Source organism: Salminus brasiliensis, chromosome 1 (genome assembly GCF_030463535.1).
Source record: "Salminus brasiliensis chromosome 1, fSalBra1.hap2, whole genome shotgun sequence".
Taxonomy (NCBI): Eukaryota; Metazoa; Chordata; class Actinopteri; order Characiformes; family Bryconidae; genus Salminus; species Salminus brasiliensis.
Genome location: NC_132878.1, coordinates 46771975 through 46916153, shown reverse-complemented (window position 1 = coordinate 46916153; position 144179 = coordinate 46771975). Strand labels below are relative to the sequence as shown.

General features: G+C 39.4%; 6 protein-coding genes, 1 long non-coding RNA gene and 1 other non-coding gene across 18 annotated transcripts; 5 read left to right on the top strand and 3 right to left on the bottom strand.

Annotated features, from left to right (window-relative positions):
• Window positions 1-5618: 5618 nt before the first annotated feature.
• thbd (thrombomodulin) lies at window positions 5619-7103 on the bottom strand. The gene is made up of 2 exons (XM_072695955.1): window positions 5862-7103; window positions 5619-5739 (listed from the first exon to the last, which is right to left on the bottom strand). The coding sequence occupies exons 1-2, from the start codon at window positions 6868-6870 to the stop codon at window positions 5714-5716; spliced, it is 1035 nt and encodes a 344-aa protein (XP_072552056.1). The 5' UTR covers window positions 6871-7103; the 3' UTR covers window positions 5619-5713.
• Window positions 7104-13842: 6739 nt separating this feature from the next.
• On the top strand, window positions 13843-15955 carry LOC140575715 (alpha-1,6-mannosyl-glycoprotein 2-beta-N-acetylglucosaminyltransferase). Its single transcript, XM_072695954.1, has 2 exons — window positions 13843-13883; window positions 14008-15955. Exon 2 carries the CDS (start codon window positions 14256-14258, stop codon window positions 15498-15500), a length of 1245 nt encoding a protein of 414 aa, XP_072552055.1. The 5' UTR covers window positions 13843-13883; window positions 14008-14255; the 3' UTR covers window positions 15501-15955.
• A 33932-nt stretch (window positions 15956-49887) lies between these two features.
• On the top strand, window positions 49888-52886 carry LOC140556346 (uncharacterized). Its single transcript, XR_011979724.1, has 2 exons — window positions 49888-50639; window positions 52325-52886. It is a non-coding gene; the product is annotated as an uncharacterized lncRNA (long non-coding RNA).
• A 3064-nt stretch (window positions 52887-55950) lies between these two features.
• Window positions 55951-91890, bottom strand: ift172 (intraflagellar transport 172). 3 transcript variants are annotated; one of them, XM_072680118.1, is made up of 48 exons: window positions 91707-91890; window positions 91037-91180; window positions 89076-89188; window positions 88908-88947; window positions 88741-88806; window positions 88580-88659; window positions 88372-88459; window positions 88048-88262; window positions 87279-87402; window positions 87055-87150; window positions 86518-86679; window positions 85653-85706; window positions 83750-83853; window positions 82949-83034; window positions 81041-81153; window positions 80712-80879; window positions 80434-80570; window positions 78125-78232; window positions 77543-77627; window positions 77274-77366; window positions 77095-77172; window positions 76682-76930; window positions 76179-76257; window positions 75765-75885; window positions 75194-75338; window positions 74985-75074; window positions 74008-74105; window positions 73152-73287; window positions 72886-73002; window positions 71283-71425; window positions 69939-70032; window positions 69647-69711; window positions 67941-68121; window positions 66947-67056; window positions 66336-66465; window positions 65921-66019; window positions 65497-65606; window positions 64632-64695; window positions 63446-63532; window positions 61904-62020; window positions 61450-61551; window positions 61256-61375; window positions 60865-60960; window positions 59787-59846; window positions 59564-59662; window positions 57950-58103; window positions 56995-57086; window positions 55951-56782 (listed from the first exon to the last, which is right to left on the bottom strand). In XM_072680118.1, the coding sequence occupies exons 1-48, from the start codon at window positions 91743-91745 to the stop codon at window positions 56693-56695; spliced, it is 5241 nt and encodes a 1746-aa protein (XP_072536219.1). In that variant the 5' UTR covers window positions 91746-91890; the 3' UTR covers window positions 55951-56692. The 3 variants fall into 3 exon arrangements, 2 of the variants coding, with proteins under 2 accessions (XP_072536219.1, XP_072536228.1); XM_072680127.1 differs by lacking the exon at window positions 85653-85706; XR_011979723.1 differs by lacking the exons at window positions 55951-56782; window positions 56995-57086; window positions 57950-58103 and having other exon boundaries at window positions 59634-59662; window positions 60843-60960.
• Window positions 91891-92092: 202 nt separating this feature from the next.
• On the bottom strand, window positions 92093-92164 carry trnaa-ugc (transfer RNA alanine (anticodon UGC)). Its single transcript has one exon. It is a non-coding gene; the product is annotated as a tRNA-Ala (tRNA).
• Window positions 92165-92309: 145 nt separating this feature from the next.
• Window positions 92310-98211, top strand: LOC140556322 (epidermal retinol dehydrogenase 2). 2 transcript variants are annotated; one of them, XM_072680094.1, is made up of 6 exons: window positions 92310-92789; window positions 93482-93616; window positions 94225-94324; window positions 94437-94581; window positions 95288-95413; window positions 96139-98211. In XM_072680094.1, the coding sequence occupies exons 1-6, from the start codon at window positions 92424-92426 to the stop codon at window positions 96302-96304; spliced, it is 1038 nt and encodes a 345-aa protein (XP_072536195.1). In that variant the 5' UTR covers window positions 92310-92423; the 3' UTR covers window positions 96305-98211. The 2 variants fall into 2 exon arrangements, with proteins under 2 accessions (XP_072536195.1, XP_072536205.1); XM_072680104.1 differs by lacking the exon at window positions 96139-98211 and having other exon boundaries at window positions 95288-95899.
• A 79-nt stretch (window positions 98212-98290) lies between these two features.
• cad (carbamoyl-phosphate synthetase 2, aspartate transcarbamylase, and dihydroorotase) lies at window positions 98291-125532 on the top strand. Of its 5 annotated transcripts, XM_072680043.1 has the most exons (46): window positions 98291-98713; window positions 99454-99593; window positions 99686-99815; window positions 100424-100566; window positions 100671-100812; window positions 101048-101219; window positions 101807-101992; window positions 102599-102708; window positions 102862-103004; window positions 103223-103354; window positions 103713-103946; window positions 104139-104360; window positions 104466-104654; window positions 104805-104929; window positions 105430-105563; window positions 105923-106035; window positions 106533-106783; window positions 106897-107143; window positions 107606-107704; window positions 107796-108020; window positions 108171-108353; window positions 108690-108908; window positions 109006-109173; window positions 109535-109717; window positions 109844-109948; window positions 110261-110503; window positions 110973-111054; window positions 111172-111338; window positions 111444-111608; window positions 111930-112061; window positions 112184-112385; window positions 112510-112598; window positions 112683-112700; window positions 113321-113461; window positions 113858-113944; window positions 114633-114771; window positions 115421-115459; window positions 116440-116478; window positions 116929-117095; window positions 121799-121873; window positions 122390-122602; window positions 122947-123072; window positions 123234-123389; window positions 123474-123575; window positions 123693-123787; window positions 124868-125532. In XM_072680043.1, exons 1-46 carry the CDS (start codon window positions 98620-98622, stop codon window positions 124965-124967), a joined length of 6666 nt encoding a protein of 2221 aa, XP_072536144.1. In that variant the 5' UTR covers window positions 98291-98619; the 3' UTR covers window positions 124968-125532. The 5 variants fall into 5 exon arrangements, with proteins under 5 accessions (XP_072536144.1, XP_072536109.1, XP_072536119.1 ...); XM_072680008.1 differs by having other exon boundaries at window positions 112510-112700; XM_072680018.1 differs by lacking the exon at window positions 115421-115459 and having other exon boundaries at window positions 112510-112700.
• Window positions 125533-126549: 1017 nt separating this feature from the next.
• dnajc5ga (DnaJ (Hsp40) homolog, subfamily C, member 5 gamma a) lies at window positions 126550-139415 on the top strand. 4 transcript variants are annotated; one of them, XM_072680074.1, is made up of 7 exons: window positions 126550-126633; window positions 130650-130783; window positions 131043-131256; window positions 132286-132445; window positions 133556-133638; window positions 135351-135390; window positions 136247-139415. In XM_072680074.1, the coding sequence occupies exons 2-5, from the start codon at window positions 130659-130661 to the stop codon at window positions 133633-133635; spliced, it is 579 nt and encodes a 192-aa protein (XP_072536175.1). In that variant the 5' UTR covers window positions 126550-126633; window positions 130650-130658; the 3' UTR covers window positions 133636-133638; window positions 135351-135390; window positions 136247-139415. The 4 variants fall into 4 exon arrangements, with proteins under 4 accessions (XP_072536175.1, XP_072536167.1, XP_072536157.1 ...); XM_072680066.1 differs by having other exon boundaries at window positions 126559-126716; window positions 130653-130783; XM_072680056.1 differs by having other exon boundaries at window positions 126559-126716.
• Window positions 139416-144179: the final 4764 nt, after the last annotated feature.

The following is a 144179-nucleotide window of genomic DNA, read 5'->3' as shown; positions in this document are numbered from 1 at the left end:
CAGTGAAATAAAAGCCTTTAACATTAAATTCGAGCTGTGAGTAGTAAATTAGGTCACAAGAAGCTCATTTTAATTTAGGCACAGCATGACTGGGTCCTAAATATCTCCAAGGTTGGCATTCCTCCCTTAACTTTGGACACACAATCCAGTCTGTCATGGCAGACTTGGGGTAATTAGATGCTACTACAGAGGTTTGTGCAGAGATCTGTCCCATAGCTGGATCTCAAACATGAAGCAAAACTATTAAGCACTAAACTATGCAGCTCGAGTTGACAGCATGAGCATTGGAGCTGGCGGAGGCATTTGTGGCAGCAAGGCAGCCCGAAAGCAGGTACCAGTTTGTTTAAAGCATAGCTCCAACCATCTATGTTATGTACTCTGTCTGAAAACAGTTTTTTAATAATAAAGAAAGTTAATCTAAAGGGTAGACACACCTAAAGAGATTTTATCAAGCTCCATATAACTCCATATAACCCCCAGACTGATGGTAGATCATTTCCTTAAGACGCTGTGCATTCATACCACAAGCAATAAAATCCACTCTGTGCCCCCCATGCAGCAGGCCATGGGTCGCTTTTGGGTGTTTACCAGCATGCAGGCAGGCAGCAAGTTGGACTGGACATTATCATATCATTTGTGTAATTCAAGGAAGTGTATTTTATACATTTATCATTGTACTGATTAAAATATAGTTTGCAATTGGATTGTTATAAATATGCCTTAAATTTCAACGTACATAAAAAAAAGGTGTTCAAAATTTGGATGGACATTTTGTTCCTTTCAAATACATAAGCTGGCCCCTTCCACTATCCTGAATAAAATAAATCAGACATACACAGATAAAGGCGGCACAAACATACATTGCAGAACAACGGGAACAGCAGCAAATGTTAATTATGTTAGGGGATAGTGACAAATATACAGGTGTTGGTCATCAAATTAGAATATTTTGAAAAGGTTGATTTATTTCAGTAATTCCATTCAAAAAGTGAAACTTATATATTATATTCATTCATTACACACAGACTGATATGTTTTAAGTATTTATTTCTTTTAATTTTGATGGTTATAACTGACAACTAATGAAAACCTCAAATTCAGTATCTCAGAAAATTTTAATATTGTGAAAAGGTTCAATATTGAAGACACCTGGTGCCAACTCAAAACACTTGAAAAGGCCTTTACATGGTCTCTCAGTCTAGTTCTGTTGTTTACACAATTGTGGGGAAAACTGCTGACTTGACAGTTGTCCAAAAGACAACCATTGACACCTTGCACAAGGAGGGCAAGACACAAAAGGTCATTGCTAAATAGGCTGGCTGTTCACAGAGCTCTGTGTCCAAGCACATTAATAGAGAGGTGAAGGGAAGGAAAAGATGTGGTAGAAAAGACTGTACAAGCCATAGGGATAACCGCACCCTGGAGAGGATTGTGAAACAAAACCCATTCAAAAATGTGGGGGAGATTCACAAAGAGTGGACTGCAGCTGGAGTCAGTGCTTCAAGAACCACCACGCACAGACGTATGCAAGACATGGGTTTCAGCTGTCTCATTCCTTGTGTCAAGCCACTCTTGAACAAGAGACAGCGTCAGAAGCGCCTCGCCTAGGCTAAAGACAAAAAGGACTGGACTGCTGCTGAGTGGTCCAAAGTTATGTTCTCTGAGGAAGATGCGATACGCCAGACCCCACAATGCAGAAGAGCTGAGGGCCACTATCAACTATCGACTCCATGCCACGCCGCATTGCTGCAGTAATCCAGGCTAAGGAGCCCCAACTAAGTATTAAGTGCTGTACATGATCATACTTTTCATGTTCATACTTTTCATTTGGCCAACATTTCTAAAAATCTTGTATTGGTCTTAAGTAATATTCAATTTTTTCTGAGATACTGAATTTGGGGTTTCATTAGTTGTCAGTTATAACCATCAAAATTATCAAAAAAATACATAAACACTTGAAATATATCAGTCTGTGTGTAATGAATGAATATAATATACAAGTTTCTCTTTTTGAATGGAATTACTGAAATAAATAAACTTTTTCATGATATTCTAATTTTATGACCAGGACCTGTATATCTATGTTCTTTATATAATAAAATGCAATGAAACCACATGTTTATCCTTAATTTAAAAAAGTACAAATCCAGGCACAGCAATGGTGAGTCTCTCCTCCATTTTGCTTTTAGCAGAATCATCTTTAGTCACTACAATCTTTTAATGGCTGTGTTTGCAGTGAAGAGACGGCTGGTCAGATTGAGCAGTGGCCCACATAATAGGGTCTGGAATCTCTGTGCAATCCGATGACGTACACCACACATCTGGGTGAGGAAAGTGCAGAGCCATTTTTCAGACAAGCGTTTGATCTGGAATTTCAGATTAAAATAAGCAAACTTTGAAAACACTGTGTCATGATCCAAACATCTGTAGGGCCAGTCGTTTCTCTAATCACCTTTCTCTAGTCACATTACTCTTTTAGAATTTTGGCTTTAATGCTATTTTAAATTGAAATTTGAAACCTTGTCCTTGGATCTTTTTTTAGCAATATTTTAGTGAGTTTTTTTTTTATTTGGGGCTTTTTTTCCATTCCAGTTGTCTATGTGTATTTTTAAGTTTGTGTCCAGCACAGGGTCAGAAAGTCTGTATGTGTACAGGAAGGTGCTACAGTCATCCAGTGGCTTCTCACTATTCCAGCTGCAGTACAGAAGGACAATAATACAAGAATTATCAGGTAGTGACGGTCACTGTGATCCTTCAGGTTTCTCCAAAATAGATCTCAAAAAGTGAGTGCTGATTGCTGATTGCAAGATTAAGTAGAGGGATTTTTCATGCTCTCTCTGATTGGCTGATCTAATGGACTTTATTTGAAATATAGTAGTGCATAATGTCATGGTTTGCTATTAAACTTGGTTAAGTGTGTGCAGATTTTTAAAAAATAAAGCACCTTTTACGCTCAATCAATTCAAAATGTATTTATTTAGCACTTTTCACATCAAATGCTCCCACAAAGTAGCTTTATAGAGATTCGGTTCCAGGCCTTTTTTGAGTAAGCCAAAGATGCCTGTGGCAGAAGAGGAAGGAACCTTGGCATATACCAAGACTCAAAATGGGAATCCATCCCTATGTCATTAGGCTATTTCAGTCACAATTTAACTGTTTAGCCAGACAAACAGTTTAATAAAACCACACAGCCTTAAAAAGCACCAACTGGTTATACATTACTGTTATACAAACACTAGAATTCAGATTAAATTCATAATTGCATATGCTCTGAGACAAGTTTATAATAACATTCACATTCTAATGGCAAACATTCTTATTACATGTTACATTACATTGCATTTATTTTTTGCGTTTATTTTATTTGTTGCAGTATGGCATATAAAACAATGTAATTTTCAATCAATTGTTCTTCAAAAGAATAATCCCCCTCATGCTATACGGTCTCACCATACACCAAACAACTTTGATGCTTTTTTCTGTACTCAGTGAGAGAACCCAATGGATGTTCAGAAAAATGATGACGAGGCAGATACAGATTAGGTTGCAATTTCGATCAACTTTTATTTTAACTCAGGGTGGTCCTCATTTACAATGTAACCAAGCATATACAGAAAGCAGGGAAAACAGAAATAAGAAGCATGGTTCTTGTATGACTCCAAATAATTGGTGTCAAAACCACAAAAACTGTGTCACTGTCAAATACTTACAGAATATGTATATAGAATACACACAATATATTAGCTGAAACACTACATCTTAAGAGATGTAAGGGCATACTTCAACTTACCTTCTACAATGAGTCAGCTTTAATCATATTTATGGAGCATTGCATGTGATGGGGGGGGGGGGGGGTATGTATAGGTTGGGTAACTGGTGATCCAAATTGGGGAGAAAATGGATGTAGATCCTGCTAATTGTTGTAAAGCTCAAAAGCTGTTGAAGTAAATGATCCATCTGAGATGTCTATTTTTAAAGTTTGTATTACCAAAACCAGTAAAAATCACAAGAACAAATGTGTCACTTCCCAAATACTTAAAAAAATATCTATATAGACAAAATATGATTTAGCAGAGTTAGAATAGAAATACTACATCATACAGTGTTCTGGCACACTTAGATGTAAGGCCATACTTTAGCTCACCTTCTACAATAAGTCAACTAAAATAATATTTATTTATTTATGTGCCAAAACGGTTAAGACACTAGCATCATACACCGTAAAGGTAATTAGAGTTTAGTAGTTCTCTTTCTTTCTTTCTTTCTTTCTTGAAAATGATAGAAAAGCCTACATAACAATATCTAAGACCATGGTGCACATTAAAAACAAATTTGGCTTTCTTATAAAAAGCTATATTTGAAACCTTAACTTTGTTTTCTTCCATTGGACTATAAAGTGTCCCTAGACTCATTTGAAATAATAATATTGCACAGCTACAATTCACAGTTGAGAAAATATATTTTGAATAAATCAATTAAAATGAAGTACAATATTTCACCAACAGTCTAAATACATATTCATCATTATTTTAGCCAGTTTCTTTGGCCATTTATAAACATATACGAACATGTAGTGTATATGTATTGCTTCTAAATGTAGTCTGTGTCTTTGTGTGGATGGCTGTAACAAACAAAGTATTGCATTGTGGATTTTGTTAATTAATTTGACCTGAGCAACATTAGCTCCTTTAAGTAAGCCCAGGAGCTGCCATGTTGTAGTTTTAAAATAATTGTGCCTTGTAAATCACAAAAGAGCACTACTGATATTTATCAAATGATGCCTCCACATCTCTAGGGGTCCCCCCTGAGTGGTCCAGCGGATTAAGGCGCTGTCAATATGACCAGAGGATCGCTGGTTTGGTTTGGATCCCATTCATGCTGCTAGCAATCGGTAGCCAGAGCCCCAAGAGAGCATTATAGACCTTAAGAGGAGTAGATCACTCCAGTCAAATGGTGGCTGGCACTGGCGTCTGCTGGCCAATGCATCCTCTGAGCATGTTGGTTGGCCGGTGACACTGCATCAGCAGCAGTTTGGAAGAAAAGGCGTACATGTCAGAGCAGGTGTGTGTCGGTCTTCACTGTCCCAGTGTCAGGGGCATTGCATGTGATGTGGGGAGAACATGTATGGGTTGGGTAACTGGTGATCCAAATTGCAGAGAAAATGGGTGTAAATCAGAAATAAAACTTATTAAAAAAAATATCTTAGTTGCCTTGATTATTGTGTTGTAAAAGGATATTTCTGTTAGATAGTTTCTTGGTGTACTTTCCTGTGGTCACTACCTGCAAGTTATGCATGTCTTCATTTTGGCCTTTGTCTAAAATTAAGCTGTCCATTTTTCTGCAACGTTTTATCAGGTAATAGACAAGACACACCATTAGCAGAAATACTGCACCAGTACATACAGTAGTTCCTATGAGACCTCCAACTGAGATGGATGAAGGTGTCTCAGTTGGGCTCCTGCTTATTGGTGTAAGCATGTCAAATGCTGTTGGGGTAACTGATCCATCTGAAATGTCTGTTTTTAAACATTTAGTGTTAGCAAAAACAGTAAACCCTTCATCACAAGAACAGATGTAACCTCCAATAATATTTTCGCAATGTTGGTCACAATACATCATTTCACATTCATCAATGTCAGTGCAAAAAAGACCTGCGGTTCTCTCTTCGAGAATGAACCCACGTGGGCAGTCGCACTGAAAAGGGTTGTTAGGGTCACAGTACACAGCTGGGCACTCCCACTGCGAACAGTAAAGGACACATTTATGTCTGTCCTCTGATGACACTTTATATCCCTCCCAACATTCACAATGATAACTTCCTATGGTGTTATTGCAAGAGTGGTCACATGGTCCAGACTCACATTCATCATCGTCAATACAGATGTCCTTTTCCTTCTTAAAGCCATTCATACAGCGACAATCAAAGCCACCAACTGTGTTGACACAGTGGAAATATTTTCCTGGACACAGTCGATCATCATCACACTCATTAATGTCTTTGCAGGTCTTTCCATCCACATCAAGGGCAAATCCATCGCCACACAGACATGTATAGCTGTTTCCCTTAGATAAGCAGCTATGTGAACAACCTGCCTTCTGACATGGATCATCTTGTGCCTTTACACAACTGACTGCATTACTTTCAAGTAAATAACCAGGTGGGCAGGTGCAAATGTATGAGTAATTCTTCTTGTCGCAGTTATGTTCACAGCCACCTTTATAAACTTCACAGTTCCATGGTGCCTTGAGCCACTCACCCTCTAAACAGATGTATTTCGTCCCCAGGTCCAGGCGAGTTGCATTGCTGCTATGGGGCACTTCACTTAAGTCCTGCCTCGAAAAACCGAAGGGAGTTTCATAGAGAACTGGTGAGTCAGATGTAAGCCGTGTGCATTTGTTAACGTTTTGGTACTCACACAAATACCCCTCGATATCCTTTGCATCATTACAATGTCTTTCCGTCCATTTTGGATCATCTTTGGATAGTGACACGCAACGCTGAGAACAGACGCTGTCCTTGTTTTTCCAGTTTTTGAAAAGAGTTATACTAGGCTCGTCGCCTGTTATCCACGTGTATCCTTTGAGATCAAGGGACGAATCTGAGCAGCTGTCACCCCAGTGTATTAAACCAATCCAAAAGTGTCCAGAAAATCCAGTCAACAGGTCAGAGATGACATTGTTTGCCTCCGTCGTTCGTACGGTCATTAAAGAGCCCCGTTTGCTCTCACAGGACCTCTGCGCTGAAGTAAAATCCACTCTGCCTACATGCACGGTAAAGCAGTTGTTTTGAACGCAGTAACCGTTATTTGACTTTTTACCCTCCACTCTCAGAAGTACGAGCGCGATGACCACTCCTATAAAATTCTTCATCTCTGTGTGAAGACAATGCCGTAGGCTACGCTACTGAACGATGTCGCTATACGTTGATTAAATAACAGCGATCACTTTTTCACAGCTCTAGCTTTGTAAGCTTAAGCTATACTCTCGGCCCCTGCTTTTCTACAACTGCATTTATAGAGCCTGCCATATTTGAGAAACTGAGAGGAAGTTCGTTTCAGCTGGCGCAGCTCCCGTAACATTCTCCATGTCCTGGCAGCGCATAGGGTACATATCCCAGTGTCCCCTGTCTTCAGAATTAGAGAGGTTTAGAAAACACAAAAGAGGAAGAAACCCCACAAAATTAAAAGGCAATGAAAACTCTGCCTGGAGGTCAGACGACATACAGATTCCTGGCATAGACATAACCAGACCAGAGTTCACGTGTCAGACCATCTGTAGATCTAACTTATTCCAGAAATAGACAAGGAACATAAACATCAAACTGATCTTGTAATAGGACTTATGTCATCCCCAGAACTTGTATACTCGTCTAAAATGCAGATGTTTGTAAATTCTGTGCTTAATCCAAGACAGTTTAACTGTTTATTTTTGGAGAGATTATTTTTTTTTTTATTACATAAAGAAAACATTGTAAGAAGAACATTGTACTGTGGGTGGCATGCTAAATCAGACTTTCTGTGGTTATATTTCTGTGTCCTGTATTAAGAAAAAAATCTAAACAAAATTCTCTATATATAATTTACTAAACACAACTAATAGAACAAGTGCTTTCTTGTCATTCGCTAAATGACACTATTAATTTTAACTGCATTTTTAGATTTATTCAACCCTTCATAATAAGCACCTTTACTACATAGTAGAGCACCCTTTACTGTTATGACCTGCTGCAAACATGATGCATAGCCAGACACCACCCGAAGTCTAATCACCACATCTACCAGCAATACAACCACATTTGGGTAGTGGATTTTTATCCCTCCGTTATATAACTTTCAACTTGTTCATCCTAAGACGACAGATGTCTACATACAGCTATGTCTTGCTAAAACTATATTTTGCTAAAATACTATTTTACTATGTAAAAGTACATTTGTTTACAAACACAAAATGACACAGAAAGGTAGTGAAATATTACAGGATTTTACACACGCAAGTTAACACATGCATGAACATTAAGGAAAACCTCCATGACCTTCCATGATTACATGTAAAACATCACATTTTATTACACTGTAGTTATTTGTTGTGTAAAAATCTATAGTTTTAAAATTTATGACTCAAAATAGGCCAAAGTAAACATTATACACCCCTTCTAATGAATTCATTCAGCTACTTTAAGTTGCACCCACTGCTCACACAGATGTGCAAATAGACACACAGCTTGTCTAGTCCCTGTGGAGAAGTATTGTCAATAGAATAGGAGGAGGGCTGGTGATACTGACTGTGGTTTGATTGGATTTGTTATTAAATATTTGGTATGATGTGTTAGCTTGACTCATGACTGTGTTCACTCTAACTGTGACATTGGTTTGTGCTGAAATGTGCTCTGATATGTGTGCATTACTGGACTTGTGCATGTGTGGAGACATTCTCTGTCTTTAGGTGTGTGCATTCCTGCTTTTGTGTGTGTGTGTGTGTGTGTGTGTGTGTGTATTGGGTTTTCCTCTACAGGGGACTTGGCTGCAGAAATGTTGGGGGAGGGGTTCTGCAGCTGACTATGCTGGACAGTTAGCAACACGCATATTCACTGTATCTCACTGCAACTGTGAGATTGTGTGCACATATTTGCGCAATAGATGTACTGCCACATGTAAGTATGTTGAAATGGTTAAAGTACTTAAATATGAAAATATGGAAAAATAATTTCAACATTTGTATTTATTTCTATACTCAAATGTAATTTTAAGGCCAGTTTGGGATGATCAAATGTAAATTGTAGGACTAGTTTGAAATTGCAATGGTAAAAATTAATAAATGACCTGCAGTGTTGTCAGGCTCACAATATTGCATTGCTGATGCCAACTGCAAATTGATCACCTGAAGGATTTTAGACATTTACTCATTTTAGTGTTTTAAAATGTAAGCAGCGCACCCTAGTGGCCGATACCTGTCCTACGTGAAACGTATCAAGTTTTGTGGTGTTTAGACAAAGGGTGACAAGTACCTGCTGAAATTTGATTGGCCGATGGCAGGCCATATTTTTTTAAATTGACGTCAGAGTCCTAGATACTGATCAAGGACATTGTATGTAATGAAATGTAAATCTTTGGTTGTTTTTACCTACTGATGCAGTTTCAACAAACATTGACAATTGGCTACAACCCCTCTAGGGTACAGGCCTGTGAATCGGTCAAATATTTCTGAGTTCTATATGCATTATTTTTGCATGGGGCCTGGAAGCTACATAGTGTTGATATTTTAACATTTGTTGTATAATAATTACATTTTAGGTTCTTAGTGTCTGAAATGAAACCACATTTGTGTATATGGGGTGAACATTCATTAACTGACTAGTTTGGACTCAATATTATCCAGATTATCTCAAACTCTGAGTGGAAAAGAATAGAAGATGATGGATGCAATTTAGTCAGAGTTTACTAAAAGGCTTTCATAATTGTCATAATTGTTGAGCAGTGCTCATTACACACATCTGTGATTAATTTAATTTGCACTGATCCATTGAAGTTGGTTGAACAGGCTAAATAAAATGTTTGAATTTCAAAGTAACCCTATGATGAACATGGTCCAATACACCAATCATCAGCCTCTATAGAATTCAACAACTGAGCGAGTTTTGCTTATATTAACTAGCTGCAAGTAAGTAAGTAAGTTGTGCACTTTAGAGCTTCCCAAATGCTGATCTGGCTCAAGAATTGGCAGTCAGCACCATTTAATTACATGTATTAGTTAGTGTTGATATGACCTAAGTTTCCTGACTTCTGTTTATTCTGGTTTGAAAATGCAAGGCAAAAACAACAACAACAACAAAAAAAAAACAGCACAGGCCAGCAAGTTGCTGGTGCCTAGTGTTTGTTGGGGTGTTAGCTTACTAGTTCCCAGAATTCAGATGTCTTCTGCAAGGGAAGAGCCTATTATTAACCCACATAACACCAGCCTCCCACCCACCAGACTGACCACTGGGCTCTCCTGCTACCCGCATCTGACCAACTGCCAACCCTCCTGCAACTGCTACCTGCCTACTACATGCTGGCTAAGTTAAAGTTTACAAGAACTCTAAATATTTGCTACTATTATTTTTACTATAACCACCATTAACCATATCATTAATTTCATTATTATACTTTCTCTTTTATGGTTATATTAATTAAAAATATTAATGCTTATAGCAGCACTCGTGAGCAGGAGGCTTCACCCTCTTGAATATTGCTTCCTCCCAAGGTTTCTTCCTCCAGCGCTGAGGGAGTTTTCCTTGCCACTGTTGCCTTTGGCTTGCTCACCGGGGGTTTTTATGTTTTATGATCTCTTGTTCCATTACTTTATTCCTGTTATATCTGCTTTGCGACAACGGAACTTGTTAAAAGCAGTATACAAATAAATTTCCATTTGAATTTGAAAAATCTACATTGGAATTTGGTCCTTTTCCCCTTCTAATTTAACTAATTAACAGCTGTCACTAAATGTTTGAAGTCTGTTTATAATATATTTACATAGATATTCAATGTAAGTGATCTTAAAGAGAAACCACTCAACTTACCTGGACTCAGCACTAACTAAGTATAGTATTTTGTAACATTATTATTTATCAAATTGTACATTGCCTTAATATAAACAAACAATATTAATAAGGTCTGTTTAATTGTACTTTTTGGTCAAAGTTTTCAAAATGAAATGGGTACATTTACCCAGAAATGTATATTTTGTTTAGTCTTCCTCACCGCCCAAGGGGCATGCTACAGATGTTCTGCCACAGATTTCATACTTTATAGCCTTGTTGCCTCACTTTCTGACAGCACCCAAATGACAAAGAAAACATTTAAATCAATCTTTGTTTAATCCAGACAAATAAAGACTTGCACCTGGATTTAATCAACCAAACAAGCCTGTTTTAAATTTATCTGTGTGATTGATCTTCAAGTCAGTGCAGAGTAATCTGTGGATGTTTAGGATACACTGTGTGGATGTTTATGTGCACCTGCAGACAGGACTAACATGGGTTATCTATTGCTAAGTGCTGGTGAGGTACTGTGTTTCAATAAATAAACTTAAACTAAGAAAAATAGATAGAAAACAAATAATGTCACTCCCAAAAACTACAAAGATTAAGGATAACACTGGTGCTTGTTACTTAGTGCATATGTGTGCAGTATAGCATTGTTTACACACATACCGCTGTGCACTACTTCTAAACAGAAACAACAATAGAGAAATGGGCTAAAATTGCCCATGTACGCTGCCAGAACCTGGCATCTGGCTTATGCTTCATGTCATGACAGCAAAAGTACTAAAGTACTACTAAGTACTAAAGACACTTGTCACTCGTCATTAAAAGTGCCATTGTGTGTTGAATGTGGAGAAAGCAGTTATTTTAATTGTTCTTGTTTGATTGCTTTATTGCAAACAGTTGGAAGTTTGTACATTTTCAATAATTCAGATTACAACACTTCAGCTATTTATTAAATGATCAAGTGTAATAATTTTATTCATGACTAACAGCAAGTGATTTACCTTAGTCATATTTGAGCCTTGCTCGTGCATGCAACCATGATAGGAACATCCTTAATTCCCATTGTACTGTAGTGGGCAGTCTTCTGTATGGTTACACAAACCTTTACCAGCTGCATATGTACACATGTGCTGGGTAAAATGTGTGCTGTTTCAGTAACCAGAGAGCTCTGTAGTGGTGCAAAGCTAGAAGTGTAATGGTTTTAGGATAATTATATACTACCCATAGCCCACTGCCTTGACACTGTATTTTTCTGCAAACCCTGGCACAGATTATAAATCTCATTTTATCTCTTTGAAAATATTAAAGCAAGTTAAATACTTAACTGGTAAATTATACTTCCCTAAGCACACAAACATATTCTACATGTATACATAACCATGAATAATTAGGAGATAAAAATCTTTGTCCATTAAATGTAATTATGCATTATTATAGTAGCTAAATGCTGTAGATCATTAGGTTATATATAGCTACATTAATCAAATGTTATGTTTGCACATATCTTGTCAAGTTAATGTCTAACATCATAGAAGTGCAACCATTTACTTTTACAATTATAAAAAAAATAAATTCTTTTATTGATTTGTTTGTTTGGGCATCAACAACTTCTCAGCAGTTGCAATGCCATCATCCTTCCTAAAGCATGGACGTTCAGCCAAAGAGGATTAATAATAAAACACTACCACTATGTGGCTTCCACTAGCGCTAGTCTAACCTGACAAATGCTCAACTTCTGTGAAACATTTTTCTCTTTTTTTAAAACAACTAATAAATAATAGACCCAGTTGTGTGTCTGTCATTCTTGCTCTATGTTTCAATCTGAGGTAGGTTTTGTGCACCTTCTTCAAAATATCCTTCACACCCAATCACCTGCAAATGTGTGGGATAAGAGATAAGTACACTCACTTTTTGTCCTGCTCCCTTCAGGCTGCGGAGCATTAAGTGTAAAACAAACAGACTGAGAAACAGCTTCATTCCAGAAGCTGTAAGACTCTACTTAGCCAAACACACTGCAGTGACACTTTTGAGGACACTGAGAATTATTATTATTATTCATTTATTTATTCATAATTGCTCTTTGGGTGTAACTGGGACCTTGAAATGTTCCACATGCAATTTGAATGACAATAAAGTCTGTTTGAATCCTTGAATTCTTAAAAGAATGAGAAAGCTGGGGTAGAGAATTAGCTGTTAGAAAGAAAAATATAAAAACTAAAAACTCTTGTGTACAGCAGCTATGGCCGACAAAATACACAACCGGTGCCTCTTTTTCAGTCTTTGAGGCATAATGTTAAAATTTTTCAGAAAGACTAAATTGTCTTAAGTTATTAGGACTAAATGCTAAATTTTCAGTGACTGTTTTTCCTCTAATAAATCTCTGTTTTTGACTGACCAACCAGGTTTAGCCCAAAAAACAATGTATGCTATCTGGTGCTTGGTGGGACATGCTTGTCTTTGCTGGTGATTCTAATGACTAGCACATGCTTGTCAACCAGCTTCACGACCAAGGTTTTGTGCCTGACCGTTCTCGTGGACCAGCTAAATCAGCAACATCATGCTGGTCAACCAACTTGACCATGTTGGTTGTTTTTAAGCTGATTTACAATTATGTGTCTAAAATTCATTTGCACTATTTTTCATTTACTTTGTTTATAATGCAATGTTGTAGTTTTACAACTAGCTACATCCGACATTGCTGATCTCACATCACATCAAATTAGCCCCTTTGTGCTTTTGCACATTGATTTCTTTCCTTAAAAGTCTTCCTTTTTTTCAAAAACAAACATTGGATCAACTTTTGGGTCAATACTTTCTAATTCAATAGTTTAAATAGTCTTATTCCTTTATTTACAGCATTTCACTTCCAGAGCTGTCAAATAATTGTTTTAAATACAACATCTTTTTTCTAGAGTAATTATATTTAATTTACATACAGAATGTTCAAATATGTGGAATAATATTTTGTGCAATATTATTGTGTCTGTATCAACCAGATCTATCACTCCATTGGTTCATTCACAGTAACAAGCCTTTCTGTACAGTATGATAATTCTGTAGAGCATGATTGTGTTATAAAGCGTCAACCCGCTGCATATCCACACAATTACGTTCCATGACGTCCTCTCACGTCCACCAGTTTCACAACCATATCAGAAATAGCAAAATCTGGACCTATGTTCTGAAATTGCAACAGGTACAAGCAGAAACTGATTCGTTGCAATGTGAGCGCCGTTTGTCTCTGTTCGTTGAGAAGTACACGTCAGCAGCCAAGTTACACGTAAGGACAACCTACTTGATATACTATCGTTTTCCTCTTCCTGGTTTTACGCTTGTTGGACTTGACTCTTTCGTAGTGGTAAGTAGTTTTTTTTTTTTTTTGGAAATACAGAAATTCTAGTTAACGTATGCGTATTGGCCCAACTACAATGCTTATTACTATTGGTCTTCTTATTTATTTTTTTTTGTTTTCTCACTCTCAGGTGTCAGTCCGCACGTGTAAACTGAAAAGCAAGCTGCCTTGACAGATTTGCGTGTCAGCAAAACATTTGTCGATCGCCTTGCCTTGAATACAGGAAAAAAAACCATTAAGACGGTGTTAAATCCGAAATTTAATATGAGTCCAGTCTACAGTTCCACACATTCTGCTGTTATTTTATAAACTTTTTTTTATAAAATTTTATAAACGTTAACACCTACTGTAGCGTAGTGTGTTTCTCACCCTGGCAAAATGAGACTGCGACTTCTGAGGAAAAATGCCACTGTTCTTCTAGTAATCTCAGTTGTTCTGTTTATATTGTTTTATTCCAAACTTGTGGTTACAAATGTAAATCCTGTTGGAGATATTTTACCGCATGGAGGAACACAAGCCGTTGTCATAAATACGTTTCAGTACGGGACTGTCTTAAATATGAGGAAGTCGGTGTACGACAGCAACTATAGGCAGTTCATTCAGAATGCAGATACCTTTCCAGACGAGCCGGGAGTTGTGATTGTTGTACAGGTTCATAACAGACCTGCTTACCTAAAAATGCTAATACAGTCCCTGGAAAAAGCAGTTGATATACACAAATTCTTTGTGATTTTTAGTCATGATTATTTCTCAGAGGATATTGATAAACTGGTCAAGGGGATAACATTTTGCAAAGTACTTCAGATACATTTCCCATACAGCAAGCAACTCTATCCCAATGAATTTCCAGGGCATGATCCGCAAGACTGTCCTAGGGATATATCAAAAGAGAATGCCAGAAAGACAGGATGCATCAATGCTGACCATCCTGACACATATGGTCATTATAGGGAGGCCTCCATCACCCAAACCAAGCACCACTGGTGGTGGAAGCTTCATTTTGTTTTTGAGCGGGTGAATGTGCTTCAGGGATTCAAAGACTTTGCAATATTCATTGAGGAAGACAACTACATACTCCCTGATTTTTATCAGTTCTACAAATCTATGACCAGGCTTAGGAATACTCACTGTGCAGACTGTGATGTCCTCACTCTAGGAAATCATGATGCCATCTCTCGTTTTGTAGAACTATCTTCCAGAACTAAAACTTCAAGTTGGCTCTCCTCCAAGCACAACATTGGCTTGGGTATTTCCAGGGAACTTTATTACAAGTTAATGGGCTGTAATAATGAGTTCTGCACCTATGATGATTATAACTGGGACTGGACCCTACAAAACCTTTCTGGTACTTGTATACAAAAACCTCTGAAAGTTCTTGTAGCCTGTGGTACCCGTGTTCTCCACACAGGCAACTGTGGTCTACATCAAAAGGAGGCTTGCCACCCAGAGGTGGCCCAGAAAAAAATAGAAACAGATCTTAGGGAAGTCACACCTGCGCTCTTCCCAAAGACTCTAACCCTGACTGACCATGAACCAGTGGAGCATAAGCCCCATATAAAAAATGGAGGGTGGGGAGATCTACGTGACCACTCCCTATGCATTAACTATGCTGCACGACTCTAAAACAAGTGTTTTACTTTGTGTGTAGATGGAATGTGAAAAGTTTAAATATCAGGGTAACTATGTAAATCATCTGCATGTATGATATCAAAGCACTGTCATTTCTAATGGTAATTACAGTTGTTACAGTACCCTGGATAGTCATTTTTTGCAATAATGTCAAGTAATCCAATCCATCCTTGTTTAAAAAAAAAACCAAACAGTTCTTTTACTGAAGAATTTTTCAACTATACGTCTTGCCTTAGACATAAGTGTGTTTCATTATATGTTGTTTAGGTATAAACAGGTATACACAGTTATTTACACTGGAAGTAATCTACATCATAACATTTGCATTTGTGCTGGTGTGTTTGTTTTGTTTTTGTTTTACTGTTCAAAGTGCATTGCCCAGCCTTTTTTTATGAGTGCCATGGTTCTGTTCATTTGCTTTTAAAAGAAAAAAAAACATTTTACACTAAGGTCTGTGCCATTATTGTTTTCATGTTTTTATCTGAGACTATTTCTCTAAGACAGATGTAGCATTCCAAAACATACTTTTGTTGAAGACACAAGTGACCATACACTGTCCTACTGTAGTTTTTAATAGGTTGATTGTTTTATTTTAGTGTTGTGTTAAAGTAATTTAATGTATGGAAATATCATTTTTCTACTTAACATTCTAATCAATATTGATATTCTAGATACTAAATATTTTGTCCTACTGTGCTCAGGCAGTCAGGTATGTTGTTGGAGTATACTGTATCAATCAGTACATCTGCTCTGGTGAGAAATCTAGCTATTGTTGATTACGCAGATTTATTTTTCTTTATTTTTTTATAATTGTGAAACCACTAAAATTAGTTGTGTGATCATTAGTTTATTTTCCTTTAATGTTGTAATATTACATACATTACAAATGTGTACATTACACTGAATGTATTACAGTGTTGCACAAAATAAGAAAAAAGTTTTCTTTACAGGACTCATGCATGCATAATTATGTGATGTACTGTGAATGTAAACTCATCAGGGCAACCTGCCAGTCAGATTTTCTATTGATTTTCTATTGATTGGTAAGTGTTATCTTTACAAAACTAGACCTTTTAGATTTTTCATAGTTTTTGCTTGACAGGAAAAGTACATGTTCTCTTAAATCCTGTTTCCATTCAACTTTTGTTAAAGAACTGTAATGTTCAAAGTAACTGTCCGGTATATGATATTTGGTTTTATGTATGTTCTGATTTAGGTGATTGTCTTTGTTATTGAAAATACTGATTACATCATTAAAAGCCATTTTCAAGAGATTGATTACAGTTTTCCTTAAATATTTATATTGTAGTGACCTATAAACAATGCTAAGTTTTTTTTGTCTTTTTGAGGCACTAAAACATTTGCTGGATAAGTTAAATAAATAATTTTCTCTCATAGTTAAAGTCTGTGCAATAATTTTTAATAGATTTTCTTTCTTCATACTTTTATTAGTTGTTAATTTAGTGATTTAATTGTTTCTAAAAGTACATCCTGAAATATCTATTTTAACTTATTAGTTTCTCTTAACTACTGGTTTTAGTCTATTACAGGTTTTGTATGCTTTTCAGGATTTGTTTACTTTGTATGTACTTACTGGATACTTTCATCAAACTAAAACTGGAAGTTAGGCGGTACTGTATATGATTTTTCATTTCCCTCAGTTTCAAAATGGATTGCTTTTCACCTCTGTGGCATTCTTCTTGGTTTATTCATAAACCAGTTATTTACATAAAACAATTACATAACCAGTCTTTACAGACTACAAGTAGACATTCTGAGCTATTATTTATTTAAATCAGTTAGGGTACTTCTGGGTAACAAGAAACACCCATTCATCACATGCTCCAACATTTTGCTTGCTCGCATTTTTACTTGGGTGGGTTCAAACAAGATCAAGAAAAAAATTGAATTTATTGTCTCATATCTGTGAATTGAGTTCAAATCCAACTATGTACAGCAAACAAATTTCCAGCCAACATGCTCATGTGGGGGCACATGGGTGGAATGGTGTGGGATTGGTGGGTTCCATATGGTCATGGACTCTAAATACATATGTTTTAGGCTTTGTCTTCCAGAAATAAGGGGCAGTATAATTTCAGCAGATGTCAAAATGGCATTGCCAAAATTCTACTTCCCCCACAAAATCACTCTGTAGAAGCTACAGTGACACTAATCTGAAGGTAATATCTACACATCAAGACATGTGACAAACTGTCACTAACAAACATTTATTCCCCTTTTTCGTTCATTTGCTTTCTGCTGGTCAGGTTTTGCCATAATAAAATATGTGCACACTGGACTTATAATTCAGTTCTTGTTTACAGTTGAATTATTTCTCTTCAAAAGACGTAAAAAATGTCATAATGCAAACTGTAGGGTAACTGCAGTGTCATTTAAGGTATGCTGGAAAAGTCTAATAATAAGCTGGCGAAAACAGAGCCAACTTCAGCCTCTTAAAAAGAGAAACAGGGTAACACCTAACTGGCGCTCTCGGTTAAAATCAATGGCCGATTCTCAATTTGGGTTCTTGTCTGTACTTGTGTGCCTGTGGACTTGTAAAACACCATTATTTACAGCCCATGTACTGTTCTATTAAAAAGTTCACATCTAGCCAAATACTGCTTTACAATGTCATTATCAGCCCTACATCCCTCAGTCTGTCTCAAAATGCATGTAAAAATCACGCAAATCACGACTGCATTTTCACTTCCAAGGTTCCAGCTCAGTCAAACAGGTTTCACAGCTGTACAGCTCAGCCAGCCAATCAGGTTCCACAACCTTCCACCTCAGTCAGTCAATCAGGTTTTACAGCCTTCACAGAATTCTTGGTCTTATAAACTGCTGACACGAGCGCTGTTATTGCCACACTGGGAGCCGTGGCAGCACAGCTCTCTGTGCCTCGACCTGAGGGAGAAAAACTATCCAAACTTAAATTGTGTGGGCTCAAACGTTAGGTGTATTCTTGTCTGTACTTGTGTTCCTGTGGACATGTGAAACATCATCACTTGTACTGTTTCATTTTAAAGTTCACATCTAGCCAAGTACAGTCTGAATGCCTGGCTGTGTTCTTGTTTTGAGAAATTTCAGAATATATTATCAATTAATTTCTAACTCTAATCTACAAACAAGCATGATATTTGAACCAGGTCGGTAGGGTCTAAAGTTTTGATTATGCAGCACTGTTCATTATGAATGAATGCATTTTTATTTGGGTTTGAACTAAAGTAAAATTGGACAAAAATGTTCTAATTAATTTAAATCTAGACTAGTTATGTTTATTAATTGCAAACCAACGTAATGCACACTGTAATAATTATTTTACACACACACACACACACACACACACACACACACACACACACTAAGCTAGACATGGACGGGTGAACACTCGCAGGGACGGTGCGATGCATGATAACGTTTTATTAAAATTAACAAGGGGAAAACACAAGAGTGCAGCAATAACAGAGAGGGATAAACAAGACAAACGTGACAAACTAATGCGGGCAAAACCTGAAGGCCACCTGAGGCTGGTAGGCAGCCAGGGAGCAAAGCGAGGCTGAACCACCCTAACGGAGGGGGGAAGCCAGATACAGGAACCCAAACCGCGCTCGTCAGGCGCTGATAAACTTACGTGACTAGAGTGCAAAGGAACCGGACGCCGAATCTCACTGGCGACCAACCAGTGAACCAGACAGCGAACTCCTTCTGAACGTGAAACAGCTCCGATAGAGCATACACTACCGAAACCCGTAGACTCTCCTAGAAGTCTCATGAACGTGAGGCCAACATAACGCTCGGCGTCGCAAGAGTAATTCTCAGACCTAGGCGTTTGCTCCCCTTTTGTACCCCAGCTCTCAGGTGACCCAAATCAGAACAAACATGGCGCAGTCTGTAAGCGGGTGTCAACATAAAAGTCCTTGAACATGAAGCCTGTGGTCCGCGGCTCGGGACCGCCCTCGGGGTGGGCGCGGCGACGCGGACCTGACATATATATATATATATATATATATATATATATAATTACACATATACCTCTGTATATGACTTGAAACATCATTATAATACAGTACCACCTAATGTCAAGTTTAACTCTTTTCTGTAGTGTTCACTTTGGTAGAAAAATACCAGTACAGCATTTTTGGTGATTTTGCACCTTACATTTCTCAATTTATACTTTAATTATGCCATTTTACATACCTCACTGTGAGTTGAAAAATGAGAGTTGGGCGGTGAGGGCTCAGATGGCGATGCCAAATCTGATCTCCTTAATATGGACAAAATAGAGGAGGACAAGAAAGATGACCCCACCTTCCCTGCCCAACAGCCCAGACCCCCCAGCTCTCAGGCTGACAGCTACCTTTTATGAGGTGTGTATATGGGCTATCACCAAACTGCCCATACCATGGCCTGCTGCACTGAACGAAGGAGGGGTCAGAGAGGGACCTTTATGATGAAAGGCTTCCCCCAGCTCAAACCCCCACAAGACAGTTTCTACCTGCAGTCCCAGGCTGCATGAAGCAGAGGTCGCTACTGGTCTAGCCCCTTTAAGAGCAAGTTTCCCACCAAGTGCTGTTCTAATTTGGAAATTGATGGGATGATGGAGCTGGGGCTGACCGGACCCCCAGCAATTGAGTCTTCAGTGGCCTACAACCTCTACCCAAACGCTGCGCCATATCTGCCTCCTCAAACCTTTCCCTACACGGTAAATTGAATCACCTAACAGCGTCAATTTATCAGCGCATGTACAAGTATGCTGCTCAGTCAGTGTGCTCTCTGAATACTGTCACTTTCCTGTCAGAATATCAGACAGACATCCTGGAGGAAATAGGGAAGTATTCAGGGACACCGAACCCTGCTCTCTGGGATGAAATATGTGTGGTGAAACCTACTTCTTCATTCATCCCCAGGCTGGGACAGGGCTGTACACGTCATGGGCCTAGTTGTGTCAGGTGAGCGAGCCCTCTGGCTAAACCTGTCAGGCCCCACTAAGGGCAGAACCCAAAAGCCGGCTGCAGGGGCGAGCGAAACCACGGACCGCGGAGGAAACACAGAAAATTGAGGTCAGTGCGCTCCCTACACTGCAAAATAAAATCAAACCAGGATTTACCCTGTCTGTGGCCCCTATAGGATGCTCACACTTCCTCTTTGAGTCAAGATCGCTGTCCCTATGCAGAAACAACCTGCGACACCGGTATAGAAGGCCCCACACACAGAACATTTCTCAGAGTGGCATTCAAGGGCAAAGCCTATGAATACAAATCCCTTTCGGGTTATCTTTGGCACCACGATTATTCAACAAGTGTGTGGATGCAACGCTTGCCCCGCTAAGGAACAATGGGATCCGAATATTTTCTTACTTGGACGACTAGCTAATTTGCTCCCGCACAAGGGAACAGACTGTCAGAGATTCCAATATAGTGTTAAGTTACCTAAGGAATCTAGGGTTCAAAATAAATTTGTCACCCTCACAGTACACAGATTACTTGGGTCTCACTCTTAAACGCTCTCTCCTTTTGGGTCCGGCTGTTGGAGAGCAGAGTAACTTCATTTGTACAGTGTCTAGCCCACTTTCAACTGGGAAAAGTGGCTTTGTTCATACATAATGGGGCTCATGGCTTCAGCTATTTCAGTGGTGTAATGGGGTCTTCTCATGATGAGAGATTTTCAACGTCACTGCGCCTGTGCAACCAAAGTGACAGCAGCTTGTATGATTGCACTCTGTCATTGGAGAACCCCTTGACAACAGGGGTTCCTGAACAGTTTACTGAACAGTATGGCGGATCTTCTATCAAAGGGAACCCCTCTGTATGGAGACTGGAGACTTCACCCGCAGGTGGTGACTCGATTGTGGCAGAGATTTGGACAGGCTGCCGTAGATCTTTTCGCCTCGTGGGAATACAATGTCCTTTGTATTTTTCCCTGCTGGATGAAAATGCACTTGGGTGTGGATGCTCTAGCCTACTCATGGCCAAACGTCCTTCTCTATGCATTTCCACCCATAAGCCTGATCTCTCCCACACTGACGAGTGAGGGAGTGGTGTTTCTCTCTAATTCTAATAGCCCCAACCAGAAATGATCTCTAGGCCTGGCCCATGATAGGTGGAACCTGAACACGGCAGGCCTGCCACCTGCTGTCAGTGATATGATACAAAGCACCAAAGGCCATCTCTACTCTCACATTATATGGGTATAAATGGCAAGTTTTTTAGAACTGGTGCACTCTCCGAAGTATCACTTCTTTTCAGTGCTTGTCTCAAAGCAACTTGGCTTGTCATGTGGGTTTTGGGGATAAGCCTGCAGGGCAACATGCCTTAGTCTGTGTTTTCATGAGATGGGCAGGTCATAACCGGCCTGTCTCCAGGCCTTTGGTACCATTGTGGGACCTGTCCTTGTGGGACCTGTCTTGTGCTTGAGGCTCTTTGTGGTCACCCCTTTGCACGGTCCTACAGGCTGAATGTTTCAGAATGTTTCATCCTTTGCACATGCGGTGCTGGAGGCTGGTGTGTCTGACTCATTCTGAGGGGACACTAACCTAGATCCTTTTACATTGTCTAGTAGTATTATTATATTATAGTAGCCTAGTATAGGTCTATATCTCCAATAGTGAAACACAGAAGAAGTTAGACAGCCCACCCTCTTACGATACAGCAGAATAGCGTTATAAAATCTGGTAGAAAATATAAAAAATGGGCACAATAGGAATTGGACATCGGAAATGGACAGACAGTTTAAAGGAGAAAAAATAGATGAAAAATGGACTGTTTTGTCATTGAAAAACATAAGAATGGGAAGAGCTACGTATTATACTGCAACCAACCAGTAGAGGCGCTAGACCTGTAACTGCTTGACCTTTTTTTAATTTAGAGACAATACGCTGTCCATGTTTTACAGTTATTGGTTCAAATAAAATTTAGTCGAGGAGTTAACTCCTTCACTTCCATCGACAAGAGTCGGGAACTGGAGCCGATACTACTTGTGAAAGCTGTTATAGAACACTGATGTAATTTTCGGCGTGACCACAAGAGGTCACAAAGAATTTACCATTTGAATGTAACAGTGAGTCGTTTTGCCAGTCGACTTTAGTTGGTCGTTCTTCTCTAGAGACCAGTCAGTCATTTTAGTTTTGAAAAGAATGAGTTCTTCTTCTACACTGACAAACTGCTGAAAGAGTGCTGTGATATAAAGCAATGAGAGAAAATCACACCTTTCTGACCAGATAAGGGTGAGATGATGCAGACACAAAAGAGTCAAGAGATCACAAGAGATCTGTATGTGTGACAATAATTTAATCAAAATCAGAAAATTTTAGAATTATTAATCAAAAGCCATATTTCACAATCAAAAGACAATGGCCTCTTACTCTTGTTTCAAACTAAATTTAACTAATGTCTAAGAGAGGTGTGGTTTTAAGAGAAGAGCTCATTGCTTTACCTAAGCAACAGACAACAGAGAAGTAATATATAAAACACCACCACTTTGCAATACTTATTCCAAATCAGTTGGAGAGTGAACCTAAAAACAACGTAACAACATACGGATGTAATACATGTAAAGTCATGTAAAAATACATGTAAAGTGTATTTATTAAATATATTTCATTTTTTCTTTATGTTCTTTTTTGTGTGTAGAATACATTTTGGAATTATAAAATATATGATTTTGATGCCAATTTATTTTTTTATTTTTAATTACAATCCCCTTTAGAAATGGTTTGCATGGACGTCTGGTTGGCAGAGGACTTAGTGACAAAGATTCAAGGGTAGTTAGCGTTACTCCTAGTTGAACTACAGCTGAACTTAAAACTAGAGTAGGCCGAACTGAGCAGTAAACTGGTTAATTCAAAATATGACACAGAAGACTGCACACCAGGGGCGGATCTAGAAAAATATTTATGGGGAGGCGAGAGGGAGGCATTAATTTTTGATGAATGATGAATTTAATCACAGTTTGAGACTATAAAAGGACACAGGATGGCATATATAAACTCAAATGTAATCTCATGCAATCAATGTGTTGCATTTCAGGTTTCATATGAAACAGTTCATATTAGGAATAACCATGCAATGTGATCCTACCTAATAGTAGATAGAAGTATGGTAACACTACTGTTGGTGGGCATTATCAAGGGAAAGGCTTTAAGGTAAGTCAGTGGCAGATATGTGAGAGGGAAAGCGGACAGTTTTTGACCATCAGAGTGGCAGAGCACTCAGACAAGGTACCGGACATTGCTTTTATTATTTACTCAGAACACACATTCTCCCCATTTGTCCCTCAGTAGCCTAAACTGATTTATACTGTATATACAAAAGAAGAGGCATTAAAAACCACAACAATAACAACCATAACTTTGTCCCTCTCTTCTTTCTCTCCTTCCACCAGGGGGCGGTGTGCGGGCGCAGCACTCAGCGCTTACCTCCGCTCTCTATAGTGCAGACATACTCAGAGGGTCACAAGAGAACGCGTAGTACGGCTGCTAATATCAGCGATTTTGTCAGCAAACAATGCTTTACAGACCAAAGGAGCACCGCTTCTCTCCCTCATTCCACACGTCATTTCCAGTTCTCCTGCAGTGTGAGCGTTAAAGGAATAGGCACCAAATAATCTTATATCTGAGCCTTTTCTACCAAGAGCATAATTTGTAAATTTTGTCAGTAATCTCAAGACTCACCATGATGACTGATCACCTGTGGTGTGCCTAGACAGCACATACCCGGTCCTCAACCGAGACGAGCTGACATACCTCCTTTTTGTTTTCTTACAGTTCTTGTAGCTGTAATCTTCTTTTAAAAGACCTCTAGGAATTTATCTTCTAAGCACAGGCTGTTTAAGGTTTTAAACAAACTATGATGTTTCGGTCAGGGCACTGTTAGGCCCAAAGCTTCAGTTTCTGCTATATTTGAGATTGTTATCCTGTTAAAGAAACCATCCTCTTTTAGCTTCAGCCTTTTGCATTAAGGATTTGCTGGTATTTTGTGAAATCCATTCTTCCCTCAAGTCATGCAATACTGTCAATACCACTGGTGGCAACACAACCTAAACATGAAAGACCACACCTATGCCTCACAGTTGGCAAGGTGTTCTTTTCATGAAATGCTGTCCACAACACTTGTTTTCAAACCTCATTTGGCTTGTCTAGATGTTTTTTAGCTTACATTAAACATTATGTTTTGTCACGGTTTTCTTTCTAACACTTTACATGAAGATTATATTATATTATATTATATTATGAAGATTATAAGAAGCAGTGCACATTATAACAGTGTACCACCCTTTCATGCAGGTTCTTGGCTTATAGCACTGCCCTGCCTTGTGGGCATTGGTGACATTCATTTTCCGATTGTGGGTCTAATAGGAGCCCCATTGACTAAAAAAAATTGTATAAATACGTATATTTTGAAGTAAATACTTACATAATAATAACTACATAAAAGTATGCACACTTTCACATTTAGCAGTTCAGTGTAGCACACGTCTGTGAAAAACACATTTGCAAGTAAACAATTTATACAGACAAATGTAAGAAAAAACAGAGGAGGGTCTGAAATAATCTGAAATCAAGTTGGGCCAGAGCAGTTGAACTATGTTTAACAGAAAAGGAATAATTAATATGGTTCTGCACACAATTATCCTAATTATAGCATACAAGTAACTCTTGTAAGCTCTTTTGGTTCAAACAACATAAACATTAGATTATATTTTTATGCTTATTTTCACAGATTTTACATTTCTGCTATTACGCATCCTTCATTCTATTACATTTAACAGTAAAATGTACAGGGGGAAAAATGTAGGCACTTCAGACAACATTTGTATTTGTAGCGTGTATGTGTGGGTTGATTTTGTAAAAATATTATTCTTGCTCAAATTTTAATCCTGTGCATATTCAGTCTGCACATCTTACTCCACCTGTACATGAAAAACATGTAGCCTTACTGTAAGTGCTAAAACTAGATAAAGATATTGCTGGTTTTGTATGTACCCATGGTTATGTGAATAGTGGATGGCCCCAAGGCCAATGCTAACAGTGGATGTATCTCTGCCAAGCCACAGCAAACAGAGAGTACATGCCAGCAAAGTCAGTCACATGACACAGCTGAAGATAAAAGATAAAGCTTTTTGGTAAAGTACATCATTGTACATCATTTACAGAAAAGAAATGAGGCATTTAAGACAAAAAACACTGTCCCTACCATGCAACATTGTGATGGTTCAAAAATGTTTTGGGTTGTTTTGATGCTTCTGGCACTGGATACCTAGACTGTGTGCATGGCATTATGAAATCTGAAAACTATGAAATTTTTGAGCCCAATGTAGGGCCAAGAAAAGCCAATGATGTGAGCATGATGTGTGAAAGCCAATAACAGAGCCCACTGTATGATGATCATACAGCATAGCCAGTTAGTGGTCCTCAACAGTGTGCATAAACAGCCAGACAACGGTGAGTTAGTGCACAGAGCACCAGGGCATGAGTGCTGAATATGGTGCCCATAACGATCACTAACACCACACATCACCGCAAAGTTTTATTATCTGGAAGACTGCCATGGAAATTAATTTTGTATATACTTTTTTTTGTCCTAACGCCACAAAAGTAATATATGACATTAAACCAGAATAGGAATTGTCAGTTAATTTAACTGCATCATTCTTTACAAATGGAAGATCTGTGTTAATGCTAGCATCCTCCTCTGCATCTCTCTCTCTCTGCAAGCACTAGCCTGAGTGCATAGCTTATTCATGCATGAATGCAGCCTTAAATAACTTCTACTGGTGCAGTGCCAATTCCATCCTACGCTCACACACACACACGCACACACTTTGGGCAGCTGGCTAAGCTGGCTTAGGCAGATAGGATTGAAGTGGAGTGTTCTGACACCTTGTGCTTCGTCATACTCTACCCATCAGCACACTGCTAACCGGCTCTCCAGCATGAAGGCGCAGACTGAGTGGAAAACAGGGCCGTCACCAAGGAGACATATACTACGGGGATAAAGAGAGGAGGCATGGCTGAGAGAGCTACAAAGCTGCAGAAGATGGTCATTCTCTTATTGACTTGATGGTCATTTTCTTATCAAATGCTACACGTTTTGTGTAATACAGGGCCCCCGGTTCCTTCCAGTGAGACCAAAATGTCACAAATCGTAAGAATTTGTATGATAAATTATTGAAATTGAATAAAAACATTTTCAACCAAATCTTTACAGCTTTAAATAATACAACACACTACATTCTAAATTATTGTCCCATTACATATGCCCCATACTGCATATTTGTGTTTTTCTGCTCCAACACTTACACATCACATCAGAAGGGCTTGCAGGACCAACCAGTGGCCAACCAGACTGGCAACCAGTGGCTTAGGGCCACACTGTACTGCATACTGTGTTTACATAGTGGCTACACTGATCATATACTAATCTGTGTACCTTTTGTCTTTTGTGTGACTCATGTCATGTTCATTTCTAAGGACATGCACAGTCAATGCCAAACACAGCACTTCTACTTTCAACCGTGCTGCTCTTATGGCAACCCAGATGTAGTAATCAAGGAAGGTAACCTGTTGTTTTAGTTCTGACCTGCCCCTAATTTTTTATTTTACGTAGATTAATACAAGAACATGTGAACTAGGTTGCATCCTGTTGCTGGCTTAACCTACTGACTCTACCTATGTAGCCGGCCACTTCCAGGTTACGTGACATATGTAGCGCTCATTCTACTTGCACCTTTTCTTAAAAAACACTCATTTCTCCTTGAGGGGAGGTTATGGAGGCCTACTGTACAGACTCTTTTCAAACTCTGATGGAATGAAGAGGAAATAGCAAAAAAAAAAGAGGTAAAATCACATCCAGTTAGCCGGTTAGATGTTTTAAAACATGGCAGTAAGGCGCTTCTTTATTGTCTTAATGGCCCTCCTCAATATCTCAAGCAATGATTTTTCAACACAGTCGGCTGTTGACATGCTATTGCTAGTTAAAGCTGCCTAAACAAAACAGCAGGATATTCTGATAGCCTACGACACAATGTAAGAAAATGCTCCCAGCAGAAGAATAGGCAGGATATTTGGATAGCAGAGCAACTTACAAAAGTGCTTTGGTATTTACTCAAGAATAACTTCAGCTAGTTTGAATAGGTTTAAAATTCAAAGATACCTCTAAGTTTAGACACTACTAAACACAAGTCAATAAGGTGACCACTCTGCTATTTGCCCAGGTATTCTCGGAGGAGGTGGGTCTTTAGTCTGCGTTTGAAGACAGCGAGCGACTCTGCCATTCGGACACCCAGGGGAAGTTCGTTCCACCACTTTGGTACAGAGGAGCTGGTCCGTTGTTAGCTTTGTCGGCCAGCGTCAAGGTTTTGAATCTGATGTGGGCAGCTACAGGAAGCCAGTGAAGCCAGTGAGTTGCAGTAGTCAAGTCTTGAAGTGACGAGAGACTGAACAAGCACCTGGATGGCCTCTCTAGAGAGGAAGGGTCGAATTCTCCGGATGTTGGTACAGGAGAAATCTGCATGACCGAGTTACGTTTGCAACATGGCTTGAGAACGATAACTTCAAGCTTCTGTAGATGGAGTGACCAGTGAGTTCTCAAAGGAGATGGCAAGATCATTATGAAGTCCAGCAGTTCCCGGGATGCACAGCAGCTCTGTCTTGCTGGGGTTGAGTTTGATGTGGTGAGCCACCATCCAAGAAGAGACGTCAGCGAGACATACTGAGATGCGGGCAGAAGACGGTGGGAAAGAAAGGATGAATTGAGTGTCATCGGCATAACTGTGGTAAGAGAATCCATGAGAGGATATTACTTTACCAAGAGATCTAGTATAGAGTGAGAAAAGAAGAGGACCAAGAACCGAGCCTTGTGGAACGCCAGTGTAGAGACTACAAGGAGCGGACGTGTCCCCCTGCCGTGTTACCTGGTATGAGCGTCCCTGCAGGTACAATGCAAACCATCGCCATGTAGAGCCGATAATTCCAAGGCTGGCAAGGATAGACAGGAGGATCTTGTGGTCCACTATGTCAAAAGCTACAGAGAGGTCGAGGAGGATCAGAACCAATGACAGTTTGGCAGCTTTAGGTGCATGGAGCTTCTCTGTAACTGCAATGAGAGCAGTTTCAGAAGAGTGTGCTACTTTGACACCAGGCTGGTTAGGGTCCTGTAGATTGTTCAGAGTGAGAAAGAGGGACAGTTGGTTTTAGATGGAACGTTCGAGAATCTTTGAGAGGAAAGAGAGAAGAAAAATGGGTCTGTAGTTGCCAATGTCCAAGCTGTCCAGAGTTGGCTTCTTTAGGATAGGCACAGCTCTGGCAGACTTGAAGGTGGATGGTACATGACCTGACAACAAGGAGCTGTTTATGATAAAGGAGATGAAAGGAAGGAGGTTTGGAGCAATTGTCTGGAACAGTGTGGCTGGAACAGGGTCTAGCAGGTGATAGGATTATTAGAGTTGAGACAATGTAGGAGGTCATCTGTGGAAAGAGGAGAGAAGCAGGACAGAGAAGAGGAGGACCGTGTCTAGAGAGGAGAGTAGAGGCAGGGGGAAAGGATCGGCAGATCTTGTCAACCTTTTCTTTAAAGAAGGAGACAAAATCTTCTGCAGACAGGGTAGTGGGTGGTTGGGGAGTAGGAGGGTTGAGGAGAGAGGAGAAGATGGTAAAGGTTTTGTGTGGGTCAGATGCAGATGCTTCCAGTTTCCCCCTGTAGAAAAATGCTTTAGCAGCAGCAACTTCCGTTCTAAACCTGGAGAGACAAGACTGATAGGAGTGGAGGTCAGAGTCATGTTGTGACTTTCAGCCATTCTTAGCTCTCTACGGTTGTTGCAGAGAACATCTGACAGCCACAGGGAAGGTGGAGAATAATTTGCTGACCTAGATGAGAAAGGGCAGAGAAGGTTGACAGAGGTGGAGATAGATGAGTGTTTGTAGCAATTTTTAATAGGAGAGAAGAGGAAGATTCAAGATGAGGAAGAGTGGTCAGAACAGTTGAGGCAAGAGTGGAAGAACTTGTGGAAGTAGAGGTTGGAGGAGCAGAGAGGGGGAGTGAGAAGGAGAGAAAGTGGTGATCAGAGAAGTCACAGCCACATCCAGAGCAGGGACAGGTCTGCTGAAGATAAAGTCCAGAGTGTTCCCTGCTCTGTGTGTTGGTGCAGACTGGTTAAACATGAGATCAAAAGATGATAGCAATGGAAGAAGGCATGGTGACTGGAGTTTCTCTGATGGAAGGTTAAAGTCGCCAAGTAGAATAAGTGGGGCGTCAACAGGGAGTTCACTCATGAGAACATTCAGTTCATCAACAAAATTGCCCAAGGGACAAGGAGGACTATAGAGAACAATGATCTGAAGTCTAGTGGGAGAAGAGACAGTAACAGCATGGTCTTCAAATGTCAAGATTAGAAAAAGAGAGTGTGGTGCCTGGAACCTGCCAGTCCTTCGTGGAGAGTGGGAAAAGGCAAAGGCAGACAAGGCGGCTGGAGTTGTAGAGTTGTCTGGGGTGATCCACATCTCAGTCAGAGCCAGGAAGAGGTAGAGCAGAAGCAAAAGCTGAAATGAAATCTGCCTTCTGCACTGCAGACTGGCAATTCCTGTTTCTGCACCCCTTGCTGCTGTCAGAAGTGTGGACAGGAATTGCAAAACATATCTTCAAGTACAATACAAATAGAGTTATAAGTTTTTGCAGTTAATATTCTAGTGAGGAGTCCAACAACATCTAACAAACTGCTACAGATGTGCATGTGTGTAGCGGCTACACACCTGATTTATCAAGATTTAAAGCTGTTGGTCCCTCCTCTGCAATTCACACTTTTAGCTGACCTGAAACTACACCTGAATCAGCACCTCAAGCAACTAATGAGCACCAAGCGTCTATGTTAACCCTAAAACAAGAGTATTAGCAGAATCTAGTTAAAAGTATATTCAAAAACCAGCCTACCTTACAAGCTAAAGATGAAACCCAGGTAAAAAAGCAAAAAGCTGTGCCGGCATAGTCACACAAGTGGATTGGGGCAGTAACAATTTAGGTGGTAGTGCAGTTTTTTTTCTTTTTATCAATCATTTATGAATAGTTTTGACCAGAGGAGGATGGATCTTCCTGTGAGGCTTGTTTCCTCCCGAGAGTATCTTCCTCCAGCTTTGAGGGAGTTTTTCCTTGCAACTGTTGCTTTTGGCTTGCTCTCAGGGGTGGGTGGGGGTGGTATGTATATGTTTTATGAGCTGCTGTTCTTTTTGTTGTACTGTGCTTTGCAACATCATCTGTAGAAAGTACTGTACTAATTTGAAATTGAGTTTAGCACAGTGTGTAAGCTTTCTTTGGGTACATTTTAAAACCACTTTCAAAATGTATTTTGGAGCCTTAGTAGTGCATCCTAAAAATAAGGATGGAAGTTTTTTGTCAAATTTAAATCAAAAAGGTAAACTGTCATATAAATTCTGCCGACAGAAAAAAAGTGAACAACTTAGTCTTAAACTTAGGTGTAGTGTGGTGTGAAAACAACAATCTGACACTGAATGTTGACAAAACAAAGATGATTGTTGTCGATTTCAGGTGAAGCACAAGGTACGCCTAACACTTACAGTCCAATGCAGTGGAGTCAGTGAGAAGCACAAAGTTTCTGTGAGTTCAGAACACAGACGACCTGACATAGACTACACACACCACCTTCCTTGTCAAGAGGACACAGCAGTGTCTTCATTTCCTGATACGATAAGGAGAGCAAACCTCCCACCTCCAATGCTCACAACATTCTACAGAAGCACTATTGAGAGCATCTTGACAAGCAGCCTCCCAGTTTGATATGGCTGCTGCACCACCTAGGACCAGAAGGCTCTTCAGAGAGTTCTGAGGACGGCAGAGAGAATCATCAGATTCTAGCTTCTGTCCATTCAAGATCCCATCACACTGCCTCAACAGAGCTCTGGGGTGGCAGGTATGGTACACAGAAGTGAAAGAAAGAGAGAAGTTTGAAAAGAGGAAAGAAAGGTGTTTAAAAGGAGAAACAAGAAAAGTTGCACAATACGATAACGAGGTTGCAAATGAAAGAAGCTGATGAGAGCACAACTGAGAAGTAAAAAAGTTAGAGTGAAGCACTGAACCTCAGTTTCTTTGTTTTAAGAGCTACTTCAGTTAGTTCCCTCTCCAGAGAGAGAGAGGTGCATTTGGTTTTTTTCACTTGTTTTAGTGCTAACTGTCCTAAGTCTGAGCCATGCCATCTTGATGTCTCCTTTGTTTGGTTTTCCTGCCTTTTTAAATTTTTTTATTTTCATTGGTATTTGAGCAGCAATGCAGCAACGTTGTATAACCCAGTCTGAGGCAGGCTAGTGGTGTCTCAGTGGCGGACCATGCTATTGAGTTCCGTACCCTAGCTGCGGAGAGTGGTTGGAAAGACGAGGCACTTCGGGCTGTGTTCCTGCAGGCTGAAGGATGAGCTCGCCACTCTTGAACATTAGAAGGTCTTTATGATGTGGGCATCAGGCTTAACACTCGCATGCATGGGGTCCACTGTGCAGGGTCCATTGTCTGCACAGCCCAAGCCCCACCATCCTAGGCCCAGAAACACAGAACTTTGAGGGGGTCCCTCTTGGACCTCCAAGAGGTTTTTAGTAAATTGAAGGCCCAAATTTTGCCTCCCCACAGGGAGTATGGCTGTGCGTTAATCCCCCCTGGCACTATGCCACCCCAAGGATGGTTGTTTGCACTTTCACCCCCTTAGCATGCAGCCATTGATGTGCACATTTAAAGAGGCATTAGAACTAAGCTTTATTCACCCGTCATGTTCGCCTGCAGGGGCGAGCTTCTTCTTTTTGGGCAAGAAAGATGGAGGCCTTCACCCCTGTGTGGACTACCGGGGCCTAATCTCAATCACCGCCAAGGACCGCCACCACCTGCCACTTATGTCTACAGGCACTGCAGCAAGCCACCATATTTACTTACACTGCACAGTGCCTACAACCTGATACGCATTAAGCAGGGGGAGGAATGGAAAACTGCATTTACTACCCCCACTGGGCATTATGAGTACAATGCCCCAGCAGTCTTCCAGTGTTTCATTGACGAAGCACTTAGGGAGGCCCTGGGTCATTATGTGTATGTCTACCTCAATGACATCCTCATTTACAGCCAATCTCTCTTGTTGGAGAACCACCTGTATGTCAAACTGGAGTTCCATGCCTCGACAGTATAATTTCTGGGCCTTGTAGTGTCCAAGGGCACGCTCCGTATGGATCCAGCCAAGATAAAGGACGTGGTGAAATGGCCCCACCCTACGTCTCTCCGGCTGTTCCAATGGTTCCTGGGGATTGCTATGTTCTTGCCGCTTTGTATGGAACTTCAGTTCCGTGCCAGCTCCCCTCGCTGCACTTACCCCTCAGTCCTTCAACTGCCCAATCCAAAGGAACCTTTTGTTGTCAAGGTAGATGCCTTAGATGTTGATGTGGGGGCTGTCCTTTCCCAACGCCTAGCTACAGCAAGCTCCACCCCTGTGCGTTCTATTCCCACCGGCAGGATAGGGAGCTCCAGTGGTGGCATCTGCCATCTTCTATGGAGTGGTCTGCTGGGGCAGTAGCATCTCGACGGCAGATAAGAAGAGACTGGACAAACTCATAAAGAGGGCCGGCTCTGTCCTGGGGTGCTTCTTAGACCCAGTACAGGTGGTGGGAGACAGGAGGATGACAACCAAGCTGGCATCCGTGCTGGAGAACAGCTCTCACCCCATGCATGAGACTCTGGCAGCACTGGGCAGCTCCTTTAGCGACAGGCTGCTTCACCCCAAGTGTGTGAAGGAGCGGTATCGCAGGTCCTTCCTTCCTGCTGCCGTCAGACTACACAACCAACACTGCTCCCAGCGGAACACATACACACACACTTAACTACACACACATGTTCATGTTCAGGAATACTATGTGCAATATCCCACCCCCATGTGCAATTAAGAGTATTTTGCTGTAGATAATATTGTTTATTGCTTTTTTTAATTCTTATTTATATTGTGTATATAGTGTAAATTATTTATCTAAATTTTTGTAACTGAGTGTCCTGCTATCCCCTTCTGCTGTTACACTGTGAATTTCCCCACTGCGGGACTAATAAAGGACTATCTTATCTTATCCTTGCTGTAAAGCGAGGAGTGGAGGCACTGGCTTTAGGGGACCAAACAACCCTTTGTGGTTTGGACCGACCACAAGAACCTGGCCTACATCCATCAGGCCAAGCGACTCAACCCCCATCAGGCTCAATGGGCATTGTTTTTCAGCCGCTTCGATTTTGTGCTGTCCTACAGGCCAGGTTCCAAAAACACCCTGCCTGATCCCACTCCGGAGGCTATTATTCATGCTCCTCGAATCCTGGCTGGAATTGGAGGAGTTGGAAACCGCCATCCAGGAGGCTCTTCAACAAGAACCGGATCCGGGAGTGGACCCACTGGTAGAATGTATATTCCCACAGCTATCAGGGGACAAGTCATGTCCTGGGGACATTTTCAGGCCATCCAGGAGTGACCTGGACCCTGGAATTTTTTATGCAGGTGATTCTGGTGGCCTAGTATGGAGAACTTCCAAAAGCAATACGGTGATCCAGCTCCTTGTTGACCGTTTCTCCAAGGCATACAAGTTTTTGGCACTGCCTTGCTCTTGATGCAATACATGGTCACAGTACATGGGATGGCAAGTGATCTGGTGTCTGACCAGGGACCCCAGTTTCCCAGTCACTTTTGGAAGGTCTTCTGCCAACTAATGGGAGCCTCTGTGAGTCTCTACTCTGGCTTTCACCCGGAGTCCAATGGCCAAACTGAGAGGGTCAACTGAGAATTTAACTGAGAATAAACCAAGATGGCGCCGCGGAGGTGGCAGCCTGTTGCAGCAACTCCTGCTCACTTCTGAGCTTTTTCTAACTTTTTTCCAATTTAGAAGTTTTTAAGTTAAGTTTCTTTGGTAGTTTAGTGTTGCTTATGACTCTAGGCACCATGGACACACCAAAAGCGTGGTGATTTTTCTGGTTTCTACGCTACTTTTTTCCTTGTTTACGACCGTGTCTGGAGATCCCATGCGGAGTCGCGTACCTATTGTTTACACCAGGGACCAGCTGTTAGCGCTCAGCAGCGCTGTTGTGCTGCCGCGCGAGAGGCACGACATCCCCCGCGAGCTGAGGAGGAGGCGGCGGGGGAGCCGGGCTGGAGCTCTGTGTCGCGCCCGGGGGAGACGCTACAAGCCCGCTCTTCCTTCTGTAGTCATGGGGAATGTAAGGTCGCTCCCCAATAAGATGGACGAGCTGGCGGCGCTAACGCGACATCAGAGGGAACACCGGGAGTGCAGCATCATGGTGTTCACAGAGACCTGGCTAACCACGCTGACTCCAGACACGCCCGTATCTGTGGAAGGATTTCACCTCAGTCGGGCGGACAGGCAGTATTTGTGAATGATAAATGGTGTAACTCTGGGCACATCACTATTAAGGAGCAGATCTGCTGTAAGAACATTGAACTGTTAGCCGTTAGCATGAGGCCGTACTATCTGCCGAGGGAATTCTCGCACGTTATCATGATAGCTGCGTACATCCCCCCCTCTGCTAACGCTGACTCGGCTTGTGATGTCCTGCACTCAGCTGTGTGCAGGCTGCAGACACAGCACCCGCAGGCCCTCCTTCTTATCTTCGGAGACTTCAACCATGCTTCTCCATCCTCCACTCTGTCCACCTTCACCCAGTATGTAACCTGCCACACCAGAGACATGAAAACACTGGACCTGTTTTTTGCCAACACAAAGGAGGCATACAACTCGTCACCTCTCCCTCCCCTTGGAAGATCTGATCACTGTCTGGTTCATCTTCTGCCTGTGTACAAACCCATTGTACATGGGGAACCAGCTGTCACCCGTACAGTGAAGAAATGGTCTAAGGAGTCTGAGGAGGCTCTGAAGGACTGCTTCGAAACAACGGTGTGGGAAGAACTGTGTGATCCTAATGGGGAGGACATTGACAATCTCACTCACTGCATTACGGACTACGTCAACTTCTGTGTGGATAACACCGTGCCCACCAAGACTGTTCGGTGTTTTTCCAACAACAAGCCATGGATTAATCCAGATATAAAGACTCTCCTAAAAGCGAAAAAGAGGGCCTTCAGATCTGGTGACAAGGATGAGCTGAAAGCTGTGCAGAGGGAACTGAGAAGGAAGATCAGGGAGGGGAAAGCCAGCTACAGGAAGAAGCTGGAGGAACAGTTGCAGCAGAACAACGTCAGGGGAGTATGGAAAGGCCTTCAAACCATTTCTGGCCACACAAAGTCCAACTCCCAGGTGGCGGGGGACCAGAAGTGGGTGAATGATCTCAATCTATTTTTCAACAGATTTGATCAATCACCTAGCCCTGCCCCCACACAGACACCCCTGCTGTATCCCCACTCAGCAGCACTACCATCATGCTGCCCTCCCCCTTCTTCTTCTCTCAGAACTTCTGGCTCACAATCATCACCATCATCATCCCCTAATGGCTCATGGTCTGGCAGCATCAACCACCCATTCACACATTCCAGCACCCAGCCCCCCTGCTCCAACCTGTCCTTCACAACAACCCAGGTGAGAAATGAGCTGAGGAAGATCAAGCCTAAGAAAGCTACAGGTCCTGATGGAATCTGTGCCAGGCTCCTCAAGTCCTGCGCAGATCAGCTGTGCAGGGTAGTTGAGCATATGTTCAACATGAGCCTGAAACTGGGAAGAGTACCACAGCTGTGGAAAACATCTTGTGTGGTACCTGTGCCCAAAACACAGCACCCAAAGGACCTAAACAGCTACAGGCCGGTGGCACTGACTTCCCATCTGATGAAGTCACTGGAGAGGCTGGTCCTCAACCACATCCGCCCTCTGGTGAGCCCATCCATGGACCCTCTTCAGTTCGCCTACCAGCCTGGTGTCGGGTGGATGATGCTGTCATCTATCTTCTACACAGAGCTCTTTCTCACCTGGAGAAGCCCGGCAGCACTGTGAGGATCACCTTCTTCGATTTCTCCAGTGCTTTTAACACCATACAGCCAGGGCTTCTAAAGGACAAGTTGGGACATTGTGGAGTGGACAGTCACCTGTCAAACTGGATACTGGACTACCTCACCAACCGACCACAGTATGTGAGGGCACGGGACTGTGTCTCTGACTTGGTGGTCAGCAGCACAGGAGCCCCTCAAGGAACGGTCTTGGCACCGTTCCTCTTCACCCTGTACACTGCTGACTTCATGTACAGCTCACTGACCTGTCACCTCCAGAAGTTCTCTGATGACTCAGCGATCGTCGGCCTCATATCCAATGAGGAGGACAGCAAGTACAGAGAACTTATTCGGGACTTTGTGGACTGGTGTCTGCAGAACCACCTTCAGATAAACGCTGGAAAGACCAAAGAACTGGTGGTGGATTTCCGCAGGTGCAGACACCCCCCTCCATCAGTGAACATCCGGGGTATGAACATCGAGAGTGTGGACTCTTATAAATACCTGGGTGTTCATCTGAACAACAAACTGGACTGGTCAGTCAACACTGCTGCACTCTACAAGAAAGGCCAGAGCAGACTCTACCTGCTGAGGAGATTGAGGTCCTTTGGAGTGCAGGGAGCGCTCCTGAGGACGTTCTTCGACACAGTGGTGGCATCTGCCATCTTCTATGGAGTGGTCTGCTGTGGCAGTAGCATCTCGACGGCAGATAAGAAGAGACTGGACAAACTCATAAAGAGGGCCGGCTCTGTCCTGGGGTGCTTCCTAGACCCAGTGCAGGTGGTGGGAGACAGGAGGATGACAACCAAGCTGGCATCCATGCTGGAGAACAGCTCCCACCCCATGCATGAGACTCTGGCAGCACTGGGCAGCTCCTTTAGCGACAGGTTGCTTCACCCCAAGTGTGTGAAGGAGCGGTATCGCAGGTCCTTCCTTCCTGCTGCCGTCAGACTGCACAACCAGCACTGCTCCCAGCGGACCACATACGCACACACTTAACTACACACACATGTTCATGTTCAGGGAATACTATGTGCAATATCCCACCCCCATGTGCAATTAAGAGTCTTTTGCTGTAAATAATATTGTTTATTGCTTTTTTAATTCTTATTTATATTGTGTATATAGTGTAAATTATTTATCTAAATTTTTGTAACTGAGTGTCTTGCTATCCCTTTCTGCTGTCACACTGTGAATTTCCCCACTGCGGGACTAATAAAGGACTATCTTATCTTAATCAGGACCTTGGTCGGGCTCTGCGGTGTCTACTATGGGTGGAATATGCACATTCATCTCTGGCATTCATCTCTTAGCATGTCACCCTTTGAATGCCAGTTTGGGTTCCAACCGCCCATGTTCATCAAACAGGAGCGTGAGGTGGGGGTCCCAGCAGCTGAGGACTTCATGCGCCACTGCCAGAGGGCCTGGCAGAAAGCTCGGGCATCTTTTCTGGCAACGACCAAGCCAGGAAACTTGTAGCTAACCGCAGGAGGTGTGGGGCGTCGACTTTCCACCTAGGTCAGTGGGTCTGGTTGTCCACTAAACATCTTCCACTCTGAGTGGAGTCCAAAAAGTTGGCGCTACAGTTTGTGGGGCAGTTTAAGGTAGTCAGGTGCATCAACCCAGTTGCCTACCAGTTGCACCTCCCTCTCTCTATGCGGATTCACCCCACGTTCCATGTCTTTTGACTTAAGCCTTTCATTTGTGATGCAGGGACTCCTCCAGCCCGGCCTCCTGAACTGCGTTGTCGTCATGGTTCGTCTTTCTCCGGAGGAGGACTTCTTTTTAAAAAAAGGAGACTCGTGACCACTGTCTTTCAGTTGTAACAATGAAATATTTTATTCCAATCAAAAGAGTCTGACAATTCTGAATGCCCCTCAATCTCTCTCTCTCCGACATAGGAATGCCTTGAGTTTTTATACCCTACTACACGTCATATTCTGTTGGACTGTTCCCATATGCAGAATGTTTGCATTTCATCCATAAGGAACACTTGTTAGTCCCCACCATTACATACGTGGTCCACAGACACATCTGGACCACCTTTAAATCTCTGTCACGTACACCCAAAGGTATGTCCAATCTAAACAACATCTTATGTTCGTTCGGTTCATGTATAGTTTTCACATTTGGTCAGGAAACGGAGCCCCCTCTCCTTTCCACATCTACCCCATGTGCCTCACCATATCATTCCTCAACTCCATACCATTCCTTCAGGCCTATGAACATCTGCATAGCCAATAAATACACCACAGCATCTTATTAATGGTTCCCCGACATACATGGCCCACCGTCTGCTTGATTGCCGCCTGTTACGGGGTGGCACTTCTCGGTCACACCTATGTAGAGGGGTGACCGGTGTGGTGCACAGAAGTGAAAGAGAGAAGTTTGAAAAGAGGAAAAAAGGGAGAAACAAGAAAAGTTGCAAAATAAGATAACAGGATTGCAAATGAAAGAAGCTGAGGAGAGCATAGCTCAGAAGAAAAAGAGTTTGAGTGAAGCACTGAACCTCAGTTCCTTTGTTTTAAGAGCTACTTCAGTTAGTTCCCTCTGCAGAGAGTTGTGCATTTGTTTTTCTTCAGTTGTTTTAGTGCTAACTGTCCTAAGTCTGAGCTACACCATCTTGGCGTCTTCTTTGTTTGGTGGGGTGCAACTCCACCAATTGCCTGTGCTTGCTGGTGTTGGACCTCCATTGCCAGGGTTGCTGGTTCAAACCCAGCTGGGAGCAACTGTTCTCCCACAAGAACACAAAAGCAGTCACATTAACCACACATGCATTAACCTTAAATCACACATTAAGGCCTGTCCTTACAGGCTTGAGCTCCCTGACTGTCCCATAACAATATCAAATTATTGTTTTATTTCAATTTTGAGTAAATTACTATTTAAACATGCCAGATAAATACTGCTGACTTGACAGTTCAAAAGATGATCAACACCCTTCACAAGGAGGGTAAGCCAGAGAAGGTTACTGCTGAAAAGCCTGGCTGAGTGCTGTATTAAAGAATATTAATGGAACCTTTCTGGAAAGGGAAAATGTGGTAGGTAAAGGTGCACAAGCAACAGCAGCCTTAAAAGGACTGTTGAGAAAAGTCGATTTAAGAACTTGATCGGTATCAATGCATCAAGAGCCACCACCAAGTCCTCTTTTTAGATACATGTCAATTTTTTCATTATTTCAATTAAAAATCAATGTCTGAAGTCCATTGTGGAGTGTTCGCAGTCTGTGATGGTTTGGGGTGGCATGTCATCTGCTGGTGTTGGTCCACTGTGTTTTACCAAGTTTAAAGTCATTCACAGCCATCTAACAGGACATTTTGGAGCACTTCATACTTTCATGCTTTCATCTGCCGACCAGCTTTATGGAGATGGCGATTTCATTTTCCAACTTCTTAAGAGACTAATTACAGACAAATGTGCAAATTACAGATAAATGGTTAATATTGGCAATATTTTTTCAAACTCAGAAACAGATTAACAGCCAAACCAAAAGAAATGGAATATGTGTCCAGTTTGAATCACATTTCATCCATGGTAATTGCAGCAGCATTTTTTCATCAAAGATGGGTCAGCAAGGCACAGCTTGGGCATCACACCACTAATGAGTAATAGATTGGTATGCAGTAGCTAATTAAGGCCAGTTAGATTTTCTTGCAGACATTGAGGGATAGGTATAGGTGGTAGAGAACAGTCAATTTCAATTGGTTCTGGGCACACCAAATATGAGTTGCATGTGGAAGCCTTGGAGGGACAAACCTGTCGGTTGTGATCCCTTAATTAAGGTGCTGAGAGATGGGAACATACCTTTGCTACATTCCTGGGATATGAGAGAGAGATTGAGCTGGATGGATGGATGGATGGATGGTTGGATGGATGGATGGAGAAATAGATAGAGTGGTAGAGAGAAATAGAGAGCGAGAGTCTAAAGTGCTTGTTCTCGTCACACAAAAGAAAAAAAACACTGCATTGTTTTTTAAGTAAAGTAACTGTGCTTACGATCAAATACTAGAAAATGGGGATGTCTGGAAGGGCTTGATGGCAAGGAAGAAGCAAGGAACATATCCCATCCACTTCTGCTGTCACACTGTCCTCTCCGATGACCAGATATCATTCTAGACTGCTGCAAACCTTACATGGTCATGCAGATTTTCCCTTTACAACATCCAGAGAATTTAACCTTTTAGAAATACCACCCAGGTGCCTGTTCTTGACAACTTGACTTCAATCAACTGCGACTGCCTTCTGGCTGGTCTTCCTATGTGTTCCATAGGTCCCTTGCAACTGTGCCAGAAAGCAGCAACACAACTTTTCATCAATGTTCCTAAGTTCGGCCATGTTACTTATCTGCTGTGTCTTCCTGTAGCTGCCTGCATCGAATTCAAAACCTGACCTAAACAGCCAAGAATAAACCAACACCTCCATACTTGATGGCAATGGTCAGACCCTGATCTGTACCAAAACGCCATTAAGGCTTTAGATATCACCATCCTGCTGCATGGGAAACAAAAATCTATTTTTTTTCTAGCCTGGCACTAAGTGGTGGAACGAACTTCACTTTTAGATATGATGTTCACTACTGATAATCTCAGCAAATCACAACACTTGCTTTTAGCACACCCCTAGTACTGCCCAGCTGCACAGCTGTTACATAGAGCAGCACATATATGACAATTCTGTTAATTTAACTGCATTAATTGTGAGTAAAACACCTGCTCTTTGCAGAGATACAGTGAACAGAATATAAAATATAATAATATAAAATAGCAAATATATAAAATAAAATAATAACATTTTGTTAGAAATAGGGCCATTAATACATTTCACTGAACACACAGTACCTGTGGTTCAGAAGCCAGAAGAATGCACATTCCCAAAAGCAATACCTGGAGGGTGAAGGAATGGTGAGAATTCCCCTTAAATCAGATGAGGATGACAACCACTGGATATTTAAGAAAATATCCATCACGCGAGACTGCTTGTAAACATCTGGGCATAGTTTAGATAAAGAATTTTTTTATCTTAAAGTTTCATGCATTTTAATGTATTATTTTTCTTTCTGAAAGAACCAGTAACTGTTAGACCTTGCGAACTCAGTGCAGCTATGTGGACCTTCTCTTTGCATGCAACCTCTTTCTTTTCTAACACTTGAAATACAGCCACATGGTTTAATAAAGCTAAACACAGCAGTAGCTTTAAAACATGTTTTCTTAAACAGTCAGCTTCACTTTTTATTCTAAACAATACCAGAACAAAGACCAGCGCAACTAATGAACATAAAGTGGCGACCGCCATGTTTAAACACTTAAAATCCACGCCTTTCTCCTTCTATGTTCAGGCAACAAAGTGAATCTCCCCTTTATCGCGTCATATCGTGCAACTCTCGGTAATCACGCGCATACGCCCACACGTTCTTTCTGCATACTTATTGCGTACACGCACAAACTCTCTCATCCTCTTTCTTTCACACACACTCTATTGCGCAGACATGCAGTCTCTCTCTGTCTCTCTCACACACACTCTTAGCTAACCATCTAGCTCTAAGACATTGTAAATATACTGATTGATGGTGTTATTTGTGTTTAGAATAATTTGTGTTAATAAATACTTCATTTATTTATACTAATAAGTAGTCTGTCTTGATATCATTTAATACTGGTTGTTGCCAATAACCACAAAAAGGATTCACATTTATTATTACAGCTTTCCTTGAGTTAGAAATTAGTGATTGATAAATGATTTGAACAGTATATATGAGATTGGTTTATTGTCTTTAATTAAAAATGATGCCGTCATAAAACATGCCTGTTCCCTACAGCAGAGTTGCTTGCTGTCTTCAAAGACCCATCACTTTCAAGAGCACTTAAATTAGCACTTAAGGCTATAAGGCTTAGAATTGTACTCATGTCTTATTTAATTTGTTGGCAATTCAGTCAAAAAGTATCCATACTGACTTTTATATTTGGCAGAATCTTACCTTTTGAATCCTAATGTCTTCCCTGGAGTGTGTGTGTGTGTGTGTGTGTGCTGATGTCAGATGGAATGAGACAGAAGCTGTGTGTGTGAGTGAGAGAACAATGAATGAGGTCATACTGGAGTAGAAGGGCAAGAACTAGAGATGTACAGTGTACTCCCCACCCCACCCCACCCCCCAAAAAAAAACAAAAAAACTGGGCAAATTATCGCATTTACTAGTCTTGTTTACAACTGGGGAAACAAAGAAACAGTGACACACCATGGGACTATCAAATTCCTATTGCAAATGGATGTCATAAAAGAGGTATGTTGTTGTTATGTTGGCCTTAAAAACTTAAAAACTTTACCTGCACAAATTTTACTCTTTTACCTTTTCAGCTTTACCATAGATCACCCTGAAAAAAACAAAACCTAAGCAGGTTTTGGCCCCTAACCCAAACCCCAACCTGACCCCAGGCTTTGCATGATCAGAACGCTGGGGAAGTACTACTTGATGACCTCTAACCCCCAGCAGCCTCTCTGAATTGGCAGCAAATGCTTTCCATGTTGTCATAGTGATCAGCAGTGCTGAGGCACAGATGACTTAGTAGGGGGTGGAGTGGGAGGAGAGAGGAGGATGAAGAGAGCAAGAGATGGAAATGGGGGTGGTAGAGAAAGCGAGAATAAGAAGGGGAAAGCCACAACACAGGCAGCAGAGGGAGTAAATCAGCCTGTTTGGGAGAGGAGAATTGCAGTTTGTGGCAAGAAAAGCAACTGCTGTGCTTTGTGCAGTAAAACAGCAGCATAAACAAGAAGACTTATTGTACTCCTGACACATAAGGGAGCAAGTGCTGTTTGTTACTTGTGATTTTATGAGTTCCTGAAGAACAAACATTTAGCTTATAATTGAGGTAAACCCTCACAGGGGATAAATGGCTGTAAAAATGTGAACAATGTGAACAAATACACAGTTGATCTTGCTGCTGTAGCAAAAATTAATCCTAAAAACAAATTATAAATAACCCACAAGTGACAATAGCATATTCAAGCACAATGTGCCCAATGTGTCCTACAGAACCAGCATGTGGTAGTGTTGTTGTAGCACCCCCTGTCATGCAATTCTTGTCATTACATTTGAAAAGTTGTTGATGCTCATCGGGCTGGAAAGGCTTACAAAACCATCTCTAAAGTGTTTGGAAACCACTGATCCACAGCAAGACCGACTGTGTACAATTTATTAAGACCATTATTACCCTCCCCAGGAGTGGTCAACTAATACAAAATTACTCCAGGAGCAAAGCGTGTAATAGGTCACAAAGAAAGTTAACTAAAGGCCTTTCTCACATTGGCTTATGGTCTTGTCCATGGGTCCACCATCAGGAGAACACTGAACAATAATGGTGTGCATGGTAGGGTGGCAAGAAAAAGAAAAATGCTGCAAAAAAAACATTGCTGCCTGTCTGCAGCTTGTTGGAAATCATATGGACAACCAGGAGGTTATAGGAACAGTGTTTTGTGGAAGGATGAGAACAAAATGAATATTTGTGGTTAATTGAGAAGCGTTATGTTTGGAGAAAGGAAAACATAGAATTCCAGCGTAAAGCCCCTTATCCCAGCAGTGAAACACTGTGACCTGTGTCAGGTCCGCGTCGCCGCGCCCACCCCGAGGGCGGTCCCGAGCCGCGGTCCACAGGCTTCAAATTCTTTCAGCTTCAGGCTTCAAGACTTTAATGTTGACAGCCATTTATGTCCAACGCCATGTTTATCCATGTGTGGTTCATTTACGTCTGTATCATGTTTTGATTTGGGTCACCCGAGTGCTGGGGTATAAAGGGAGCAAACTCTATCATCCCGGTGCCGAGAATTATCCTTGCTACGCCAAGCTGTCTGGTCGGCTTCGCTGGTCCAGCGATTCTAGATCTGTTTATGGTGTTCTCTAGAGTTCGCTCTTTGAGAGTAGATTCGTGTTCAAGAGGAGTTCGCTTTTTGGGTGTCTGGTCGGTTGCCTGGAGGTTTCGGCGACCGATTCCCTGGTGTTCGAGTCAAGTAAGTTTAGTTGCGCCTGACGAGCGCGGTAGCACGTTTGTGTTGTTTCACTGGCCCTGCCGGTGACGTTTGGGTCTAGGATCTTCCCTATCTCGCTTGGCTCCCTGCCTACCAACCAGCCTCAGGTGGCTTTCATGTTTTGCCCATGTTATTTTGTCACGTTTGTTCTGTTTATGCATTCTCCCTTGTTGCTGCGTTCTTGTTTTCCCCTGTTTGTTTAATAAATCATGCATCGCACCGTCCCTGCGAGTGTTCGCCCGTCATTGTCTAGCCTAGCCAGCATGACAGTTGTGGTACTATCATGGTTTGGGTCTATTTTGCTGCATCAAGGAAAGGATGACCTGTCATCATAAATTCTGAATTATACTGGCAAAAAAAAGCCAAATGCCTGACCATTTATTAAATAGAAATATTGTGGAAGGACTTTATAGAAGGTGTTAATGGTAGAAAACCCACCAACATAGAGTTAAGCTGTTTTGTACAAAGAAGTGGGCTAAAATTTCTCCAAGTTAAAGTACAGGACTAATCAACAGGTACTGAAAACCTTGCTGCAGAAAGAATGGTTCACTGGATATCTTTTCATATTCTTTGAAGCTAGAGTTTGTGTGTCAGCATAGATGGCTGATTAATAGGTTGTGCCCATGTCATTACCCTGTCCCATTTCTGTGAATGAGACACATGTAAGCATGGGCCAAGGTTAGGAAGGTATGTGCAGGGAAGTAATTGCTCCTTAAAAGAGAATTGTGGTGATTTCATATCAACACATAATTGCTAAGTTTATCTGCCATCAAAGATGCAAAGAACTACACAATGATCTGAAATAATTGATTTAATAAATAATCGGACTACCCCTGTGCTTTGAAAGTAAGATATGTTCTTTTCATGAAATTCTACACATATTTTCTCCAAGCATATCTTTTCTTCTTGTAGCCAAAACGTTCTATATTACTTTATCAGTCCACAAAACAGGCCTGCATTTAGATTTTTATTTTTAAAAATCAGGCCTGTTTAGATGTTGAACAAACATTTGATGTTGCATTTGGCTCACTTAACTTTTCACACTAGCTGCCAGCTATAGTGACTCATTGATACTGTAGTCATGTTATGGTGCAGGATGCAAGCCTACCTTGGGTGTCATTGTAGCTCTCCCAAAACACCTTAAGCAGATGGGTGTAGCTAACCTTGTCAGGATCATAAACTACTTGCCTCCACTTCAGCATGGCCTGTTCTCCCCATGTTAGAGAGAACATGAAAAAGACTACATAAGTACAAAGTCATATAATAGCGGTCTGGCTAGGTCCTTTTGCGTCAACACAGCATTGGAGTGGCGCTACTTAAACATTAATTTCAAGCAGAACATATTGAATGCTTAAACTGCTTTTGAATTACTATAATGGGGCAACATACTCCAACAACAGTCTGAAAACACATGGAGGCGCAGCAGAGAATAGGCTCATCCTAATGAGGTCCTCCTACAATACCCTGTCCATTAAAGTGAGATTATCATACTTATGAAATTTACATGCCTTTGACATCTTCACCAAGAGCACAAAGCTAGTTAGCTAGTCAGCACACAACTGCAGAAATATGAATGGGAATGCTGCTCTTGTCAGGCACTCTGTATCGCACCCTCCCCTGGGCGATAAGGACTTCCGTCTCATTTACATTCATGTGTGTTTGTTTCATGTTCATTTGGTTCATGTGTTACACTTGGGACTGGGTGTACTTAAGGAGCAACACCATCATTCTCTGCCAAGAACTGAACCATCTGGAACCTTTGGGATGCCCCGAGGTTCCTCGCATGTTCCGATGTGTTCAGGTCAGCTCCGGTGCTACACCCACATTTAGGAGTAGGTCTCCTTGCTACTTACACAACTAGCGAAGCTCACTCGCTTCATGTCAGGATTCTCAGGTTACTCGCACCCAAGCAAGGCGACCCATGCTCGCGGCAGAACGCTGCTATTTCAGGTTAGGTCGGCCTTGTCGTTTGGTCTAGTGGCTGGTTCCCCAGGTACCCCTCTACTTATTAGAGCATGGCTTTCCCCTTGTTTAGCTTTAGTGTCCCCATGCCCAGGCTCTGCCTGTTGGTTTAGGTTCAGGTGCCTTCTTTGGTTGTCCCCTGTGTAGCCCATTTACGTCTGCTCAGCTCCCGGCTCCTCCCAGTCCCAGGTTTGTTGTGTTCGCCATTTTTGTTGTCACGTTCTGGTTGTGTTCACAGTTTTGCCCTCTGTTTGCTGCTCACGTTTTGCACCCCTTGTGTTTATGTTCGTTTTGTTAAATAAACCCTCTTGCTTTGTGCTCTGAGTGTTCATCCCATCTTGGTCTGGCCATAGATGCCAAGAACTATAGTACTCTCCTTAACAAACCAAGTTTTCCATGAAACCAAAATTAAATGGAAATAGCAGATCCATTATTGTTAGGCTGTTAACACCAAGGTGTCCAAATTAGCATTAGAACATAAACACACAACAGGTCTGCTAAGTGTCCTGCTAAGTAAATACTTCAACATTAAAACAGTATTTACTAAATTTGATAAATCAACCACCCAATGATGATAACTATGAAACAAAAAAATAATAATTAAAAACTGATCATGACTGCCCTTCCTGACATTTAACTGCCTGCAGTTTTTGGATGCCATCAGCATTTAGCAATGACATTGTTATGTTGCCTGTGAAGTTTAAGCCATATTGGATATCGGGAGTCTTTACAGGACACAGCTATATATATTGTACAAATGTCAATATGAGTAAAATCCGGTGAAGCTCCTCATTAATGATCATGTCATATGGCCACCTTTTGATAAATCTTAACTCACTTTCCTTTGTCTCTTGGAATCAAAGACCACAAGTATTTTTACGATCCATGCAGGCGGTCTCTTAAATAGATCAGTAACTAGATCATAAACTGACTTAACTGGTTAAATCTCTCAATGAAGCCTGTAGCATTGGCCTGTGTGCATGTGAATGCATGTAGAGGGGGGCAGGGACATTTATAAGTAATTTATAAATGGATGGGTGCACAAGAAACACATTGAATCAAACATACTTTGGCTGTAGGGTTAATTCGACCAATCAGAGTGAAGGTGAGTGAGGGATGGGTACAAAAGGCAGAAATAGTATTGGAAGACCTCTGCCTCATGAGGAAAAGCCTCATGAAGCAGAATAAAACCCTTCATACTGCCTTTGCTTGCGTTCTATTTAAAATGTTGAACAGTGGAACTAACAAGGACAAACAGATGACGACCAAAGAGATTAGGAAGTGTGGAGGGTTCTGGGGCAGGTGAAAGGGTTTCCTCCTTCCTTCATGTGGCGATTATGTGTCAGCATCAAGCATCATCTGTACACCTGTGCATCCTTTGGTGCTTAGATTAAACCTAGAGTTTTTTATGGAAGACAACATGGTCTGGAACCTTGCACACACACATGTTTAGGTGCGAGTTCATGGAGCCAGGTGGTGCAAGTTGCCTTTTGAGGTAAAATGTGGCATTAAGAGGAAATGAGCTTTCAAAAAAAATAAATAAATAAATGATTCTAACAAATTGAGTTCTAACATGACTGATGTACTGAGTTCTACTGAATAGACTGATGCAGTACTGTAATCAGCAGCTATTTATGTCAGTGTTACTGAGCTCTACTAAAGCATGAGCAGGCTGATAAATGTAATTGTATATTAAACCATAATGCACCCCTTGATGTAGAGACTGGGATCGTGTCCCTTGACAAAACTCCACAGCTGAAAGATCCAGGCAGTCATATCATCTTCCTTGACAGCCACAAGTAAACTACATGAAGCTAGCAAGTCAGTGTTACACAACTTCTGGGTCACACAAATCAAAAACATTAAAAATCAAAATCCGGTTCATAAACTAATAACGAAATCATCACTAATAACGAAACATCCAGAGATAAATGGAAAAAGTAGCTTTTTCACATTATGCCAAATTGCTCACAAACGAAGCATTCAGGGCCTACATGTCTAATATTGGAAAGCTTGATTTAAACTCCTACATAGATGCATGCAAGTTAGTTTGACCTTTTCTATTACCCTCATTTACATAAATATATAATTCATAATTCATAAGTGTTTTAACTCCAGATTGTTTGGTCTGATTGTGTGCTTCAGGCTTGTATAAATCTTTTTAATCTGATGCATGGTTTCTTTGTAGCAACAGATTTGAGCAGTTTTTTCCACATCGGAATGCATTGAAATTAAACTTTTAACCAAAAAAAATAATAATTCTGGTCACATATTTAAAACTGCAAACACCAAAACTCATTTCCACAAAACAGCGTAGCAGCCTAGCAACCACTTAGCAACATTTTAGAAACCCCCATAGCAGCCACTTTGGATACATGCTCATACACATCAAACACATGTTGACAGGCCAACTTAAGGTTTATTAATGAATTTTCCTTTTTTAGACTACATTAAATGTATTTCTAATGTTTATTTTTTTTATTTAATATTTATTTAACCCTTTAATTTTTTGCTTTGCAAGCACTGATATTTCTTTTGAAAATGAATATCTAGTCCAATTTGATTTAATATGGCATTTTCCACTCAAATGTAACATAGAAAATACAAACCATATTTAATATGCCATTGCTTTTGCACACTCCACATTTGATGTTTTTGTTTTAATATATTAGGTTAAGCAAATAAACAGCAATTATGCTTTAGATTCTAGAGGAATTCAAAGCTGTGGCGAGTGGTGGTTGGGACTGAAATGCACAGATGACAGGCCATATGGAGCCGAGCTCTATTTTCTGGAGACATTTTGAAGAAGCATTCCTTGAATCTCTGAAACTACGTTAGCAAAATATTCATTTTACTTTACACAAAAGATGCTGTAGATAGTACGATCATAAGCAGGTAGTTAGTTATATTTATATTGTTTATTTATTTATTTATATTTATATTCACGTTTCTGAATAGACATTACAGGCTGTCAGGACTAAAACATTGTCCTATTTTCCTACGCTCAGATACATACAATTTGTTCAATATTTGATTCTGCTGGTCCTGTAAACTTGTCATAGCTTGACTGTCAAAAGTTTATTGATATGAAACACCTGTTCTCGTTTATATTAACAGCAGCGCTCAGTGTGACTGCAGAGAAGCTGCAGTCCGAACAGCTCATTTTACTGCGTTAAAAGTATAAAGATGCAGCAGTCTGATGCACTAATGTCATAACACAGAGAGAAACTGCGGTGCAGAGCTGCCACCTAGCAATTTGTTTAGTAAACCGGCAGATGCCTCCACTTTCCACCAGAGTGAAAAAGTGGACGAGAATGCGGGCGAGAGAGAGAGAATGGTGGAGCTTCAGTGGCTGCAGTGTGCTCCGTGCAGACCTCTGTGCAGGTCTGCTCTCCTCCACTCCTTTTTCACATTGCTCTCCCCAGTCACAGCATTACATTTCACCTCGCAAAGCTCGGCTACGCTTCCCACCTTTCAAGACAGCTCCTCTCGCTTTCCCTCGAATTGGATTTCTGTTTTTCGCGTGGACAAAAAAAACTGCAAATGATGCTGCTGCCACACTATTCGTCTCTTCTCATCATCATTGCCAGCCCCTGGGGACACTTCCAAATTCGGATTAATATGTTATACGGATTGTTTCTTTTCTTATCTGAAGGGACAGAAGCGTTATTGCAGACATGGCCAGATAGAGCGTTGAAGTTCTGGTTTTGTCTTATTCTCACATTATTCATCTCGATACAGAACAAAAAGACGTCTGTCTTATCAGCATGGGTTTGAGCGGATTTTGCAAAACTACAGCTTTGATTTGCATGCGGGGAACTAAGAAAAAGAACAGGGTTTCATTTAAAGATACTGTTGACCCCACCTCCAACACACACACACACACACCTATGGCGTCCCTGTTCTCCTTCATCCTCTTTCTCACCTCTGCTGCATTATCTGGGTCATTAGCATTTAGCATATGTCTTTACAGAGTTGCTGAAACGAGCCAGATGGGCCTCTTTCTTCGTCTATCTTCTCTCTTTTTTGGTGCATCGCTTGGACGTTGAACGAAAAAGAAGGTTGCAGCAGGACCATGGAGAATCTCACTCTGCTTCTCTCTCTCTCTCTCTGCATTGCCACTCAGGCCTTAACGGGGCGGCGATGCTCAGCTTTAAGAGAATATAACGCATCGCACCAGTGGTTACAAGAACGGGTCAAGTAAGAAATCACCACTTCTGTGTACATATTTTAGTGTATTCGTCGGGGTTTCATTCGTTATTTGATTGTTGAACGACCAGCTTGAGGATGCACGCGTTACATTTTTTGGTGCAATATGCATAGCTCCTAAGATAGCCATTGGGGACTCTGCTTTAAAGATGGATGGGTGGTAGATCCAGGCCTGTTTCTCTTCGTGTTCACAGCGGACCTTGATTTAAATGTCCATACAATTAAGGCACGCGGTGAATGCCAAGAGAGAGGGTAAATATCATCGATTGGCTGCGTCAAATACACTGACTGTCTCTAACAGCACCCGGCTTTTTGCATGCCACTGGCGTCCGTGTTTGGATGAAAGTGCTGGGTGTAAAAAAAATGGCACGTCGCATCCAATTTCATTTTCATGTCATCCATAAAGTTAGTCCTGCTGTTGTGAAAGCACAGTAAACTCAGGAGCAGTTTAGGGCCTTTTTTGGATTATTAGGGTATAGAATTTTCATCTGCATCCAAAAAAAAGGGTGTTATCAGTGTGTCAGTAAAAAATTGAGCAGTTTGGATGGGGAACAAAACAGATGAAATGGGACCGAACAGCAGTGAGGAAGAACTGTACAAAAACTGTAAAATATGTGCTCCTTTTGTCTGTAAAAATGTATAAATTATAGAGTATAAATTACACAAAGAGGTCTTGACTGTGAATACATATCCAAATGCTTGCTCTTTTGCAAATTCAGAAGAAGCTAAAATGTCCCTTTTTTTCTCGCTAGTTTCTTCTTTATTCACTATTGACTTTATTCTCAAGGTCATCTCTAAGGTTAATGGTGCTGCTGTAAGGAACAGCTTGCAGGTAACAGTCCTGGCTTCAGGTGTATGTATATACTGTTGTGTTGCATAAAGAGTTTTATTAGAATTTTCCAACCATGTGATTTGAGTAAGCGAGAAATTCCTCACTGAAATCAGTATTCTGCCACTGCTCATAATTTTGAAGTTGGAGCACAGTATAAATACTGAGGACTATTTTTAAAAAATACAATATGTAAACAAAAAAAAATTCCCTTAGAATGAAAGACGTGGGTGTGTTTAGCTAAAGTTAGGAAGATATTTCAACAATAGATAAACTTTTTACTGATTCACACACTCAGAGAGAGCAAGACTGAGGCAAAGATCAGGCCCTGAAGTGATATGAACAGTTTGACATATAGGGCCTGTTTACACCTGGCATTAACGTGTGTTTTGTATCCAGATAGTATCTGGACCTGAATTTGGTTTACACTAGTCAATAAAATGGGTCCCCAGTGTGACCAGATGAGTTCTGATTTCATCTACCGGTAAAAAAGGTTGCTCGCACACAAACACACACAGGAGATTTCTGTTTGCCTGATGAAATCCGACCATAATGCCTTTATACTATAATGTGGACGAGATCCATCTCTGACCACCTCCAAATATGATTTGACTGATCCATGTACTGATCGTAATCTGATCACAATGCATCTTGGGGGGTATTTACACCTGGCTTTTCATGCGGACAAATAACATTTGAAGGTGATCCAATCACCAAAAACACATATTAATGGCAGGTGTATACAGGCTCATAGGTTTCTGACCCGGCAAACCGGGACTGTCTGTTTTGGTGAATAAAGCAGCACATAAAATTTATCTTCATTAATCTGTGTTTCCCAACTGCATAGTCTACCTGGTGTTGTTAGCGCAGCCAAAAAGAGGAAATCAGCACCACCCATGAAGGAGCTGTGAGGTTCTGCACCTGAGGCAGCAAAACACACTTCATTATCTAGTGTCATTGGCCTTCCATGTTCATGTCTTCATTTTTTCGGAACAAAATGCCCAGGAGTTGATGGCCTCATAACGTGTGTATGAGGATGGCTAATTGAAGGCACTTTGCGTTGTCACCAGTCGCAATTGAGATGGCAGCTGTGTCAAACGCCATGTTAAGCGTTCATCCACCAATTTCCTTTCCGGTGGTTTAAACGCACACAGGCAAAAGAAAAGTAGTATCGCTGTGCTGAAACTCCACAGCCTTTGTCACCTTAACCACGCCATGAAAGAAAAATATACGGATTAAAATTCCTTACATGGGCAGTTAATTTGTCCAGTTTTTAAATAAAAAGCACAAGCAAACACAAGGAAACTTTGTTTATCATGTGCAGGTATTATGTTTGGGAACCATCCGTACAAATATTAAAATAAAAATGTAACACGCAAAATTCAATAAATCCATTTACATTTTGTAGACTTCTGTTGAATAGCTTTATTTAGTTTCATGTGATCATGCAACAACTGTGTCAAAATGATGATTAAAATGTTATTTGCCTAGTATGCATTTGCTCTCAATGAATGTGTTTCAAATGTAATTTTCTAACTCACAATGCTAAAAAGATTTGCCAAAATTCAAAAGTTAAAGGGGAAACAGCGCCTCCCTACTTTGCAAAACCACTATTAGCCTTTCTGAGCTCAGTCTGTGTCAAAATGCAAACTGTGACTGCATTTTCGAGATCATCCAGCTTAGTCAATCATTAGAACAGGTGCTTTTCTCAAACATGGCAGGTGAAGAGCTAATAGTTGGCCAAATGGTATGAGAGTAGTTATGGCAACTTCAGTGATCAGTGTGAAACTTTAACTTGGTACGTTGTAGAATCACGATCACCAATCGTGCAAGTTTTCCCTCTTAAAAAGATGAGAGAGGCCATCAATTGACATTGACATCATAGGTAGACCTCAACTATGAGAGACAAAATGAGAAAAAAAAAGCAAAAAATCACATTGTCTGATTTTTTAAGAATTTATCTGCAAATAATGGTGGAAAATAAGTATTTGGTCAATAACAAAAGTTCATCTCAATACTCGTTATATATCCTTTGTTGGCAATGACAGAGGTCAAACGTTTTCTGTAAGTCTTCACAGGGTTGGCACACACCGTTGCTGGTATGTTGGCCCATTCCTCCATGCAGATCTCCTCTAGAGCAGTGATGTTTTGGGGCTGTCGGTGGGCAACACAGACTTTCAACTCCCTCCAAGGTTTTCTATGGAGTTGAGATTTGGAGACTGGCTAGGCCACTCCAGGACCTTAAAATGCTTCTTATGAAGCCACTCCTTTGTTGCCCTGGCAGTGTGCTTGGGATTATTGTCATGCTGAAAGACCCAGCCACGTTTCATCTTCAATGCGCTTGCCGATGGAAGGAGGTTTGCACTCAAAATCTCACAATACATGGCCCCATTCATTCTTTCATGTACACGGACCAGTCGTCCTAGTCCCTTTGCAGAGAAACAGCCCCAAAGCATGATGTTGCCACCCCCATGCTTCACAGTTGTTATGGTGTTCTCTGGATGCAACTCAGCATTCACTCTCCTCCAAACACAATGAGTTGTGTTTGTACCAAACACTTCTACTTTGGTTTCATCTGACCATAAGACATTCTCCCAACACTCTTCTGGAACATCCAAATGCTCTCTAGCAAACTTCAGATGCGCCCGGATATGTACTGGCTTAAGCAGGGGAACACGTCTGGCACTGCAAGATCTGAGTCCCTGGCGGCGTAGTGTGTTACTGACGGTAGCCTCTGTAACGTTGGTCCCAGCTTTCTGCAGGTCATTCACTAGGTCCCCCCATATGGTTCTGGGATTTTTGCTCACCGTTCTTGTGATCATTTTGACCCCACGGGCTGAGATCTTGCATGGAGCCCCTGATCGAGATTAGTAGTAGGTCTCCCATTTTCTGATTATTGCTCCCACAGTAGATTTCTTCACACCAAGCTGCTTGCCTATTGCAGATTCAGCCTGGTGCAGGTCTACAATTTTGCTTCTGGTGTCTATCGACAGCTCTTTGGTCTTCACCATAGTGGAGTTCGGAGTGTGACTGTTTGAGGTTGTGGGCAGGTGTCTTTTATACTGTTAACGAGTTCAAACAGGTGCCATTAATACAGGTAATGAGTGGAGGACAGAGAAGCCTCTTAAAGAAGAAGTTACAGGTCTGTGACAGCCAGAAATCTTGCTTGTTTGTAGGTGACCAAATACTTATTTTCCACCATTATTTGCAAATAAATTCTTTAAAAAATCAGACAATGTGATTTTCAGAATTCTTTTTCTCATTTTGTTTCTCATAGTTGAGGTCTACCTATGATGTCAATTACAGGCCTCTCTCATTTTTTTAAGTGGGAGAACTTGCACAATTGGTGACTGACTAAATACTTTTTCCCCACCGCTGTAAATATAAAAAGTATTCATCAGAAAGAAAATATTATTTACTGGAACCAGAAATCTATTGGAACCATTCTTTCAGCTTTTGGTACCTCCTATAGGCACATGTTCATGTTTACAGTATACAGTGAGGTATGGGAAATGGCATGATTATTAGTTGCTGTAAAGTATGAATTGGGAAACGTAAGGTGCAAAATCACCAAAAATGCTGTAGATATGTTTCTACCATAGATTTAAACATTATGTGGACATGGTGAAGTACTACCGAATAGAGTTAAACTGGAAGCTGGGTGATACTGTGTTAGAAATCCGGCGTCCAGGAGACAGATTCAGGAGTCAGGAGACTGGATCTTCAGTGTTGATGAGTTTATTGGTACACACAGAGATGTACAACTCGATCGGTCACGGTCAACCCAGTCTGATTAGGGGTATTTTGAGAGGGCCTTATATACATTGGAAATTGTGGGAGGAGAAAGGTTGATGAAGAGGAGTTTAAGGAGGGGTAGGAGGGGGATGAAGGGTAGGTCACTTGGAGTATCAACAATAGGGGGTCATAGTTATCACTTTAAAGAGGGGTAGGAGGTGGGTGAAGTTGAGGGCACTTGGAGTGTCAACAATAGGGGGTGATAGTTATCACTTTAAAGAGGGGTAGGAGGTGGGTGAAGTTGAGGGGGGGGGTTTATGGTATACAAAGAGAGAGAGTGACCACTTTAGGCCGGCAGACGAAGGGTAACAAAAGATGAGACAAAGGATTAAGATAACCATTTGATAAGTTGAAACCACATGAAAGTAATGTTAGAAAAGACCATATTTTCTCTCATGACATTTTAAGAAGTCATATACCGAGGTGAATATGTAAAATAATGATTATATATAATAATGATTACAGTTCGCAATTAAAGAACAATACTGTGACTGTTCATCATAGACTTGGTTCAAATGCATGCATTAAAGCAATAATACATACATCAATAATCTGAATGAGAAATATGAGGATCTGCATTTTGCACAGCCTTTAAAAAGTCAAATGCCATGACACGTTGATGTCCATAAGAGGGCGTTGTTTGCCAAGCTCAGTATTTTTCCCATTTTACAGAGGCGCTTTTCATCAGAGAATTTTATTGGTATTTAGCATTTTTATTACTGCTCTGCATACACCACATCTGATAACACCACAGTTCTGTTCTAATAGCATATATCTCTTTAGCATTACCATTTTACACTTTATCTGTATTTAAAAAAAAAAAAAATAAATAAAAACAACCATTCACTTAGCCCACTGTTTAGGCAAAATTATATAATAATAATAATGAGTAATGTAATAACACAATTTTGAAAAAATCTATTATTCGTTTATTAAATGTTTATAGAAATATACAAATATGTATACACACACAAAAGTACCCAAATACTAATACAGCTGTATTAAAATAGAATAGTTTTATATGATTGTGGTCCATTTTATGCAGGTGAGTAAAAGGTTGCAGGTATTATTTAATACCTGCAACTTTTCACTTACCTATCTAAAATAGCCTTACCATCAGATATCAGTACAAATGTGTATACACACCTACGCAAAAACAGGGCCTTTGTGACCTCTAGGGGTCTAAACAAACTGACATAATAAAGGAAATAGGCTTTTGTTTATGACATTCCTTCAAATAATTTAAAAGGTAACTAAAGAATAATGGAGGGGAGGGGTGCATTGTTTTTTCGAAGCAGCAAAGTGTAAAGCAAATAAATCGTCTGAATGGAAGAAGTTGGAAATGGGAGCAAAATAGAACAACAAAAGGGAGATGACAAAAAAAGAGGGAAACAAACAGAAACTAAAAAGCACCTTCCTCTTACTGGAAGGAGTAGTTAGCTGATGGAAGGCCCCCACACCACTGGGCGATAAACTTTAGGACGTCCTGACACTCCGGACTATGAGTGGTCTACAGGACACACAAACAACAGTCAATTAACATCCCAGTAATAAACATCATAAGGATGATTGTGAGCTTGTAAATTAGAAATAAAAATACCAAGATTACTTAAGTGAATTGCTTTTACTTTTACTATAAACTTTATTAAGATAATTCACGTCAAGTCAATTATGAATCAAATGTGCAGTCAAAGGACTACAAAATAAAAAGTTGATTCTCACCTTGGTAGCCATCAAGAATTTATTCCAGTCATCCTTGTTGGCAGCCATCCCTGGTCTTTTGAACTCAATTTTATTGCGAAGAACAGGGTAACCTGTGGACCACCGGGGAGGGGTGGTGAAGGAGCGAGAATGAGAGAGAAATTATTAGATAATTATTTGTTGTTAAGTTGTTCCCTTAAGATATGTGCTGCCAGCACTTTGATAATGAATGTACCACTAATAAAGTAAAGTACCACTTCTTAAAGAAGTGCTGTCCTTAACTGTGTAATGGCAGCACAATATACAGGGGCAAGCCAATAGAGTTTTTAAGTTTTCAGTGTGATTTGGCTTTACTGGCTTTTATTTGGACTTTGTAAAAGAACATGATTAAAAACCATAGATTTCAGGAAAGAGGGAGCCGACAGACGGAGGTAAACTCACAACCAACAGAGACCCTGTCATAGCAAGAAGCTTTCAATTAATATTTATTTTGATATTTGAGTAAATTAAAATCCTGAGATCTAACAGACAGGGATTAAGTCTAGCCCTGGGTTACACATCATTCTGAAGGGAGCTTTGCCATTGACAGGAAAATGTAGGTTAATATGCTTAAACGGACCCATAGTTTACATTTACCCATCATGGGTTGTGACAATATATTAAGGTGTCTGCTAAATATATAACATTCAGTTCATGCCAGGGCTAAAATTAGTAAATGATCCCAAGAGTTTTAACATGTTTTGCATTTATTGTTTGGTGTAGTGTGAACAGGTTTTTAAGCAGCACAAAAGTTACATTAAGATGTTGTAAAAAGTATTTGGGTACATGAGCAGTCCAGAAATTCCAAATAGTCTAATGTGTGATTATCAACACTGTTGGAGAGTCTGCCCAGTGGAATGCCTGAATGGTCACACAGCCAGGATTCAATGGGGGTGAGGTTGTAAGCATTTTAAATGTTAATGTAGAATAAGCTCACCTGTGATGACGCAGGGCAGGGAGCGGATGCCAGTGCTGGATGCCAGCAGTGAGGCCTCATACGTGTTTCTTTCATCTCTGGGCAGGACCTGCTCCACACGCTGGTCCATGGATACAGTCAAAACCCAGTCCCTGATCTCTTCCCTCTTCTCCACCTGACACACAGTTACCATGTCACATAGTTTCCATAGTTACCATAGTACATAGTTTCCTATACTAAAATTGTGATATTATCATCATGCTACCACTACCACCAAATGAGCAGACATTATTTCAATGCTTGTCAGCACACCAATAATATCATCATGGCAGTGGCATTCTTTGTCTTCCTTTTAGATCAGTTTCAGGTTGGTGGATTACTCGCAACCCCGCAGCCACACAGCCACACTGACGTGTTTTAAAAAATCCCAGCAGTAGCTCCGATGCACTTATACCAGAACAATGGCCATTAAAATGCCACTACTGATTTCATTGTGATGAGTTTTTTTTTCTTCCATTTGCTACATTAGTTTGAGGAAATATGTGATCCTGTGATTTTAAGCATGGGGTGGTTATTGGTGACGGACAGGCCAATTTGATTATTTACTGCTGATTTCCTAGGATTTTTATACACAACAGTCCAGAGTTTCAAAAAAACAATTTCTCTATTTGTTAACTGTAGATTTAGATAAATGTTAGGTAAAGATGCTGCCTCCTACTCAACCAACACCAAAGCTACTAATTTACATTTACGGCATTTAGCAGATGCTTTTATCCAGAGCGACTTACGAAAGTGCTTCGCTATTTACTCAAGAATAACCTTTCAAATTCAAAGATACCTCTAAGCTTAGACACTACTAAACATAAGTCAATATGGAGACCAAATACTCTACTCTCTGCCCAAGTACTCTCAGAAGAGGTGGGTCTTCAGTCTAACGCTTGAAGACAGCAAGCGAATCTGCTTTTCGTACACCCAGGGGAATTTCGTTCCACCACTTCAATGCCGGGACAGAAAAAAATTCTCTCAAATGTATTTACATACTCTCTGCATGTCATGACTGGAAGTACCTGACATTTTTTGTCAAATGCCACACCACATTTTCTTTTCTTATGGAAGTATGTTTGTTTTTGAATGAACCTATGTTGTTCAATACTTAACTACTAGGTACCCACAAGGAACTATACATTGGAAATGTTTTACTTACACATATTGCAATTTTTTTTCAATAAAATTGCATTAAGCAATTTGGTAATTTCAGTGTTGTTCTTGAACCATACATATAGGACAGTTCAGTAATCACTAGAATACATTACGATAAACACCCTAACTGTATATCTTGGCATTGAAGTGGAGAATATGACAATGTTTTTTTATTGTATTGTGATAAATTGTTATCAGTGTGGAAATAGTGGATGTCATCAGTGCTTTAAAACCCTGACAAATTGCAAATTTCATTGCAAAGAACACAATTCATCTCGCTTAATTGGATGGAGTAAAGCAAAAACATTGTATTAAGTATATTATATATATTGTGTATTATATATAGTGTGTATTATAAAAATAGTTATATAATTTTTTGCCATATTGCCCACCCTTATCCTGGTACAACACTAAGTTACTACTAGAAGGCCTTACAGTGACATGAAGCTTTGATGGCAGAGGGACTTCAAAAGGAATGTCTGTATCCTGGAAATCTGTGTGGTCTAAGGCATCTAGTGTACCTTCATCAATACCCTGCAAAAACATACCATGGTACACTGCAATTGAAAAGTTTAGCTCAAAATATGTTTTTGTTTTCAGTCAGTCAATAAACTGATTATAATCTGAAAAATTATAATTACATTTGAATTAAACTTACATCAGCCAAATCCAGGAAACGATTAAGAAAAATAAAGGCCATGTTCTCCCACCCAACAGCCTGTAGAGAAAACATTTCAACATCAGTTTCTGACAGCATAAATACAATAACAAAACATGACTAGACAAGACCAACTTTGTCACAAGAGTATATATGATAGAGAATATATATACATATATTCAATTTTACATTTGGTGCAAGTGAAATACAACCGGAAAAGATTAAATTATCATACATCTAATACTTGGGGTTACACCCATCCCACCCACATTCTAATCACCCCACTACATTGCTAACTCTTCACAGGGGTCATTAGCTAGGAACTTTCCTTTGTCAGTGCTTTGCTGAATTAAGCAAATGAACCTCAACTTCAACCACCAACTACATATTTTTACTTTATGAAGAGCTATGTCAAAAATGTATTACAGTTCTTATTATATTACATGTTGCTGTGAGCAGAACACAGTAATTGCTACAGTCTAAAATAGTCTTTCAACAAGGATCCAGACACACAGTATAATAGTATGTTCATGGTCCACTGTCTCAGCCACCAAGTAGTCAGACCTACCTTGAAATACAACAGGAAAAGATGAAAAAACCTGCACCAAATAATTGGGGTTACACAGAGCCCAGACCACCCTTTTCATCCATTTACTAACTACCCACTACATTGTAATCTCTACATAGGGGCCATCAGGCATTTGTCTGTGTTTTGCTGAATTAAGCCCACAACACCTCCAGAAGGCTCAACTGTAAAGTCTGGGAAGTCACCCCAGATCACAAAACGGCCTATATCTCCTTCCATACTACACCTTCAGTTACACACTGCCCTTCACCTCAGCTGTTTCAGCTATTTTATTAAATTGTCTTGAACTGGTACTTGATGAGTTAATAATTTAGCATCATATTTTAGCTCATGCACTCATCTATTCTTTCAAACTCACTCAGACAGAATAGTGGATAACACCATAAGTAAAATCAAAATATTTACAACTGCTCTTGGTTTTACAGTGAACCCAAATAATTTAGGATTCTGAAACATTGGAGCTGTGTTACCAGGGGTCTACTGGGGGTTCACCTTGGCAGCCAGGCCAGCTTCATAAAAGGCCTTGTCCGCTGGAATGAGCTCTGTGTGCCTCAGCAGCGAAATGGACAGCTTGGCTGCCAAAGTACTCTGGACAGGGGTAAAAAGACCAACAGAAAATTTACACCAGAATAGATATACATACACAATTATATGAACATGGAGACCACTTCAAAGGACATAAAGTAAAGTTAATACAGATAAGGGAAACAACATACTAAATGCCCAAAATCAGTTAAATATTTATATTTACTGCAATATTGTATTAATACATAAATATATGGTAGCAAGCTTTTTAGCTGTGCTATCAGAAGACATTTATGATCCTTTTAGTACTTTTACTAAATGTAATATAGAATATGATGCGTTACTAAGTAGCACACACCAGTTGGTCAATGCCCTTGGTTGCTGATCGGGTAGCGTAATAGTGAGCTATTACTAGCATTTGTTCAAAGTCCTCATGTGCTGGAGAGTTGGCTTCTGAAGACTTAGTCAGGTTCTCACACTGCTCAAGGAAAAAAAAAAGTCAGTCAAGACTGCAATTCAATATACAAATAATTGACCAATGCCATAACCCACAAGCAAGTGTAGAACATCTCTAAGGTCAGCCCACATCCGATAGGCCTCAGCAATATGCAAGTTCACACACTCCAAGAACAGGCGCTTGTAGATGTTGAAGTTCTGTAATAAAGAAAAAAACACAAAAAAAGTATGTCCATTTTCCCTGGACAAGAGAGCACAATCTGATAAACTTAAAGAAAAAGAATGTAAATGTTCAAAATGTAAATGCTGCTAATAATAAAAAAAACTGTTGGGACCAGTTAATATTATGTCCATACCAATTGGACGTTTGCTTTCACATGATGGTAGCCAAGCTAGTATTTATAAGAATTTAACTGCTCAGAGCACTCATGTTATCAATAAACAAAACAGATGTAACAAGAGGTCTTACAAAGACACAAGTATATCCACACACAGACACAGACACAAACATAGAGACACAGACATGGGCTACATTATCGCCTATGTATACCTGAGGGTTTGCTGGCACCCCATGCTGCACATACAAGTTGAGCACTTTTTCTGTGTCGCCTTCTTTGATGAGGTGGGTGGCATACAGAGCAATGTACTTATGCAGAATCTTAAAATTCTGTTCAACGGAAGGGGGAAGAGAGAAAAACAAAGAGAATTAGAGACATACAGGGAAGAAGAGATGAAGAGATGTGACCAAAATATGTTGACTACCACTAGTATTATGTTGTATAGAGGTGAACTATTTTAATAAATAAAGGTAAGGACACATGAATCAACACATTTGAATGTTTTTGTCATCAATCTGCATCAGTATTCATCAGATGCATAAACAAACCAATTAGTAATTGAGAAGGGCTGTAGTTGGCTTCAGACATAATATGAAGCACAGTGTTTGGAGACAAAGGCCATAGAGATGTTAATTTAGCCAGGTTTCTGAGGAGCTACTTATCATGCCCTTCCAATTCCACTAAATTTTGGGCTGTGGGTAGGCGAAGATCCAAGTTGAGGTGCTGGGAAAGGAATTTTGAGGTTTGTCAGAAGGTGACTACATGTGGAGGAATAATCAGATACTTTAACAGGTCTTTAGCAGGCATATTTGATTTATAAAAGTGTAGGCACTAAAAGTAGCTGAAAGATCTATTCTGTGTGTGGGTGGGGACGGGTAGTGTGTAATTGAATTTGCAGGTGTAGCATGTTGGGCAAATGCTGTTAATATAGTTTTGTTGAGGTTGTGTATAAAATTCTGAGCATGCCAGTTTTAAGTCCACATGAAATCAGTGGTTCTAAGCATGCAAAAACAGTGCCAGTGAGGGCTAGGCATGGCTTTAGTAACTAGGGAAACCAATGTGACTCTACTGTTATGAGGTTAGTTAGGTGATGGGTCTGTGAGCCTGAAGGGGAGTGCGTCTGAGAGTGGGTCTTTGATGCAATATTTGAGGTTACACAATGGGTTCAAAATGGTTACACAACCAAAAAAGCATTTTAAAGAAGTATTAGCTTGAGATTTCATGGAATTATATGATATTGCCTGCTAGGCCTAAGCAAGTAGACAAGAAGGACTATGTACAGGTGCACTATGCCTATTTGCACACCTGTACAGATGTTCTCCTTCTGTAAATATTCAGGTCATCTGTAACTTTCTATATATAATATTTTTCAACTAAATCGGTTTCACATCTCTCAGCTTCTTCAGCTCATTGTTACCTTTAGTACTTTTTACTTTTTTAATTTATCCCCTATCCTATTTATTGTTTAGTGTAATTTTCCTTTAGTTTAATACTGTAAATAATCTGTGTTCTGTGTTTTTGTTACTTGTCATACGTGTTGCTCTCACCAAGACAAATTCCTTGTATGTGTAACATACTTGGTGAAATAAAGAGATTCTGATTCTGATTCGGACTCTGACTACATGACTGAAGTAATAGAAAAAGAAAGACTAGAAAATAAAACTATGATATCACTTAGTGTAATTTTGAATATAATACAACACATTTCATAGAATGAAATCAGTGGCCAAAAGACATTTACTGAAGTGGAATACCTGTTTGGATGCAGTATCAATACACTTATCCCACTGGCCCCTCTCCACATACATGTCTAAAGCAGCCATGACATCCACTCCAACCAGCTATAACAAAACAGTTAGAAAAAAACATTCAATTATCTAAAAAAAGCTCATAACTTTAGTTGACTGTCCCATTAATATTGAATTTCTTTATGTAAACATTTGTATTTTTGACAGAACAACACCCCAAATTTATCCTTCCCAAAAAATATATTATTATTACTACTAATAATAAAAATTATTATTAAAGTATATCTATATACATATAAAGTATATAAGAATAATACTGCAACATTTATAAGATGTTGAGTTCTTTGGTTAATTTCCCTTTTATGTTGATTTATCAGTGGTAGGGGAATTTGACTGATATACTGCATGACTATTTAGGAATGGATGTAAATGGTAACTCTAATTTTATGCTTAAAAGGAAATTCCACTGACTGTTTTAAATGTGTGCATTAAATAAATGGTTAATACGTAAACTAAGTCTATTAGACTGGTTTCATGTTAAATGCACCATTCTAGAGAAATATACAGAGTGAGAACTGTTCACAGTGGTGGTAACAGCAACGAGCCAACTGAAGAGAATGCATCTAAAAGCTGCATTATTGGTGGTCACCTCTTGTAATAAATGCATTCAGCTACTTTAAGTTGTAGTCTCTGTACAGAAGTACTGACAATAGAATTGTCCTTTCTTGTGCAGATAACCATGAACTTATTGGCACCATGCCAAGTGTGGGCTAAAGAGGTATAAAGCAACTGTTGAATAGTGGAACTGTTTTCTAGAATGCTGGTGCTCCCTTCTATACTTCTGGTATGACTTGGGGTGCTGGTCATTCAGTATCCTGACCTTGTTAACGCAGTTATTGCTGAATGCAATCAAATCATTACAGCAATATACCAAAATCTATTTTAATACTACTAATCTCAGAAAGGTAAAAGTGCAAGTGTAACCTTTTGAATAATTCAAGTTCCTTTATTTCTGGCGCAAAGCTAATACACAGTGACAGTGTTGGAAAGTTTTGGTGCTTTGGGGCCAGGACAACTTGTTATTATTGATCATCAATTCTGTTCTGTTCCAGACAATGTTTAAATAGACTATCTGTTTATCAATCCATGAACTGAAGCTGAAACAGAACAGTGTTGTGTTATGTTAACTTACTGAGTCCACCTTGCCTTGATTTTTCAAGTGCTCTTTGTAGCGTTGGTCAACATATCCTTCCAACCTATTGGGATAGTTAGAATGTGAACAACAAAACATAATAGATGACTATCCAGGGAGCCAAATTAAGTTAGTTAAAGAAGATACGTGGCTCAAAGAGTGACCTATGAGACTGACTAGTGAGAGGACAGTGGGAGCAAAGTGGCTACAAGTTTTACTTTTTCATGCTTGTTTAGATGTTTCTTTGAAAATGTAAAAAAAATGTAAAAAAAAAATTGTTAATGGCAAGACTTAATTGTAATTAACATCCTAATTGAAACTGTTAGAAGTGCTAAATAAATGTTCAGTATTCTTTGTGGTTTTAGTTTCTATTAATGACATACATAATTGACCATATATTATTTTCTCTGTAGCCTCAGTCAATCATATGACCTGGCAATCATATGGCCTAAGGCAAGTCATCAGCTATGTTAAGGAACTGTTGGTTGAATCGGATTTTCAAGCTTTAAGGAAAGCAGCAAGAAGCAAGCTTTAGCATTCTCTGTAAACCACAAGTTCTTGTGTCAAGGAACTGAAAACAAAGATCTAAAATCAAGTAATTGAGATCAACAAATCAGAAAAATCGAAAAAAAAAAATTTATCAGCTTGGTTTTTTTACAGTGCGGACGGATTAAAAAATGAGATCAAGATGAACTCCTGAAAACTCTCTTAAGAAAACTGCTTGTATGATGGTAAAATGTGTAATTTGGCTAAGGGTGCCCAAACCTTTGCATAAGACTGTGTATACAATATCCCTCAAACTGACCATTTTAGCATGTTTTACTGCATTGTGTTGTCAGGGGTGACCATCATACACAGGACTCACCTCGAATCCAGCTCTTTGGCCACTCTCTTGGCTTTGTTCCATTCCTCTCCCTCAATGAATGCGTCTACAGCTTCCTTAATGAGATCCAGGTTGAGGTAGAGCTCGGCAGCCTGTGGGGGGGGGGTAAAGCCCATTTCTGGTTTTTATCGAAGTGAAGCACAGCAAAAAAAACAGGCAAAAGCTTTTGATGGGCTAATGTTTCAGCAGAATACATTTTTTTCTTGGATGCACAATCACACAGAGTATCCAAGTTTGAGCCAATACAAAGCAAAACCTCAGCAGGTTATAGTAATTTTTACCTTCATGTTCCAACTGAATAAACACATCAAACAGATGCAGTACAGATCAATCTTTCTTGATCTGGACAATCAGACTGCCCAAACATCTGGCTACTGTCTGGATCCAGCATTACTGGTGTACATACCGCACTGTATTTTTTGAGCCGCACCAGGCATGGGCAGACAGCCTGGATGGCATCAACAGCTTTTTCACGTGTTAAAAACTTGATGGCCAGTTCTGCTGCCTAAAGGATATAAAACATAAAAATACCTTTTAGAAATCTACCCTAAAAGATTAAAAAGAAATTGTGTAAGGGAAATGTTTTTCATTAAACATAACATTGACCAAGATCAATATAACATCCTAAACTTAGACTGCAGTAAGGCTTTGATTGAATTGTGGAGAGTGTGGTGAATGAATACATTACTAGCTGACTGGCAATTTCTTGCTAAAGGCTATCTGCAACATTTTCTCTGTCAAAAGACTGGAATGAAAATGAGTCAATCCAAACATGTCAAACTGTAAGTACACAAAGTGAGCTGAGAGGCCAGAAACATTACCTTCATCCAACACTTCTCCAACAGGGCTGTATTTGACGAGTCCTTCACCTTCAGGTAACAGTCAACTGCCCTGGCATATTCACCTGACTGCTCCCACTTGCGAGCCTGTTCCACCATGCCCTCCACTCCCCTGCATGCACACATAAGCATATACACTCTCAGATCTCTTTAATTAAGTTGCTCCAACCAATTATGTACATTCCTTCTAAACAGAGCTGCACCCCTTTTCTTTCTCAAGACATTTTCTCACTTTGTTTGCCTGCAAAGCAAGAATCTAAACTTGACATCACAAAGTTAACATCAGTCAATGAAAGATATGACCTTATGGTACTGAGAGGCAGCAGACTTGACTTTTTATCCTCCCAAAAAGAGAAGGTCTTTGAAGTCATTAAAAAGGAGAAATTGCAGAATTGCTGCATATCTGCTAGTTAATGAGCTGCTAAATATGGATTTAATTTGAGATTAAAAAGCTGACATGTTTTAATAAAGGAGTAGAGTGGAGCCAGCCAGTGTAAAAAAAGGACTTCGGAGTGAGATTGCACAGCTTTTGCGCAGAATTCAAGATCATGCAACTGCATTTACAGAGGTGAAAGCCATTCAATGTTTTATACCAGTTTCCTTTTTTTGTTGCTTCCTTCTCATACTCTTCTTGGAGAACGGCCAGCTTGTTGGGAAGATACTCCTTACAGATGCGCATAGCGTCACTCCACATCTCAGTCTCCTAACCCAAGAAAACACAAAGCAAGGAAAATAGTTAAAAACAAACTAATTAATTTCTGTAATGGTTACTGAGACAGCAAGGAGCAAAAAAAAAGAATTATTAAAAAATGTAATTAAAAAATATTTTTCACTGGAGAATATGATATATTTTTATTGTAGAGAGTTTCATTGTGTTCTACAATACCCCTAGTTCTTATGTAGAGAAATGTTTTTTTTTATTATTATTATAATTAAATTTGAAATATTACTGTTGCACAATGTTACCGTCTTGACTTGTGGAAAAAATGTTGGCATGTGTTTTATGTTCCTTGACATTTCGTTTCTCAATCAGAAACAAAAACAATACACTTCTAAGGGACAGACAATATGTTTGAGTTTTTAAAAATGATTAGTGGCTTAAAATATGTATCTGGGGACCTATTTTACATTTTAATATTCTAGCAAATCTGATTCGTCAGGAATTATGTCCTTAAATGTTTGGTCATGTGGATAAAAACAATGCATGTCCAAAACACATACTAGAAAAAAACTTTTAGAAATATCTAAAAAGATTGTATATTATACAAGACAAAAATGCATATAGAATCTCCTCTGAATGTATGCTTAAAAAGAGGAATGGGTAAGATGACATTTTATCATACTGGGATTAATTTTGTTATCTAGATGTAAATATTAGGTAATAAAAACTAAAATGAACCTAAAACCCAAATGTTTTTAATGTAAGGCAAAAACAAAAGAATTGTACTTCACATTTCAATATTTTTAACATGAGAATATAAATATTTTCTGTGTCTACAATAGCAGTAGAAAAACATTACATGCATTATTGTCTTGTTATTTGTGACATTAATATGACATTTCAAGACAAGTTGTAATAATGCTAACTTTGTAGTACTTGATGGCCAGTTCTGGTCTCTGGGCACGAAGAAGGAAGGACTCTGCTTTTTGGAAGTCTTTCTGCTCAAAGCACCATTTGGCTTGGCCCACTAGCACATCTGCCATGCTGTCTGGGTCATGGGCCTCGGACACTCTCTGGGCCCCACCCCAGTCCTGGACATGGATGTACCTGCTCACAAAGAACCACAATAAACATACTAGGAACAATATTGTCTGTGCTTAAAGAACACTGACCAACTGCACATTTTATTACAAAGATTGTAATTAGACCAGTTCGACAGGATGAAGTGCAGCACATTCTAAATAAAAATCAATGTACTAAAAAATGAATAGTATTTGAATAGCAGTTCAGTATCTACTGCTACTGGTGTATTTTGTCTGTGTGTGAAAACATTGTGACAAATATTGTGCACTGTGTAAATGTCTTTAAATATTGTAATTTAACATTTCACAAGTCTTTCAGCTCAAAGCAGTATTTGGCTTTGCCCACTATCCCATCTGCAATGATGTCAGGTTCATGGGCCTTGGACACTCTATGGGCTCCTGGATTTGGATGTACCGGTTATTATATTACTGTAATTTCTGAGTTTGACTTAGTTTTCTAATCTTCACATTTATATCTGCTACATCTATTGCGAATTATTTATATTCTGGAGAGTACCTTTTGGTTTAGAAATAGAGACATCAAGGAGTTCAATTCTACTTTTTTTGCTTTGTATGTCAACGTGCCAACCAGAGACAGTGTCAACACTGGAAAGGTCACTGCCCACTGCTAGGTAATATAAGAAAAATACTCTTTCATTATTAATTGAAGAACATTATTAATTACAAATGTTGCAGAACTATGTTGAGCACAGACAAAGTGGTATAAAATGGTTATTGCTGGACAAATCACTTAACTTATTTAAATATTTGGATTTAGTACTTAAAATCCAAAAGATAACCTTATTTATATAAAGCAAAGATTATACACTATGACATGTCAGTTCTTCAGTACATAAAACTAGTCCTAATCCTAATATTGTGTGCGTGTCTAATGTGCTGTATCCATCGCTGACACAGCTTGCCTAGTCCCTGTCCCACCAACAGAACAGGACTCTCTGGAGCAGATAATGCGTTACATTAGGCATTAAGCCCTCAGCACTGACCTGTGAGCAATGGAACTGAAAATGATGGTGCTCCATCCAATACTTTTGGGATGAGTTGGGGAGTTATGGATGAGGTGGGTTGGTAATTATAAAAAATATGCTGGCCTCACTAACGCTCTTGTTGCTAAATACAATCAAATCCTCACAGCAATGCTCCAAAATCTAGTAGAAAGACTTCCCTGGACAGGAGAGCAAGCCTTTTTAATACCACTGATTTCAGAAGAAATTATGAATGAGCAAATGTCCCAATACTTATGCCCATATACTGTATTGATTGAGCAGCCACTGCTCTGATTCACTATAAGCTAGTCAGTGGGTTTTCTAAGTACAAGCAAGTAAATCAGTAAATAGGTAATATTTATTTATGTTTAACAAAACAAAGTGCTGTACAAATAATAGGTACATTAAATCAATTGTACTTCGTTTATTTTGTTTATTGACAATACACTACAAAAATTGGCAGATGGAGAGATTAGGCAGGAGCACTCCTTTTTATTAATAAAAATGTACAAGACAGACATTTGTGTGTGTGGAGAAGTCACTTACATCATCACAGCCTCTTTTGGCTTTCCTGCTTTGATGAATTCCACTTCTGCTTCATTGAAATTGCCCTTGAAAAAGAAATCTTACAGTTGCTCTGGGAACCAACAGATTAATCAATAATAGTCTCATGATAAACCACAAGGAGGCATTTTAAACTTCTAGATCGGGGAAAATGTGGTCATGCCATGTTGCATAATACCATAAGAGACAGAAACGTATCAGCAAATTATGACAGAAATAATGACATCAAGCAGCAGCTGGGGCACCAGGTATCAAAGGGGCAAAGTATTAATACCTCATCCTCCAGAAACATAGCATTCTTCAGGTGGATTTGAGGGATCTTCTGTTTCATGGATAGTCGAGCCAAATCAAAGGCAAAGTCAAATGAACTAATGGGGAAAATCAGTATTACAGTGATCATTTTTGTGTTTTGTCTACTTGTATGCAAAACTTCTAAAAAAAAAAAAACGTCTCTCTAAAATTGTTATCACCACGTTAAACTATGCATTCATAAAGTCACTACATGTAATAATACACACAGTTAGGTAGGTAAGAATTTGAACAGTAAAACTTTTTACTTTTAACTTTAAAAATTACAGCCATTTTTTCATAATCCCTCCATTTTCATAGGCTAAAAAGTAAGTGGAAAATTTCACAGCCAGGCGTAGCCTGTTTCCTTTTTATTTCATGACGAAATAGAGTTGGTTGATTATAGAATGGAGTTGATTTCAACTGTTGAATTTGCATTTGGTAGTTGTTCATGGAAACTTTAAATATAGTGCCTAAAGAGGTGATGATAAAGCAAAGGAGGCCATCATTAGGCTGAAAGAGATAGCAAAAACTTTAGGAGTGGTTATTTCAAGGATCTGCCACCAACAAACCTAAAAGATCACTGAGGACACCTAAAGTACATGAACCTATAATTCTTTCACAACATCTTGTCAAGTCAGAAATGCCCTTTTAGGTTTTTATGGCATGGGCATGAATGGCTGTAAAGACTTGGGCTAGACCTGGGGTACAGTGTCAATAGAGAAAAAGTCAACAATTGGTGATGTCCATTGGTTTCAGACTTTAAGCAGTCACTGGCTCAATGAAGTATTAAAAATAATCCTATTTATAATTCTGTTAGTCCAATTACTTTAAAGCCTGTGGAAACGGAGGCATAAGTAGAGGGGAAAATGGTAAATGCAACATTTTCAAGTCTATACTTCAGTGAGATCTTGAGTTCTTCAAAATAAGTTAAAAACTGCTGTTTTAAACAGGAATAAAAAACTTTTTATCTATGATCATCACTTTTCAATATAGTACAAGTTTCTAATTGTTTAAAAACATTATGTATACTTAACATTTATATCAATTAATAAATTGAAGAAGATAAAAACATGAGACATTTAACAAATATAGACTGATGTAAAGAGCTACAGGACTGCTTTAGTTGGTCTTTGCAACAAATTTATTTGGATTTATATACATCTATATATTTGATTCCTTTATACATGCCTACATGGCCAGCAATAGAGGTCTAGTTTTCTTCCAAACCAAACTCGTTACCTTTCATTAAGAATTCATGTTTTCATGCTAGTACTACTTTGCATTTGAAAGTCTTATAGAGCTGACAGACAGCCCAGTCTTTTCTTACCGGTTTTCTGCTGCAAAGTCGATGGCAGTCTCTAGCAGGCCAAATTTGTTAAGCAGTTTGACAGCTGCCTCTCCCCCCAGATTCTTGGCCCAAAGGTATGCCACCTGTTTATGAGCACTGGCTGGCCCATGGCTCTTTGAGACCTGGTATATACACATACAGCAAGAAGAGTTCCTTTCATATGAAAGGCAGCAAGTACAGATGCTGCTTCGTTTAGAATGACAGAGTTGTAAAAGAACTGTTGGATGTTTGTTAATATTCCCCTACAATGTAAAAGTACATTTAAACGACAAAATACAGTATAAAATACAGCCTTAACAAAACATACACTATATTGCCAAAAGTATTCACTCACCCATTCAAATAATTGAATTTAGATGTTCCAATCAATTCCATGGCAACAGGTGTATAAAAACAAACACTTGGGCATTTGCTAACATTTGCTACAGACTTCCAAACTTCATGTGGCCTTCAGACTAGCTGAAGAATAGTGCATAGGGAGCTTCATGGAATGGGTTTTCATGGCAAAGGAGCTGCATCCAAGCTTTTAGTCTTTTGAAACCATTTCTAGATCACATGCGTTTAAGGTACCCTTTAATACATTAAGTCTAGATGGCTATGCGCAGGGTCATCAATTCCACAGCCCTTTGTGTTCTTTTGAGAACATATTACCACACACACACACACACACACACACACACACACACACACACACACACAAACAGCATTACTCAAAAAAGTATTTTTTACAAAAAATTTATATTGACTGTAAAACTGTAGTGGACTGTAGTATTAATCTGGAGAGTGACTTGAATTTTATATTGTTTTATTTATTTTGTTAGATGGTTAAATGCACTTAATCTCTTGTGGTTGAGATTTTATGTTTGACTGTAAAGCTGTTATTAAGATTTTTTTGGTTACAGAATAGTGCCCTCAAGTGCATACTATGAGTTTATGAAAAGACGATTAAAGAAAATTTTTACTGCGATATTAAAGGATTTCATTTTGGAGAAATTAGTTTAATTTCTAACACTTACATTAGAGTACTCTATTAGTTGTTAGGTGCATCCCTACTCTGGAGTGATGAATGACGCTTCTCCGTCTGAGTCTGGGTTTGGTGGTTGCCAGGAGAATGGTACTTGTGTGACTGCTTTGTGCCAAGTGCAAAGTTTGGTGGAGGGGGGGGGGTTATGGTGTGGGGTTGTTTTTCAGGAGTTGGGTTTGGCCCCTTAGTTCCAGTGAAAGGAACTCTTAATGCTTTAGCATACCAAGATTTTGGTTAATTTCATTATTTTCGTTATAGCTGCAAAGGGTGGCCTGACATCATATTAAATCCCATGGATTAAGAATGAATTGTCACTCAAGTTCATATATGTGTGAAGGCAGGCAAGCGAATACTTTTGGCAATATAGTGTATATATTTTAGTTGCTTTGTTTATTTATCATTAGCAACACTGCATTGATGACCAATGACTTGTCTTATGATGGTACTAAAACATTTGAACCGAGTGCTATACCCTTATCAGCTTAAGGCAAGCAAAGGGCGTTATTATATTAAGGACACTAGTGGATATATATTTTAAATAAAATGTATAATGCATACCCTATAGGCTTCCTCCCACATGTCATTGGTGCCATACATATTGACTGCAGCTTTCCAATCCTGTCCCTCGATGTAGTGATACTCAGCCTCCTGAAATCGCCCTTCAACTTCTAATTCCTGAAAAGTAAAGCAGTGTTCTGAAGAGCTGCGCTGAAGACTTTCAGATGTTTAAATTATGTAGAATTTCTCAGAGCAGGGCTTATCAGTATATTGTTAAATACAACTTCTTTTGTACTGGGCTGACTTTTGCAATCAAGTTGTCTCACCTTGGCTAAATGAATGTGAGTGTCCTGCAGCAGGTCTTTGTGGTATCGGGCAACCAGACGGATTGTGTCGTCATACATCTTATTCTTCTTGTACATAGTGATTGCCAAATCAGGCTCACTGACTGTGGCAAACAGTCTACATAACGTTAAAAGGACAGCCCACGGAACAAAGAAAAAAGGTTATGAATTGTTATAATATTGTTATAGAAGATTATTATTTTCCAACCGATAGTGTTATTCTATAGATGATCTTCGCACTGTGTTTAGAAAAGCGTATTGTGATGTAATTCCTCACAACAATGATACAAAGAAGTATTGGAACACCTACTCATACACTGTTTCTTCTGAAATCAAGGGTATTGCAGCAAGTTTCATCCGCTACTCCCCAACTCATCACAACAGTACTGGACGGAGCACAAGTCATCCAGAAAACATTGGTCCACAACTCAAAGCTTTGAGTTTTTATACCCTTTTGCCCACTCCTGGCATTAGACATGGTGCTATTCTATTGGCAGTACCCCTCTACATTGACTAAACTATATAACACATTAGAGGTAGTTTTAGTCCAAGTAAAGGCACCTCTAGCAAATGTTTGGGTCACAATGCTTTTTCAGCCAGTGTGAAGAGTATACACTTTGTAATAATGATAAAACTTTGTACTTAAACTTAAAACTTGTAAAACTTTGACCCATCCTGGCCAAACAATGAGCACAATACTGACTGAAATATAAAGTTCTTCTTGCTTCTTGATATTTTGCCATTGCTTTAAATTATTTCTGAAACTAATCAGGGTGAAACAAAATGTTGTGTGATAGTGGCTGTGTGTATGTATCCATATTTATATGTGGGTGTCTACCTTTCAGCCTCTTTGTACTTTCCCTCCTTCTCTAACTCATACGCCCGACTTATGTAGAGAGAAGACACTTCTTCTTGGGTCATGCATTTCACAGCAAGCTAGGTAAAAAGTGTTCAAAGAAAAAAAAAGTCAGTTTTACAGAACTGGTGTTTTTGTTTGTGTCCGAAACTGTGCCCTATTCACTTTGGGGACCTGCCATTTTGTAGTGGTGTCCAAAAACGTGGTGCAGAATAGGGCACTATAATAATCCCACAGCCCACCACAAATAAGTACTGTACCAACTATGTAATACCCATAATATATTGCTTTGTTTGGTTTGAAGACTCATGCACAGCTTCTCTGTTAAAGACTGTTTATGTGATCAGCTGTCTCACAGAAATGAGCTCACATGCATACGTGGTGTACGTAATCTTTTTTTTTTTTTAATAAGGTGCACGTATTTGTCACTGTACAGTGTACACTGCTCAGCGAAATGTGTCACATTTAACCCATCTGTGGTAGTGAACACACACTCACACACACTAGTGAACTAGGGGCAGTGAGTACACACACCCAGAGCGGTGGGCAGCCAACTCCAGTCCCCGGGAAGCAGAGAGGGTAAAGGGCCTTGCTCAAGGGCCCAACAGTGGCAGCTTGCCGAGCCCGGGTATCGAACCCACAACCCTGTTATCGATAGCCCGGCGCTCTAACTGCTAAGCCACCCCTGCCCCTACAGGGGCATTTAATACCTTGCTAAATTCAGTTGTCTATATTAGTTCTCTACATAGTAATCTAGATTTTCACATATAGGGAGTAGTGAATAGTGCACCGTCTCGAAAACAGAACACATTAACTCAAGGTCAACTAACAAGATTGAAGCAACTTAATAATTAAACATTCTTCTTTAATATTTGACTGTGATCTGAAGTTCTCCAAAATAAAGCGAGTTGTGGTCTCTGTGTGTAATCTAGTTCTCCAGAATAAAATTAGGTTCTTGCCTTGTGTGCTTGCTCCCATTTTTCTGCCTGAGTGTACATGTCAATGGCATCTTTGATATGGTCTCCTTTCACAAACAGGCGCTCCGCTACCTGTAGATGCAGTGGAAGTGAAACAGTATCTTTGCTATTGTACCAAAAACTTACATTATATAAATTGTAACAGTTCTTTTGTAGTACTCATCAGCATTTTAGCACAAGCACACTCCTACTTCAAACTCCTGTATGGAGGCGTAGTGCTGGGCAATCTTCAGGTAGTACTTGGATGAAGATTTGTCCTGCTGCAGCTCCACAATATGCAGTGCCTTCTTCCACTGCCTAGCCCCAATGGCTGCTTCTACAGCCTTGGAAGAGCACCTTTATTAAAGAACAATTAAATGAAATAAGAAAGCAAGAAGGAAGAAAGACAAGTGCACATGGGTCTGAGTGAGCGGGGTTAGGGGATCAGACATGTTTTGTCAAAGATCTCTCCAGGTTGAAGGTGTTATATATAATATGCCGGTTTGGGCTTGATTTTTTTTGACAACACTGCATTCATATATATTGTTGATATAAGTATATATATATATATATATATATATATATATATATATATATATATATATATATATATATATATATATAGTATAAGAAATTCTGAAAGTCATGTAAAAACTAACACCTCAGTATAACGACTAACATACCTAATGCAACTAGTAATGTACTTATGAAGTACGTCTTGGGTTAAATCAGTTGTGTTCGTCCAGGGTGAACACTAAATGGTTTGTCATTCTGAAGCCTCACCCAGACTCTATGTAATGGTTGATGGCAGCGTCCATTTGTTTCTGCTGGACCAAGTAGTCACCCCAAGCTTCCTCCAACTTCACTACTTCTGAAGGGAAGGCCACACGTGCCAGCTCCACAGCTGTGTGAATTATTATACACTGATAAGATCTTACCAATATATCCAAGCAGTGTGCAGTTTTAAAGCAATCTGGGTGCACTTAAACCACAAAATGTTGTTTTTTTTATGGTGGGAAAATGGTAGAAAGTGGTATACACATACATACATACACGCACAGACACACTCAGCAGAAAAACAGAAAAAGTACAGATTTCGCTATATTAATTATATATGTCAGATTCAGCTAAAAGTCTTGTGTTGTCTTTGTAATGCACCTGGCAATTTTGCACTCTAGACAAACTAAACAATTTCACCTTTTTTGAAGATGTTGCCTTTGCGGTAACAATCCAGGGCCTGTTGGTATTTTCTCATTCTTTCTAAAAGGTCACCTGCCTGTGGGCAGTAAAAAAAACAGAAAAAAAACAGTCCTTTAACACCTGCAACCTAGCATCAACAGTACATATTTAATGACTTTGTCTATCCTATTTCTGTATTCTATATGATAATGAATTTATTTGATAATGAATTTAATAAAATGTCTTTATTAAAGTGCTGTCAATTCAGTTTTCATTTTTGCAACCATCTAATGATTATAAACATATTTTACATGTACATATTTTGCAAAAAAATAAATAATTAAAAATAATAATAATAATGATTTAAATAGAGTTATTCCTTAATACATGCACACTAAGATTACATGTTGCCCTTGTTCATATAACCACTGGTTCATTTGGTCCAGTAACTTGAACAATGTTATGAAAAATATTGGATTGTGTGATGGAAAATAGACTTAAAAAAAACAACTCTTATTTACCCTCTCATAGAACTCTCCCTTAATGAGGGCAATACTGATGCGGTTGATGATATCACTGCTGGCCAAGAGCTCATCTCTGCTCATGGCGAGCCAGGCTGCCTTCGCTGGAAGCCCTGCCTTCAGGTACAGGTTGACAGCCCCAATGTAGTCACCCTCTCTTTCCTTCACCTCCCCTGCTTTCTCATTTTGATTGGTCTCCATCAGCCAGGCATAGTAACTGTGACGAAGATTGTCCAGCTCAGGATGACCCTGGAAAATGCCAGCAAACCAGATGATCAGGCAGAAACTAGAAAGCATAAGAAAATTATTCACATTGGCCACATAATGTCTATAGTATGCATGATGTGGAATGTATGAATTCTGTTCATAATCTGAAAAACCCAAAAGATTATTATTTTAAAAACTGATGTTACCTTTGTCTCTGCCAGTTCTATGCAGTCATCCCACATGTGCAGCTCCTGGTACATTTCCATCACCTCATCTATTGCGTTCTGCAGGAATAGCACCATTGTCTCCACTTATTTACAAATAAATGTCTCTCTTTAAAATCTGTAGACAGTTTAGTACGATAGTTTAACATAAGAACAATTACCTGTTCCATGTAGTAAGTCTCAGCCATTTTGTAGTTCTTGTCCAGCATTGCTAAACGGGCTTTCACTTGGTAGTGGTCTGTGCCATCATCACCCTATAGTGCAGAAGAATGAGGAAAAACAAACCAAAAGAACTCTTCATATACCAGTTTATATATACCAGTGCATATCAGCTTTGTTTATATGTTGTATATTAAGGTTCTTATTTAATAGTACATTTTTCATGTAATACATGTTTCAATAGTAAATTTAAAGTCACTTCTCTACATACATATTCCTTTGAGAAGGAATCAGCAATCTTGTTGGTTTCATGTAAAAAGCGAGCCTTAGATACATCGCCCAAAGCTGCAAAGCACCTGCAAAGCAATAAAAAAAAAAACTTTTAGCAAAACATCAGCCAAAGGCCCCTGAAATATGATCCTTTTATTTAGACAGGACCACAAAGGTCTGTCACATTTTTTTCTCAAAAGCTGCATCACTCTAATTTGCAGCTCTCCTAGTGGATGTCTTGACATCTCTTCCGCTCTCCTTCATTAACATTCTTTTCGGTGAACAAATTTTATTCTCTGCATGCTTTATGCACCTCAGCCCACACAGCACAAAAGTTGAAAGTTAATAGTAACATGGCATCAATAATGCAAAGTGAAAGTCTGTCAAAACAGGAATAGCTTATATTGCAATTTCCCTCCTGGGATCAGTAAAGTATTTTTTTTATTCTAATTCTGTAAAGGGAAATTCTCAGCTTGCATGATTCATACTACATCTATACTCTCTAGGCTGACAAAAAAAAAAAAGACCACCACAAATCAGAAATCTTTCTTATGAAATACATACTGAGCATATGTAGGCTGACCTTTCTGCAATGTGCAGTTGCCGTGCTTCTAGAGAAAGCTTACTCAATGACTTCCACATAGCTTCCGTTTCTGCAGACATTTCCAGGGTCTCCAGGAATGCAGTGGCCCTATTACAGACATGAATAAATGTTAGTGAGAAGAAATACACATGCAGCAGTGATGTCAGACCACCTGCTATGTGGACTCAAAGTGAAATTCTGAAAGGAGGCTTACAGTGCCTATAAAAAGCATTCATCCCCCGGATGTTTTCCCCTTCACAGCAAATTTGCCGGTGTAAAATTAACACTGTTCGTGTTTAATTAACACAATGATTGTTACATTTTAACACTGACGGTTAATTTAACATTAACAGTGTTCATTTTACATGGGCAAATTAGCTGTTTTATTGCTTTTATAAATGGAATAATCTACATATAAATGTCTATTAAATAAAAATATATAATAAATATTCTTTTTAAATATTCTCTAAGGACTCGATCAGGCTTGTACATCTAAACACTGCAATTTTACTCCATTCCTCTTTGCAAAACTGCTCAAGCTCTGTCAGGCTGCATGGGGATCGTGAACAGCCCTTTTCGAATCCAGCCAAGAATTCTGTACAGGATTGATGCCTAAGCTTTGACTTGGTCACTCCAGAACATTTAACATATTTAGTATAAAACATATACTACAACTTGCGCTGTATGCTTCCAATCATTATCCTGCTAGAAAATAAATATTTTTCTGAGTCATAGTTTTGTGCAGACTGAATTAGATTGTCCTACAGGATTTCCCTATATTTTGCTGCATTCATCTACTGTTACAAGTGTTCCAGGGCCTGCTGCTAAGAAGCATCCCCACAGCATGCCATCCACATGCTACATTTTGACCTTAAAGCTTAACCTTATCCTTCAATCTCCCCTAAAGCTCTGACTGGAGAAAAACACAGGAAACATATGTTGTATGGAGAGTTTTGCCCATCTTAACTGCTGAAGCTTTTAACTCCTTCAGAGTAGACATAGAGGTTAATGACACACCCATTTTTAGTGTCAACAGGGAAATTAAATTTGTGCATGATGACACAAGTGCAGGGCTGGAATATTGGTAAATGGACTGATGCATGAGACTAGAAGTTTTTGGCAGAAGTAGGCACTACACTATAGGTTCCACATTAAATTGCAGTACCTACTCTAAGGCCGCATATTGTGTTATAGCCGGAAAGCATAAGGATAGTTTATTTTATAGAACTAACAGTTCCATTTGAAGATGAGGCTGATTGAGCTTACAAAAAGAAGAGGCTGTGATATGCAGCTCCTGGTGGCTGAGGTGAGAGAGTGTGGGTGGCAGGCATATACTGGAGCAGTAAATAAAAATTGGCTTTAGGGGTTTTGCAGCGAAATCTGTCATGTCTTTACTGGTTGGATCAGGATGGAGAATTAGCTGAAGGATTTAATCAGTGGTTGTGACTAAGAAGGGCTAAAGTTAGGTGGGGAAAGCAGAGTGTGTCCGAAGATCTAGGCTGTTGGTATAGTGGTATTGAGGCTGTGAGTAAAATCCAGTGAAATCCCATGAAGCGTGCCTAATTATTAGTTGTAGAATATTCTCATGGTTGTATATTATTTCACCTAATATTAAATATTTATATTTATATTAAATAACATATACAATCACAGCAACCTTAATTAGTTAGGTGTAGGATCTTCTCATTTTTGTGAGGTTAACAATAGGTGAAAGTGATCGGCTCATAAACAGCCACAGCAACATAGGTAGGGAGTGGCCTGACTGATAGAGCTTGCGATGTAGTGGGTAAATAGAGTATATGGGAAGGTAATGGGCTGGGCCTTAGGTCAACCCTAAGTGAAAGGCGCTGGATTTTGTCATCTTCCCACATTATGTTACCTGACACAGCAGTAGTCATTAAAAGAGGCATTTTTGTTACCTTAGTTATGCTGAACAATTTGATTGATTTATTGCAGCTGAATGTTATTCTGAATATTAAATAACAGCTAAATATTTGTATTTTTTTCTAATAAACCTAATTGCAATGGGGGGATAGATAATTGTGATTGCAACTGTAAAGAAATAGTGGATAACTCAGTAAAATCTTAATTATGGCCAATTTCAATCAGCTCACTGATATTTCAATGCTGGTGCCTGCCTGCTACCTGGTATGTTCTTCAGAAACATTGCACACTTCTGTGGCTAGATGTTTGACTGAAGGTAATATATACACATCTTTTAATACATTCTGATGCTGATAATGGCCTTCAATGTCAAATAATTATTGACTTCATCAAACCTACTGCACAATATGCATCGCCTTAAATACCTGTTATAGTCTCCATCATCGATGGCTGTTCCAAACTCGATTAGTCCTTCATCCAACATATAGGAGACAGTGTTCACTCCTTCTATCACAATAACCTCAGTTTTGCCATTGGTCCTCTCTAAATCCACAATTTCCCCCTGCAAAAAAGCAAGCAGACTTGAGGACTGTTCAACTTTTAGTGTTAAACGTTAGGCTCAACTGATATTGAATTTATCTAGCAAATGTATCAAAATAAATTAAAACAAGTAAAAAAGGTTTGAAAGCTTTCATATTCTCACTCTTAGAGGGAACATGGTGACTCTCTCAGGGCTATCAATGTTGTACCACACACAGAGGTTCCCACGGTTTTGAGCAACCACCACATCGCTGCCTGGTACCCACTGAACGTAGGAGCAGAAGCTCAGCACAGTGGTCTTCAAACCACTTTCAATATCGAACAGGTTTAGCTAAAGAGTAAGCAAAAAAGAGGCTATATTAGGCCAACTAAGATGATGAGTGATTATATCAGGCTGCTGGTGGTAACCTAGCTCTTCTTCGATCTCATTAGTGTCCTTTGTTCCATAATTACATCACTGACAGACAAGAGAACAAGAACAATGACATATACCCGAAGTTTCTTGTCTCTGAAGAGTAACTTCCGGCCAGTCTCATTCAATTCCAGCCAGTCAATCTTTGAGTCGTGGCTAATCGTTCCAAGGTTATAACCTTGGGCCAGGTCCACTGGGAGGGGGAGCAAGAGGGATAAGTCACTGATTCAAAAGTTACAAAGCACTTGTTCTAAAAATACTACATTAGGCAAGCTGTCAGACAGCAGCTAAATACTGACAAGGTTATTCAGGTCTGTTGCACTGTAACTGACATTAGTATGGACAGGTAGGCCAAAACCTATTACACTCAGTCTTTTAGTAATAAGTGTGTGATATTTTCTTTTCAGACATAAGGCAAGTATAGATCAAAAAGACTGTGGCTGCATTCACTGCTGTGTACAAAACAATATGTATCAAAACACACAAACAACAGAAGCAGCGAAAATGGAAACATCTCTATTCAGGCAGACTGTGAACATTCACTCGCACACAAAAACTAATCTCTGCATCTTTCAGAATCACCAAGTGATTCTGACAAGGTGACAAGCAAAAGTGTAGATACTAGGGTTTAAAAAGACTTCTACAGAAGTTGAAGTATCAACTTAAGCTTTTTACTTAAGGAAAAGTGTAAAAGTACTGGTTTCAAAACTACTTAAACTATAAAACAAAAAGTAATGTAAGGAAAACAAATGCCAAAAGCTAGTGCACTATCCCACCTCCCCAAAATTGGGATGCACTAGGCTACCTGTTTCAGCTGCATATCTGCCCAATGAATGAAAATGAATGCATTTTAATAATATTAAATATATTAGAGGAGCATTTATGTGCACTTCTGAGCATTAACATATGTTTAATGAAGAGGGAAATATGATGAGTAGTTGCCTATAAAGTATTGTAATGGTGCCAAAAGTCAAATTTTAAAGACATGTTATCAATAACCTTTATTGGAATGTAAATGTAGTGCTTAGTTGGAACATTTCATTTGAGCTCTCTTGAGTTTTTGCCACGGACATCTTTATACTAGGCTACATGCATCTGCTATGTACTTGCTGAAGTGTGGAGTGACATGTGCAGGTACAAAGGATCACTTACAAACCAATAGGGGTCAGAATAGTACATGTTTATACTTCTTATCCAACCACAATCAAATTCACACTTTCCGAATGGAGCAAATTATCTGGATTGTTTTTTTTGTTTTTTTTTAACGATGACAATCCAGAATGAAAACAAATGGAAATGAAATAGGAGTAACAAGGCTATTTTTAAATGTAAGGAGTAGAAAGTACAGATAATTGTGTAAAAATTGTAAAAAGTCAGCTGAAAAATAATTGCTGCAGTAAAGTATAGATAACCAAAATCTCTGCTTAAGTAAGGTAACAAATTATTTTATTATTACTTCTTTACTTGACACCTCTGAGAATCACATTTAGTAAAAAAATTTTTTTACAAATAAACACTCAGAAGCCCCTGAGAAGGGCAGAAGGAGGAAAAAGAAAATAAGTAGGGAAAAAAGCCCTTTTCAGTTTACACTTTACACACATATTTTAAGCATGCAGGAACAGTGGGGGTGGGTGTTAAGGGAGCACGCCACTGTCTAATAAATTAAGCCAAGACTAACTAAGACTAATAAATTGGATAAAGTTGCTTGTCTATTTTTACCACTAGAAAATTTAACCACAGAACATCCAAGATTGCAAATGGCTGTATATGTGTTAATATGTTTTTCAGCTTCTTCCTGCTTGAAGAAGGTGATAAGTTGTGTAACCAAGAGCAACGAAAAAGAGCAGGGATGATTGTATTAGTATTTGCTTTAATTAAAGAAAAGTACATATAACTGACTCCTCCAAAGGCCCTTAACCAATTACAATTGCTCCATCAGTAAGAAATACAGATACTAATAGACAAATGTTATTCATGCTTTCACTCACCAATTGCAATAGTTTTGATGTCGATTAGATAGGCTAACTTCTTGTTATCCTCCACGGCCCTTTGTCTCCTCTCATTCAGACGCACACTGCACACAAACATCAGCATGTAAACACACTCTGTCATGCATACAGGAATACTGATTTGTGATCTTTTCCACTACAAAGCCGGACAAGGCAACTGTGTGCTAAGAAACAGTGGTTTACGTAATAGGATGACACACAGTGCACTGGCTTACCCTAAGTGAACTTTAGCGCAACCACACCACTTAGTGGTGACATTGCTAAATTAGCAGAAGCAAGTTAACAGTTGTGATGGCCATTAATATATTCTCAGCTGCATAAGCTGCCTGATTCATCAGTATTTAGTATTTATATACACTTTATATCCAAATGTCTGTGGACCGCCCCAAATGAATGCATTTAGCTACTTTAAAGTTGCACCCATTGCTGTCACAGATGTACACATGCACACACACACACAGCTTCCCTACTCCCTGTAGAGAAGTACAGCCAATACAATAGGGCTCTCTGGAGCAGATAAATATGAACCTATTGTCAAAATGCCTAATGCTAGAGGGGCATAAAGACCCCTAACATTGAGCTATGGTGCTATGGAACTGTGTTCTGTGGTAAGATGGTGATAAACACAAACAAATCCTTATAGCAATGCTCCAAAATCTAGTAGAAAGCCTTCCCTAGACAGTAGAGACACTCCCTTGATTAATACCCTTAGTTTTGGAAGAAACAATGAATGAGCAGGTGTCCCAATACATTTGACCAAATAGTGTAAGTAGAGAATACCTGATAAGGTGGGGGTTCATAAACTCAGTGCGAACAGACCCCAAGGTCTCATTGTTGCCATACTCCACCAGGGTAAGTTCTCCAGCATTGAAAACCACACATACCTACACCAAAAAGGACACTCTAAGAAAATAAACACCTGAAAACTACTGCCACAACTGTTTATGTTAGACCTCAGTTGTAATACTTATAACAGGGTCACCACTGTTTTAGGAAACATCTTCCATACAGCTGCTTAGCAGGGCTGTACGATATAGGGAAAGAAATGACATTGCAATTTTTTTCTGCAATATATATTGTTACAATATTTAATGATGACATTTTCACCACATTTCACCAACAACATTCCAACATGTCATGATATTAATGCAACGCAATTCAATAACGTGTGTCCAAGATTGGAATAAAAGGAACAATATTCGATAATCTGCCTCTTGAATCAGTCATGGAAAATGAGAACAGTGCAAATTATTATCAAGTGCAAAAAAAGTATCAAGCAGCTGACATGATTAATTTACTTTGCCTTATGTGATATTGCACATTCTGCGATGTGACTATTGTACATGTACACATGCAACGATGATGCTGAAACGATATATTGTGCAGTACTACTTCTAAGTACACTGAGCAAAAATATAAACCCAGCTTGTATGTACACAAAAGGCCTTTTTATCTTAAATATTGTCTAATATTTGTCTAAATCTGTGTTAGTGAGCATTTCTCCTTTGCCGACATAATCCATCCATCCATCTCACAGATGTAGCATATGTTTTCAGTTTCCATGAATTGTGTACAGATCCTTGCACATGGGGCGGTGCATTATCATGCTGCGACATGAGGTGACGGTTATGGATGAATGGCAAAACAATGAGATTCAGGGTCTCGTCACGGTAACACTTAGTGCATTCAAAATAAAATGCACCAGTGTTTGTTGTCCATAACATACGCCGGCCCATACCATAAACCCCACCGCCACCATGGGCCACTCAATTCACAAAATTGACATCAGCAAACCGCTCACCCACACAATGTCATACAAGCAGTCTGCCTTTCTAATGTGCCATATGCCATCGAATGTTATCATTTGCCCACTCAAGTCGGTTATGATGACAAACTGCAGTCAAGTAAAGACCCCGATGAGGACAACAAGTATGCAGATGAGCTTCCCTGAGAAGGTTTCTGACAGTTTGTGCAGAAAGTCTTTGGTTATGCAAACAAAAGGTAGAGAAATAAACATTCAATTCATGGGCAACAGCTCTGATGGACATTTTTGCAGTCAGCATGCCAATTGCATGCTCCCTCAAAACTGGGACATCTGTGACATTGTACTGTGTGATAAAACTGCACATTTTAGAGTGGCCTTTTATTGTGGTCAGCCTAAGGCACACCTGAGCAATAATCAAGCTGTCTAATCGGCATCTTGATATGCTACACCTGTGAGGTGGATGGAATATCTTAGCAAAGGAGAAGTGCTCAATTTGTGATAGACAAATGTGTGGCAAACATTTGACATTCAACACTCTTGGTGTTTTTACAACCTGTTTAGCACTTTAATTTGCTCACATTTAACCTAGCAATGATGACCAGCAGACTGGTGGAACTACTCTTCTTTGTGTAAATAAACATTCAGTCATTCAGTCCTTGTGCTAACCATAAAAGCTAACCATAAAAGCTAATAATAAATATAAAGATTGTGGTATAATTGCATAAGAGGTCATGATAAACCAGGCGATATGAGCAATCACAGTATCTCCTTCCTTGTCATTAGTAATATAACTGTAAATTATTGTATTTTATATTACTGTTATTAGTAAAATAACTGTTAGATATTTACCTCTGCTAAATTTAAAATGACACAGATATGAAAAAGAGATCAATATTAATAAAGCCGTCCGATACATACAGTTTCATTTTCGAAGAAGAATTTTTCATTTCCCCCAGAGCCCTGCCACGCTACCTGTAACAGGCAGATAATGTTTTGAAAGAGTGAAACAGGGTTGTCGGGTTCCACATTACACACACACACACACAGCCAGGTTGCCGCACTATTATCCTGTTTGTCATACTGAACAGACCTCGTGTTCAGACTCTGAAAATTCAATTAAATATAGATTAGCATGACAGACCACAGCAGTCCTTGAACTTTTAGTTTTAGTCCTCAGTACTTTGAACAGGGGCTATTTGCCCCAACAGCTCACACTCACAGAAAGAGAGAAAAGATTAGGAAATCAAACAAAGGCATTTAAACCTAAATAAATATAAGTCTTCTTTGGAATACAAGCAAGAGAACGCTATTAAGGTTTGGTAAGTCTAGCATACTGTAGAGGTACTTGGCCTTTGAATAGAGGAGGATGAGTTGGGGTGATAATAGCATAATGATCAGTGACATATCCATTTATATATACTATCCCCTATATCCATTTATAACAACTGTTCCTAGATCAGCACTCTTACGCTAAGAGAGTTATATGAATACAGGTCAAGAACTCTTACTTACTTACTTACTTACAAGTACTCAAACAATAGTGTACAATGATACAATAGAGTTTGGGGTTTACAGTATGTCACTTCCATGTAATAAAATCGAATTTTTCAACTATGCTGTAATTGCTCATTGTCACTGACACTAGCACGCCAGATTATAATTTAATAAAAGGTAATAAAGTAAGATAATAAAATAACAGAGCCAAAAAGTAGGAAGAAAACCAAAAGCAGTTGTAAATGTATGGCCCTATAAATACAGGTTCTGATATTTCCAGCTCCTCTACCTCACTCAATTTGTTGGATCCTAGGTCTCCCAGCAGCAGAGTGTCGGAGGTGTGAGCCACCAGATAGCGGTCCTTGCCCATGATCTTCACTTCATCGATCTCATAGCCATAATGTGACTTTAGCACCACTCGTGTGCCCGTAGAGAGGTTCTTCACAATCACCTGTGCCACAAAAAATTAAGACAGTTAACTCTCCACTGGGAAGAGTTAAAAACAGTTCTCTAAAATACAGAAAAAAAATATTATATTGTAAATATATTAAATAAAGTTATTTCTAGATTTATTTGCTAAAGTGATTTAATGTAGAGAATGTTCCTACTGGTAGAGCATCTTGCTTGTTTCCAAAATAATGAATGAATGAATGCTTGAATGTGAACAATTTGTGCGAACCTTTGCCAAAAGGTTATTAATCATAGGTTAAAAGGATAGTCAAAGATCAGCTTTCCTTTTGAGAAATATTTTATAAACATCAGCTTTGAAAATTGATATTTGATGAGTTGAAACTGCACTGTTTGGAGTAAAGTTAAACTGGCTTACCTGACTTAGGCCCACATAAGTCATCTCAAATTTGTTTTTGTATATGCTTCTTCGGAGGCAGCAGTCAAACTGCTCCACTCCACCACACAACGTACCCTGGACAAAAAGAAGTGCGAGTGGGGATAAAATGCAAGGCTATAATAAAACACTAAAACAAAAGCCATGTTTTTCCCTAACCAGTAACTTGTACATTCTGTCTGGTCTGTAGGTGATCAAAAACATACCGCACAAAGCCGTGAGCCATCTTTTTTCCAGGCAAGAGCTGTAATGGTGTACAGATTGGGAATTTCTTTGGAAGAGGCCTCATCCCAAGCACCTCTTCGAGGGCTCCAGTTAAAAACTCTTAATCTGTAGGACAACAATTTTATTGCGCCAAAAAGATGCTTCTGAAGAATCACAGAAGGAAATACTAACAAAAGCATTCAAATCAATGCTACAATGGATCAACTTCAGATTCAACTTAATATAGGCCTGTCACAATTATTATTATTAGCCCGCAATATTAAGTGCAATTTTGCAAACCTTTCATTTTTTGGGCTGATTGCAATTATTTTCCTCATTGACTGGATTTTGCAGTTATATTATGTTGCAACAAGCAGCTTAGAGTAGTGTTGGTTCATTTAATGCTAACTGTGTTGAAGGATTGTTTTGTGCTTGTATTTTCTTTCATGAGAAAGACACAACGTATGACTGAGTGTAACTGCAGTCCCTTATGTCTGTGTGTGGGCAAACCACAGTGTAGTATATAATGTGAAGTCAGTTCAACCTACAATTAGCCATTAAGTAAAGAAATATAGTCCAAAAAATAGCTATTCAGCCAGTTTAGCCATTTGTAAAACACTTTAAGTACCTAAAATAAACAACAAAACAATCAAATTAAATTGAACTATTTACATAATCTCAGCTAAACTTTTATGATTGTGATAGATCTAACACAAGACAAAGACAGTGATTCTCCTTCTCTTCCCTATTTTGTCTTTAAATAACACTCACCTATCGTAACTGCCCAAGACTATCGACTGCCCACTGGGGCTGGCGGTCGCAACTGTAAACTCCATCTCTGAGCGATCCCGGCTGTAGTCAAACGTCTGTAACACATGGCCCTCCTTGCCATATGCCACAATCTTCTTATCACATCCAGCCACAATAATGCTGTTGCTTCCCCAGGCAAGGGCATATGGTGGGCAGGGGTGTGTGAGCAACTTGCCCTTCAACAAGCACAATTAATATCAGTTGATATTATACTATGTACATGTTCAAAAACATAATATCTTGATTTTTTTTATTTTATCTGGTTGTTATCGACAGGGCTTATACCTGAGATTCGCCTGAGCCTTCATCGTCAAAGAAAAAGCGAACAACAGTCCCATCTGCATGGCCTGAAAGAATTCCTTTCCCAGAGACACTAACAAAAAGTTAAGGAACGGAGAAGGTATGTGCAAATTTAACAAAAATAACTCAGAACTTTAGAAAAGATGACAGAAGCACAGATGAATATAAGCAAACATTGAGTAAGTGGACATACTTTGAGATCAGCGAGACAACATAGGATTCTGTTCCATAGACTGTAGATGATTTGTTGGTTTTTGTGTTGGCCACTCGAATCTGCATATCAACAAAACAATAAAATCATGATTCAAATACATTTAGAATATAACAAAAAGAATTGTAAATTATGCCACTTACTTTTCCCTCTGCTAGTCCAAAAACTATAGAATGTTCTGCTGGCCAAAGCAAACACATCACAGCACTCTGCAAAGCACAAAATGGGATAAATGAGTTATTACACTGTATTAGGACACACTGAATGTATGTTATAGTAATTCTACTTCTTATCACAAAAAATAACTTACTGTCTGCACAAATTTGTTGCAGATAACTTTTTTGTCCCCCCTGTCATTGAGGAAACATCAGATTAAAGAGATACAACACTGCTAATATACTGTGCTTTTATTTTACTTTCTAAATATTTAAGAAAAATGGAATTTGTACATCAGTAACACTGTAGATGATATACTTACCAATCCTCTCCAATTTTGTATACAAATATTATATTGTCTGTCTGAGCAATGGCAATCTTAGTGGAATCGGGAGAAAATGCTATAGACTTCACCATGTAGCTTTTCTTCCCATACTGTGAATAAAAAAAGTTATAGTTTACTATTAGCAGCATTTTATAACAGTCTAATGTTTGTTCATAATATTGGCATGCTTCTATATCACTTTCCTGTAGATGTAATTATTGCATTCCAAAAGAATGTTCTTTTTTTTCTTTGATAAAAGGTAAAAGTAAAGGTGTACATATTTGTCACTGTACAGTGTATACTCTACAGCAAAATGTGTCCTCCACATTTAACCCATCTGTGGTAGTGAACACACACTCACACACACACACTAGTGAGCTAGGGGCAGTGAGTACACACATACACCGAGAGCTGTGGGCAGCCAACTCCAGCGCCCGGGGAGCAGAGAGGGTAAAGGGCCCAACAGTGGCAGCTACATTTTTGGCCATGAAAGTAAGTTCATTCCTTACACACCTTCAAACAAAAAGTAACCAATCATTAGATGAACAAGAACAATTAGGTCCTGCTCCTATATATTGTTCAATATATCAAACGATATTCAGACTCCAGGGTGTTTAAAAGCCTAGCAGCAAGCCAAGGGGTCTCATGCCTACACTAATGAAGAGAAGAAATACACCTGTAAAGTCCCAAGCATCATGATGTCCTAAAATGACAGGGGCTGTGTAAAAAGTGTTGTAATGTAAACCTGGTGAAATTGAAAAAGTGTTGTAAGGTGAACCTGGTGAAATTGTATACCCTTAGTGTATACCCTTAAATTAAAGTCTGGAATGTGTACTTTAATCCTACGCTGGATCACATCTACAAATGCAAACAAAAGCTGAGAAAACAACAGCAACAAGGGAGAACACAAACACATTACCAGAAATGCAGCATTTTAAAATTGCTGCATGAACTGAAACCAAATATAATATGCCTGCTATTGAATATCCTCAACAGCCTACACCAGAAGGTTTACCTTTGTCTCAAATGAAGAAGACACTTTTAAGCACCATAGTAACAGGCTTACAGAGAAACTAAGGCAAAAACAAAATGTGTTTCCCAATGCACACAAGAAAAAGGATTGTTGAAGCAACACTTATCTATTTTGGATTGTAGTGATGTTGACTAAACTTCAACCTTTAGACTTTGTATATCACTCTGCTTTACGATTCAGTACTGGTGCCCCCTACAGCACACATCAATGTGTACTGAATTAAAAGGTTGGTTGGTCATCGCTTGCTGAAACACGCAAGACTTCTTCTTCTTCATACATAACAATGCTCATTGAAAATAACACATTGTCAGACTTGTTCCAGCGACTGGATCACCCTTTAGGTACGAAGAGATTTTACTGAACTGAGAAAATCTGCTTTTAGCTGCACTTCACCAGTAAACTGAAACTCACTCATACAACACACTCTTTTATTTATTTATACTATTTTATTTGTTGTATTCTCTCTTTTACTTTATCATTTTGTACTATTTTTATGATTTGCTAAACATTTTAAATCTACTCTTAGATGTAACTATTATAATTTCTAGAATGTTTCATGTCTTCAACAGAGTAATTAGACTTACTATTAGTTACTCACTATCAAAAAATCACTATTCAAAATGAGAGTATTTGAATATTAGTTTTTAAGAATCTGTTGCTACTGATGTAGTCTGTTATTAAATGTATCATGATAAATATCGTATAATCATTAAAAATGTTTTTAAATGTTGTAATGTGGGCCACCGTATTAATCACGATAAATAAATGAGAAGAAATTAATCAATAAATAAAAGAAATTTTAAACTGTGGAGCAACAAGGGATGTGTCTTTGTCAGAAACATTATGGATGAAATTATGTTGCCAGATTTGTGAAATAAACGAGAGGAGTTAATTCCTCCAATACGTAGCTAGCTAGCTAACTTACTTTCGAGTCTGCAGGCTTCGTTGAAAACTTATCCCGTCTCTCTCCTTGTTCGTCGTACAACAGAACTACCCTGTCAACGGTGCACACGGCAAACTTGGCGTTGTTCGGTGCCCATGCCATGCAAGTCACTTTGGCAGCTCCGTCCTACAAGAAAATAAGACATTTTCAAGATTTCAGGCAGACATTATTAGCTAACGCTAGCTAGCACTAAAAATGATTAGACGGGCTGTAATTGCGTTGTTATACAACTGCTGCTGGTGCATGAACATATACAGTGCAGTCTTACTAACATATTCATGAATTTGACAACTTAGCTAGCTAGCTATCTGTGCTGACTAAGTATGTGTAACGTTGGTAGCATCAGCACGCACTGGTTCATGAACGCTTGCTAGTGCTATCTAGGTAGCTAGCAAGCTAGCTAGCAAGGTTTAATTTCTTGAGACAGATTGTGTATTAAAAACAAAGCAAAACAAAAAAAACGTCTCTATTTATCTGAGTTTTCGCCAAAACTAAATGTCAGACAGTCATTCTGCAACTATGCAAGCTGTGATACAAGACATTCGTTTATGCTTACTAACTTATGCTAATGTTTAATTGTAACTAGCTAACGTAACCAGGTAACAATGCTAGCTAATGCTAAACTCCCCCGCTCTATCTACATCAGGATTACCTGTGGAGTAAGAAGAGTCTTCAGATGCTTCAGCTGCATGCTTTTTGCGGGACGCCGTAGACGCTAATATGAGTATCTAGAATATTAGCTAGCTAAAGTTACAACGATATATTTCTTACTCGGCGTCTGTAGACCGATACTGAGACAGTGCTTTCAGGGAGCAGACATTTTGGTAAACACAGCCCCGTCCCTGGTTACCGTCGCGAAGGCACACGGACCAGCATGACGTAAATACCAACGAGAAACAGACGTTTTTTCGCGCCGTTGCGTTCACACATTTACATTTACATTTACATACACAAATGTTTCAAACCTTAAAGTTACTCGAATAATACGTTTATAATGATTTTCTCACTCGATTAAATTCCTCAAAACCTAAAAGGACGTGGAGATGCCGGGGATTGAACCCGGGGCCTCATACATGCAAAGCATGCGCTCTACCACTGAGCTACATCCCCTGACACGTTTACTGTCTCTGGTTGTATATATAACAACCAGTATAATGTGGTCTCATATGCTCTGCACGATTTATCTGGGTGAGAGTTTAGTTATTGTGTAACTAGAGATCTAAAATAAAACATACACCACTCCGTTTACCACACAGAGGATAATAGGACACCTACAGCTGGACAGAAGGCTGGATTTATAAGTAGTACAAGACATTGTTAAGTAGGGAATTTAAAATACTATCTGTGAGTAAAAAGCCAAAAAGGTGCCATGCATACTCAGGTAATTCAGGTCTTAGAAAAAGCACTGCTTTATTTGCGGTTCACCAAAGAAGGTTTTGAGCTCCTCTTCGGGGCCGTCTTTTATTTGTTTGAAGCCTGCGTGCGACTTTTTGTTCCTCACTCCAGGAAAGATGTGGAAGGTGAAGTAGTTCTGGTGACTGGGGCTGCCAATGGACTTGGAAAACTGATAGCAAAGGAGTTGGGGTGCCTGGGAGCCACCTTAGTTCTTTGGGATGTGAATTGGGAGGCACTGGAAAGTACAGCAAAAGAGCTGCGCCGGACACTGGATGTGCGAGTTTACGCTTATGCATGCGATTGCAGCAGGAGAACTGAGGTCTACAGAGTTGCTGAAATGGTAGATATTTTCTGAATAAAACTTTAGCAAAAATATTGAATTAATAATTTTGTTCCATTTCGAAGAATGATTTAATAAAAAAATCTACTTTAGTTTAGCCAAGACATGGTTGTCAGAAGTTGGCTTCTTTAGTTTTGCACTAGAGTGCTATAATAGTAATATAATAGAATTCTGCGTTGCAAAAACGTTTTTGGGTGACACACACTTTTATAACTTGTAAACATTACTTGTTTTTGAAAGGGTTCTTTAGTAAAGGCAGCTAGATAGAATGGAGCTAGATGGAACCATGACAATTCAATTAAACATTGTGATATTTAAATAGTCCTTTGTTGGGTTACAGGCTTGTAGCAAACCTAAAGATGCGAACTCTGGACACAAACCATCTCATGGCCAATAAATTATACTAGGACTTATGCATAAAACTGTGATTTCTATTGTTTCATTTATATTTATTTAAAATAGAAAAAACACCAACTTAAGATCCTATACTACAGGCTGCTGGATGTACTAAGAAGTTCCACTGTTGTTCTGTATGGAATGGTACTTAAGAAGTTTTATTTAGCAGTAACTTTTGTTCCCTCCAAGTCAAGGTTTTTTAATTAGCCTGTTTTAAGTAACAATACAATTGAGGATATAATTACGGTAGCTATCCATGGCAGTCATGTACGAATGAAGATAAGATGTTTCAACAGGTAAAGAGAGAAGTTGGGGATGTGTCAATCCTTGTGAACAACGCTGGTGTGGTGACTGGAAAATATGCTTTCACAGAAGCTCCTGACAACCTTGTGGACAGAACACTAAGAGTCAATGTCGCTGCCCACTTTTGGGTGAGTTTTCTCATGTTTCAAGCCCTTTAAATCATTCATAGTCATTGGGGTTTAAAGCTGTTTTATTCTTAAACATCTTTCAATTGGGTTAATATTATTATTATTATTATTATTATTACCACAAATAACTGCATCAATGCGGCATGGCAAGGATGCGCTCAGCTTGTGGTACTGCTGAAATTGCTTTGATAGTGGCTTTCAGCTTGTCTGTATTGCTGTTTCAGGTCTTTCTCATCTTTCTTTTGATTCACTATGGGGTTCAGGTCTGGAGAGTTGTATCAAGCACAGTAACTTATGGTCAGCAAACCATTTGGTAGTAGGTTTTGCACTGTGTATAGGTGTCAAGTCCTGCTAGAAATAGAAATCAGCATCTCCATAAAGTTTGTAAACAGATGAAAGCAAGTGCTCTAAAATCTCCAGGTAAATGGTCTGCGGCTAATGATTTTTGGGCTTGATAAAACACAATGAACCAACACCAGCAGATGACATGGCACCCCAAACCATTACAGACTGCAGGCATCTCACACTATTGTGTTGCTGTTCATGCATATGTAAAACAATGAGATAATTCATCTATACCATACAATTGTCTAATTCTAAACTGACAGACTTATAAGGCATTCCTCCCAGCAATGTTACAAAGGAACCATGGACACCTAGTCTGTGTATCTTGTCATGGAGGAGTGTTAGCCATGAATGGCCTTGCAGGTAGGTGTGCTGAACAAATCACAGTAAAATAGTTTGAGCTTCAGTGTCTATAATAACAACAAATTTAAGTACAGGTGTTATACAACACAGCTCACTAATTTTGTATCTACAGACTACTGTGCAAGTAAATTTGCAGCCATTGGTTTTGCTGAATCCATTGCCCTGGAGCTTCTTGTTCTTAAGAAGGAGGGAATCAAAACAACCATAGTGTGTCCATATCTTATTGACACAACAATGTTCCAAGGATGCAGAACGAAGTAAGTTGCCTGTTTTTTACATTACAAGCTCGTCAGATTTTAAATTCAGTTTATCTTACATTGCCTTTCACAAAGTCCTTCAAACTGATTTGGTGTGAAATTGGTAATTGTAAATAAACTTTTTTTTGAAAGTTACAATGGTGGTAATAGAAGACTGGGGTCACCCTATATTCAACACAAATACAGTCATTTTTATTTACTATCTATAGCGATCAGTGAATATGCATTTGTCTTCTAAGTTTAGTAAGTATCTGAGAATCTTCTGGCCCATGGTCCAACGCACAACAGCACATTATACAGGATGATATTAATAATATAGACAAATAGGACAATAAAAATACAGGATAGCCAACACACAGCACTGACTAAGCAGGACAAGACAATAATGAATGTATTTAGTATATGGATTGTGCTAGGTGTGCAGCAATAGTTAAGGGGTGTGTAATCAATCTAATCAATGAAAAACATTACCAGTAGTGTGAGGTCAGTATATTTGTGGATTTTGGGAGAGGGTCATTGGTCATTTGGTGCATGTTAAAGAAAAGCGGTATGTTTAATCTGACCAGCTCAAAGAGAAGCTATTTCAGAGTCTGGTGGTGATGGAATGGAATAGTGCAGCTCTTATTGACATTGTTTAAATATTAATAATTGAATTATGCAGACATTTAAAAAACACTGCTACTAATACTTGTAATACTGCTATTAGGTGGCCATCATTGCTTCCAATAATGGATCAGAATGAAGCTGCTAAGCTGATAGTGGATGCAGTTTTGAGGGAGAAGTTGTACTTAATGCTGCCAAGACATTTGTACTTCCTGATGGCACTTAAGAGGTATGCATTTATATTTACGTTTATATTTAAATTTATGCACTGGATGCAACTCAGGTTTTCATCTGATAATTCTTCTACTAAGGTCATATTTGAACAGGTGTTGATGCACAGAAGAAAAAAGAGTTTGCAGTCAGACAGGCATCATGATTTGCCTTTCTATCAATCCAATGAGCAGTTATCTTGGAAAGTTCTCTTGGTCTTCCAGACTTCAGTTTGACCTCCACCATTCCTGTTAAATGTCATTTCATAATTATGATCCAAGAACATACGTTGCTATCTTTTTATAGCTTTCTCCTGATCTTAGGGTAATGGCTGCATTCCAGCGTTGTCATCGCAATGTGCACATACGCAATAGTCACATTACAGGGTGTGAAATGTCATGTAAGGCGAATTAAATAAAACACATCATGCTACAACTTGCTTCATAAAAAAGGAAAAGTTTGTGGACACAGCTCTATTAGCCAAACTAATAGATGGTATTTTGCTCCAAACATCATTTGAGCAAATGTTTTGCCACCATTGTCTGTCTATGTGTATATCACACATACATATAAAAATATATATATTAAATATATTACATTTCTTTCTAATTTTTAACTTTTCCATTTTTGACTACATTTGTCATAAAGCTGCATGTTTTTATATATTTTTGTAGTTGTCTGTACATACTACTTAACATGTCTGTATAAACTGTATAAACGTGATCTTATTTCTCTCTCTTGCAGTTTTATGCCAGCCAAACTTGGTATTATCTTCATCAACTTTTTAGGAGGGTTGGATCTGATGGATCACTTCCATGGGGTTCCTGTTCCCACTCTGACCTACAGAAAACCTCTACGCGAGTTAAATGATAGCATCAATGAAGCACAGAGCCTTATTTATTATGATTAACTACAACATTGTTCATGGTTACAAATTTGCACAATGTTAGGTTATTATTAATGCCAAAAAAGAAAAAAAGAACAGTCCAGTGTTCCCTTCAAAATCATATTTTCCATAAATGTTTTATTTATGTATATGTGTTTATTATATGTTATTCTATATAGTCAAATAAGGTCTTAAGTAAGATGTAGTGCAATGACTTCTTTTGGGCCCCCATTAGGCTTACAATGAGATAGCAAAACTACATTTTGAAATTCAAGTACTGTAAATAGGTGTACATACACAATCTGGACAAAAGTATTGGGACACCTATATATTACACCTACAGGACTACAGACTTTGGAGTGTGTCTGTGGGATGTTTTGCCCACTCAACCAGCAATGCATTTATGAGGTCAGACACTGATATTGGATGAGAGGGCCTGGCTTGCAATCTCTGCTCTAGTTCATCCCAAAGGTGTACGATAGAGTTGAGATCAGGGCTGTACAGTGTAATCAACTTCTTCCACACCAAACTTACCCAACCATGCCTTCATGGACCTTGCTTTGTGCACTGGGGCACAGTCATGCTTCTAGCACAAACTGTTTCTCTGAAGTTGGAAGCATACAATTGTCCGAAATGTCTTGCTCTGCTGAAGCATTAAGATTTCCCTTCACTGTAACTAAGGGGCCTAGGCCAACCCCTCACAAACCCATGGCATTGTTTGTCCTCCAATAAACTTTACAGCTGGCACAATGCAGTCAGGCAAGTAATGTTCTCTCAACATACAACAAACTTGTAAACCTAAATGTAATTTGTCACTCTTCACAGCACGTTTCCACTGCTCCAGAAAACAGTAGCGATGTGCTTTGCACCACTCCATCCAATGCTTGGCATTGTGCTTTGTGATGTAAGGCTTGCATGCTGCTGATCGGGCATGGAAATTCATGCCATTTAGCTCCTGGTGCACAGTTTGCTAATGTTAGTTCCAGAGAAAGTTTGGAACTCTGCAGTTATTGAGTCAGCAGAGCAGGCACAACGTTTATGCACAATATGACTTTTATGCATTAAATATAAAACTTTTATGCATTAAGCATTTGATCCCACACTGCAACGTTGCATGCCCTGCAACTTCACGACTGAATTGCTATGGTTCCTAAACACTTCCACATTTTAATAATACCACTCACAGTTCTTAATAGAATATCTAGGAGGGAGAAAATTACCACCAACTAACTCATTGCAGCAGTGTATTACCACCAACTAACTAATTGCAGCAGTGTATTACACTGCTATGCTCAAATTTAGTGAGTTCTTTAGAACCACCCATTCTTTCACAAGTGTATGTAAAAAGGCAGACTGCATGACCATGTGCTTGATTTTATATTCTTGTGATCACACCTGTAAAAGATGTGTCCCATTAGTATGTACATAAAATGGACATATAATGAACACTGAGCTACGATTCTAAAGATAACACCTAGTGAAAAACAAAGAACATTATCTTAGCTGCTGTGTTTACTGCGTTTTTGTTTTTTGTTTGTTTGTTAACCCCTGCCAAAACTATAAAAACTTTCTCTGACTGACAGCTAACTTTCCGCACTACATGTCAGTGTTGCACTTTGACTCTGTGGGTTGAGCTAACATAGATCAAGGCTAGCAGTGAGCTGTCGACATCTTGGCAACATCAGAACGTATCGTTGCCTTTTTTTTATAGTCCATGGCCTTTTTAAACCTGTGGAAGCTTATGTGTGGTATTTTTTCCCAAATTCCTACCAAAAAAAATATTTGTGGCAATGGATGAACTGTTCTTCTGCAATGCTATTTTTCTTGAATGCGTGTTGAAACTAGCAGATAACGCCGTGTTGCTATCTGCAGATACTGTGCTCAAATAGAAAAGAATAAACGCATCAGCTCTTCTTCTGAATGAAAAATCACTATTTGTGAGTCTGACCTCTTTTCGCTCCTCCCCCGGAACGCAGTGACGTCTTGGATTTAAGCCATTGAGGTTGTGTGATTGGGTTCCACACTGCTGTGGCTCCGGACAGAGCAGTGTGGACTGGCCTTACTGACGTTCTTAAAAAGCATCAGAAAAGGCGAGCAGTTACGTGTGACTCTATGCGATAGACATAACACTCGTATGTCCTGAAGGATCATCGGCTACAGCGCTCTATCCGGACACCGCTGCCCAAAACGTGTGTATCACGTGGGTCCATCATCTCCGTGAGAGAAAAAAATCGACGTGGAAGTAACATCACCCCGTCGCGGTTAAAGGACCATTGCTGTACGACGGGAATTCTTTTGTTATTATTATTTTTGTATTCAGATTTCTACCATCTGTAAAAATGTCGGCGAAAATGGCATATTTGATACTGGAGGACGGAACCACGTTTAAAGGCCGCCTTTTTGGGGCCAGTATCTCGGTATCTGGTGAAGTTGGTAAGTCATTAGCTACTTGGCGAAACATAATATGCACACAAATACTGGCTAGTCGGCTCATCTCCTGTCCCATTGTTACGCTTAAATGGCAGTTATGTGATAATAAAAGTAGCAGTGATTCTAGCTAGCTAACTGCGCAGCGAGAGGGAGTACTAGCGAGCTCCCACGTGTCCTGCTTTCGCGCTGAATAATTGAAAGGCTGAACGGATTCGTTCATCCCCTGAGCTTTAGTGTGTGTATTTATACATGGATGCCAGATAATAAGCCCACTTAAATTAATAGATTTTAGTAGGCTGGGCAGCTCGATATAACCATTGATCAGATTTTGCTGATCAGTATTGCTAGCTTAGCAGCTACCTGTGCACTCACGTGAACTGACGTTTGCTTTAGATGTTCAGATGTTTGCAGTCCAAAGGTTCCCTTTAGTGATCAGCATACATAAAGTGACTTTTTTTCCCTCCTTCTGGTTGTATTATAATTTATTTAATGAGCGTGTAAGGTTATATCTGAAGTACGAAAGGTTTATGATGATGATGATGATGATGATAAATAAATAAGGGACACAGACGAACTTTCCTTGTCATTCTTGAGTTTACCCATGACATTGAAAATTGCACACATCAAAACTATTGGCTGAGCCGGTTTTCCTGTCATATAAAATGTATGAGATGATGCAGAGCAAAGCACGGTCATGCGTGATTGTTTCTAACCAAAACTGTCCTTGCATCTCTTATTTTCAGTTTTCCAGACAGGAATGGTAGGCTATCCAGAGGCGCTAACTGACCCATCATATAAAGCTCAGATGTTGACTTTAACCTACCCACTAATTGGAAACTATGGTGTGCCCAATGACGAAGAGGGTGACTTTGGGATCAGCAAGGTGATTTAATAACTTGCGTAATGTTATACATGTTTTACAGATTGTATGTTAAGGAACTATTTTTTTAACCCTTTTTCTCATTTACTCTGTAGTGGTTTGAGTCTTCTAGGATACATGCCACTGCCCTTATTGTTGGTGAGCTTTCTCAGAATCCCAGCCACTGGAGTTCAGTTAAATCTTTAGATCAGTGGCTCAAGGAGCAAGGCATCCCAGGACTAGAGGGTGAGATGATCTTACAATATCTTCTTGAAATATAGGACCTACCTGCCATCCATTCATCTACCTGCCCGCTACTGGTTTGTATTCCGAGAATACTTATAGCAGAGTAGCAGAGTGGTCACCTTACTGACTTGTGTTTAGTAGTGTCTAAACTTAGAGGTATCTTTGAATTATTAGTCTATTCAAACTAGCTGAGGTTTTTCTTGGGTAAATGGCAAAGCACTTTAGTAAATCGCTCTGGATAACAGCGTCTGCTAAATGCCTTAAATGTAAATGCAAATCATTTTATTTGCAAACCCTATTAAACTCAAGTATTGATGCTCTTGCAGTAACTCTACTGTATTTGACTCAGATCCATAGTAGGTAACATGGTTTGAAAGTCTAATACAAATCTTATATAAGTTAAGGTGTTTTTAAATGTATCTGATGTCCCAGACTTGATTTCACAACTAACATTTTATAATGCAATTTGTTTTTTGTATTGAAACACCGATTTCGGTTTACTGAATGTGGAGTGGGCAGGTCTGGCCCCACTTCATTTTCTTTTGACAACCTGCTGGCTGTGTACTACATCCTATTAAATCTAAAATGTATTATATATGTGAAAACAGGTGTGGATACTCGTTGCTTGACTAAGAAGATTAGACAAAAGGGAACCATGCTTGGGAAGCTTGTGGTTGAAGGGACCTCTGCTGAGAGCATGCCTTTTGACAATCCTGACAGTCGGAACTTGGTGAAAGAAGTGTCCTTGAAAGTATGACCGGGAATAATATTTGTATAACACAATTTAATTGTAAGCGTCTGTATCTTTAGATGTATTGCTCTAAGCTTGTGTTTTTGTTTTTTTTCCTTTTTCAGGATCCCAGAGTTTTCAATCGTGATGGTAACTTGAGGATTGTTGCCGTGGACTGTGGCATTAAATATAATCAGATCCGCTGTCTGTGCCAGCGAGGTGCGCAGGTCACCTTGGTGCCCTGGGATCATCCTCTGAATGTCAGTGGTAAGTAACAATTTGAATTACATGTATATTTCTACCAAATATCATCTTTGATAAAACATGACTTTGAATGAAACCTTGAGGGTCCTATTTAGAATGATCTCATGTGAGATGGCACTGCTAGATTGTATTAATTTGTATAGGATATTATTCCTTAATTTAATTGTACCTTAAACTGTAGTTATAAAATATATAACTATTGGACAAGTTTTGAGACAGTGGAAGTTTGTTTCTCCAGACTTTGATGGGGTCTTTATCAGTAATGGACCTGGTGACCCTCAGTATTGCAAGGAGACCATAGAAAACCTGAAGAAAATTGTTTGTGTGGAGAATCCCAAACCTGTGTTTGGAATTTGTTTGGGCCATCAGCTGCTATCACTGGTCATCGGGGCAAAGACCTACAAAATGAAGTAAGATTGCAACGTGATGTGCTGCATTTTCCTCAACAACCCTCTCTATAGGGTCTTCCTATTACTCAGTATTTCCCAGGTCCGGTTTTCTTCGCGCTATGTGCACAAAGGTGCTTTTCTGCTGAGCACAACAGTTTCAGTAGATATGGGAGGTTCTGGGTCAGACTGCTGTTTTTGTAAGAATCCTGTGATTGTTACTCCAACCTCAAGGCCAGATCAGAAGCCAGTCTCCATTTGGAATTTCTGGCAGTAAAACTGCACAGTCAGTGTGTTCATTCAGGGCTTGAACCAGAAGCCAAGGCTTATGTTTATAGAGCAAGAGTTTTTGTTACATATAATGAGGGCTAGTTTTCTGTCTCTATATAATACGATTTGTATATATCTTAAACTTCTGCTGTATCAAAAATCTACCTAATGAAGGGAGGGGGAGAGTATGTAGTCCCCTTTAGGTTACCATTCACATTATGGAAGAACATGACCCATCTTAGAGGTGCACCAACTGACTACGTGTTGGCATAATAAATAAACCTGCAGCTTCTTCCAGTGAGAACACCAGCAATCTAATTTGAGTCCCTTTTCACCTCCAGGTATGGAAATCGTGGCCATAATCAGCCTTGCATCCATAAGGGAACAGAGCGCTGTTTCATCACTTCTCAGAACCATGGCTTTGCAGTTGATCCCCAGACTCTCCCAGAGGACTGGGATGTTCTTTTTACCAATGCTAACGATCACACCAGTGAGGGCATAGTACACAACCATAAACCTCTATTCAGGTGCAGCTTTCCTTTTATTTATTTTTTCTCCAAATGTTCTCATGTTGCTGTTCAGGAATATACACTTTGTTTTGTCCTGTATTTTTGCAAAACTTCATTATTTATGTCTACTTTTTTTTTTTTCTTTGTCAGTTTCAGTTTCTTTTCTGTTTTTACAGGCTGTCTTTCTGCTATTAATTACTTTTAAGTATGAAGGAAGATTTGGCCAGAAATGTCATGATCCACAACACGCTTTTATTTTTTGCAGATTTTAAATATACACCTTAGTTGCTGCACAACACTAAATCCAAATAAATACAATGCATGTCATTCAGTTGGTCTGTACATAGTTATAAATGGATATGCAAGGGAGTAGTGCACTCATTATACAAACGTTTAATTGAATAGCACATTATCACAGGCCTCACACATTATGGCAAGCTTTCCTGTTCGATGATCATTGCTCTTCCAATAACACTTCTGTCTTATCTCAATGGGCAGTTCTGGACCCATTTGGAAATAAATTTACATATAGTAATAGTTTTGAAGTGGAAACCCTGCCTGCTTTTCAGGGCTAATTGCATTTGGGAAAATTGAGTTTTCAGAATATGTTCATAATTTCCACAGTGTGCAGTTTCATCCTGAGCACATGGCAGGGCCCACTGACCTGGTCAGCCTTTTCGACGTTTTTCTAGATACTGTCAGAGACTGCAAAATGGGAAAATCCAGCAAGTCAGGTAAGGTTTCATTCTTTCTGCCTACTGCAATAGGTGTATACAAACATTTAGACTGTAGCTCAAATTTCGTTTTTACCACTATTGCAAATGCATTAGTTTCAAAGCAAAGTGATGTGTTTTGTGACAGTAAAGCAATTTGTCTTATTTGTTTAGTGAAAGCGCGGTTAACAGAGCATCTCACCTTCCATGAATCTCCTAAGCCAAAGGAGTTTGTGCGGCCCCGTAAGGTGCTGATTCTGGGCTCTGGAGGGCTCTCCATTGGACAGGCTGGAGAATTTGATTACTCTGGATCTCAAGTAGGTTATTACAGAAGTAAATAAATATTAGTGTATGCAAGATGGTTAGGAGTGAATGAGTGAATAAACTGCATTTATCTGCACAATTATCCTTTAGAATGTTTAGGATATGAGTTTATTAACACTTAATACACTTAACATATTGTTACTATGTTTTTTTTTCCTCCCCTGATAAAGTATCATAATTTGCTCAGTTGTCTTCTAATGTATTTTAACAGGCCATTAAAGCTCTTAAAGAGGAGAATATTCAGACTATTCTCATCAACCCTAACATTGCCACAGTACAGACCTCCAAAGGCCTTGCTGACAAGGTCTATTTCTTGCCAATCACCCCAGACTATGTCACACAGGTAAGGAGAAAAATATTATTGGTGTCACTGTTCTCTGTGCCTGCTAGAACTGTAAATAAGAGGCAGTATACAATAGTAAGGTCATCCTTGCATCTGAAGCTTCGTGGCATGTGTCAAAAAAAAAATGAAACGTGTCGCTTCTTGATTTGTTCTGCAATGATTGTGACCACTGACATCCAAACCTTATGTGACTGCTTTACCGACTAATTTAAAAAGTAGCGAACCCCTGCAATTACACACACACATTTTTTATTTATAGATAGATAGGATTATTAAAACTGAGATGTACATTACCTTCTCCATGTTTACCACTCGAAGGTGAAATAGTTGGCTTAATATAACTTTGTCTCTGAACCAGGTGATAAAGAATGAACGCCCTGATGGTGTGTTGCTAACGTTTGGGGGTCAGACAGCTCTGAACTGTGGGGTGGATCTGACCAAGCAGGGCGTGCTTGAGAAATACAATGTGAGAGTGCTCGGAACCCCAGTATCCTCTATCGAAATGACTGAGGACCGGAAGATCTTTGTAGAGAAGATGGAAGAGATAAATGAGCATGTGGCTCCCAGTGAGGCAGCCATGTCTGTTGAGCAGGTTGGTTAATCCCCCTTGTAATCATCAAATAGCAGCCAGTCTTAATTACCATATGTATATTTTGTTTTCATTAAGAAATGGGCTCAAATTTTACATGCTTAAACAGCTTTAATTGTAGATTACCATTTGTGATGGAGCTGTAGGGGTGTGTTTTTATTAATCTGTTATTTATTTTCCTCATTACCCTGTCAGGCAGTAGCTGCTGCCGAGAGACTGGGCTACCCAGTGTTGATCCGCTCAGCTTTTGCTCTGGGTGGACTGGGCTCTGGTTTTGCCAACAACAAAGAAGAGCTAAATACGCTAGTCACACAAGCTTTTGCTCACACGTCACAAGTCTTGGTGGATAAGTCACTTAAGGGGTGGAAGGAAATAGAGTATGAGGTGGTGCGAGATGCTTTTGACAACTGTATCACGGTAGGCAATGCATGAGGCTAAAAGCCTTTTATTTCGTCTTAATGGTTGTACTGAACTGTTGTGCCGAAGTAACTTCAATTGATTTATTTATTTATTTTTGAGCAGGTTTGTAACATGGAGAACATTGACCCATTGGGAATTCACACTGGAGAGTCCATAGTTGTGGCTCCTAGTCAAACACTGAATGATTACGAGTATAACATGCTGAGGAACACCGCCATCAAAGTTATCCGGCACCTGGGGATTGTTGGGGAATGCAACATTCAGTATGCTCTCAATCCAGAGTCGGAGCAGGTAACCCTCCTTTTGGATGCTTGATAGAGTGGATTTCTAGCAAATTTTCTCCAGTTGATCCTACAAACAACTTTTTTTTTTTTTTGTTTGTTTTTTTTTTTTGTTTTGTGAGAACATTTACGGTCCCTGATGATACGTTTTTCCTCATAGTACTACATCATTGAGGTGAATGCTCGTCTCTCTCGGAGCTCTGCTTTGGCCAGTAAAGCCACTGGTTACCCATTAGCCTATGTGGCGGCTAAGCTTGGCCTAGGGATTCCTCTCCCAGTTTTAAAGTAAGTTACACATCTCATACAAACCACCACAAACCTTCACTTTGGCCTTACTGGCCACATCTTCATTGTTGGAATACCTTGTGAACAGTTGACTGTAGCTCATTTTCCCATGCAGATTTGTTGATTACTCTTTAGTGGTTCATCATGGGTCAGTTTGGGATGCAGCCAACCACTGATTGCTAGATTATTATTTATTTTTATTTAATTAATTAATTTATTTTTTAATGAATTGAACAGTCCTTAAACCAGTAATGACAGTGAGGTGTTAAAAACCACTATACAATTCACACCAAAGCATCACTGCTCTGCCTCAGAATGCTCCACCACTAAAATATCTGGTCGGTATGGGTTCTATAGTTATGCCATCCAATTAATGGATAAAGTGGAGGGTTGAAACAGATGGGCTGCAAACATTACGTTCTTACGACTTTCACATGTATAGGCATACATGATTATAATATACATTGAGTGCCAAATCAGTACAAGCTGCTCTTTTCCAGGAACTCTGTGACCAATTCCACGACAGCCAACTTTGAGCCAAGTTTAGACTATTGTGTGGTCAAGGTCCCTCGCTGGGACCTGAGCAAGTTCCTCAGAGTTAGCACCAAAATCGGCAGCTCCATGAAGAGTGTTGGTAAGGTCTCTTGTGTTATGTTAACTCCACCTTTAGCACCAGGGTGTCAGATTAACTTTATTTACTTATGATGTTTTTGTTTTCCTTCCTGGGCCACCACTCTAACTAGTTCAGCTGTCTTCATTAAACACCCCAATTCAACAAAGTTGGTAAAGCCTGCATGAGTTGATTGAAGAGTTTTTAAAGGAGGAAAACAGAACTTCATTTTGGAAGGGACCAAGTTTAGCTTGATTACTATTTGGGCTCTGTCAGAGCTTGTAGTGCAAGTATTATTGCTAGAATTTAACAACTGTCATATGGAAGTTTTCTTTTGTAGCTACATTTAAGTATGCTGTGCTATAAGCTCTCTGTTTTCCCAGGGGAAGTGATGGGCATTGGTCGAAGCTTTGAAGAGGCCTTTCAGAAAGCTCTTAGAATGGTAGATGAGAATTGTGTTGGATTTGACCACACAATCAAACCCGTGTCCGAGCAGGTAAGTGGTGAAAACTAGATAAATAGAAACTGGTCATTTTTGTTTTCCATCACAGATTTGTGCTCCAGATAATTTAGTCATTAATTATCTGACTAACTCTCATTTGTCATGTAACGTGCTTGGGGGGGGGGGTTGAAGCATAGTAAAGCCCAGTGCAGTCAGAATCAGAACAGCAGAACTAGCACACTAGTAAATTCACTGCCTCTTTCACTGCAAGTTTTTATCTTGCGAAACAGTGTATAGAACATTACAATATGCCAGCACTATGATGCATTCTCAAGTTTGCCAGGAAAGGTTAACCTGGCATCCGGCCATAAATATATAAAATATAAATAATATTATAAAATATATTTGATATTAAAGTGGTGAGAATATTTATCTATATATTTTTGGAACAGGGCTAACATGATGGATATTTATGCCTCTTGTCAGCTCACATTAGCTTGTGCACAAAGTAATTTTATTATGTATTTATCCCCCCTCCCCTGGGTAACCAGGAGCTTCAGATTCCTACAGACAAGCGCATCTTCGTGCTGGCAGCAGCCCTTCATGCTGGGTATAGCGTAGACCGCCTGTATGAGCTCACCAAAATCGACCGCTGGTTCCTTCACAAGATGAAAAACATTGCAGACCATGAGAAGCTTTTGGAAACATTTAATCAGGACGAAAGTCTTATGCCACCTGAAGTGATGAGGAAGGCGAAGCAGCTGGGCTTCTCCGACAAGCAGATTGCCCTTGCTGTGCAGAGGTATGGAGGTAGTAAAAATATGTGGGTGCACTAACCATGTAGTACCCTACAATGTCTGTCTGGTTGGTCGGTCTGTCTCTCTTTCTGTAGGATAATTCTCTCATACTCTTTAGCACTGAACTAGCGGTGCGGAAACTGAGGCGAAACTGGAAGATCCTGCCAGTGGTCAAGCAGATTGACACAGTGGCTGCTGAATGGCCTGCTCACACCAACTACCTTTACCTGACCTATCATGGCACGGAGTGTGACCTGGCTTTCGAGGAATCTCATGTCATGGTGATTGGCTCTGGTGTGTACCGCATTGGCAGCAGTGTGGAATTCGACTGGTGTGCCGTGGGCTGCATCATGGAGCTTAGAAAGGTAGGCCTTCTACTTTTAGATATCGTAAATAATGTTAGTGTTTTTAAAATCTACTATTTTTGACCAACTGGAGATGAGAAATTTTTCAGCTATGTAACCGCTTACAACAACTGCTTTTCAGTCGCTGTGCAATTGGCCAATGTTTCTTTAATTGGCTAATCCTGAGAGCTGTCTAGTCATATTTGTAAGTTAAGGATTGCAGTAGCTCTGCACAAGGTCCTGCACACTTGTATATGTTTTATGCTGCTTAACATTTAAACTTTTAAATCCTATAGGGTAGTATTATTTCATAATGTTCAGAATCCTCAAACTGTAAGTTTGTGCTTTTTATATATTATAAAGTTGTATCTGCAATAACTGACAGTTTGGAGATCTGAATAGATATTGGCAGACCGTACTGGATTAGTGCTTTCCTGGAAATTATTAATGAATTTAGGCTTCTTTTTTTTTTTTTCCCACCAGATGGGTTACAAAACTATCATGGTAAACTACAATCCTGAAACAGTCAGCACAGACTATGATATGTGCAACAGACTCTACTTTGATGAGATCTCATTTGAGGTAAGGCCTGATGAGACCAACTTAAGTAGTTTGAGTTCATGTTAATGTGTGTCTGTCTGTGTTTTAATACCTAACCCTTGACCTGTATCAGGTGGTGATGGACATCTACGAGATGGAGAACCCAGAGGGAATCATTCTTTCGATGGGAGGACAGCTCCCCAACAACATTGCCATGTCTCTCCATAGGCAGCAATGTCGGATCCTGGGAACTTCACCTGAATTTATCGACTCTGCTGAGAACCGCTTTAAGTTCTCCAGGATGCTGGACACAATTGGAATCAGCCAACCTCGCTGGAAAGAACTATCTGATACAGAGGTACTTTTTACGGACACTGTGCAGTAGTATTTATCCCCCACCCCCATTGTTATTAAAGTAATTGAGAACAGCTTTGTTTGACAGGACTTTTTTTTTTTTAAGCTTTATATTTCCACTTTGCCTTGAGACTTCTCCTTTTTCCCCATTTAGTCTGCCATGCGTTTCTGTGAGACTGCGGGCTATCCATGCCTGGTGCGGCCATCGTACGTGCTTAGTGGTGCCGCTATGAATGTAGCCTACTCTGACAGTGACCTGGAGAAATATTTGAGCAGTGCTGTGGCTGTTTCCAAAGAGCATCCTGTTGTAATTTCCAAATTCATTCAGGAGGCTAAGGTTAGTTGCTGGTGCTCTCTGTAGTTGCAAAGTCGAAGAAAAGGGGGGTGGGAGAACAAGTGCAGACTTGCATTGATTGCTGGGGGACAGTTGAACAGTAAAAGTAAGTTACAGGCAATGAAGTTGCCATGATAAAACTTCCTAATACTTGGCAAATTTCTGCTGGTTTTGCATGTTGAAAGAGAATGTTTGATGTGCACAGATTGTATTAGATACTAATACTAAGACAGTTTTTTTTGCTGATTTAGACATTAGAAATGGCACGGCACTGGCTAGATGTGTATGAGTGTTTAAGTCGTCATGTTGAGTACCAGTGATCTGATTTTTGTCTTGCAGGAGATTGATGTTGATGCTGTAGCCTGTGATGGAGTGGTCATTGCAATAGCTGTTTCTGAGCATGTAGAAAATGCTGGTGTTCATTCAGGGGATGCTACGCTGGTCACACCACCTCAGGACATCAACCAAAGAACCATGGAACGCATAAAGTTAATCGTCCATGCTATTGGGCAAGAACTGCAGGTCACGGGGCCGTTTAACTTGCAGCTCATTGCCAAGGTAAAGGTGTACTTGTATAAAATTCCAGGAAGTCATTCTCACAGCTATACTTTAAGATTTGTGTTGACTCTTGATAATTGTATGTTGTTAAATTTAGGATGACCAGTTAAAGGTGATTGAGTGCAATGTGCGAGTCTCGCGCTCCTTCCCGTTTGTGTCCAAGACTCTGGGAGTAGACCTTGTAGCCCTGGCAACTCAGGTTATCATGGGAGAAGAGGTGGAAACTGTGGGACTTATGAAGGGGAACGGCATTGTAGGAGTTAAGGTAAAGCACTGCCAACCAGATGGAGTTAATTACAGATGCAGTTTACACCAGATATTAACGTTATATCTTGGACAAAGTGGATAAGTACTGATGTGAACAGTTACAGGTACATCTTGTAGACTTTGATTATCTGGTCAGTCAGACCACCTTCAGACAGGTTTGTCTGTATTAAAATGCTGCAGTATTGCCAACCTTTTTGTGCTATTTATTTATTTATTTATTTATTATTTGTCAAACTACTTGGCTAAATGTATAAGAGCACAGAGTAGTTGGCTTGTACAGTTCTTTTATAAAAGAATTATTTATAACTGTAAAGTTAGCTTCCATGTGTTATGCATGTCTCTTAATTGTCTGTGTGAAGGTTCCCCAGTTCTCTTTCTCACGTTTGGCTGGAGCTGATGTGGTATTGGGTGTAGAGATGACCAGCACAGGGGAGGTGGCTTGCTTTGGCGAGAACCGCTACGAGGCCTACTTGAAAGCCATGCTTAGCACTGGCTTCAAAATCCCCAAAAAGAATATTCTCCTCTCCATTGGCAGCTATAAGGTATTTAAAGTCAGGAAATCTGTCTTAACTGTTTGTTGGTTATTTTTATGATTTATTACTTAATGATACGGAGCACCTGGAAATTGTCTAATTCTTTTTTTTTTTTTTTTTTACATAAATACATAGAATAAGAGTGAACTCCTACCTACTGTTCAGGCTTTGGAAAGTCTAGGCTATAACCTGTATGCCAGCCTGGGAACTGCAGACTTCTACACTGAGCATGGTGTAAAGGTACAGTTGATGAATGCAATGCTACATCTCATGTCTTAACATATCTTTTATTCTTGTCCAGGAGGACGCTTGCAGGGAATGTCAATGTATTTCAGCCAGTGCACCAAATAATATTAATGTACAAGACCGTACAACTACTAAAGCATACCGATCTAATTTAATTGATCTAATTTTTGAATGTACATTCATTTATTGGCTACAGGCCTCATTTTATCTTTCATTAAAGGGTTAGTTTTTAGGCAAAGTATTTCTTTACTACTAGTACTACTATTGTCAAACTGGTCGTTTTTCATTATTCATGTTTGTGGTTAGGTCATGGCTGTAGATTGGCCGTTTGAAGAAGAGAGTGACAGTCCCAACAAAGAAAAACAGAGAAACATCATGGATTATCTGGAGGAGAACCATTTTGACATGGTCATCAACCTGTCCATGCGGAACTCTGGTGGTCGGCGCTTGTCTTCCTTTGTCACTAAAGGGTACCGCACTCGTCGCATGGCTGTGGACTACTCTGTGCCCCTCATCATTGATATCAAGTGCACCAAGCTGTTTGTTCAGGTATTTGCTATTAAAGATCCTAAAGGAAGAACGTATGCTGTGCAGTGCAGTTGACTTGACAGCTGTTCTGATGAAGGCTTTGTTTGTTAGATAATGACTTGGACACTGAGAAATATTAAAATACCATACTTGGGTGCTCTGGAAGTAAACTTGAATCAAATACATAGGTGATGACACTTGGAAATGGAAAGGAAATGGAATGGAAAGTCTTGATGATATGTTCTCAGGGGAGAGAATCCAGTCTTAATATCAGCATCAACCTTTTCAGGGACTGTAGATGTAGGAACCATTTTGGTTCAATCTGTTTTTTTTAATCAATTAAAATGTATTTAATTGTGGTAAAGTACATTTAAAAAGCTAATATGTAATCGTGTTGGTGCAGCAATACTTTGTAACTGTTTATGCAGTGCCTACAGAACATGGAACTAAAATGTTGATTTAATTGAAAAATGCACATTTATTCTGATAGGCGTTGCGACAGATTGGTCAAGCTCCCCCAGTGAAGACTCATATTGACAGCATGACCTCTCAGAAATTGATTCGCTTACCTGGTAAATGGAAGCTTCTATTATGTAATAATCTAAAAATTACCTATACGCTCCCTCATCATTACCTACTTGCCATATGACCTCTTATGTTTACAAATCCCCTTGTTTTTGCTGTAAAAGGTCTCATTGATGTCCATGTACACTTGCGAGAGCCTGGAGCCACTCACAAAGAAGACTTTTCCTCTGGTACAGCTGCTGCCCTGGCAGGAGGGGTCACAATGGTGTGTGTAATGCCAAACACAAACCCTGCTGTCACAGACCTAAGCTCTCTCGCCTCAGTCCAGAAGGTAATGGCTCCTTTAGATCTGCTGATGACTGATCATCTCCAGCATTCATTTTGATGTAGTCTGGAATGAGACTTTCTGAAGTGTTTTCCCTTATACTGTCTTTAGCTGGCAAGAGCTGGATGTCGTGCTGACTATGCCCTTTATGTGGGGGCAGCGTCAGATAATGCCACTATTCTGCCCTTGATTGCAAATGCCACTGTTGGTCTGAAGATGTACTTGAATGACACCTATTCAACGCTAAAGATGGATAATGTTTCCTTGTGGATGGAGGTAAGACATTTTTGCCTAAATGTGGGTCTGCCCATTCTTTAACTGTAAAATGTGGAAATTCAAATCTAGCTTTACTGGCCAATGATGTCTGCACATACAAAATGTGTCTTGTTACACAGTAGCTCATTGTTAGCCTAAGGGTAAAATGTTCGTTACAGTACAGAGTTCCATACATTAGTTCTACCACACATGCATGCAGTGAGAAAATAAAACTCTTTGCTATGCGTTAGTAACAGTTCCAGACAATCTAGCTTATAGGTAATACATTGCACAGCAGTCACTTGTCATTGCATGTAGAAAATGTCTTCTTGAATGATGCAGCACTTTGAGAAGTGGCCAAAACATCTGCCTATTGTGGCCCATGCGGAAAAGCAGACCGTGGCTGCCATCTTGATGGTAGCACAGTTGTACCAAAGACCAGTTCACATCTGTCATGTTGCCAAGAAGGAGGAGGTATTTTATTATTATTTTTTTTTAATCTAAAAAGCTTTAATTTTAATGTGGCAAATTTGTGTCATTGTTTAGTTTTTGTAAGACTTTGTATTCCAGTAGCACAGAATCTCTTGAATTCTCAGATCCTGATTGTCCGAGCTGCAAAACAGAAGGGTATTCAGGTCACGTGTGAGGTGGCTCCTCACCATCTTTTTCTCTGTGAAGACAATGTATCTGCTATTGGAAATGGCAGAGCTCAAGTGCGACCCATGCTGGGCACCAGAGAAGACATGGAGGCACTGTGGGAGAATTTGGACATCATTGACTGCTTTGCCACTGATCACGGTGAGGATGCATTTGTCTAATTTGGTTCAAACCAACCTGTGAAGACCCCTTCATTTACTGATTGTCTGTCTGTCTGTCTGTCTTAAATAAAACAGTTAAACTATTTTAAATGTGCAACATTTAGCTCCTCACTCAGTGGAGGAGAAGGATTCTGAGAAACCTCCCCCTGGTTACCCTGGCCTTGAGACCATGCTGCCTCTGCTGCTTACTGCGGTCAGTGAGGGACGCCTCACCCTAGATGATATTGTCAAAAGGCTGTATGAGAACCCAGCACGTATCTTCTCTCTTCCTGCTCAGGAGAATACCTATGTAGAGGTGCGTTATTTCCAGATGTTTGCGGATACTGTTGATTCTGTGGAAGGACAAACAAGAAGTACATGGACAATAAATAAAAATTAGCAGCGATATTCATTCCATTTTACTGTTAGAATAGCATGTTAGTTTGGGCGTTAATCACTCAGCATTCATGCACACATTTGTATATCTCCATTTTTGGCTGTATTGAGTTGATCTGCTCTGTACACTGTAAATAATTCCAGATTCCTTTACCAAGTTTTTTTTTTTATTACACCTAAAACTTACAGTGCAGTCTGACCCACCTGACATTCAGCTCCCAGTTTCTTTACAATTCTGCAGTCTGATCACTTGGTTTGTGTGCATTAGTATTAGGCTCCTCCTCGGTTCTGAATGCGCTGTTCAGAGTTGGTTTAGAACTAAAGAAAGGAGTGTGAGCAGAGAGTTTCCACCATAGTCTGGTTTGTAACCCAGTGGAATTCAGGAGTAAAAACTTAAAAAAATATATATATATATGTATGTATGTATGTATGTATATATATATATTTTACATGACATTTATATTATTTATTATTTTTGTTTTTTTTTAATAAAGCTTGCTTGATTCCTCACCACAACAAACTGCTTTCCCTGTTTTGTAGGTGGACTTGGAGCAAGAGTGGGTCATCCCAAAGCACATGCAGTTCACAAAGTCCAAGTGGACCCCATTTGAGGGCATGAAGGTGAAGGGTAAAGTCATGAGAGTTGTGCTGAGGGGTGAAGTGGCCTATATCGACGGAGAGGTGAACTTCAATCTTGTTTATTTAATTATTGTTTTTTTTTTTGTTTTTTTTTTTTTTTTTTTGGGTGATGTCATTGTGATTTAATAGAGGCCCAAGTAAATCTCATTCAAACTTTGATCAGCTCTGATCTTTTTTTTTTTTTTTTTTTTTTAAATCCCACACAGTAGCTGCGTGAACTTTATCAAGTTTAAGAACAATGGAAAATGTATATCTTAAGAGCCTTTTAAGAGACAAGTTTAATAATGACACAGAATTGTTCATAAGTACTGATGGTGCTGAAAAAGAAAGCTGGTGCGAGGGCCATGTAAATTGCCACTTACAGCTTTATTTATTTATTATTATTATTATTATTATTATTATTACTAATATTCAAGCGGTTTCCTTTTTAAACCCTAGGTACTGGTTCCTCCTGGCTATGGTCAAGATGTCAAAATATGGACATCAACTCCAGCTGTCTCAGAGACAACCAAGGATGCCCCAAAGGTAACATGAGTACTGTTGCACACATTCCTGAGCTGCTGCTAACATCAGAAGGGCCCATACACACTGAATGCATATTTTTGTTTTTGTTTTTTGTCAAATATTTGTTGACAAAAAACTATATATATATATATATATATATATATATATATATATATATATATATATATATATATATATATATATATATATATATATATTTTTTTTTATTATATATATATATATATATATATATATATATATATATATTTTTGTCATGTAAAAATTTGATTTTTATTTGCCCTCTGCTCTTATTTTGTGGGGTGTGGTGTGCGCTTCCATGATCTGTTCAAAAAGCAGTTTCATTTCATTTCTTAATTCTAAATGGTGTGTAATGGCCTTAATTTTGTAACATACCTTTTTGATGGTGCATACCTTTTTGAAAGTTTGGGATGGACCGTTAAACTAATCAAACCATTTTAGGCCTTGTATGGTTTCCTCTCTCACTACTCCAGGGCTCTGCCACCACCAGAAGTCCTATCTCCCTTTATGCATTGCAATCCATAGAATTTTCAATAAAAAAAGCACCTTCTGCAATTCTTTGTGACTTTTCAGTAATTGTTACTACCTACCCTATGCTTTGCCCTTGGGTATTTTATCTCTGGTTGATGTTTGCGTTAAATGAAAATCCTTAATTTTTCTGTTCATATAGACTCCTGAGCGCCCCACACAAGCAACGGCCATTGATGCCCTTCGTACTAGAGCCCCTAGTCCACGCAGATCAGCTGGAGATGGACGTTTTATTCTCCCACCACGGGTCCACCGTGCCTCTGACCCCGGCCTGCCACCAGGTACTAATTTAAGTTTTATTGTGTTATAAAGGTCTTGTGCTTCATCCTGAGTCACTGGATCAGATCAGGACATGCCTATTTTGGAGGTGTGTGTGTGTGTGTGTGTGTGTGTGTAAAACAGAGCTCAAGAGTGTATTTATATATAACATGTCACAATGCTGGTACTGCACAACTGTAAGGAACAACAATAATTTTCCTTGATTTGTAATTGTTAAAGCAGGTTTTCCCTATGCTTTATAGATAATGTGTGGGTTAGTTTTTTGTTGTTTTGTTTTGTTTTACTTTGTTATTATTGTACATTCTTACTCACTTGCCCACCCATTTGAGCTTTTGCTCTAGGGCTTGCTTTTAATCATCTTTTCTAATTCTATATCCCTTAGCACAATGTTAATACAACTGCAAGCTGCAGGATCTGACCATTTAAATCAAGACCGCATTCCACGCCCCCCCCCCCCTTCACTAAATACTGACTCTCCTTATGTCCATAACTGTTCTGCGGCCTTGTGTCTGCGTTTACATAGTTAAGTTGTTTAGGTAGTTATTACCAAATCTTGCATTAGCAACAGCTATGGAAAACGGGTAATTTAAAAATTTATAATGTTAAATGTAGTGTGGTCATTGTATGAAAGCAATCCATTTTTGTGTACAGGTGTAAAGAGGTCACCTTCTCAACTCCTGCGGTCTGTTGGTAATGTTTGGCAGAATTTAATTAATCTGTAACACAATCAATGTATCATACAGTTACCAAAATGGTGTTTAGAGCTGCTGAGTGGTATGGTTCGTTATCACGGTGTTTCTTACATTTAAATGATTTTGTCTGTAATATAAAAATTCAAAATTATATATAATCATTACATTTCCCCAATCCATACTTCACCGGTTCCCTAATGTCCGCCTCAAGTACATAAACTGGATGCCGCTAAATTACAAATGGGTAAAAGCTTCCCATAAGCCCACCTTGGACTATGTCCTGTACCCCACCCCCACATTTACACAAATTTCAGTATTTATTTTATACCTTCCATAAAATTGATCTTATTTATAAAGCTATTTCATAGGGAAATGCAAGTTGGCTTATTGGGGGCTTTCCCATATTCTGATCTGTGTGTCGTCAAACAATATTTGTGCTCTTTTATTATATGCTATTTATAGAAACAATTTAAATAGAATTGAAAAATGATACTTATTAGTGTGATTGTTCAATATACTGTAGGTGTCCGACGTCAGCACTGTAGTGCTGCTGATCTCTGAAACTGGCGAGATTGCTTATTTTAAATGCTACATGGCGTATTCTGTATGTTCTAGGAATCAGAAGCTTAGAAAAGACTTAAATCTAGGGGTGCCAAATATAGCTTAGTTATTTTATTTAGTGTCTGCTGATTAATTGTTAAGCCTATGCACAATGTGTTTTGAAAAGTAAAATTAAACACTAATCTATTAGTAGAAAGCTTACCTTCTGCAACCCTTTAAAACTACAGATGTGGACTTTTAGATCTTGCATACATATGCGCTTGACTGTCGTTATTTTAGTGTTTTATCTGTTTGTTTAAAAATCTTTAGATTTAAAATGTATGCAGTAACACTGGCAGGTCTGCATGGATTTTGGGGTGGTTGTCTATTATGCACTAAAATAAATGTTTGTTTCTAAATTTTGCAATGTGGATGCAGCTGAAGAGGAGAAACCATTAAGAAGAGCAAATGAATCAGGTTTGGAGTTTGTGAAGTTCCTTTGCCAAAACTGTGTGTCTCTGCTCCTTTAGTGTTCATGCGTTCTGTGGGAAGCCCTTTCAACTATTTTAGGCCTTGAAACACTGTGGTACTACTTCTCACTTGATACTTCCAATTTGTGACCGTTATTGAGTATAGCAGAGATTGGAGTCTTCTCTGGTGCTACTACTAAACTCAGGAACTAAGTGGCGAGTTGAATCAGTTGGTTTTGAGCAGTGAATTTGCCAAGCTGCAGGATTATTGCCTTCCAATAGCTGAACACTCCTGTTATAGAGCCGTAATCACAAATGGTGGCATGGCAAATAATGCATTAAAAACAAGATTCCAAGCCAGTGCTGCTAATTGGCAAGTGTGAATTTTATAATAAAACATTGGCTTGTGTTTACTTTTGTTTAAGCTTTTGCTGCCATCTGACCCCCTTTTTTCCAGAAATGCCTACTGCTGCGGATGCATACACACACCCTCCTCCCCTGGCCAGAATCCTGTCCCCTCAGGCAGGCCAAGTTCAGGTTGTCTCTCACCTCCAGACTTCACCACTTCTGCACCCTCTGGTGGGCCAGCATGTGCTCTCTGTGCACCAGTTCACCAAACAGCAGGTAGAATTAATTATTTTGTTGCTATTGAGCAATTGGTGGGATGGGTAACAAAACATTTATCTTTTTAGTAAATCTGGATACTACTATATGGCTGCCATGAACAAATTCTCAAGTTGAATAACTTGAATGTTTGAATATTTCATATAAAAAAAAAAAAATCTATAGATTATTTCATTTAAACTAGAATGCAATTCCTCCAGAGTGTGCTTGCAGCTCATCGGGATGGTTGGTCCAACATTTAATTCAATACACTTGGCTAATAGTCACAAAACGCCTTCGTTGGGCCTGCCGTTTAATTTTGTCTTGGGGTTTGTTTTTTTGTGACTATTTCTACATTTGTGCCAAATTTGATGGCTGTGGCTTGGCGGCTGAAGCCTGTATTCCAGTCATTCCATGGAATGAATTTTCAAAATGCAACATTTTGGGGGAAGAATTAAACAAATACACTGCTCAAAAAAATAAAGGGAACACTCAAATAACATCCTAGATCTGAATGAATGAAATATTCTCATTAAATACTTTGTCCTGTACAAAGTTGAATGTGCTGACAACAAAATCACACAATGGAAATCAAATTTATTAACCAATGGAGGCCTGGATTTGGAGTCACACAAAATTAAAGTGGAAAAACACACTACAGGCTGATCCAACTTTGATGTAATGTCCTCAACAAGTCAAAATGAGGCGTGCACGTGAGTGTGTGCGTGTGTGCGGCCTCCACGTGCCTGTATGACCTCCCTACAACGCCTGGGCATGCTCCCGATGAGGATCTCCTCCCAGACCTGGACTAAAGCATCTGCCAACTCCGGGACAGTCTGTGGCGCAACATGACGTTGGTGGATGGAGCGAGACATGATGTCCCAGATGTGCTCAATCGGATTCAGGTCTGGGGAACGGGCGGGCCAATCCATAGCTTCAATGCCTTCATCTTGCAGGAACTGCTGACACACTCCAGCCACATGAGGTCTAGCATTGTCCTGCATTAGGAGGAATGCAGGGCAAACCACACCAGCTTATGGTCTACTTAATGGCAGTCAGGCTACCTCTGGCGAGCACATGGAGGGCTGTGCGGCCCTCCAAAGAAATGCCACCCCACACCATTACTGACCCACTGCCAAACCGGTCATGCTGAAGGATGTTGCAGGCAGCAGATCGCTCTCCACGACGTCTCCAGACTCTTTCACGTCTGTCACACGTGCTCAGTGTGAACCTGCTTTCATCTGTGAAGAGCACAGGGTGCCAGTGGCGAATTTGCCAATCCAGGTGTTCTCTGGCAAATGCCAAGCGTCCTGCACAGTGTTTGGCTGTGACCACAACCCCCATCTGGGGACGTTGGGCCCTCATACCATCCTCATGGAGTCGGTTTCTAACCGTTTGTGGAGACACATGCACATTTGTGGCCTGCTGGAGGTCATTTTGCAGGGCTCTGGCAGTGCTCCTCCTGTTCCTCCTTGCACAAAGGCGGAGGTAGCGGTCCTGCTGCTGGGTTGTTGCCCTCGTATGGCCTCCTCCATGTCTCCTGGTGTACTGACACACAGCAAACCTTCTTGCCACAGCTTGCATTAATGTGCCATCCTGGATGAGCTGCACTACCTGAGTCACTTGTGTGGGTTGTAGAGTCCGTCTCATGCTACCACGAGTATGAAAGCACCACCAACATTCAAAAGTAAACATCAGCCAGAAAGCATAGGTACTGAGAAGTGGTCTGCGGTCCCCACCTGCAGAACCACTCCTTTATTGAGGGTGTCTTGCTAATTGCCAATTTCCACCTGTTGTCTATTCCATTTGCACAACAGCATGTGAAATTGATTGTCTATCAGTGTTGCTTTTTTTTTGAGCAGTGTATATCTCCGAATCAGAATCTCTTTATCTCCCCAAGTATGTTACACATACAAGGAATTTGTCCTGGTGAGAGCAACATGTATGACAAGTAATAAAAACACAGAACACAGATTATTTACAGTATTAAACTAAAGGAAAATTACACTAAACAATAAATAGGGTAGGGGATAAATTAAAAAAGTAAAAAGTACTAAAGGTAATAAAGAGCTAAAAGGCGGACATGTGAAACAGATTTAGTTGAAAAATATATATAGAAAGTTACAGATGACCTAAATATTTACAGAAAGGGAACATCTGTACAGGTGTGCAAATGGTCATAGTGCAAATAGCGGAGTGCAAATAGCTGTTCAGTCCGGTTTGGTACAGTTCAGTTGTATGTTTTGAGGTTTACAGTGGGAGGTGTCCACTGTGGTTGAGGAGCGCTACAGCTCTGGGGGAAAAAGCTGTTAGCATGACTTGTTGTGCTGGTTTTGATAGACCGCAGTCTTCTACCAGAGGGGAGTGTCTGGAAGAGGAGGTGGCAGGATGTGAGGGGTCAGATGTAATTTTGCCAGCACGCTTCCTCACCCTGCTGGTGTAGATCTGCTGAAGTGATGGCAGGTTACATCCAATGATTCTCTCTGCTGTCCTGATGATGCGCTGGAGGTTGGTTCTTTCTTGTGAGGTGGAGGAACCAAACCAGATAGTTATGGAGGCTGTGAGAATGGCATTGTTTTATTACCGTGCGGCCAGTTTGTGCAATCAGCTATAGACAGCTGAAGCTAGTCATGAAAGAAGCGCCCAGGAGTGCCATCTGTCACAACTATTTGTTGACGAGCACTGAAACAATGTCTTGTTCCGTGTAAGTTGCTACAAAGCGGTCAGTTTCCATTTGAATGGTACAAATCTCTAAATGAACCTTGAACAATAAGCTTTTGCATGAAACGTGGGCTTGGAAAGATAATGTTGAATGGTCTACATCTAGTGGCCAGAATGTGCTTAGAAGTTTCTATAATTGACTGGAAAATCATATATTCATGTGCAGCTTTATTTATTTTTGGCTCAGTTGAATGGCATTAAGTCTATATCACATTTGAAAGAGAATTTTCCTCCACATTTGTGAGGAAAATAAGTATTTGAACACCCTGCGACTTAGCAAGTTCTCCCACTTAGAAATCATGGAGAGGTCTGAAATTTTCATCTTGGGTGCATGTCCACTGTGAGAGACATAATCTAAAAAACAAATCCAGAAATCACAATGTATGATTTTTTTTTTTTTTTTTTTTTTTTTTTTTTTTATCATTTATTTGTGTTGCTACTGCAAATAAGTATTTGAACACCTGCCAATCAGCAAAAATTCTGGCCCTCAAAGACCTGTTAGTCCGCCTCTAAAAAGTCCACCTCCACTCCACGTATTCTAAATTAGAAGCACCTGTTTAAGGTCGTTAGCTGCATACAGACACCTGTCCACCCCACACAATCAGTAAGACGCCAACTACTAACATGGCTAAGACCAAAGAGCTGTCCAAAGACCTCCACAAAGCTGGAAAGGGCTACGGGGCAATTGCCAAGCAGCTTGGTGAAAAAAGATCAACTGTTGGAGCTATTATTAGAAAAAAAACATGACTCTCAATCTCCTTCGGACTGGGGCTCCATGCAAGATCTCACCTCGTGGCGTATCAATGATCCTAAGAAAGGTGAGGAATCAGCCCAGAACTACACAAGAAGAGCTGGACAATGACCTGAAGAGAGCTGGCACCACTTTTTCCAAGGTTACTGTGGGTAATACACTAAGACGTCATAGTTTAAAGTCATGCATGGCACGAAAGGTTCCCCTGCTTAAATCAGCACACGTCCAGGCCCGTCTTAAGTTTGCCCATGACTATTTGGATGATCCAGAGGAGTCATGGGAGAAAGTTCTGTGGTCAGATGAGACCAAAATAAAACTTTTTGGTCTTAATTCCCCTTGCCGTGTTTGGAGGACAAAGAATGATGAGTACTATCCCAAAAACACCATCCCTACTGTACTGCACTGTATTAAGGAGATGATAACCGGGGCCATGTATTGCGAGATTTTGGGGAACAACCTCCTTCACTCAGAGCACTGAAGATGGGTCATGGTTGGGTCTTCCAACATGACAATGACCCAAAGCACACAGCCAGGATAACCATGGAGTGGCTCCGTAAGAAGCGTATTAAGGTTCTGAAGTGGCCTAGCCAGTCTCCAGACCTAAACCCTATAGAAAATCTTTGGAGGGAGCTCAAACTCCGTGTTTCTCAGCGACAGTCCAGAAACCTGGATGATCTGGAGAAGATCTGTGTGGAGGAATGGGCCACAATCCCTGCTGCAGTGTGTGCAAACCTGGTGAAAAACTACAGGAAATGTTTGACCTCTGTAATTGCAAACAAAGGCTACTGTACCAAATATTAACATTGATTTTCACAGGTGTTCAAATACTTATTTGCAGCAGTAACACACAAGTTATTAAAAAAAACATACATTGTGATTTCCAGATTTATTTATTTTTTTTATATTAGGTCTCTCACAGTGGACATGCACCTAAAATGAAAATTTCAGACCCTTCCATGATTTCTAAGTGGGAGAACTTGCAAAGTTGCAGGGTGTTCAAATACTTATTTTTCTTACTGTATGTAAAAAAAGTATCAATTGTATTTATTGGAGCCCTGATGAGAAGTTGGTAGTGCTGTAGAAATTCTTATCTGCAGTGGTGTCATATTGCCCGATTAAAATCTGCTATCAAACTGTAATGGTGCCCGGAGAACTGTGCAACTGAAATAATAAAAATAAACAAGAATAAATTATGACTCTAAATAAGATATTGTGCTCAAACAATACTTGGCTTCCTTGTGTTTTTTTTCAGATGTCTCACTTATTTAATGTGGCTCATACGCTTCGCCTAATGGTGCAGAAAGAAAGAAGTTTGGACATCTTGAAGGTGAGGTGCTACTATAATACTGTACTAAAACACTTGTACATCTTTGCCCACAAAATGGGCAAGGATGTTTGCCTTTTCATCCACAGGGCAAACAGATCAATTTGTTGTTGAATAATCTATATTGCTTTGCATCCATGAACTAACAGAAAAATCCCACAACGCTTTGAGAGTCAGTCATTTCAGACAAATAAGATTAGGTTATGATACAAAAATGCTGCAGTGGGTTTCAAAGTGCTTGGATCATCAGCAGAGCATGCACATTGAGCCAATTAAACCCATCCCAAAATGTGCCCTGTTTCCTGTGCCACATTGCATGGACATCTGTAGACCTTTTGTAGCTGAAATCATTGTGTTTTTGGCTCTCTATACCTTTGTGTGTGTTTTTAGAAATTGTGCTTGATTAATGCAGTCTGTTTATATTAAAGAAGCAGGTGTTAACTTGGTAGAGTTTTATTTTAGATCTAACTTTGTTCCTTTTCCACAATTTTTTTTTTTTTTTTTTTTTTTTTTTTTTAGGGTAAAGTCATGGCCTCCATGTTTTATGAGGTGAGCACTCGCACCAGCAGCTCATTTGCGGCAGCCATGCAGAGGCTGGGTGGCTCAATGGTGCACTTCAGTGAGTGCACATCCTCCACCCAGAAAGGAGAGTCTCTGATGGACTCCGTGCAGACAATGAGCTGCTATGCTGATGTGATTGTGCTCCGCCATCCAGTACCTGGAGCTGTAGAGGTTTGTTGTTGTTGTTGTTGTTGTTGTTGTTGTTGTTGTTGTTAAAGCTGTCCAAAACAGAACACAGGAGGTTGAGCTAAATATTTATTATCCGCTTGGTTTCTGCTATGCTTTTCTGCCATGAAGTTGCTGCCACATTGAGATTTAAAGTTCTGGAGTTGGGGGGGCGGCAAACACTTTAAGCTATTTATTGTTTGTTTTAAAAAGATTATTAACATTAATAAAACAATTAACATTATTGCACTGCAGCAATATCATCTTATAGATTTCATTGCAAGACTCTTACTTCAATTCCAAAAGGTATGTAACAGTTGTAAATGTCCATACCCTTTTCCCTGTTGCAGAAAGCAGCAAAGTACTGTCGTAGGCCAGTGATCAATGCTGGAGATGGGGTTGGGGAGCACCCTACTCAGGCCCTTCTGGACATCTTCACCATTCGAGAGGAGCTGGGTACTGTGAATGGCATGACCGTAAGAACACCAGCTTAAAAATAATAATAATTTAAAATTATTTTTTAAATTATTATTATTATTATTATTATTATTATTTCGTTTTTAATAAACTTGTTTCAGTAAGGCTCATCTCAATGTCTCCGTTTTGGGAGCAGTTAATTGTATGCTTTTGTGCACAGATTACCATGGTGGGCGATTTGAAGCATGGCAGGACAGTACATTCCCTAGCCAGGCTTCTCACTCAGTACCGGATCACGCTGCGCTATGTAGCCCCGAAAAACCTCAGCATGCCCATCGAGATTGTTGACTTTGTTGCTTCTAAAGGCATAAAACAGGTGCACATGTTCTCCACCAATGAAATCATGGGTCTTTAAGATTTTGAATTATTTCATATAGTTCACATTTGGCTGTTTTAACAGGAGGAGTTTAACAGTATTGAAGAGGCCCTTCCTGAAACTGATGTTCTTTACATGACCAGGATTCAGAAGGAGCGTTTTGCCTCTGAGGAGGAATACAAAGCAGTAAGGGTCCTATGGCTGCATTGTTAATTTGCTTTCCATCATGGTCATTGTGTTTTAACTTCTCCCCCCTTTTTTTTTTTTATTTTTTTTTTTTTTATTATTTTTTTTTTTTTTTAGTGCTTTGGTCAGTTTGTCTTGACCCCTCACATAATGACTGGAGCTAAGAGGAAAATGGTCGTCATGCATCCTCTTCCAAGAGTTAACGAAATTAGGTATGATCCCAGATGTAATTGCTTTTAGAAGTACTATATGCTGCTTTTCTGAAATGGTAGCACATGTAGCCACTAAAAGTTTTGATGCTTGTTTATACACTAACATGCTAAAAGAAATGGGACCAGAACTTGTATTGCGTAGGGCCTCCTCTAACCCAGCAAAGTGCAGCAGCTTGAAGTTTTTGTAAATGAACAAAAGACTTCTGGAGTGATATTGAGTCATGCCCACCCACAGCTCTGTGGTCATTTGTAGGTGCAGGGTCTTTGGCGCAACTGGACCTCTCCACCACATCCTGTAATGGCTTGATTGTGGTCTGCATGTTCACCCGACATAAGCCCACTGTTTGTCGGATCTGTCCAGAATGCTCCTATAACCAAATCTGAACAATTTGGGGCCCCAATGGCATGGTGCATTATAATGCTAAAATATCCTACCATGGTGGGGGTACATGAAGTCCATGATGTGCTGCAAATAGTCGCCAAGCAGTGGAACATAGCAGGAACCGGCCAATGATGTGTTTAGGCGGAAAATTGGACCCAACCCACAGAATGAGAATGGACCACCAGCAGGCTGCACAGTGATAACTGGGGTCCATGGCTTCATTGGGTCTGTGCAATGCAACACCACCCCTACAATCACATGAAACAATTGGAACCGACTCTTCTGACCACGCTACATGCCTGTCCTCTGGGGTCCTCTTAGCGCCTCACCAGGGCCCGCAAGGTTGCTGTGTCCAGTGTTGTGACGTTAAGAGGGACTCTGGTGGGTCTTCTGCTCTCTCCCATGGAAGCTAAAGAATGCTGCGTTTACCTGATATGCATGTGGGGCTTTTATGATGTATTCCTGGTACACATGCAACACAATCACTTTCAACATGTGTAATCCATTCCAAGAGAAAATTGAGGCTGTTTTTGAGAGCAAAAGGAGGCCCTACCAAGTATTAGTAGAGTGCTCAGTTGGTATCAGTCACCAGATCATGCATCTATACATGCAAGTAATATATTTAGCCATGTCTGTCATTTCTTGTGGCTTTGTAATGTTTCTCTCTGTCCCACTATTAACACGTGTCTTTTATGCAGTGTGGAGGTGGATACGGATCCTCGTGCAGCTTACTTCCGGCAGGCTGAGAACGGCATGTATATCAGGATGGCGCTGCTTGCCACTGTGCTCGGCCGGTAAAATCTTGAACAAGAAAAGCAAAGGGGAATGAATGAATACTGCTTGGATACAGTCTTCGCTATAACTTTGCCAGTGTGTATTTAAGGTTTTGTTGTCTATTCGACGCACAATGTCAGTTTTCTGCTCAACATGTTGCACTGCTGCTGTCTACCACTCAATCATAAATTGCATTTTAGATATACAAACTCTCTTATGCTTAGATCTTCAGTGTTTTCATATACATTTGAAAGGACCAATTCTTTTTTCCCCTATTTTTCTTTAGTTAGAAAAAGTAAATATAGAAAATGTTAGCTATTAAAGGTGGAGGTTAAATGAGGTATGAAATTGCTGTTTGGAGTTGAATTAATCAAGCATGTAGGTTTTCTGCTATTCCAGTCTGGCTTGACCAGCAACAAGATTTCTTTTTGCAGTTCTTGTTGCTTCACTGATGCAGATGATTGCAATAGTAGATTCATTACATTGTCATTAATTTACCTGTATGTAAATGTTTAACAATTTGGGTGATCTTTCTTTGGCTACTTCCGGTTTATATTTTTAGATAATAAAAATTGATACTTTTTCACAATTGCTTTTTCATTTCCTATGTATTTGCTGTCTTAAATGTGCAAATATGATGTATACGTTGTATTTTTGTATGTTTCATTTGTTCAGTGTAGTGGACACCGCCAACTCGGCCATGACTGAAGGGCCATTGAAGGGTGTATACACATTGAATAATTATTGCACTACCTGACATTAGTCATACTCTGTACTTTCACAAGTTTGTATCTTTATGCCATTCACATTACACCACCTACATTTAAGAATTGACATTTCAACATTTGACAGTAGTATGCAGCTCTATGCAGAAATTTGAAACTTTTATATGCTAAACTGACAGAAGTGACTGAATTTTTTTTCAGAGTGGGAATTGATATGATGTACTAAACAAACTCACAAATAACTTGAAGTAGGTGCAAAACTATTTTTTTCTAAATGTACCATACAGTGACCTCTTTCATTAATGATTGGTTCAGCCAGCCTGCCAGTGTTGACATTTACAATTAGGCATAAATTAGGTTGGGGGGCGGGGGACATCTGTCTGGCAACATCAAAACATTTGTGTAAAAAGGTTGTGCATTGCACTGGAATTACACCTAGACCATTCACGGCGTGATGAGTGAACTTAAGCCACAAATTAACCAGTCTATCACAGAAACAAGATAAGGGGCTCCTTTTGTAATAAGAAGGTTGTTTGTATAGTAAGAAAATGCAACCCAAATCTGCGAATCAGTTGCCTGTTCACAGCTCGCACTAGTGCATGATTAAACAGTAGGTTATACATAAAGTGTCTTGTGAAGGCCACTTTAGTTTAAGCACTCTGAAAACTATGTGCATGAAAAAAATAAACAAAATAACGATTATGTAGATTAAGATTTTTACGACGGTTTTTTTTTATATGCAATTTGACCTTTTAAAAATAATTTGGAGTCGTGGAATTGACTCCAGCACCATTGACTTCCATTTTAATTGCAAAAATTAGAGTCGAATCTTTTGAGTTCATTCATGTGATTCGAGTCATACTCCCATGGATTGGTAGATAACCGGGGGAACCGAGGACAAGAACCGGACAGTGTTCACACACCGATGTGCGCCTTCAAAGGAGGACATCAGTTTAAAAAATGAGGTAGTGCAGAGACAATTTAACGAATAATTTGGTTTCCCTATGATTCAACTACGGACTGAAACATTATTAGCCGCCGTTGTAAGGTGAGTTTGGGGTCCGAGTTTTGAGATACAACAAAAAACACACTAGCCCAAAGGCTAGATAGGCCACTGTTTAGCCGGCTAAAACGCTAGCTAACCGCTAAGCTAGTGCTGTGACCGTGTCGTAAACACAGTCCTGCCAATGTCCTCCACGCAAAATGCTTGGCTATAGGTTTACAGTGTCTGTAGTCGACGTGTGTCATTTTTGTACCTTAGCTGTGATGGCTAGCTAGCTAAATACTTCTCGAGGTTAGAGCTGGCGGCTTGCACACTGAATCAGTTACGCTCAACCACGCACGGATGTAAGTTAGCCTGGCAGTTCACATAGGTTCACTGCTTGAAACTAAACGATACTTCTTATGAGTTAGCTAGCTAGTTTCAGTTTGATCACATAACTTTGCCCCCATAGCTAGCGTTAAACTAAACAATTGCTTTGGTAACTGATTATTTTGTTTGTACTAAAAACACGATCTAAAATGCAAAGTTATTTGTACTCGATGCAAGGATTAGAAGGGGATTAACGTTTTACAAGGACACCGCGATGGGTAGACTTCCAACTATTTGTGTACATATAACACCATTTGCTAATATTGCCCTATAGGTCAATTGCGACAAGAAATATACATAGTGCAACATATGAAAGAGTCTTGGACTCTTGGTGTACACTGCGTTAAGAGGTGCTGTTTCACGGAGTGATTCAATCTGTAGCAGAGGGTGTGTTCGAGCACTGGTGTTGAAGTAGCCCTGCAGTGTGCGCGCTCATTAATGGATTGGGAGTTGAGCAAGGTGTGTTTAGAAAAAAAAGAATCTTAAAATGCTTAAGGCATGGCTACTCAAGGACCACAATTGAGAAACACTGCTCATTCGTGGTCCCCATCTTTGAACATCGTGATGGTGTGTTCGCCTATGTGCGAGTAAAACTTGGGGTAATTTTCTGTCCAAATTAAACATTCTCTCGGGTCACACCTTGGGCAGCCCTGCTTTAGATGGAACACAGTTGTTGCTAAACCTATGTTTTGGAAGTTGGTATTGAGAACAAATTGCACTATGGGGAACTGGTCTGAGAATCGATTAAACCTTCATACTGTGTAGGTACACTCTATCACACACAGGACAGACTAATAATTTGCTGGAGTTCACTGTATTCACAGCGTATGCCCTTTAATCTTGTTTATTTGCATGACAATAGATGAGAAACTTCTAATGTATCACACTTTACAGCTGGTGTGTACATAACCCGTTATTACCACTACAGTTTATGCAAGGAATCGATAGACTCAGTAATGATGCCATTTAAAGTTACTGACTGTATTAAACCCAGTTTCTAGCACCACAGTCATGAGAAAAAGAAAGTACACCCTCTTTGAATTAGAACTGGGTGAAATTGTAAACATGTTAGATCGCAATTTTTAAGGACATATTTTATATTTTTATTTCAAATATTTATTCAAAGCGTAAAAGATTGTAAAAATTCTCCTTTACAGATTACTGATTTTTAACTCAAAATATGCTGCACTACATTCAGTTAAATAGGACTGATTACACTATTGTAGTGAAATGTGCAGTTAATCAGTGTTCTTTAAGTACCGATGATGTCTGCAATATACTCATAAAAACATATTGTGTACCACAGTAACTAAATTTAGCATGATACAATAAAATATTGTCATATTGCCTACTTTGAATTATATGGTTTTTACGCATCAGGACATAATAAAAAACATAGAAGAACAACACCACACAGCAGATTCCATTGTCTTATTATATATTACAAACTAGACCTAAATGGAAAAATTAGGTACGTCCTTACTGGTTTTATAGGAATTAAGAGTGTAAGGATCTGCCAGATCCTGCTAATCAAATGCCTTTAATTCATCAGGAGGTATGACCACCTTTATAAAAGCAGAGGTTTTGTCAGTTGTCTGGTCTGGAGCATTCAGGTGTATGCAAGGAAGGAAATACATCAACAGTGGTCTTAGAGAAGCAGTTGTTGCTGCCCATACATCTGGAAAGGGTTATAAGGCCTTTTCCAACAAGAGAGAGAGAGTTTTTTGCAAGTGGAAAACATTCAAGAAAAAAAGAGATTGCAAATCTTTATAGGAATAGATGCCCCAGGTGATGAGGTGGTAATTTGAGCTTGTTTTGCAGCCACAGGTGCTGGGCACCTTGTAGCCATTGAATCGACCATGCAGCAATTCTGTAACAGAATGGCTGAAAAAAGGAATGCCCACAAACCTCAATGAACTGAAGCAACATTGTAAAGAAGAGTGGGCCAAAAATGTGATAACGCTTGATTAATTCATGGGAAGTATTTCGTTTTTAAAACATGGCTTTTTCATTTTGGTCTGATTTTTAAAAAAATAAGTAACAGTGAAATTTGTTGTGTTGTTATGATCTGCTAAGGATGTTTTTTGTCCTGTTATGCCTGTCCTGATTAGTAAAACTATAGAATTCATAGAGGGTGTAGTCCCCACCACACTCATTCCGCCTTATAAAGAGGTTTTACGGTTGTGTCATCCTAGTAAGTCTACAATTGCTCATGCTGACTTGAAGGAGTAATCTTTTGAGGTCAGCAAAATGTAATAATCGTCTTTAGGAAGGTATTAATAGAGTGCTGTGGCTCTATGTTACTCAGCTGTTGTTCTCTGCTCTAGTTGTTGCATTTATTTTTTTATATATTTAACCAGTATCATGTCATATACTAAGTCATATCAGGACTTATTTGTTAAGGATTCACTTTTTTTCTCAGGTTTTCTCTTCAACTGCAAATACTATTAGTCTAAGTCACCTGAGCCTTGCTATTTTCGGTTGAGAAACCCTGTACTGTGTACACTTCTTTTTCAAAAAAGTTCTTAGTTCGCTAATGAAAATATGCATATTATTAGCACATTTGGCTAAAACATGCTTGTGGAACGCTACCATCCTAGGATAATGGACAACTGGACAACTTACTGACTAAAGTAAGTTAGTGGGGCAGTGGTGGCTCAGCGGTTAGAGCTCCGGGCTGTTGATAACAGGGTTGTGGGTTCGATTCCCGGGCTCGGCAAGCTGCCACTGTTGGGCCCTTGAGCAAGGCCCTTTACCCTCTCTGCTCCCCGGGCGCTGGAGTTGGCTGCCCACCGCTCTGGGTGTGTCTGCCCCTAACACATGTGTGTGTGTGTGTGAGTGTGTTCACTACCAGATGGGTTAAATGCGGAGGACACATTTCGCTGTACACTGTACAGTGACAAATACGTGCACCTTTACCTTTACCACCTTTAAAACTAGCATCTGTCAGAGAGTAATGACTTGTCTGAATGAACCCTGCTCAAGTGTTTGTTTTGACTCTGTGAGGTTCACTAGGCCGAAATCATTCAAAAAGTGGGTGAAATACACATGGATTGTAACTTTATCTTTGCAGCAGTTTAAAACATTTAGTGGGTCAGCACTAACTTGTGGGCCAAACATCAGCAGTGATCCTAGAAAATTGTTGCGGCCCATAAATAAAAGGTATATAAGGCCATTTTCCAATCATTTTCATTTATTCTACAGTCCTTACTTGCTTTTTCATAAGTGGAAAACATTCAAGACAGTTGCCTTCCCAGGAAAAGATGTCCCAGGTAATGAGGTAGTGAGTTGAGCTTGTTTTGCGGCCACAGGACCTGGGCACCTTTGAGTCAAACATGCAGCAGCTCTGCAACAAAATGGCTGAAAAACAAAGGAATCAAGGTGTAGAAATGGCCCAGTCAAATTTCAGACCTCAACTCAATCGAAATGTCGTGGCGGGACCTTTAGAGAGCTTTACATAAACAAATGCCCACAAACCGCAGTCAACTGAGGCAACGTTGTACAGAAGAGTGGGCCAAAATTACAAAAAACAATTACTGTATGATTGTGCTGCCAAATGGTTATATGGTTATAAATGCAATTGATTCATATTTTTTTTTTACTTTTTAGCAGCAAGTCATGGCAGAACCCAGGCAACCCTCTGACAGGCCTCAAAGGAAGATGTCCACCTCAGGAGATAGTCTATATAAAGTGCTAGGACTGGAGAAAGGGGCTTCAGGAGAGGACATTAAACGAGCTTACAGGTAAGTTGCTATACTTCTTAGAATAGAGAAATCTGGTTTTGAAGGTTTTTGAAGTTTTAATGCCTGACCCACAATAAAAAAAAATAAAAAAAAAATCCTAACAATGTTAAACATGAGGGACCCCATACATAATGACATTTTTCACATGTTTTCACATGTTTTTCCCATGCTTGTTTGGAGAGATCTTGGATTAATTTCTCTTGAAATAATGAAAAGCCTCACGACTAAGGCTAAACTGTATATTTTCTTTTCCATGCAGGAAACTTGCCTTGAAATACCACCCAGACAAGAACCCAGACAATCCTGAAGCTGCTGAGAAGTTTAAAGAGATTAACAATGCCAACTCCATCCTTAACGATGAAACCAAGAGAAAAATTTATGATGAATATGGCTCCATGGGTCTCTATGTCTCTGAGCAGTTTGGAGAGGAGAGTGTCAAATACTACTTCCTCATGTCAAAGTGGTGGTTCAAGGTGATCACAATTCACTTGTTTGTGGACACCCCTTCTAATGAATGCATTATGCTACTTCAGGTTGCACTCAGTGGTGACTCACACGAGCAAATGTACACACACAGCTTGTCTAGTCCCTGTGGAGAAATATTGCCAGTAAGAGTAGGACTCTCTGGAGCAGATAAACATGAACCTGTTTGCATTCTGCATAATGCCAGATGTGGGGCCCAGCATTGAGCTGTGGAGCAGTGAACCTGTGTTTCCTGGAATGATGGTGCTTCGTCCAATACTTTTGGAGATGAGGTGGGGTGGTGATCATTTACCATCCTGACCTAACTAATGCTCTTGTCTAGTGCAGTCAAATCATCACAGCTAGATTCTATAAGAAAGCATTACCAGGACAGTACATCTGGCCATGGACAGCTGGTGGAAATGAGCTTTTTGGACTAACTCTGGCATTTACAGTTCTGACACTATTATTTGACCAAAACAAAATTAGTAATAAATCTAGATTTTAAATTGACTGTAAAATCTGGAGAGCACATTGTTTTATTTTTAGTAACGGAGATTAAACATTGTTTATATTTGTCTTGAGGTGGTTCTGTCATGCTATTCAACTAAAGAGAAAATTCATGCCGCTGTGTAGTCAGCTTTGTCCATAGAGAGAGCAAGCAGTTGGCCTACCAGAACAGTCTACCTTTTACATTGTCCAGTAAAGTGGCCTTTGATCCAGACTGGTTCTAATGTACATGGCGAAACGATAAAGATTGAATTAAGGACCTGAGCTTGCTTTGATCTACATGGCTAAAACTCTTGCTAGAAAGCCTGGTGTGCTGCGAACAACCCTGTGTTTTTCTTGTGCTGGTCATGCAGTACACAAAGCAGACACGCTTTAAAAACAGGAAAGGTCATCTCTGTGGATAGTAGTAGCACTGAGCAAGCTTGCCCTTTTGGCCTCAAGACAGGGTACACAAAGTAGCTGATCAAGTCTAATGGGTCTTTATGGGAGAATTGTGGTTAATCTGTTGGTGGTTGGTGTCTTTTCCATAGGCAATGGCGTTGTGTTGCACAGTTTTCACCTGCTGCTTCTGTTGCTGCTGCTGTTGCTTTTGCTGTGGGAAATGTAAACCTCCTGAGGACGATGAGAACTACCAGTACGTAGACCCAGAAGACCTGGAGGCTCAGATCAAAGCAGAACAGGAAAGAGGAGGTAAATTAAAGTGGCCATGTTTCAGTGTTCATCTTTCGCCACCCTCTGACTGGATGGGGAAAATTGGCAACCAAAAGTTTTCTACCACAGCTTCTTTGTTTACAGCCTTTCCAGCCTCATTCTTAGTCTATTGGAATATATATTGTTTATTCTGCTTGATGGGAAACTCTCACTTTCTTTTATAAAAGATGCAGAGGCAGTGTATTTATTCATTATTGTAGTCATGCGGGAGGTACAGCTACACACAAAAATGCTTTATTTTCCCTGTAGGAGAAGCTTATGCAATTTTTAGATATTTAGACCAGCACTGAACATCACATTCTGTACTGAGAGGAGCTGGCTAATGTATGCACACATGCTACAGTGAATCAAATAACAACACTATAATAGTGATTTCGAGCACATAAATTATGTATCTATCTAGGCCCTTGGTTACCCACAGCAGAAACTGAGGCCTCAGAAACTGAGGTATCAGAATTCTAAAAAAAAATGTGAATTTCCTGTGTTGAAAAGTTTGGCTACCCCCACATTTATAAGTACTTTAAATGCCCAAAATTAGAATCAGGTGCAGCACATCAGCTTGTCTTCTTTGAACCTGAGACAGTTTGGTTTTTTCTTCTTTGGTAAAGTAAGTATTATTACCTAGCAAGTTCAGTTCCAACAGCAGACCACAAAATGTGTAAGGAAGTCTTCCAACAATCCTAAAATATTAATATGTCCTCTCTTGCCACAGCTGAGGTCAAAGCAATCTACTATCAGAAAAAGACCACACGCATTTGTTAAATTATTTGGGCGCAGCACAAAAGACATGTTTGGTATAAATCAGACACAGCATTTGAGCACAGAACTCATATTAATTGTGAAATAAAGTTTTTCATGAGAAGTATTTTAAACTCCTTACAATTGATATTGATTGCAAATGTTTATATAGTTTTGGACTCAGTATACTAGTTTTGGATTTAGTAGGTGTTATCACATTGTTTCAAAATCTCAGGGAAATTTGAATGGTTAGCTTCTAGAAAATGTGCCAGTTTTAACCTGTGAAACAAATACTAAACAAAAACTTAAAATATGCTAATGAGTGTAAGTGTGTTCTCTTTTACTGGACAGGTGAAACAATTATAATTGTTCAGCCCATGCCAAGTCAAGGTCCAGAGAACAGCGGTGACACCCTGATGGAGTCAAAATGACTCGTAAGATTAGCCTGTTCAGATATCCCACTCTCCTGTCAGCATCTGCCCACCTCCTTCAGTACAAACTCATTATTACTAATCAGCCATCAGTGTGTGTTTCGTGACTTGTCTCTCATTTTGTCATCATTTGTGTTTATTGTTCACTGCATAACGATTTCTTTTTAAGACAAGGCAACTTTTATTTATATAGCACATTTAAGACCTAAATTGTCAATTTTATTTTAATTGTTTTTTGAAAAATAAAGTTTGTCTTAAATTTTTGAAATGTGCTCCTTAAACATTAGTCAAGACCTCGGGGTGCAAAAAGCAACTAGTTTAAAAAATGTAATGATGGTGATGAGGAGTGAAAACAGATGATATTGCATGATATTGAGGAACAACACTTATATTTTTTTTTTCTGCAATATGCAGCTCTGGAAAAAATTGGGACCACTCTACATTAACATTATTTCTCTGGTTTTACTATTTATAGGCAATGTGTTTAGGGAAATTAACATTTGCGTTGTATTTCATAAACCATGGACATTTCCCCTAAATTCCAAATAAAAATATTACTATTTCGAGCATTTATTTGCAGAAATGACGCAAATAAACTGCTCAAATAATGCATATAATGCAAATAAGTTATTATTCAAATTTAAACAACACTACTAATATTTTAAGTTTGAGAGCATTCAGAAATCACTATGGTGAAATACCCTTGACTGCCAATCACAGCTTTCATGTCTTGGCAGGCCCTCCACTAGTCTTTCACATTGCTGTTGGGTGACTTTTTGCCATTCATAGTATGCAAATTTAGGTAACCCAGCTTTGTTTGATGAAATGCCTGAAATAAAATGGCTACCACATACATAGAGATGCAAGTTTAAGAACAAAAAAATAAGTGGTCTCACTTTTTCCAGAGCTGTATATTGCGATAGTTAAATACAGGAATTCATTAACTGTCAACAATGAATGATCCAACATGTCACAGTCTTTGTGCTCAGGATTAGTGTACAATGAATGATATTGGGCAGATATAATCTGCCTCTGGTAGATCGGTCGGATGAAAAATGAGAACATTGACACAAAAAATTTGCAAGCACCGGAAAAGTTGATGTAATTTGCCATACATGACATTGGACATCCTGTGATGTGACTATTGCACATGCACACATTACGATGACTATGCTGAAATGATAAATTGTGCAGCCCAATTAGATTAACAACAAACAGTAAAACTTTAAATTCAGTCCAGAATCTCAAAGATAACCAGTGCTGGGAGGCAAGTACAAGCGTAACCCTTTCCGTTTTTGTTTGTGTCTGTGTCTTTTGAAAAGTTGTTCAGACTAGTAATGTTTGTTTTATGACTCGGACAAAATGTGCAACAGTGAAATCTGGATTGCCATTGGAGTAAGTAAGCGAGCGGAACAGAGACGTGTTTCTGACAGACATTGCTGACATGTCTGAGCCATCTGTTGTGGCAAATCATTCTCATTTCACTACTAACCACCACTTTGTCCCAGTTGGTGTTGTATTTTCAATATAGTTCTAGACTTTTCTCATGTAGTTGTTTGCTTGCCACACCCTTTCCATTTTTCTTCCCCCCTACCTTCTGTGACGTTTCTATGCATGGCTGAAACTTTGTTTAGTGAGAAATTATTTTTCAGTATGTATTCATCATAAATGCTTTTTGTTCCACCCTTTTGCTATGCACGGATGGCTCCCATTAGCGGGCCGATGAGCTGGATGAACTGCATCAGGGAAGGGGAGGTAGGTTACTAGCTGAACTTGTCTATACAGGGAGGATGGTGTCATGAGCTGAAAAGCATGCTACTACAATTTCCGTAGTGTAATGCTTAGAAATTCCCTTTTCAGTGCTTGAAAAGTGCATGCTACTACATTTTCCGTAGTGTAATGCTTAGAAATTCCCTTTTCAGTTGGTAGCTGGATGTGATCATTATCTGTAAGGTTTATCTGCAACAAATCTGGATCTGTGTTTTTGTGATGTGGCTGTAGTGACCCGAGTCAACACAGTCCCCTATAGTCTCGAAATACCAAATGGTACAAAGACACTGAGCGCATTAAATATACAGAGAGTTACTCAGCAGTGTTTGAAATCTGAATAGAATAGCACTTCTGCAAAGCTGGGTCCTCATGGTGGTTGGGTAGGGAACCTCCAAAAACTGCTTACCAGAGATATAGTTATGTCTGGTATGTCTGTATTCTCAATCCTACAAATTAAGGAAAATGTGGTGGTTTTAGGAAGGATCTTTGGTAATACAGTTATAAACATTGTGCATTTAGGATTCCATTTTATGTACAATTGGGGTAAACACTATTGTTAGACTGACAAATGTAATGGTTTCATACATTTAATCTTACCATCTTACGTGTGTGTGTGTGTGTGTGTGTGTGTGTGTGTGTGTGTGTGTGTGTGTGTGTGTGTGTGTGTGAATATTTTATTTCTCAAGTAATCAAAAAACTACAGAATGACCAAGTGCATTCCTTAATGCGCATTGGTTACTTGTTAAACCTAAGAATAGTCTTCAATAATTTGTAACCCATGGTAGTTTTAAAGGAAATTAGTATTTATAATTTTTCCTGTTTGCTGTTCCTGCTGGCTCAGGTGTCCAATTGTGATCCAGCCACATTCTACCATCAACACATCGGAGACCACCCACTTTGCAGCAAGCCAACCCACATACTCAACCCAACAGTGAGCCACCTGCCCTCTCCCGTGTTGAGGGGCTTCACCTTGGGCTCCTCACTACCATCAGTGGGATAGAGGGCGTTAAACTGCCCCAGTCCTTAGCACTGACTATAGGAAGTAAATTACAATGTTTGCCAAGAAATGGGACCCTTCTGCTAAGCTCACCTCAATTATTTGTTTTCGTTGTCTGTGACTCTCGTTCTGAAATCCGCCAAACTGTGAGCCTGATACCACATGGCTATACTTTTCGAAGAGGGGGGTGTCAATCCTGGGTCTAATTTATTTTTTCACTTCATTGCATTATACTTAAATAATTAGTAGCATGGAGTTGAAGATGCACGCACAGTAGTAACTGCATGCCCTTATTGTTCATTCCTTTTGATCTCATGCCATAAACCTTTACAACATCCACCCCCTCCACTCCCCACCCCATTCCTGACCTCAAAGTAAATTTAAGGGGCCACAAATATAATTACTCCTCCGAAAATAACTCCTTGTTTTTTACCTCAAGCATCCATGGTCTCTTATGCTAAGCAAATGTTCTCCAAACTTGGATGTGAGCCAGATTGCTTAAGTTTACTTTTTGTCTTGCTGTTTTTGCGCAAATGATGAGGCATGGCCCTTTTGACCAAAAGCAAGAAGTACATCTTTAGCTGAGGTGCAATACCTAGTGCTTGAAGCTCTGTCTAGTGATCGCATGTCTGTGTCATAGAACTTGAAACTGACGGGCAGATATTTATGGCTATGCACATTTTCCTGCACTGGTTAGGTGTTTAAAAAGCACTTAGGTCTGTGCAAATCATTTCAGATGAAATCTACTAACAAGTAGATTTAAAGTTTCAAAGTTTTAGTTTTATGCAGTTAATGGACTGAAATATGATCAGTTTTAATTTAGGTGAACTCTGCCAATTCATGCAACATTGCTATGCTTGTTTTATAAAAGCATCCTGATATTATAAGCATCTTTTTAAATGAGTTTATTCATTTTGAAGAAATGGTACATCTTAGCTGTTTCACATAGGTTTCACTTGTCTTTGAAAATGATATATTTTCCTAAGCTTTAAAAAATCTGAATTCTGATCAAACCTCTTCATCTTCCACTTGCCCAGCAATTTGTGTGAATATCATCATTTAGTTTCAGTGTTGTATTAGAGAACTTCATCTTGTACAATTTGACAGTCCATATCATTTAGGTTTAATGCCAACTTTTTTTTTTCTTTTTTTTTTAAGAGCGGGGATTGTTTTTATCATAACATGGGATTTAGATTCTGCTTAGATATAGGATGAAGATGCTAAATGAAAATGTACAAGTCCATAATATTTCAAGGTACAATTATGATTGAGGATATTGTTATTGATTTTTCCCTAAGTTTTAAATGGGTTTTTCAGTTACCCCAGCAAAACAGTCCATCATTCTCTAGACACTTGTTTTAAAGTCACAAATGATTTGTCAGGTAGCTGGTAGGTGCAAGTATTGGTTGACTTGGTTTTAGAAACACAAAATTATTATTTTTAATTTGTATACATTTTTGCCACCAGCACACCCAGGACACTTGAAAAGTACTATGTAATCTGGAATGCTTTTAGACATTTATGGTTTTGATTTTGGTTAATTGTGGTGTTTTTAAATAGCATGGTGGCTCGAGTGGTGGCTGCGTGTCTTCCTCACTGCTGCAGTCTTTGCTTCATTGCCTGAAAGACAAAGAGGACCCGTTGCTTTATTTGTATAATCACAGCACTGTCATTGCTTTCTTTACGTTACTGTTTGACATGATTCTCAATCCTGAAATGTCTATTTATATTGTTAAACCTAAGGAATAAAAATGGAGGGGTTTGTAAAAAAAAAAAAAAAAAAAAGGTTTGTGCCTTTTTTATTATGATTGATTTTTTTGTAGAATTTGTCCACCTAAAACTGTGATACCTGGTGACATTTTCATGATACACAATATGTAGCATGTCTACATAAGGTTTGACAGGTTGGTACAAAACTACAATAGAAGTATATTTTATTTCATGCTCAGCTCTGTGGTGTCCAGTTAACCTTAGGTTAACAAAGTTTGTAAGCTACATTTTTTTAAATTGTTTAAATTAGCCCTCTGCAGATGCTCATTAATAGTTCTGCCACCAGTAATGCACTTTCATGATTTGAATGCCTTTGGATGGGCAAATAACCACATTTTGGAGTTTTGGAGCTCTTTCCTTCGCTTTCTCTGGTCCATGTTGAGTGTGGTACACACCATGTCACCAAACAGCACAGTGACTACCTGTAAGCCCCTTTATATAGGCCCTCTGATAGATTACAAGCTTGTAGACACCTGTGATGCTAATTAGTGGACACACCTTGGTTTAACATGTCCCTTATGTAACCGGTCACATTATTTTCAGGGGTACCATCATTTTTGTCCAGGCCTGTTTAATGAGTTTGATTTTGAACCATGCTTCAACAGAATTATTTTTAAAATAATTAAATAATTAAAATAATGTGGGATTCTCATTTTCATAGAATTTTTATTTATTATTACTTTTATCAGATTTAAGTTATTTCTCTGACCGTTGTGGGTTTTTCTTTCATTAACTGATGGGTACCAACAATTTTGTCCACTTGTGTATTTCATGGTAAAGTGTATAGTTAGAGAGCGGGAACGGTAACAAATGCTATGTGTTCTAGGTAGTTTTTATTAATCTTTTTTTTTTTTAATTATATATAAGTAGAAGAAGAAGAATAATGTATTTTACTATTGCATTTATATACCACATATTATACCACACATTTGTGCGTCAAGTGTTTGTGGCCAAAAAGCAAATTATGTCTAAACCCTGGAAATGAACAGTAACAGTTCCACAATACAACCAACACGGGCAGTTTTCTAACTATGAATCTTGTTTCATGAAGACTTACTAGGTCCATTGTTCTACCTCTTGTTTTTAAGCAATATTTTTTTATAAGAACGCAAGCCATGACATGACATAAAGCCATCTCAAACTTACTAGTCTAAATGTTCAGTGTACACAAGTGTAGCAAATTCTTTAAAAATATTTAAACTGTATTGCATAACATGTAGATGTGGGACTTGTCTGGTTGTATTAAGCAGCAGTTTTTCCTGATTTTGTAAGATTTTTCTGCATTGTTGATCTGCAACAACATAATATAACCATGACCTAATTCACCACTATTGCGTATTCATTAGTCATTTCTTCGTTTTTATTTTCATTGCTCACTAGGGGTTGGGCCGAATTTCCTCACAGCTGCTTTGCAACAATTCCCGTTGCAAAAAAAGTTCTTAACAAATACTCAGCTCATAAGCACAGCTAAAAAATAATCTTTCTGTCGGCTATGGATCGAGGAAGGAGACCTTTTTAGATTATTGATTAACATCTTCAAAAGGTGCCTATCTGTTTTGAATGTGAGCAGAACTTCCCAGACGTCCCAACTTCTCAGATTGCCTCAGATTTTTTAGGATAGCATGTCCTAAAAACTGAGATTCATCAGCCTAATGCACAGAGCATGCGCAACGGACAGTTAGGGCGTTTCATCAAATAGCGAGTTTTTTTTGTAGACACTATGTAAACACAACTGGCGTAACATTGCTTCAAAATCCTGAGCCATTCGCTAAATTTAACCAGGACGCTTCACCCCTGCAGCAGTAAACAATGCGTCATGAAACCTCCTGAGACACAGTGTGTGTAACCGAGAACAATTTGTTAGGTAGAAATTATATTCAGAAATAATAATAAAAAAGTATACATATCTGTGGGTATTTATAATTCCAGTTTCCCCCGAGTATTCAAGTACTTTTGGACTTGAATACTCTGGGTACAGATATTAATATCCAAAAGACCATGTTATACTTTTTATTATTATTATTTCTGAATATAATTAAAATGTGTAACAAGCACAAGCACAATAGGGCATTAAAGCAAGTTTGATGATGGTTTTGATGATAAGATGACAATTTTGTTAATCCTCCCCCTAAGTTGGTTATTGTATGTTTGATTGGTTTATTAACTAATTATCGGTACTGGTTCTTATTGACATTGAAAAAAGCAACGTAGCCTACTTATTATTTTGCATAAACAATCAAGTAATTTTGATCAACGCAGATTATAAAGCGACAGCTGGCTGGAATTTAACAGTTGAGAGTTACTATTTTTTTATTATAATATGGGCTAACTTACTCTGTGGTCAACTGACAGCACAAGCGAGATATAAGATACTATAAAATAAGATAATCCTTAGCAAGACACTCGGATGCAAGCAATAACAATATTATATACAGATTATTTACAGATCATTGCAAATTGACTCTTAATTGCGCATGTGTGTGGGGAGGGGGTATCATACGATATATTATGATATAATATATTGTATTATATTCATTTTTATGACCGCCAATTTAAAAATCTAGCTCTCCTCTATCCAACCACTGGGTGGCACTTTAATACAAATTTCAGTTTAAGGATTTGTGGGACTTCTAGACATCTCACAGGACACACCATCTCTCACCTTCTCGACAATCCATTAAAGATTAATGCATCATGACAGGAGCATTTTAAAAAGGTCTTTGTAATCTTCTCATTTTGTCCAGAATACTTTTAGAAACTTACCAGTCACTTTTCAGAGCTCTAAAAGGCTGAAGATTTCTAATCTTTCGAACTAGTTTCTGACTAGACTTGTCTGTCTGAGGAAAATGACATCATTCTTATGATGTCACGGCAAGAGGATAGCCATGTTGATAATAAGCATACCACGAAAATAGCATAGTACAAAAGTATCTTACAAAAGCAGTGCTTTGATACTTTGAATGCAGTATGATCGTATAAATGCTTTTTTCTGAATAAAGGAACATCTATTTAATAGAAAAGGTACAGTATTGATCCTAATGAACATTACAGAATGTTAATGTTTACACTTGAATAAATATCCTATATCCCGCTACGGGCTGGCCTCCAATATGGCCACTAAAGCCTCCAGTTTCTTAATAAAACTAGAAAATTAGACCGTATCATACAATTTCTTTAAGCACTGCATTGGCTCCCAGTTAAATTCCGGCTGCCGTCCACCAGTCCGACCACCAGGCTCCCCCAGCAACCATGCCAGACCTACTGCACACCCTCATACCTCTGCTACCTGCCTAATGACCATTATATGGACTCTTAACATCTGCAGCTACTAATATAAGCACTATTAACTATAATTAGTTTCATTACTCTTACCATCACTCATATGACTATATTAAGTTAAACTACACCATGATTATTATATTATGATTAAGGCCCCCCTTGTGAGTCTTTGTTCCTCCCAAGGTTCCTCCAGCTCTGAGGGAGTTTTTCTTTGCAACAAGAAATCAACAACATAAAACGACATGAAAACACAAAAAAACACCAAATCAAAGATGCCTTCAAAAATGGTTCATGGTTCACAATACTGCCTCAAATAACACATCAAGAAACACAAGAGGAATGTTTCAGCATGGTTTTTTCCACATTTATTTTCGTGTTAGGACCCATGTGTGTGCGTGTTTGATGAATAAACAAAACACACAAACAAACCAGTTATCTTTTAAAACAGCTTACACTGTTTTAATGTAAATATGGTCCACTGAATTATATTTGACTTTTACTTAAGAATAATTTTAATACAATACCCATACTTTCATCAAGTGCAGTTTCTGTGTACTTTTTTACTCCGTAACAGAACCAGGCAAACAGAGGGTGGACTGAGTGTATCTGGTGTGACAGCGTGCGCTACATTGTAAAGAAGCAGATATGGATTAATAATGCACATCATCTCACTCCAAAATGTCATAATTACTGCTCTAGAATCAATACAGTTATCAGATAGTTACCTAAACAAACACACTTTCAAACACCGTTGTCAATTGTGTTTGTTTAGGTAGTTAGTTTAAGGTAGTTTAAGGTAGCTATCTGATAACTCAGTCCACCCTGAGTATGGTCTTCTACATGCACGAAACTGCGTGCATGTAGAAGACCATATGTTGGTGTGTTGTACATCACATGGCTCAAAACAGGAGTGACAGCCATTCTGAAGCTTCAGTTTTGCCCAGCATGTCACACCGCTTCAGAAACAATTCTATTAGACATTACGTAAATACATTCGTAACAAATGTCATAAACATAACAGCATATCAACAGATAGATGTCATTGATAATCCTTTGATTTATAATTTAAAATATAGACTTTTAAAAGGCTGTATTATTCAAAACCCTGACGCTGGCCTACAAAGCCAAGAACGGACCAGCCCCTCCGTACCTGATGGCAATGGTCAAAAGCCGATCCGCACCAAGAGCCCTTCGAGCTTCAAGTACGGCTCGGCTCGACCCGCCATCCCTCAAAATCCGCGGAAGACAAGCGTCCAGGCTTTTTTCTGTCCTGCACCAAAGTGGTGGAACGAGCTGCCCCTGGGTGTCCGAACGGCCGAGTCGCTCGCTGTCTTCAAACGCAAACTGAAGACCCACCTCTTCCGAGAGTACTTGGACGAATAGAGTTCTATGGTCGCCTTATTGTATTGTGTTTAGCAATGTCTAAGCTTGGAGGTATCTTTTGAGTCTATTAGTCTATTCTAACTAGCTAAGGTTTTTCTTGAGTAAATAGCAAAGCACTTTGTAAGTCGCTCTGGATAAGAGCGTCTGCTAAATGCCGTAAATGTAAATGTAAATGTATTTGAACAGAGCACTAAGCAAGACACACAAGACAGGTATCAAGCCACATAACAGCTGAAACTAACGTCATTAACTCACTGGCTGCTGGACATGGTGCTAAAGTTTTATCCTGTTTCCAGTGGCTAGTTATCAGAGTTTTCCCATCAGGTTAAAGCTGGCCTTTAGGAATGATTCATCCTTCCTTATTGTGTTTGAGTCACAGTCTGCCACTTTTGGTGTTACTTAAGTTTTTGTTTTTGCAGTGAGGTGCTCCCAGCTCACTCTCCTCATCATTTACCAGCCACCAGATAAACAATGACTAATAGCATCTTGCACAACAACGAAACTGCATGCATGTAGGAGACCATATGTCGGTGTGTTGTGTATAAAGGTGCTTTGCCAAAGGTCAATTTGCACAATTGGGAGAAGTTCCCTGCTTGTAGCTGCTCCTGTGGTGAAAGACCCCCGCTTGGTTCATCAACGATGGCATGATGCAATGCCAACCTGAGCCAAGATGGAGCTTAAGCAGCAATGGCCCAAATGCTGAAGCGGTAGGCCAGCTCTCATCAACAGTCGTGATTCCACACAGCTGGCTGCAGTGACCTTTTTGCTTGTCCCAGTAAATCACAAATTACAAAGGCAAATGACTGCTACATTCTTACAGTGCCAGATACCAGTGCACACACTGTACTGTTCTCCCTTAAAATCAAGTCTAGTCCAGGCCTTGACCTTACAGATAGAGGACATTTGCACAACCTTTGAAGTAAGAATGAAACACATTCACCAAAAGTCCACAATTAACGTCTCAACAAGATAACAAGTATAACATAAGTAAATATGGTCCACTGAATTATATTTGACTTTTACTTAAGAATAATTTTAATACAGAACCCATACTGTGCAGTTTCTCTTTTTTACTCCGTAAAAGAACCAGGCAAACAGAGTGTACCTGGTGTGATAGCGTGTGACAGCTACATTGTGAGGAAGCAGTCCAAAAGGGGTTAAATATGGATTGTATTTAACTGACTGTAAACTATAACAATGAAACTTGTGGTGGCGAATACTGGTAACGAAATGTAATTTTTTAGAATGAGAGAAATAAGTTTAAGGAAACCAATCTATAAAAAAAAAAAAAAGAGTTGAACTTTTTAATTTCTAGGAGAAGACCAGAAAAAACCTAATTAAATTT

Coding starts and splice junctions, on each gene's coding strand:
- thbd (XM_072695955.1), bottom strand. CDS start 6,870: ATGAAGAATTTTATAGGAGTGGTCATCGCGCTCGTACTTCTGAGAGTG. Junction 5,740..5,861: donor CTGTATTGACGATGATGAAT/GTGAGTCTGGAC, acceptor TACTGTTCGCAG/TGGGAGTGCCCAGCTGTGTA.
- LOC140556322 (XM_072680104.1), top strand. CDS start 92,424: ATGCATACTCAGGTAATTCAGGTCTTAGAAAAAGCACTGCTTTATTTG. Junction 92,790..93,481: donor TCTACAGAGTTGCTGAAATG/GTAGATATTTTC, acceptor ATGTTTCAACAG/GTAAAGAGAGAAGTTGGGGA. Junction 93,617..94,224: donor ATGTCGCTGCCCACTTTTGG/GTGAGTTTTCTC, acceptor CTAAACTGACAG/ACTTATAAGGCATTCCTCCC.
- dnajc5ga (XM_072680074.1), top strand. CDS start 130,659: ATGGCAGAACCCAGGCAACCCTCTGACAGGCCTCAAAGGAAGATGTCC. Junction 131,257..132,285: donor TGTCAAAGTGGTGGTTCAAG/GTGATCACAATT, acceptor TCTTTTCCATAG/GCAATGGCGTTGTGTTGCAC. Junction 132,446..133,555: donor AGCAGAACAGGAAAGAGGAG/GTAAATTAAAGT, acceptor TTTACTGGACAG/GTGAAACAATTATAATTGTT.
- ift172 (XM_072680118.1), bottom strand. CDS start 91,745: ATGCAGCTGAAGCATCTGAAGACTCTTCTTACTCCACAG. Junction 88,948..89,075: donor TACAAAATTGGAGAGGATTG/GTAAGTATATCA, acceptor CCTCAATGACAG/GGGGGACAAAAAAGTTATCT. Junction 76,258..76,681: donor AGGGAGAGTTCTATGAGAGG/GTAAATAAGAGT, acceptor TACTGCCCACAG/GCAGGTGACCTTTTAGAAAG.
- LOC140575715 (XM_072695954.1), top strand. CDS start 14,256: ATGAGACTGCGACTTCTGAGGAAAAATGCCACTGTTCTTCTAGTAATC.
- cad (XM_072680008.1), top strand. CDS start 98,620: ATGTCGGCGAAAATGGCATATTTGATACTGGAGGACGGAACCACGTTT. Junction 103,947..104,138: donor CAGCCATGTCTGTTGAGCAG/GTTGGTTAATCC, acceptor TTACCCTGTCAG/GCAGTAGCTGCTGCCGAGAG. Junction 122,603..122,946: donor CAGTACCTGGAGCTGTAGAG/GTTTGTTGTTGT, acceptor TCCCTGTTGCAG/AAAGCAGCAAAGTACTGTCG.